Source organism: Rhineura floridana, chromosome 9 (assembly GCF_030035675.1).
Source record: "Rhineura floridana isolate rRhiFlo1 chromosome 9, rRhiFlo1.hap2, whole genome shotgun sequence".
Taxonomy (NCBI): domain Eukaryota; kingdom Metazoa; phylum Chordata; class Lepidosauria; order Squamata; family Rhineuridae; genus Rhineura; species Rhineura floridana.
The window spans coordinates 124,828,360-124,950,255 of record NC_084488.1 but is presented as its reverse complement, the minus strand read 5'-3'; the positions used below and the strand labels follow the sequence as shown (position 1 = coordinate 124,950,255).

Below are 121,896 nucleotides of genomic sequence, written 5' to 3'. Positions count from 1 at the left end.
TAACCCTGACCTTGGGGAAGAGAGCGAGTCGCCCGCCCCACCAGTTCCCATGGTTGGTCCTGCCCCTCAATGCGACAGCGTTCAGTCCCCCAGCACTCCCACGGGACTGTTGGGGGATGCTCCTGAGAGAGCGGAGACTCCTCCTTCACCAAGCAGTATCTTAGAAATGCCCGACACTTCCCCACCCTCCCTTCTCCCGCCTGCCGCTCAGGAAACTGTGCTTTCCGATGAGCCTTCGGAGGCTCGCCCCCCTTCACCGTGCTCATGACGTCGGGAGAAGCGGACTGGGCAGAAGGGGGCGTGTGTGCAACCAAGTGAGAGGTTACGCCCCAAGACCTCTCCTATTTGAGGCTACCGTGCCTGGAAGTGGGCGCTGAGTCAACTTTCTTCACAAGTTGCAGAGCATGTCTAGAGTGCAGTTAGGGATTGTAGTGAGTTAGCATAGGGGTTTCTATGAGGCGCACAGCCTTTGATGTATCCATTATTTTAATAAAACAAGAATTGATTGCACCCTCGTCTCCGACTGGTGGTTCTCGCTCTGAACTGGACAACGACAGATACTCTTGGAGGTCACTGATTCATAGGGTTGCCATAAGTCATAATCGACTTGAAGGAAAATAACAACAGTGTACTATACCAGCAGTCATTTTTTACCAAAAAGCACTGGTCAGGATTGATGGGCATGGAGAGTTCAGCAAAATCTGGAGGGACACAAGTTCTTCAACGCTGGTCTAGGGTGTTTGTTCGGTTCTCATGCCGCACTGGAGCCTTACCTGGCTGCACCTCACCTAACAGCCCCTTCTGTGCATTGTAGAGAAGATCCACGTCAGGCAACAAGCAGCCTTCCAGGTAAGCTTATCTGCCATTCTCACATCTCACCATGAAACTCCAGGATTCCCTGGAGTGCAGTTTGAAAGCAGCTGTGCTGTGCCTCCTATTTCTGACCAAAGCAGGGTGTCTGGGCATACCCTGATCTCTCCCTGTCTGACAGAGACTAGTGCGGGACAATGGGAGAATCAGGAAAGCCTGCTGCAGCCCACAGAATTCTTTATCTGACATGCTGGGATGGGTGTTCGTGCTTGTGAAGGAGACAGAAGGAGGCTATCTGCCTTTTCCAGAGAATCTCCCACACTCCCAGTTTGGCATTGGGCCAGGAATGGAAAGCTATTCGGTGTAAGTAGCCCCTCTAAGTGCTGAGGGATACTGAATAATATACTCTACTGAATAATATACTCTGTAAGTAGCATCAGGAGCCTTGCAGTGTGTGACAGGGGTGGGGGGACACATACCCCGGAAGCTGCCTCAGTGTTGCCAACCTGAAAGCAAGTTCCTCAGAAATGGAGTTTTCTTTGGAATGGCCATAAAAATGCATTGTTATTGTTTGGAATTCCACGCCAGTTGCCTTAGGAGAAATCAGGGGTTGCCAACTGGAGGACTGGGGCACAAAAGGACTGACCCTAGAAACACAACTTTCCTCCTACAATGGGCTCCTCTTGACAAGTCATGAGCCCCAGCTAGCACAGGCTGATGGGTCTGGACATTTATTCAAATAAGCCTCACTTTTACTGACAAGCAACTGTGTGCAGCAGGACTGCATTTATTACATATTTATTTTATTTATAAGTATGTTTGTATACCACTATTTTGTTAAAAACATCAAAGCAGTTTACAAGTTCAAACAAACATACTGTAACATTAAAAATACAATAAAAACAAAGCGCAACTGTTGCAAAATTGCCTGCAGAAGCCTGGTGGAACAGAAAGGTTTTCAGCAGGTGTTCAAAAGCTTTTCAGCTAGAATCCTCAAAAGCTGCTTAGGACATCGACAGCCACCATTCCACCAGAGGCTGCAGGGCCTCTCCATCACCTCTGCCAAAACGCCAGCAGCTTGTGTTGCCTTTCTGGTATTAAAATAGTTTCTTTCCAACTGGCAATTATTCCGTAACTAAGAGGTAATGTTTGAGCTTGCTTTTTTCCTCCTTCCTCCCAGCCCCTCTTCCTTTTGTGCCACATCTTTCAAACTGTAAGCTCGAAGGCCTCAACGATGGTCTTAACTCTGACATTTGCAAGCTGCTCTGGAAGGCTTTCTACGCTGAAGAGCGGGATAACAAAGCTGACTTAATTAAACAGTAACTCAACTTATGAACCCCCTTTAGGATGCACACCTTAACGTGGTGAGGGGGCTTGAGAGTGTTGAAGAAGCTGAGAGCAATGCCGTCAGGAGTCTAGACCAAAAGGCTAGACTCCTAGCAGGGGCACCCATGGCGGAATGGTCAAAGCTGAGACACCAGACTAAGATGCATCCAAACTCAGAGGAAGGCAATGGTAAACCACCTCTGAATTCCTCTTACCACGAAAACCCTATGAACAGAGTATCCAAAATGCAATACGAGATAGTGCTGGAAGATGAGACCCCCCAAGTCAGAAGGCACTCACAGAGCTACTGGGGAAGAACAAAGGACAAGTACGAGTAGCGCTGTGACTAATGACGCAGCTGGGTCAAAGCCGAAAGGAAGCCCAGAGGCTGATGTGCACAGATGCGAAAGGAGAGTCCGGAGTTGTACAATGCACACAATACGAACATGGAATGCGAGAAGCATGAATCAGGGAAAGTTAGAAATTGTCAAGCAAGAAATAGAGCATATCAACATTACAATACTTGGCGTGAGTGAATTAAAATGGATTGGAATGGGACATTTCCAATCAGGCAACTACAAAATATTTTATGCAGGAAATGAGAAATCAAGAAGAAACGGGGTTGCTTTAATAGTGAGAAGTGATGTAGCAAAAGCAATTAGGAGCTACAACGCAAGGTCTGAGCGAGTGATATCAATGAGATTAAATGGGAAACCTATTAACATAACCGTCATCTAAGTCTACGCTCCAACATCAAACGCAGAAGAAGGAGAGATTTTACACAGAAGTACAGGAGGAAATTGATCACACACCAAAACAAGATATGATGATAATTATGGGGGACTGGAATGCAAAAGTAGGGAACAGAGAAGAACTAGGAATTGTGGGGAAATGGGTCTTAGGTGACAGAAATGAAGCAGGAGAAAGACTTATTGAATTCTGTGAAGCCAATGATTTGTTTCTTGCCAACAGATTTTTTGAGCAACCAAAAAGACGACGGTACACGTGGCCATCACCAGATGGTCAATATAGGAATCAAATTGATTATATAGTTGGAAACAGAAGATAGAGAAGTTCCATACTTTCTGCAAAAACAAGACCAGGAGCAGACTGCAGTACAGATCATGAACTGGTCGTATCGAAAATCAGAGTAAAGCTACAGAAGAACAACAAACGCCAAAATACAATTTAAATAACATCCCAGAAGAATATACAGATCAAATAAGAAACAGGTTTGAGGCTTTAAATTTAGCTGACAGAGAACCAGAAGAACTATGGACTGAAGTCAGGGATATTATCAGGGAAGAATGCAAAAAGACAATACCTCTTGTGAAAAAGAGAGAAAGACCTCAATGGTTGACTGAAGAAACTCTTAAAATGGTTAAAGAGAGAAGGAAAGCAAAAGCAAAAGGATACAGAAACACGGTCAGAACCCTAAATGCAACTATACAACAACTAGTACGTAGGGACAAAGAAAACGATTACAATAGTTATTGTATAGAAATAGAAAAGGACAACAAAATGGGAAGAACAAGAGCCCTGTTCCAAAAGATTAGAGAAATGAAAGGGAAATTTAAATCACGAGTAGGGATGTTGAATAATCAACAGGGGAACACACTGACTGACCGAGATGAAGTAAAAGGAAGATGGAAGTAATACACTGAAGACCTCTATAAAAGAGATGCCAGGATGACAGATTCATTCATGGAGGAACCGTATGATGAAGAACCAGAAATTTTAGAATGTGAGATGAAAGCTGCTCTTAAAATTCTTGGAAGAAACAAATCACCAGGAATAGACGGCATACCAATAGAGTTGCTACAAGCTACTGAGACTGAATCTGTCCAAAGTTTGACAAATATTTGTCAAGAAATATGGAAAACTAAACAATGGACCACAGACTGGAAGCCTTCAATATATATCCCACTTCCAAAGCAAGGGGATCCCAGAGAATGCAGTAATTACCGAACTATTGCCTTAATATCCCATGCAAGTAAGGTAATGCTCAAGATTCTACAACAAAAGCTCTTACCATATATGGAGCGAGAAATGCCAGACATCCAAGCTGGATTTAGAAAAGGAAGAGGCACCAGAGATCATATCGCAAACATACATTGGATTATGGAACAGACCAAGGAATTTCAGAAGAAAATCACCCTGTGCTTTATAGACTACAGCAAAGCCTTTGATTGTGTAGATCATGAAAAACCATGGAATGCTTTAAAAGAAATGGGGGTGCCACGGCATCTGATTGTCCTGATGCGCAACCTATACTCTGGACAAGAGGCTACTGTAAGGACAGAATATGGAGAAACCGATTGGTTCCCCATCAGAAAGGGTGTGAGACAGGGTTGTATTTTATCACCCTATTTGTTTAATCTGTATGCAGAACATATCATACAGAAAGCGGGATTGGACCAAGATGAAGGGGGTGTGAAAATTGGAGGGAGAAACATCAATTTAAGATATGCAGACGATCCCATACTCTTAGCAGAAACCAGTAATGATTTGAAACGAATGCTGATGAAAGTTAAAGAGGAAAGCACAAAAGCAGGACTACAGCCCAACGTCAAAAAGACTAAAGTAATGACAACAGAAGATTTATGTAACTTTACAGTTGACAATGAGGACATTGAACTTGTCAAGAATTATCAATACCTTGGCACAATCATTAACCAAAATGGAGACGATAGTCAAGAAATCAGAAGGCGGCTAGGACTGGGGAGGGCAGCTGTGAGAGAACTAGAAAAGGTCCTCAAATACAAAGATGTATCACTGAACACCAAAGTCAGGATCATTCAGCCCATGGTATTCCCGATCTCTATGTATGGATGTGAAAGTTGGACAGTGAAAAAGGCGGATAAGAGAAAAATCAACTAATTTGAAATGTGGTGTTGGAGGAGAGCTTTGCGGATACCATGGACTGCGAAAAAGACAAATAATTGGGTGTTAGAACAAATTAAACCAGAACGATCACTAGAAGCTAAAGTGATGAAACTGAGGTTATCATACTTTGGACACATCATGAGAAGACCATAATGCTGGGAAAAACAGAAGGGAGTAGAAAAAGAGGAAGGCCCAACAAGAGATGGATTGATTCCATAAACGAAGCCACAGACCTGAACTTACAAGATCTGAACAGGGTGGTTTATGACAGATGCTCTTGGAGGTCGCTGATTCATAGGGTCGCCATAAGTCATAATCGACTTGACAGCACATAACAAGCTTATGAAATACAGGAGATGCCCCCGACGGCATATGCTCAAGAAATATGAGCAAACCAGACAACCAGCCCCGCTGCACCGTGGTATCTGATGCTCTCTCTCCCCGTAGGGCAGTTGGTGCCAGTTGCCCCTCCAAGCGTGGCTGGAGGAAGACGAGACAGCCCAGCTGGAGCAATAACCGACAGCATCCACCATTGTTCTCCCGTCTCCTCTCGTTTGGTATAGTCCGCAAAATTCTTCCTCGGATTGGCTGGATGCGTTCTTTGAGCGACAGTCATATAATCCAATCAGAACCGGCACTTGAAAGGAGTTGGAGCCGCCTGCGACCAATGACTGCCGCACGCAGTACCGCCACGTGGGAGACGCGGTCCCCGATCTGCAGTTTTGAGTACAGGCAGGGGTGGGTGGGCGGAAAGCGTTGACCAATCAGCGCTCGAGGGCTCCACGGGCCTCGCCGCTGAGAGGAAAAGCGAGGAATCAAAGAGCGTCGGAGAGTCAGAGATGGATGAGGGCACTGGCCAATGGCATTGAATGTTTAGATGTGGGGGGTGGAGCGGAGAGGTTGAGCTTTGGGTAGTACAGCCAATGGCTTCACAGAAGCAATGGAGGAGGAGGAGGAGGAGAGCAGGAGGGGCTGCGTCAACGCCGCCGTCGCCACGGGCCAAGGCGGAGGGAGGGGCGCGGAGCGTGCGCTTCTGAGCCAATGGGCGAGCCAGGCGGGGCGCGGATGAGTGGCGGGCGGCGCGTCCAATGGCGCGAGGGAGGCCGCGAGCGGGCTGTGTGTGGTGTGTATGAGGGAGTGCGAGCGGAGCGAGGGAGAGAGACGCGAGCTCGCGTCGTGCCGTCGTCGTGGCTGAGGCGGCCGAGAAGGAGGCGGCGGAGGAGGTGACGCCAGGCGGGCAGCGCGGAGCGAGCGGCCCCGCGGGGCCCAAAGCAGGTACGGCGGTACGGGGAGCCTCTCCGGGCCCCCAAAAGCTCCCTCCCTCAGGGATCGCCCCCCCTTTTGCTCGGCGCGCGCAGCCTCCTTCTCCTCCGCGTCGTGCCGGGATCCCGCGGGGTTGCCCCCTCCCTGCTTCCCTCCCTCCTGCTGCTTTGGGCCCCGTGGCTCTTCGGGGGCTCCTTCCCTGCGGAGCTACTTCTCCGCCGGCCTATTGTTGTGCTTGTGTCCGCCAGAAGAAGCGAGTGCCGGGGGCCGCGGTCAGACCCAGGAGGAGGGGGGGTCTCCCCTCCCGCGTGGGGGGTCTCCCCTTCTCCTCCCCCCCGGTCAAGGGCGCCTCTCTTTGCGGGGCGCCTCCGCTCTGCCCTCCAAGCTGCTGACCCGGCCCCACTTGCTGTCAGTCTGCGCCTCTTCTCCTCTCCTCTCCCCAAAAGCCCCCCCCCGCGTTTCTGCTGCGATTTTCTCCTTCCTCGCTGCTGTCATGACGCCGAAGCTGCTCGCTGCTCTCTAAGGGGCCCTGGGGTGGTGGCGGAGGGTGGTGTTCGGGGGCGGCCCCTCAGGCTGCTCCGTGAGCCCCCCTCGCTTCGGTGGTCCTCCAGCCACCTTCAGCCCCCACCCCCGCGTTTCCCATCCCCATGGGCGAATATAGGGGCCGCCTGCCTTGCCCTGGCTCAGTGGCGGAGGATCTGCGTCTTCATTGCATGCCGAAGGGCTCCCAAATGCAACCCCAGGTCCGGCTGGGAAAGGCTTCCCGCCTGGAGAGCTGCTGCCAGTCAGTGTACAGTACTAAGTTAGCTCGACCAATGGTCTGGCTTCCTACGTTCCTTTTTGGGTGTCCACCCATCCGGGCTTTAGTGGAGGTTTCCCCATCTGCGAGGCGTCTTGTGTCATGTTGCAGAGAATTCTTAGGTCTCCTGATCCCAGGGCTAAAGGGGGCCTTGTAGGCCTTTACGGTCACCCTCCTGCTACATGGAAGCAGTTGAGAGCCAGAGCATCTCTGACAGATGGTTGCCAAGGCTCGGGGGGGGGGGGCATTGGTTCCATGGCAGGATTCCACTTGCCATCAAGGGTTTAACTAAAATCTACCCTCTTAGGATCCTACAAGGATAAGACTTGGAGATTTTTGCCCTTCTCTGTGTGTATCTGATGGCAGATGTTTGGGGACTTGAAGAGTACTATGATTTCCTCTCCCTTTAGTGAAGCAGTTAAGAGGTGGTTGCTGTTAGAGTTTTGGGTTTTTCAATTTGAGTTTAATCCTAACATCCCCCCCCCCCGACTGTGATGGCTTCTGTGAGATCATGGCAAAACTTTTTGAGTTGAGCTGGCTTTTGCTGACTGCAGCAAAGCTTCTGGCCAGGAATGAGTTTTCTGTCCATGTTTTATTTAGCCTGATTTTTCTAAATTGGTTGCTTCATTGTGCTTCTTTAAAATGTTGTAATCGCCCTGAGCTGTGAGGGTGGGGCACGGTAGCCAACCAAATAAACAGGTATGAGCTGCTTCCCTCTGGCAGGAAAGACTCCGGCTCAGAACAGTAAGTTGATGCAAGAGAGTGCCCACTCCTGTGATTCAGGCAGTGCCATCAGCAGACAAGAAGCTTTGAGGAGTGACAACAAAGAGCTGAGGCTCAGAGAAACTTGGCTTTGGTGCCCTTGTGTTCATCTGTGGGCAGAAGTCGAATTGAAAGTTCAGGGAGACCTTTGTATGAAGGGGCATAAGAGTCAGAGGCTGGGAGGGTGGCCTGTAGCCACAGGGCACCAGATGGTGAATTGCTGCTGTCGCTTTCCCTGCTTTGTGCTGGCACACCCCAGGGCTTCTCCAAGGAGGGCCCTCCCTTTCCTGGCAGATGCAGGTGTTTGGTCTGATCCCTTTCCAGCTTGTGTCTTGGGAGGCCTTCTCTTCATTTCCATTTTTTTAACATGCATTTCAGCAGTAGACTATTCCACTTCTGGCCAGCCTCTCTGCTGAAGTTTAAACTGCTCGCTTTGCCCCCCAGGCAGAGAAGATAAGGAGGGACTCTTGGATATTGATTATGCAAAGGGCATTCCACTTGAAGGGAGAAGTAGTAGCACTCTGCTACTGAAGTGTGGGCACTCTTTCACTTGCAGGTATGCAGTGATGATTTCAAGAGTGCTGGTGGAGTGAGTCCACTAGTAACCCAGCAGTCACTACCTGAGTGCTTCCTTGGCCTTTGGGCTGATGTTCAGTGCTGACAATGAAGCAGGCACCCCTCACTCCCCAGTTCTTTGCCATGACGCCTGAAAGCCTTCTGGGCCCATGCAGATCTGCCCCCTTGCTATTCCTTTGTTTTCTGGTCTTGCACAGCCCTACAGGCTCCCCGTCCATCTTGTGTTTTGGGATGCTGGAAGGTTTGTTGAAGCCAAGATGTAAACAGCACCAAAGGGGGTGAGTTTGTTGGGCTTTAAATACTCTTGCTTCTGTCTTCACACACAGAGCTCTTCCTTAGGCATCCAGTGTCCTGTATAACAAGGAAACATGCCTTTTCCTGTGGCAGCTAAAGATGGTTGTCCAAAAGGATACCTGTTAGTATCTGCGTTTTGTATCCGTGAACTTGGGGGTGGTGGGGCAGCCATTCGGGGGAGCTCTGAGATGACTTGGACTTGCCATCCTGTAGCAATTTTCTTTTGGAGGTGGAGACGTTTTGTGTGACATCCGTATGGGCTGAACAGTGTCTTCATTTGGGATACCATGAGTTTTCTGCTAAGGCTGGGCAAGGGAATTATCTCAGAGCGTCTCCCTATAGAAGGTGGTTTGATTCGCTTATATGTGTCGACTGCTGTTTATTCCTGTATGTTGTGGGCTAGTTTGTGTGGGTTAGAGGTAGATTTGTGGGCTGGGGAGCAGGAGGTCAGGAGACCAGAAGAAGAGCCTGCTGGATCAGGCCAATGGCTCATCTAATCAGGAACACAGGAAAGTTGGCTTATACTGAGTCAGACCATTGGTCCATCTAATTCAGTATTGTCTACACTGACTGGCAGTGGCTCTCCAGGATTTCAGGCAAGGAGTCTATCTAGCTGTTTCTAGAGAAGCTGGGGATTGAACCTGGAACCTGGCCTGTGGCTCTGCTCCTAATGTAGACTAGTCCAGCATCTTGTTCTCATAGTGGCTAACAAGATGCCTATGGGAAGCCCAAAAGGAGGACTTGAGTGCAACTGCACTTGTGAATCCCAGCAACCAGTACTCAGGGGCTTCCTGCCTCTGACAATGGAGGTAGAACATCACTATCCCTCCTAGTAGCTATTGATAGCCTTGTCCTCCATGAATTTGTGTATAGGGAGAGATCTTGGATTCTCTATCTGTCTCTCTCAGCTCTGTGGATCTGCCATTATTTCAGGACAGGGGTGTTCTTCCATTTATCCTCACTACTGTTCATCCCATTTCTTTTGCCTGTCCGTGAGATGGATAAATTTGATGAGGTTTTCATGGGGTTTAGGTTTTCTTTTGTGTGTGTCTGCCATGTCCATCTGGAAGCCAAGGTCAGCCAATGTGAGTGGCTTGCACATCCCACAAGAGGACAGTGGAAGAACTGTGTGTCCTGGTCACCCCTGCATCTTCAGCTCTTGTGACTGGCATGCGTTTAGCCCCAATCCAGGGGGGTGTGGTGCTGTAGCATTTCCTGAAAAAGGCTTAGCATTTGTTTCTAGCTTGGAAGCAGCAGCTTCTGGGAGGGGATCCCCATAACCAATTAGGGAGTCAGTGCTGAAAGTCCTTGTGCAGCCTGACACTCACCGAGCCAGAAAAACTTGTACTTTGTTTGACATGCACCAAAGGGGCCCCTGAGCAAAGCTAGTGTGTTTGGCAGGTTTGCAAGGGCAAGCTGCAACAGTATGGGAGCGCTGGCAGTTTCTGGGCCGGTCCAGAAAGAATGTGTGGAAAAAAGCCTTGGGAATTCTGGGGTTCAAAAGTTCCAAGAGGAAAGATTATTGGAATAAACAAAGCTCATCAGACTAACTTGTGTGAATATCATTCAGCCACCCATTTGGACTTTGCAAGTTTGGCAAGGGCTTTTGTAAGCAGAATAAAATGTGGTATTTTTCTTGGATCAGAACCTGGTGGTGGAGATATGAGCCTTGATGAACTCTGAATGGAACGTTAAGTTGCACAGCTCTTGTTTGTTTCAAATGTGGCTTGTATAGGAGACCTTCCCACTAGATTGTCTCTCTGAAGCTGTAACAGAAGACCATCTTGCTCTCTAATTATTTCATGGTCTTTATGGTGAAGTAGCACAAGAAATGTGCATTTCTTTTTAAATTTGCTTTTTGTTAATTTAGCAAAATCTGGTTTTTAGGGGATGCCCTTCTTACAGAAAAAAAATACTACGGCAAACTGAGCAGCTGCTAAGATGCAAAAGGACTGTATAATGAAGTAACTTTCTTATTTGTCCTAGTATCATGTGACTGGTGATGTTTTGGTCATCTTCTCTATGTAACCAGTTAAATAACCTTTTGCTTTGGGGGCAGTTCTTGCTATAGTGTCTTGTGCTGGGCACTCTACTGAATGTAGAAATAGCATAACCTGTCCCAGGAGGCCTCCACCCTGGGCTCCTGCTGGGAGGAAGGGAGGGATATAAATCAATCAATTAATTAATTAATTAATAAGGTGGACAGCATGTTGCGATTAGGGAGAACTGGGTGGAATTAGAACAAGAGTGCCCTCCAGATGTTTTGAACTAGACTTCTCATTAGCCCCAGCTAGTGTAGGCGAGGGATGATGGGAATTGCAGTCCACAGCATCTGGAGGGGACAGTGTTGGCTGTCGCTGACTCAGAGGATCAGCTGAAGTGAGCCTCTTTGTGCATCGGGTGAGACTTGCTGAAATAATGAGATTGTGAGGAGAGGGAAGTACATTTATACTGTCCTTTTTGGAATGGCTTTAAAAAAAAAAATCTATAACCGTTTCATCTGGTTTTATAATTGTATATCATTGTAGTGAAAAGGCAGGCAAGAAATCTTATAAATTAAATAAATTGATGAGTAGGCTGTTCAAACCAGAGAGAGTGGCATGGCACAGAGGCCACTGAGCTGGTTTGATCATCACAATAAACCACAGCTTAAGGTGCCAGGAATGAGCTGTAGTAAGCTTTGGGCTTTCGCATTCCCCTTTCCTCCTGCAGCGCAGCCACAAGGAGAAGATCAGAGGCCTGTTTTTTTAATCACAGGTTAGCACTATGTCCAAATCCTGAACTGTGGTTGATCTTGGCCATAGACTGTTTGAAACAAATCAGCTTCAAATAGAGATGTAAAATTTCTGGAAATTTTGAAGCCATGGGAAAAAGCCATTTTTTCCAGAAAAAACAGAATTTTTTGGGAAAATTGAAAAAATACAATATTAGCTCTTTTTACAGATTGAAAGTCACTTTGTTACTTCAGGAACATCAAATGTAATTATGTACAAGTTGGTTTGGCATAAAATGATCACATTTGGTATATTAAAATACATTTTATTCAAACAATTATTACAAATTGAATTTACTTTTTTAGATTTTTACTTTTTGTAACAAATGGATCTACAAGATCCTGAACTATAAGGAACACCTGAACTGTAAGGAACCTCTTTTGTTTTGCCAGTTTATGAGGAGCAGGCAAAACACTAGTCCTCCACAGTGTCAAGCAGACATAAAGCATCCATTCCCATAAAAAGAACTGAGAAAAAGGGGGGGACCAAGATTCAAAGAAACATTTTATTCATCATGTTAAAATAAAACATTCCATAATACATTTTTCTTCATTTTTTTCAATTTTTCAAACAAAACAAAAAAGGCTTCAGGGAAAAATGAAAAAAAAAAACTGGTTTTCCCCTGAATTTTTCTGGCTTTTTTCCAGGCCTTCACATCTCTAGCTTCAAACCATGCTTTGTGAAGTTTGTTTAAAGTGACAGTTAATATTAACCACAGTTTAGAGTTTGAACGCAACATGAAACTGCAGTTAATCAAGATTGGAAGTAAAGCTTCCTATCTCACAACTATGTTGGGGAAGTGTGCAAGTCCAAGGCTCACAGCAGTTTGTTCTTGTTATGATAAACAATGTTTTATTACAGGACTGGGGAATCTGTGGCCCTCCATATGCTGTTGGACTGCAACTCCCGTCAGCCCAAACCTGCATGTCCAGCGGTTAGGGAAGATGTAGTACAGCAACATCTGGAGGGCCACAGATTCCCCACTCCTTGTGTATCATGTTATATGAACCAGACTGGACCAAAAGGTCTAGATAGAAAATGCCTTGAGTATTTGTGGTGGATGAGGAGAAATAAGTAGTAATAGTCTAGCCAGGCCAGAGCAGTGGTGTCAGTGTTGAGCTGGAGGCAGCCATCGGGTGGGACCCAGAAGGTCAAACTAGAGAATAGAAACCTAGAAAGACTGTTGTTGCCTAGGCAAAATCCTGACCTGAACAAGAAGCCACTATATCCTTTCTTTGGGAAGAGCCAGTAGCCAGATGGATGGTAGTAATGGGAAGTCACTCCAGTACCTTGGAACCTGTTTCTGTCCAGGGAGATGCTCCAGGGAGATGCTCCAGTCTCTGGTCCTAGTGGCTCATCATGTGGGTCAACTCTGCGCTGGCCTCTAGGATCTTAGCAGTTTTTAACAGGTAGAAGACCAGAAGCTGGGAGTCATTGATGTGAAGGACTGAAGCAAATTGAAAAGAGGAGATGCTGCAGATCAACAAGCCAGCATGGACACAGGCCTTCCACCCTACTGTTCAGCCTCTCTCCTTCCATCTGCTTGCCCTTCAAGTGGGGATCAAGGTTGGCACTGCTAAATAAGCCATCTATCCTTAGTTTTCATTCTAGCTAGATACTTAAGTGTCTTTGCTACTTTGGGGAGGCTTTGAGTGGCAGTGTTAGAGATGTCCTCACCTACAACTTAGGTTGGCATTGGCCATTATTTTTAGTTGTCTCTTTCCACTTCCACCACTCCTGCACACTTCAGCCCCACTGTTCTACAAAGCTGACAAAGATTGGCTCAAGACCAGAGTGGGCTGTGCTTTTTGCTGAGCTGACTCACCGTGGTGGACACAGGCCTGTCCTGCAGTTGTAGTCCCAGCAGCTGCTACTCCTAGTAACTTGCCACAGCTTCTAAGGGGGCAGTGCAGGGAAGCTGCTGATTCTGTGCATATTGCTGGCAGTGTGCATGTGACTAACTGGATCCTCCCTTCAATCTCTGGGGAATTGGACTAGTAGGCATGAATCTAATCCCACTGAGTTCTTTCCCTTCCCACAAGATCCTGGAGTTTCTGCTGCTATTTGCATTCTTCTCTGGGCTTTCTTATGTTTTTATAGAAATTCATGGAGGAGTATAAGGCTGTGTTCTATCTCGGCTGTCTGAGGCAGTATTGCCAAGCAGTGCATTAGAACTTGTGCTAAGCAGAGTATTGGTAGATACTTGGCCATTGCAAAGGGCACTGCACAATATGGCTTTTGCTTGGCACCTGTCAGTCTAGCCCTTTGGGGAGGGGGTGATGCCATATGCAGCTGGTCTCTTATTTGATCCTATAAGCGTAAAATTAGGCTTCCAATATTTCAAGGGAGCTCTGGTTGTGCACCCTAATAGTGCCTTCTCTCTTGTGGATAGGAAGAGGAGTTGTTGTTTATTTCTACCCCACCTTTTGGCCAGAAGGCCCTCAAGGCGGCTTACAAAAAATAAACACAAATATAAAAATACATCAGTAAAAACAATAATGACATCCCCCAGTACTTTTCTCATGACAGCCTTCATTATTCTTCTCAGAACATCTCCTCCCTAAAAATATTCCTCTTCTAGCTTCCAGTCATAAACCCACTAATGACCCCTGTATTAATTCCCGATAATTATTCCTCTCAGGACATCTCCCCCCCCCACTTTCCTGATCAAAAAACAAGCCCACCCCAAATATTCCTCTTAGGAATCCCATGCCTGGTCTCCATGCAGCTTCCATTCATAGCTTCCCCACCCCCACCATATTAATTCCCCTCAAGGCACCTCCCTCCCTCCAATATCCCCTTTCTTGGTGAAAGACCCCCTCCCAAAAATTCCTCATCCTTATTTCCTCCATTACCCCCTTATCAGGACAACCAACATTCCCCATTCACGTTCTTTCCCAACCCCAGATTCGGCCTCCCCTCCCTCCATAAATTGCCTCGCTTGTTCCTTCTGTGTGCCAGGACCAAACAGTAAAGACTGGGGAATGTGTGGGTGCTGCCCCACATCTGTAGAGCTCTCTCCTCCCCCTTCCCAGCATAGTCAGAGTGTGAGTCCTTTAAAAGTACTGCAGGTTTACTCTGTCTGGGCTGGTTTTCATGATCATTATTCACATGGAGTTAACTGATGCCAAATTATATTGAGTTTTTTAAAAACTGCCTCAATCCCTACCTTTTCTGTGAAGCTTTTAGCAGAAGCTCTTGGTATTCAAGCTTCATTTCACTGGTGTGCATGCCTGTGTAACTTGGTCACATTCATCCAGTGATGTGGGTTTTCGGGAAAATTTTATGATGGCAGCCTTCGCCAACTTGGTGCCCTCCACATGTTGTGGACTACAACTCCCATCTTGGCCATGCTGGCTGGAGCTTATGGGAGTTGTATTCTAAAACATCTGGAAGGCACCAGGTAATTCAGCACGTTCCTTTTCTGTGATGTTTAGTAAACAAAGCGAATAACTTGCCTAATATTGTGTCTACAATTGGCATCCATTAATTGTTATTAATGATGTTATGAAATGGAATCTCTCCCCCAGCCCACAAGCAGGAAACATAAAGCACTGGGAACATTTCCTCCAGTGCACTCGCCCCTGGCTGCCTTTGCTTCCCCTTGCCCTGCCCTCACCCTATTCTTTCTCCACTCTTGAGACTTAGATTCCAAGGTCTTTCTTTCTGGATGTTTCTCTGAAAGATGCTCTGTGGTTGATGGTGCTGTTCTAGGCCTGTTGCCTTCCTGCTATTGGCAACGAGAGATAGGTGTGGATTTTTATAATGTGCGGGGAACTTTAAAGCTCGCTCCAGCCAGTCCCTGGAGGCCTGTGGACTTCCCTGTATGGTCACTGGTGCATTAGTTGTAGTCACTGTGAGGCTTAGTAATGCTGTACATGTGTTCTCTTTATGAAAATAAAATGTAGCCACGAAATCTAAATAAGCATGGCAGTTCTTGTAGGCATCTAGGTTGGTTCCCATAAGATGGCTGGATATTTTGCCTTGGGCATCTGAAGTGTCAAGAAATATGGCTTGGGCAGGCAAGGGGAGACGTGTGGATGTCGGGTTGGCTTCCCTGCTGCTTGAGCTCAGTAACCTTCCCAATTGGGGCCAGTCTAGGCTGCCTTCCCTCTGACTGATGCCTAAGCCCCACACAGGCAGCTCAACCTGTTCCTTGGCTTTGCATGTCCCCAGGATTCATTCCCCGCCTCTTCTTCAGATTTCACAGCAAAACATGCAGCGACATGGTTGGATATTGTTACGGGAACATCCCGGCAAGCAGCTGCATCTCCCTTGGCTGAACTCTGCAAATTCTCTCTCCCAGGCTGAGGAAAGTGATGGAGGCAGCCGGTGCATTCCAGCCACCTGGCCCAGTTGCTGCTGGGCATGGGGAGGGGTGGGATGGGGTCCTACTGGCATGCAGATATCATTCTCTTGCAGCATTATGTGGTGCTTCTCTAAGCCCCAGTTCTGGGAATGGGGGGGGGGAGAGGGGACTTGCCATGTATTCCAAGGCAGCTGGATTGGGAAGTAGCTCCGATGGTTTGACTTGGTATAAGTACTGCTTCAGATGGTTATTGTCCCACATTAGTACACCAACAAAGATCATATAAATGTCTAGTCTATCATCAGTGGCTGATGGCTTCCTATGCTTGGCTGCCTTACACCAAGTTAGATTTGGGCCTTTTTAGTTTAGAGAAAAGGCAGCAAGTAAGAGGTGACATGAAAGAGGTGTATGAAATCATGCATGGCATGGAGAAAGTGGAGAGAGAGAAGTTTTTCTCCCTCTCATAACGCTAGAACTCATGGACACCCAATGAGGCTGAATGCTGGAAGATTCAGGACAGACACAAGAAAGTCCTTCGCGCAGCGCATAGTTAAGCTATGGAATTAACTCCCAGAAGAGGCAGTGATGGCCACCAACTTGAATGGCTTTAACAAAGCATTAGACAAATTCATGGAGGAAAAAGCTGCCAGTGGCTACTAGCCATGATGACTACTCTGCCTCCATAGGTGGAAGCGGTGTGCTTCCAAATACCAGTTGCTGGAAACCGCAGCTCCCAAGGGTTTCAGACAGAAGTCTCTCCCAGCCCTACCTAGAGATGCTGCTGGGGATTGAACCTGGGTCCTTTTGCATGCAAATCAAATGGTCTGCCAGTGAACTACTCCTCTCTCCTAAAACTGCAGATCAGTTTCCTCTGGTTGGTCATGTCTTTATTTGTGCCTTCCCCCATAGAAATAAGTTGTGTTGCCTCCCATCTCCTGCCTTTCTGGGTCCCAAACCACAAACTCCTTTCTGTTTGGATGTAATGTAATGTACTGCCTTCAAATCAATTCTGACTTATGGCGACCCTATGAATAGGGTTTTCATGAGGCTGAGAGGCAGTGACTGTCCCAAGGTCACCCAGTGAGCTTCATGGCTATGTGGGGATTCGAACCCTGGCCTCCCAGGTCGTAGTCCAACACCTTAAATGCTATTTCCCTACTGAGGTGACCTTTTCATGCATCTGTCAGAGTGGGCCCATGTAAGCACCTGCCACAACAGGTGTATTAATCTTTGAACAGTTAGAGGGCTTGGTGGTTTTTGCTACAACAGAGTGATGCTACTTCCCCTTTGGGATTTGTACTCCATTCCAGAAGGTGCTCTGAATGCAGAGCTGTGTTGGGTTTCACATCAGTTTCATGAGGGCAATAGTGTTTCATTAAACCAGGGGTGAGGAACCTGTGGCCATCAAGGCGGTGTTGGACTACAGTTTCAATCATCCCAGTGTGCTGTAGTGGCTAGAGTGTTGGACTACAACCTGGGAAAACAGGGTTCGAATCCCCACACAGCCATGAAGCTCACTGGGTGACCTTGGGCCAGTCACTGCCTCTCAGCCTCAGGAAAACCCTATTCATAGGGTCGCCATACGTTGGAATCGACTTGAAGGCAGTACATTTACATTTACTGCCTGGGTCATGGGTCTGATGATGGCTGTCCTGCCTGAAGCTGGTGGGAATTGGAGTCCAACAATGTTTTGAGAGCTGCAGATTCTCCATCACTCTATTAAATGTATAGTGGTTAGCCCAGTCGCAGACCTTTGGTCCTGTGAGCTGTTGCCCACCTCACTGACCTGCTGTTTGTGGTGTCTGCCAGTACTATTGCCTCTATGATGGCAGAATCAAACCAGAGGTCAAGAATGCTGTGAAGTTGCTTTGTGCAAGGCTGTTGTTGCTCTTGAATATTTCTCTGCTTGCCTCATAACAGCCAGGCCAGGCCTATAATGCACGCTGCCTGTGAGTCGTTGCAAGTGAAGACTCTGTCTTCTGTCCCAAAGAACAAGGAAAGCCTGGCTGCTGCATCAGGCCAACAGGGCCCATCTAATCCAGCACCCTGTTGTTACAGTGACCTTCCTTCTGGGAAGCCCACAAGCAGAATCTGAGCACAACAGTGCTCTGCACACCTGCGATTCCCAGCAAATGATATACAGAGGCATACTGCCGCCCACAGTGGAGGCACAGCATAGCCACCATGGCTCATAGCCATAACCTGTTTCCTTTCCTTACTGTCCTGGTTCTTGATAAAACACTTCTGATTGTGTGAGAGCTTAAAGCATTGCAGCCTACAGAAGCAGATGTGGTCTTCTTGAGACATGCGTGTGAAAGTGTTACATAGTATTTTTTATTTACCCAGACCTTTGATCCTTAATTGGCAGGGTAACTGTGCCCATGGCCTCTCTTGTGCTCATGTTTTAAAGTGGGGTTAATAGGATTTGTTGGATTACTCTGTGTCTTATCTTATTACTGTTAATGTAAATCACTTTTACATTTTGGTGAACAAAAATTAATAATAGTTGTTTCTTTATATGTCCATGGTGGTTTACTGACTAATAGACAAATTAGGGCAACCCCTGCCCTGAGGAGCATACAGCATGCTTTAGCATGTATATGGGTTTTAGCAAGTTGCCCTCTTTGAACCTAACTAACCTGCCAAGGGGGTTGTGTGGGTGAGAGGAGTAAGAATTGTAAGGTATGCATAGTCTAAGAAGCAGTAGTAGAGGTTAAGCCAGTTCTGCACATTACATCACATTCTAGAATGACCAAAAAATTGAACCCAAGGGAGTGCAAAAGCTTAGTTGTCATTGGAAGCTGGTTTCATCTTAATGGTGTCCTAGACGCCTCTCGACATTCTTTCTTGTAGAAAGAGCATATCCGCCGTTTACTCCTCTAGAGAAACTGAAGTGCTGGTGGGAGCATTGTTGTGGTGGGGATGTTGCCTGCCCTCCATCCCAGAGGTAGTGAATAGAGTGACCTCTCAAGAGGGGGTGAGTGTCTTGGTGTGCAGAGATGCAGCACATACACACTTTGCAAATGTCCTTACAATGAATAAATGCTCTGCTGCACGCAAATACACACACTATCCATCGTAATGATGAGTATGTTGGTGGTTCATTATGGCTTGCAAACAGGAGCAATTGGAGGACTGTGCTTTGAGCTCCAAAAACATAAAAACAGATTATTCTTTTGTACTGAATTAAGAGATGTGAAGCTCACTGGGTGACCTTGGGCCAGTCACTGCCTCTCAGCCTCAGAGGAAGGCAATGGTAAAACCACCTCTGAATACCACTGACCATGAAAACCCCGTTCATAGGGTCGCCCATAAGTCGGAATCGACTTGAAGGCTTTCCATTTTCACATCTCTGTACTCACTCACTCACTCACTCACTCACTCACTCACTCACTCACTCACTCACTCACTCACTCACTCACTCACTCACTCACTCACTCACTCACTCACTCACTCACTCACTCACTCACAAAGACAGAGACAGAGACAGAGACAGAGACAGAGACAGAGAGACAGACCTTGGTACCCAGTCTGTCACTTGGGCACAGCCGCAACCTGCCATTGTCGTAGAGTAGTGATGGTAGACTTCTTTATTCATGGGAAGTTCTGTGAGATCAATAGTGGTAGAATTAAACAGGCAGTTCCCCACATCACAGGTCACATGGAACATAGACCAAGAGGCATCCTCAGTCCTGTACATGAGCAGGGTAGGATCTGGTGCAAGTGGCCTGTGAGTTGGTACCCTGGAGGTGGAGATTACACTGTGTATCTTGCAAGAGAGATTTACATTCTAAAGTGTGTGTGTGTGTGGGGGGGGTGCTCAGAACTTTTAGGAGACCCTCTATTCACTTCATGGAGTGACAGTGCCCAGAGCTCCCTGAGAAGAGGGACTGAGTCTTAAACCACTGTGGGAGTTGTAGCTTTGTGTAGAGATGTTTAGGCCCAGGAAAAAAACTGGGAAAATTTGGGGGCGGGGGATGGTTTTTTCCCATTTTTTCCAAAGCCTTTTTTCCCGAAAATTGGGGGGGAAATGACAAAATGGATTATGGAATGTTTTATTTTAGCATGATGAATAAAATGTTTCATTGAATCTTGGTCCCCCTTTTTCTCAGTTCTTTTTATGGGAATGGATGCTTTATGTCTGCTTGACACTGTGGAGGACTAGTGGAGACATAAATAATTTTCTTTATTATTATTAATGTTGATGGTTTCTTCTGTTTTTTTAAATAGTTTTTTGCCTGCTCATAAAATGGCAAAATGAAAGAGGTTCCTTACGGTTCAGGATCTTGTAGATCTATTTGTTACAAAAAAAAGTAAAATTTTTAAAGAGTAAATTCAATTTGTAATAATTGTTTGAATAAAATGTACTTTCAATATACCAAATGTGATCATTTTATGCCAAACCAACTTGTACATAATTACATTTGATGTTCCTAAAGTAACAAAGTGACTTTCAATCTGTAAAAAGAGCTAATACTGCATTTTTTCAATTTTTCCAAAAATTTCTGTTTTTTCCATGGCTTCAAAATTTCTGCAGATGTTACATCCCTAGCTTTGTGAGAGGAATAGGGGCTCTCCTAACACTCAGCACCCTTAACAAACTACTGTTCCTAGGATTCTTTGGGGGTGTTAAAGTGGTATGATACTGCTTTACATGTAATGTGCAGATGGGGCCTCTCCCTCTTTGCTCCTGGCTGCCCAGTGATCTCTCTGTCCTTAAAGGCATCCAGCCTCTCTACCCTTTTCCTCTTCTCTTTTTTGGCTGTTTGTTGTCTTTGTAACTCTGTCTTGCATCACTTCCAACTTGTCAAAGATCCAGCCTTGGTGTTGACAACTGAACACTGTACTTGGAATGAGGTTATGTTAGGGATGTCCCTGCAGCTGCCTGACTCTCAGGAACAATGAGCCGCATCCCCAGTGCTGTTTCCTGCTCTGCCCTTGCTCAGCACCCCTTCATTCTCTGTGTGGCTTGGGCAAGAGGACTTTCTGACAAATGTGTCCAGTGCTGTTACTTGAGGTGCCACATATATGGTCCCATCTCATAAAAGCAATGATAGAACCGGAGAAGCCATGGAAAACGGCAGGCACAACCTTCAATAGTTAGAGCATCTTCCTTATTGAGAAACAGTGGAAATGTTTGGGACTTTTTAATTTTTTTTGGGGGGGGAAGGAGAAGAGTAAAATGGGAGGAGGCCTGATTAGAGGGTTATGGAAGAGTGAAGAGTGTAGAGAGAAGAGCAGTTATTTTTTTTCTCATAAGATGGGACTCTGAGTTACAGTAGGGCTTTATGGCATTCCGTTTTATGGCGCTTCGTTCATGCGGCACTTTTCAATTAGGGAAAGGCCCCGCACTTACAGCGCTAGTTCTGCTAATACGGTGAGTTTTTTCCGTCGCGCGCCATTTTGACGTCATTTTCGCACGACGCAGCCCATTATAGTCTATGGGGCCCCACTTTATGGCAATTTCCGCTTTACGGTGGGGACCTGGTCCCTAACCCGCCATATTAGCGGGGCCCTACTGTACTTAATGAAATTGTTTGGCAGTAGGGTACAGACATATGCACTTCTCTTGACACAATACATAACCTACGTAGGGAATTCACAGCCATACCTGAATGCCAAGTGCTGAGGACAGTGGCTGGGCTGGGCTGTTGTCTTCATGCCCAGTCAGTGAACTTCCCAAAAGCCTCCAGCTGGCCACTGTTGGGAGTGGGATCCTGTGCAGTAGGTGAACTTCCCATCTGGTCCAGCAAAGGATAATGCACATGACCATCTCCGTGCCCGTCCAAAGCACATGGTTAATTCACATTTGGTTTGTTAACTCCTGTTACCTTGAAATCAAGCCTGGTTGTCTAGCCAGCAGATCCCAAACTTTTTCCTTCAAGACCTCTTGAAAATTGCTAGGGATCTTGGCAGACCACTTACTGATTTCTCTGCCTGTTTTATCTGTTGTAGTGTACTGTGCTAGATGCTAACGTGGTTTTTTTGTACTTTCTGCTACATGCTACCTGAATGAAGCTTGCTGTCCATGCACTACACTTTGGGAACTGCTGGCCTAGGCAGTAAACGCCCTGTCTGTCTTTATATGTTGTCATTGTGGAATTGATTCTTCCCTTCCCTATTGCTGTGTTTGTGTGTTGGCTTAACACTTACTGTGCATTGAGATCTGTCTGACGTTTAGCTTATTTTCCCAAGCATTTGCAGTCTTCTCTCCTCCTGTTTGTCCTATACAAGTAGTTCTGTGTTCTTTTAACTATACGTCACCCTGTAAGCATATGCTGAAGGGTGGCTTATTAATGCTTTTAAAAAAAAAATCCACTTGCAATTTTCTTTTTCTTAAGTAGGAATCTGCAGATGCCACTGTCCAACTGATGTTGGGATGATGCCTCTTCTGTTAGAAGAGAGTTTAACAATCACATTGCATTTTACAACATTTTTGTTGGAAACTTTAAAAAAATACATTATAAACGTATCAAACAAAAAATTTAAAATGTCCTCCTATGGAAAAAAACTACATATAAATATGTAGAGCATTCTTCCTCATACCAAACACCAATAATCATATGCAATGTCATATTTTCCTCTCCCTCAGTATTTTATCGGGGGAGAAGGGCTCCTGACTTCTAATGTAACATGAACATTATTATCTATAGCAGCCATGAATATGGTCCAAATCTATGGATAGTTTGTGTTGGAACTTTGCTGCTGACTGACCTTTTCTGATAAGGAGCAAACTTACCAAAGTTTGAGGGTTTACAACTTTTCATAGAGGAAACTCTGATACAAATTACCCTCCAAGGGTCATGTGGCTAGGGCTACTGTGAAATTGCTTATATTGTTTTCTAATATTGTCTTGTTTAAAACATACTAAAATTAATCGCTGTATGACTTGAGTTTTTTTTTTTTTTAGAAATAGGAGCTTAAGAAAAATAGCTAACTCAGGGATATTACAGGGTTTTGATACTTGTTAAAGACCAGCGAATGTTGATGTCAGAGGTTGGTTGTGAACATGGTGTGTTTGGGGCTGGGATCTAACCCTAGCTATAAGGACACTAAATGCAAATGTGTGCCTTCCCCGTTAGTGTGGGAGTCTCCCCCTTGTTTGGTATACTTACTTGAAGGTTCCCAACTCGGTTGGTTACTGCTCAAAGCTGATTAAGAAGCTACTCGGGGATTAGCATCCGATTCTGAGACTGAAATGGGATCTAATTGTGTGGCAGCCTAAATATTTTGCAAACACTGCTGGTTTGGCCATCTGGTGAAGCTGCGAGCCTGTGCTTCGTTGATGGGTGAGCAGCATATTCAGGATGCTGGGATGGTCTACTTTAAACAGGTGCCGTTTTTGGTCAAAGGAGTTTTTGGAAATGGGAGGGAAGGAGATGAAATGGGAAGGGCGAGGAGGAATTAGCTGAGCAGGGAAGCCTCTTTGACAGTCTTTCTGCCATATACATAGTGTTTGAGAGGCAAACCTTTCCACGTCCAAGCCCATGTGGTCAGATAAATACTGTTTGGCCCCATGGTTTTGGACTGGTGATGAAAGTCCTGGCAAATATTTATCAAAACTTGTTTACTGAAAGTTTAAAATCCTGATATACAGACAACTGGCCTACTGTGTATTCTGAATTTTAACAATCCTATTTTATAGATGGGGAAAGCTGAGTCTAAGAGCTCATGACTAATCCAGCAATCAGCAGAGAGTTCACAGCTGAGCAGGCGTGTTTGAATCTGGTTCACATCTAATGTCTTTATCGACTACAACTTACAGTCTCTGTCCCAATGGATGCCAAGAAAAAACACTATAGTTTTACATCAAGCTTTTAGACCTTATGACTGTGGGACTGTGCTTGAAAAAGAAATGTGCTTGGCCTGTGAAATGCATTTCTTTTCTCTGACAGTACTCTGTTTTTTGCTCAGTGGACGAGTGTCTGTTTTACATGCAGAAGGTCCCAGGTTCAATTCCCAGTGGGGATGTCTCCAGTCTGACACCCTGGAGAGCTGCCGCTAGTTAGCGTAGACAGAACTCAGCTAGATGGACCAATTGCCTGACTTGCCATAGGGCAGCTTCCTGTATTCCATACATTGATTGCTGATTAAGCTCCCTGTTTCTTATTGTCCACCATAGGAGCAGGGGGCTCATTGGCTCTTTTCAGGCCACACAATCCATGGCTGGCATGTTTGCAGTGGCAAACTGAGGCCTGTTGTCAGTGTCCTGCCGTCGTGCTGCTCCTTATCAGGGAATTCCAAATTACTATAAAACCTCAAGCGTGCAGTTTATTCTCAGACTTGTTGTGTATAAGTGTACCAATACAAGTAGAGCATGGGCATATGATGGAAAGTTTGCATGTATTAATTTACATGGCTTACATCATTTTGCTGTTTCGGTTTTATGATTAATCCCATCTAGCTTGCTGTGGGTGAATGCTCTGTCTGAAGCCAGGGTATTATGTACCCAGAACTGCGAAGTTGGATTCTGCCACCTGTATAAACAGCGCATCCCTTGCACAATTCTGTTCCTGCCAGTTAGAGGAAGGGGCAAAGAATTATACAGGTTGACCCTTCCCACCCCCTGGAAATGCTGTCCACCCTCTCCTTTTGCTTCCCTAATCCCTTGCCATGGCAGAGGGGCTTCACAAAAGCGGCTTCTTTTGATTCCAAGGTTAGGGTGACACCCGAGTAACACAAATGACTAATATAAGCACAAATGGACAGGCTGGTTAATTGGTGATTTTTGTGGACTAGAAACTTAGTGGGCTTGTTTTCAAGGCTGAGTAAAAGTTCCTGGTGGGGAGGTTGTCTGCCTCCATTCTCCACCAGCGTGGTGTTTCCCAAAGCCAGGGTTTTGGCAAAGAGCTGTTTGAGCCGGAAATGTCAAGGGTGAGGTGAGAGAAGAGGCCACCTGGGACTGGGTGCCTGCTTCAGCTTCTATAAATAGCTTTGAGAATCACTCAGTTTGTTGGCTAGCTGATCATTTACAAAAGGCACCTCAGCTTGGCCCTTCCAAAGGACAGCTCTTATTCCTCCCCAGGGACCGCAGCAGTATCCCAGACCCATTCCAGCTGCTCAGCTTTGCGCCACCACTGCAATCCGTTCTGTTGACATCAGAATCCCAGCATGTGGGAAATGTCACAAGGGGTCTGTTGGCTCCTGTGTGTTTGCCTTCAGAGTGATGAAAATGCCGGGGTGGGGGGGAGGTACAGCTGAAGAAGGAAGCTTATTGAACTTGGTTGCCTGGGGCAAGTTCAGAATTTGTTCTGGGTAACTAAGCAGAAAATTATTTCTCTGGGCTCCTGCTGGGAGGAAGGGCCGGATATGAATCAAATAATAAATAAGTAAAATTAATTAATTTTATTAAAAGAACTTGTTTACCACTTTTCATGTCAGAGAGATACCAAAGCTATGTACAGCAGTAAAACCATAACAGACAATAAAATCAGATCTGTGACAAGTAAACTATGGACAGAGTAACCATGGAACATATCAATGGCAGCACACCATAAATAACTAGTGTAGTTCTGTGTGGACCGGTAACTTTACTTGGAAGGTGCTAGTAGTGGAAGCACCCAGTGGCCAGACAGGAAGAGCAGCTGCCCACTTTTACAAGTCCTGGGGCGTATTCAGACACTGTGCTGGAGCTCTGTGTTTTAACTTAACTTAAACTACCCCTCTGTCCGTGTCTTGGAGGGGCAAGGGCTGAACTGCCTGCCCTTGCCCTGTGGCCGGCTGTCACTGCCAGCTGCCCAGCCTGCCTCTGCATCTGTGCCTCCTGGATGTCCATAGAGTGGTCTCATGCCTTCCAGCCCTCTTCAGAAGTGGTGCCACGCACATCATGCTGTTAACTGAGCAGCCATACAACTCACGCCTTGGTGCTCTCTTTAATTAGAAGGTTTTGTGTGCTGACGTTGGCTGCATTTCAATCACCAAAGAGTTCTCTGTCTCTCAAATTTCCAAGGCACCTTATAAAAATGCAGGAATATTTAAGCCCCTTGGTCACCTGCTGAGCCCCCTCCCCCTTTTAAAGGCCCTTCTGGAAGATTGTGAGATGTCCATGTTCTTGGAGGCTCAGGAAGTATCCTGTGCCTATGAACTAGTGTGCTAAGCGCCTGTGAATTTGGGACCCAGATTTGTAAATGACCCCTTGAGAGCAAGGTATGGGCTCTGTGCTGAGATTTTGCATGCAAGTCCGAACTCGGGTCTTTCTAGAGCAGCTTTTCCCAACCTTTGGTTCCCAGATGTTGCTGGACTACAGTCCCCATGATTCCCGACCTTTGGCCATGCTAGCTGGGGCTGATGGGAGTTGTAGTCCAGCAACATCTGGGGACCCAAAGGTTGGGAAAGGCTGGTCTAGAGGATCCAGTTCATGCCCATTTAACTTACTTCACTTACATTAGAAGAAGCTATTGGGGATGCACTGAATCCCTACTTTTTGGCTACGGGCAGTCCTACTTGGCCTTCTTTCTGAGATTGTAGGAACTGTTAGCTGCACATTTTCAGAGCTCTTACAGCTTTAAGACTAAAATTGTGCTTTAAAAAAAAACTGTCAAGGAAAGTGCTGAATACTGTTTGCGTACATGCAAATTTATGGAATCTAGGGATCTAGTCGCCCTGCTCTGGGGTGCATGGAGAGTCTTTTTATTATGGGCTTCCATCTTAGTGTATCTTGTTAGCAAATGAATGTTTCATTTTCCCCATGGAGCAAGCATGTAAAGACCAAGGCAAAAGGACAGATTTGACAAAAACATCAGGCTGGCATCTTCCAGGTGCAGCTGTGGCAAATGGAAGCTTTGAACCCTTTGAGGGGTGGCTGTTTTCCCCTTAAGTTCAAACTCTGTACGTCCTTGGCCAGGGCATGGCTAGCTACCCTTCTCCAACAGCTGCCCATGAAACTGGAAGAACCTCTGCAGGCCCACTGCATAATGGAACAACCCCTCCACAGAGCAACTTGGGCAGTTCTGAAACATCTAGGGAATGAAGCTGATGTCCCTCTGTACCTTAGGGTTCCGGGAGCCATCCCTCAGACCTGAAGAACAGCAAGCCACCTCAGTCTCCCTGTAGCTGGATGGCTTCCCTTCTGGGCATCGTGCCAGGCTTGGGTTGGCAGTCACTTAGTGGCCCTCGAGGGCCTCCATTTCCCATGAGGGTGAAGCGAGGTGGACGTGGAGGGTGTGGGGGAGCAACAGGCCACCTTCATCACCAGATTCAATCATTTTATTATTTAATGGTTGCTTATTATGTATTTTAGTAGTTGAAAACCACTTAGAGATGATTGTTCTGAACAGTGGTGCATAAACCTTTTAAACTGGTCAGTCTAGTGATGCAAGGCAGAAGGAGGTCCATGCCTACTTCTCTCCTTTGCCTCCCCAATTCTTCCTTCCTTCCTTCCTTCCTTCCTTCCTTCCTTCCTTCCTTCCTTCCTTCCTTCCTTCCTTCCTTCCTTCCTTCCTTCCTTCCTTCCTTCCTTCCTTCCTTCCTTCCTTCCTTCCTTCCTTCCTTCCTTCTTCACAGCTGAAAACCTTTCTGCACCAGTAGGCCAGAGCAGATCATCTGGTTCTGCCTGCACCATATAAAAACAGCCGGATTCTCTTATTGGTCTGTTCTTGTTGGCTGCAGATGGCCTCTCCACCCTACTTTCCCTCAGCTGCATAGAAGCTATGTCTGACACTGGCTTAACCCTGAACGAGTTCAGTATGGAACACTCCCTACGCCCTCCTCCCCAATCTCTCCCAGCTCTCACCAGCTGTTGTGCAGATTTCAGGCAGCTGAGTCTGCGGTGCAGTTTCTTCTCTGTGTGGTCTAGGGGTGGAAGCATCCCACTTGTGTCCAGGTTCCTCTGGATTCCCACCATGAGCTGACTGGGGAAGTCCTCTTCAAAGTCTGCTTAGAATGACCTCTTTCCCTGTGCAAGGCTTGATAAGCGGTAGTGCTGCTGCTGCTAGGTTTTAGGGGAGGGTGTAGTTCCCCTGTTCCAGGAACAGTTCCTCTCCTTGGCTGAAAGCCAGCCAGCTCCCTCTTGGGGTGTCTCTTGTCATTTATCTCCTTGGCGCGTGGTGTTTTTCCACAGCCACTCTAGGTGACGTGGTCCCCTTTCTCCTGCCAATTCCTGCTCTGCAGGGACTCTCTTCTCTGGGGCCTCAGCCGAGGCTGGGCTGATTTACAGCCCATATGGTGGGAACTCCTGTTGCCAGCTCCTAGCTTTTGTTGCTCAGCACCTGGCAAACGGCTGGGAAAGCCTTTTGGTTGCTTAGGAAATCGCTGCAAATCTCACAGTGGGTGTAGCTAGGCTGAGCCGAAAGAGTGTCTGGGCTCATGTGCTTTACTTGGAGAAGTGGTACCCTAGTCAGCCACAATTTTAGCCAGAAGCGGCCAGCTTGAAGACCATCGTGAACTCCTAAAGAAACTGGAATCAGGGGTCAAGGGTGTTCTGACGTAATCTCTGGTCTGAATATGCGTGCATAATGCTTTATAGCGATTGTTGCTCTCCATATGCGCAGAGGCATGATTTTTCTCTGTTATTCCAGAGCAGAGCTCAGATATTGAAAACAGATTCTCTTAGCCAAACTCAGCAACCTCAGAGCATGGAACTCTGAAATCTCCTAGTAGCACCTGTGGATGCACGTACTCTTAAACCAGAGCTGACAGGGAAGAATTGCATTTGGGATCTGTGCATGCAAGGCAAGTACCTCCCCAGTGAACTATGGACACCACCACCCCTTTTAAAGCAGTGGCAGAATTTTAGAGAAGTACTGTGGCTCCGACAATTGACCAACAGCTGAGAAAAACCTGGAACATGATGGCACTAAATGAAACCATCATTTATAAACAATTACAGGAAGGAAAAGCTCATACAGTGGAGATGTTTCAAAATAACTGCACACTGTTCATTTTGTACAGGAATCATAAGAATACTGATGCAATTGATATTATGAGTATATCACCCATTAAAATTATTTGTTTTGATATTGGGTGGTATCCAATGAAGCAGTTCTGTTAGTGTAAGGATTTCCGTTTGCACAGTGGAACTGCCCTTCATCTCCCTGTGCACCCCCACACCCTCCCCAAATCTGCTCCAGAGAGTTGGGGGAACTGCCAGAACAGGTTTTGGGGGGCACAGGGAGAGGAGAGGGAGGGGAAGTTCCATTGCACAGCCAGAAGCCCTTGCTCTAAAAGAATTACACACTGTAAATACAAATAAATAATCAAAAAATGAAGGGGGGAAGGAAGTAATGGGCTCCATGCTTTCAGTCTTCTGGGGGACACTTCCAGCGTAGACTTGCTTAGGAGTTCTTCAGCCAACGCCTCCACATTGCAAAGGCTTTGGGGCATCATTTAACGGAACACTCTTTCCCTGCAGACTTTGTGGACTTCGCCATCACCCTGTGTTGACTGAGCCTTCAAACATTGCCCACCAAGACCCATCTTCCCACATAATGTGAGGTCAGAAGGAGCTGTTTGGAAATGGTCTTTCGGGAAATATGCCTGCCTTTTCTTATTTTCTCACAGAGCACCCCCTGTGATGCTTTGGAAGATTTTCGGGATTCCCCACAGTGTAGTTTGAAAGCCGCTGGTCTCTCTTATCATTCTGTCTAAACAGTCTGGGTTTGGTGGCATCGTGGCTGCCTGTGTTATCCTTCAGCACAGGACATGGCAAAACAGGCCAGGCCAGGTGACTGTCATCTTGATGGGCACTTGCAAAAATGTTTTTATTGGAAGTGTTATCTGAGGAGGGAACACATATCTGTTCATCAGAACCAAACTGCACATGGCCCAGCAGAGCTCTGTCTCTGCAGTTTCAGCTAAAACAAATAGGCACAATTTGCATTGGAACATGGAGCTTTGAACACATTCAGAAGCTGAGTTAGCTGTGGTAGGAGACTTGGCAGTTCTTTGCCAGCGCCTGGAGTTTGCTAGCCCAGCCTTCATAGACATTGCAGTTTTACTGCATAAACTACTCTTTTACTCTGCAGAGCAAGAGAAATAAGCTGTATGTATATGAGAGAGTCCTCCCATGCCAAGCAATGAACCATAGCATCTTAAAAATCTTCCCCTCCCCTGCCTTCCTCTTGCTGCCAAATTGCACGTGCACTGGCATCCGTATAGAGAAAAACGGAACTCTGTGGTTTTTTGCTCACTGTTGCTAAGCCCCTTGAGACCACAATGACAGTCGCTCAGGCTAGCATTTTGGTTCAGGGTGCTGGCACAGCCAAGTCCAGCCACAGATCACAGATCAGCTCTATAACAGTGACATCAGTGTCAATCTGTTGAATCCCCAGCAAAAATAACTTTGGATCTTTTGAAGATGGACAGCCAGTGCAAAGTGCCCCTCTGATGATTACACATGGAATTGGGACTTACTCACTTTGAACAGTCCAAGTGTATCCTTTAAGAAAGCCATGTGGAATTCATAGCATAGCTTACTAGCTCTTATTCGGATGCTTATAGGTATCCTGTGCAGGTAAGGGGAGATCAGGCCTCATGTACTTTGGCTAGAAAAGAGTGGCTTTGAGTGCACATCTGCAGAGTTTGCGCTCTTAGCAGGCGTTGAGGCAGTGGGAGGCTGCTGGAACATGCCCTGAGATTAAAGCTCCAGCCGTACCCACCCTCCCTATAAGGTCCTGACGGTGCTTTTGGGTAGTGGCGTGGAAAGGGGTCAGAGAGGTATTGCAAAAAAAAAAAGGGACAACCTATCTACCTATTTTTGTGGGTTTCTCCTTGTTTAATTTTGAAGCGCTCATCATGTGGTTCTGTGTGTACACCTTTGCAACACCCCTTTCCTGTATACTGCTGCCTTCCCATTTTAAGGATGGGCGATTGAGGCTGGAAGAACATGATGTTCCCAGGCATCTGTAGCAGAGAGGGGGACTTGAATTTGGAGAAGGGCCTGTAGCTCAGTGGCAGAGCATCTGCTTTGCATGCAGAAGGTCCCAGGTTCAATCCCGGGCTCCTCCAGGCAGGGCTGGGAGGGAATCCTCCCTGAAGCCCTGGAGAGTAGCTGCCAGTCAGTGCAGACAGTACTGAGCTAGGTGGACCAGTGATCTGACTCCATATAAGGCACCTTCCTGTGTTGAATCCAGTTCTCCCAGGTCGAAGCCCAGTTACAGTTCATCTCCTCCTTGTCCCCACCAGAGAATACCCCCGATGATGATGATGCTCAAGTGGGGGGGGGGGTTGAAGCATTTCAGCTGGGAGGTGGCTGTGCCTGAAGGTTGTTCTCTCCAGTGTTGTCGTTCTTCCGCAGCTTCCTGTGCCCTGTGTGGTCTTCACTGCCAAGCTCTCACTTCACCCAAACAATCCATTGGGAGTTTGGTCTGTCTTGCAGATGCTTAATATGAATAAATGCTATTAATAAAAAGTATTGTTTAGTTTCCATGCTAGAGAAAGCCAGGTGCCATGTTGCAAATGGGGGGGGGGAGGACGACAAAATCTAGTCTTTGTACTACTTTGCATAATACTTTCCCCTTGGATAGGGCTCAGTCTCTGTGGCCCCCACAGTTTGAATTTGTGTAGGGCAGTATTCTTTGCTGTGTGACTCTTTTGCTTGCCTGACAGGTTTGGAAAGAAGGGCTTTGGTCTTCAGTTCTGGTGGGTCTGGTGTTTCTGTACTATGCAGGGCGTCTTGCAGCAGTTGCCCCAGTCATTGCCAGTGCAAGTTGCCAGTGTTGCTGTTGTAAGATAAGAAACAGAAGTTTATTTATATTTATTTGTATTTATATTTCCATTTATAGACCGCTTACTGTCTGAAAGCTCTCAAAGTGGTTTACAATAGAATACACAAGGTACAATAAAAAAATCAAATTAATTTACAAAGCAAAATACATGAACAATAGCCATATACATAAACACAGTATAAAAGCCAGAGTAAGCCACAAGGGACCCAAGTGCAAAAGATTAAAACACTGGAATTCCTTGCATGGGCCTCAGGAAGGATGTATTTGTAGCTGATACTCTGAGCTCTGACAGATGCAGCTTGCACTCAGATGCCCAAATCTCCCTCTGATGGTCTACCCTGTGCCACATCAAACTGTAGGTACGAACTCTCAAGGTGGAATGCTTCCTCTGTACAAAACAGCTCCCTGCATATAGAGAACTAGCGTGCCAGGGAGAAGGCTACAGTACAGCCCTCCTCCCTTTTGAGTTTTCTTGCGTGTAGAGATTTTCATTAGGGAAACATTTAGTTGTATGAGCTCCCAGCAGCACTCCAGATGCAGATGTAAGTTGTCCATCTCGGTGAGAACTGGGCCAAGAGACTTCGTGGCTGAGCAGGGACCTCCAGACGAAAGCTTCCCAGGCTGTGGCAGTGCTGAGATGCTGGGTTGCTCCTTGGTGCTATCTAGCTGAATATGCTGAATTTTTTTGGTCCAGGATTTGATAGACATGGCCTTGCAGAAAAATCCTTTTCATGCTGAATGACGCCCTTCTACTGGCGGCGGAAGTGACCCTCTGGGAGCTGGGGGGAGGGCTTTAGTTATAAATACTGGAGGCTCCTCTAAGGATCTTTGGATAGAAGGATTAATGTCAGTGTTTGGAAAATGTGTGTGTTTGCACTCCCCCCCCCTGATATCCTGCAGATAAAAATAAAAATCAGTGGTGTGGGTTTACCAGGGGGGAAATTGAATTGGAAAATTTTCCTATGCAAATTAGGATAGTTTGTATTGGGAAATGTTCAGTTTACGTTAAAAAAATTCTCATGCCCTCATGAGTGATCTAATGAAGCATGTATGTTTTATTTGTGTTTAGCGAAGAAAGGTGAAAATTCTGAAAGTGTCATGCTTGCCTAGTGGTGTATTTGAAATTGGCACCCATCCACCCTTGAACTTATGAAACTGGAGATTTTCTGCATAAAAATGTACTAGAAAATTTTCTGCCCAATTACTGAAAAGTAATTGGGAAAAGCCTTCATGAAATATTTCAAGTTTGAATATTTTGTATTTCACAATCAAACCCTTTCCCCTTCAACACAAGGGCCTTTATATGTCTGAGCTGGGTCTGGTTTTCACATAATTTCTAACCCTGAAATAATAATATGTGTTTGGATGGCTCCTCCCTTCCCTCGGCTACCCAATTAACAGACATAGGGTGCAATTCCGCGTTCATCACCAGCGCCACAGCCATGAGGCACACTGGGTTGCGTGTCTCCCTGCTGTCCCCACTTACTGTCAAGACCAACTTAGTGTGAGGTGGGACTCAGACTTCACTGTGATCCTTTTTTTCTGATTCGGAGACAGTTTAGTCTCAATTGATCCATTGTGCTCTGGTTACCTCTAGGCCAGCCTTCCCCAACCTTTGGGTCCCCAGATGTTGTTAGACTACAACTCCCTTCAGCCCCGGCCAGCATGGCCAGTGGTCAGGAATGGTGGGAAATGTAGTCCAGCAATATCTGGGGACCCAAAGGTTGGGAAAGGCTGTGCATTGGGCTGCCTTTTGAAGATGGTTCAGAATAGAGCTACAAAACGGAGAGTCCAAGTCACCAGTGCTTAACAGTGCTTAAACAGCTGTGCTGGCTCCTAGTCTGTTTCCAGGCCCAATTATGAGTGCTGGTGGTTACTTTTTAAAGCCTTGGGTTGGGTTGGGATCAGGGCACCCAAAGGCTTGCCTGTCTCATAGGAGCCAATTCACTCACTGATACAGCAAGTTGTAAGCAGGCAGGGAGAGGGGAGAGCCTTCTCTGTGGCAGCTCCAGATAGTGAGATTCTCTTTCTAGAGAGGATCATGTTGTCATTTTGTTGTCAGATGATCTTTTTTAAAAAAATTTCCCGGAAGTTCCCTGCCTCTCTCCCTTTGTACTGCTTTGTATATTGTAGTTGCTTTTGTCTGTTTTTATTTCATTGTGTGCACCATTACTGTGTTTTTGTTTTATCTAATGCCCCCCTTGAAAGAATCTCTTAGAAGGGGATATAAATCCCTAAAATAAGAGTGATGCATCTCTCCCCAACCATGACACTTTGGAGGCCCTTGGGAGGCAGTGAGTCTTCCTGTGCAACATTGAGAGCTGTATCCCATATCTCTCTGGGACAGTAATAAACCCAAACCTTGGTTTTCAAGCTCCGTCAGAATGTTTAGATCCTCTCCATCACCACCACCTGTTTCATCTTGCCACAAGATAGACTTAACAGTCCGTCCCTATGCATGTTTGTTTGGAGGTAACGTCCCGTTGAATTCAGCAGGGTCCACTCCTTCCTAAGTATGCATAGGATGCCAGCCTGACTTGTTCACTTTTTGCTGCCTCTGGGAGCTCTTATCTCAGTCTTCAGTTGTGGCAGCTGACTCTGCAACTAAGCGAAGCTGTTTGTCATTGCCTGCGCCAGCAGCTGCGCTCGAGGTGGCTGTTGCTGGGGCATGATAGGCTGCGTCTCTTCCAAGTTAGTTGTCATGGTTGAAGTGTGGACAGATGGGCTGGTGCAGGGGCATCTCCTCCTTTGTACCGTCTGGAGAGAATACAAGGAGTCAGGATATGATTTTGTGTACTGTTCCATGGGAGTACTTTTGAGAAAACATACTTAAAATTGGGCAATAACTGACTCTCCTTCTTATGCATTGTCCGTCTCTGGCTCTCATCTTCCAGACTGACAGGAGTTCACGGAAGGACTTCGCTGCCAGAACTGCAGTGTAACATGTGAAAGAACCAAATCAATACTATGGATCTATTTCTCCTCCAAAATGTCATCAGAGGTTCTCTTCTCTTGCCTCTCTTTTCTTTTGTGCAGGGACAGGACAAATTGCTTCTTCCCTGTTTTCAGGAATTCTGAATCTCTAAAGTAGTTCTGGTAGGGAATGCTTAGGAAACCATGATAATTCTCTCTCGCGCGCGCTCTCAATAGCGGCGCGCTACGCCAGCCTCTGAGTTTTGATGGTGTCTCATTTTTCTATTTTTAACTTTTGTTCCCTTTTCAGATTCCATAATGATGAATGGTTCCAACGTGGCAAACACAACCACGACTGCAACCACCCCTGCAAAATCCAAGGAGGACCAGGTAGTGAATGGGCATGATGAGAAGGACAGCAACCCCTTTGCTGAGTACATGTGGATGGAGAATGAAGAGGACTTCAACCGACAGGTGAGGCAACCAAGGGGCTCATTGTGACTGCTGACCTTCCCGTCAGCCTATTGATATATTCATACACATTTTATAGGCCACCCTCTAACCTGAGCCTTGTAGGCAGCCTACAGGGATTAAAGCTAACTGAATGGCAATAAAGTGTGGCCCACTGTTATACAATCACAAATGAAACAGCTGTGCAGCTTGGCTGGTATGTGTATCGTCCTGGGCTGTGCACCGTGCTCACTCACTGCATGGGGCAGACTCTGCACGGCTGGGGTGCTGATTAATGGATGCCCTCGTCTTGACATTGAGCGAGTCTAGCATTAATGCCCTGTATAGAGTGTGTGAGCCATGAGGCAGCCTCACCTCTACCACAAAACCATTAAACAGCCTGGAGCAAGTGTCTCTTACTTGGACGCCTGTGTCTTCTCACTTCTTTCCCTTGCATTAGCAATACAGAAGGATTTGCCTACAATATTGGGATGTTGTAAGGATTACCGAGATAATGTATGCGCAGTGCCTTGAACACTAGAAATGCACTTTTTCTAAACACTACTTTTTAATGGTGCTGGTTATATGTGGCTTAATCAAGGGGTATGTTTAAGCTTCTTTTGAACGAACTTGGTATCTCTTGGTGAAGACCAAGCTTGACAATAAGGGAGGGAAGTGGGATGGATAGTGGCACTGAAGGATAGTTGATATCAGTAAGGAGGTGTTTTGGGGGCCCTAAATAGCCACCACCGATCTATTGGGAAGTTCCAGTTCTACCTTTACCCCTTCAAGCGTGAGCTCTCACCTGCCTTGCTTGATACACTTGTGAGCCGACGACAGCTACGAGTGTAGTCTTTTTGAATCTGTTTTATTTTAAATTATTTTTAAACCGCCTGCTATCAAGGTGGCTTGCATGACAAACTTTGGAAATGGCGTAACAATAAAATCCAATGATTGCATTTAAAAAAAGTAGGAAGAACACTGTAGCAGCCGGATGCTTTGCAAAACAAGGAAGCTATTCTCATTTGCAAAAAGAAATGAGAGTAGAACAGCTCTGCACCTCCCCTGGAATGGCACCCCAGAAGTTCAGGGTGACTGGTCCCAAAGCTGCGTGCCTGGCAATCCATGTCCTAGCTGCCCCTTGGAACTGGGCTCGATCCCCTGACCTGTAGCTGCCACAGAAGCTCACACAGGAAGAGGCAGACTCTAAGGCCTGTGTGCCCCAGGCCGTGAGGGGCTTTAAAAGTAAGCAAGAGTGCTTTGCGTTCAGCCTGGAAACCAGGGAGCAGCCAGTGCAGCAGCCGCCCAACCACCTGGACGACGCCACTGATCATTGGCAGGCAGGCGCTGGCATTTAGCACTTGCTGCACTTTTTGAGTCCTCTTCAAGGGCAGAGCTGCTGAAAAGGCTGGGTTTCTCTGGGTGCCAAACCTTGTGGCAGGCACAAGATTCTGCATTTTGAGTGGTGAAGTTGCAGCCGTCTCTCCGTGGGATGTGCCGGCTCCTTGTTGTTCCTTGAAAGTCTCTTCCCTGACGTCTCTTGCCCCGCAGCCCTTGGGTCTGTCTCAGGTTTTGCCTGCCTGCCCTTTTCTGTCACAGCCACTCCATTGCCTTTGTCTCTTCCCATCTCATTTTCCTTGTCTGCCTCCTTGGCTGTCTTGCCTGCCCACTCCCTTCCTACCCTTTTCCCCTTGAAGGGCCATAGCTGAGCGGTACAGCACAGGCTCTGCATCTGGAGGGCCCCAGGCTTAATCCCTGACAGCTTCTCCAGCAAAAAGGTCCAGCTGCCAGGGGATGGAAAGCTTCCTGTCCACCTGAGGCCTGGGAGAATTGCTGGCAGTCAGAGTAGACAGTGTACTCTCAGTGGTTCTGTGGCCTGGCTTGGGACAAGGCGGCTTCCGATATTCTAGCCACCTGGGCTCTCTTCCTGCTTGGCTCCTCAGCCACAGGGAGGGAGGGAGGGAGAGGGGTGGCTGCAGTGCTGGTTGTAGCCACACCACCCGTTCTTAAGGCTGGAGCTTTCTGCCGCTTGGCTCCTCTCCGCATCTCCCTGCTGCCCCAGGAGGTCTGGGATTCCTTAGCTGTTCTGCTCTAGGCCTTGGCTGCACAGCTTTGCTGCTTCCTGTGTTTTCTCAGCCCTCTGTCCAGCTGCCAAGCTGGCGATGTGGCAGCGTGAAAAAGCCTTCGCAGCAGGAAGAATCTTGCACAGGGATGACCAGAGAAGCCGCGCCTGCCTTCTGAGGGTCTCATTGGCCAAGGAGGTCTTTGCCGAAGACAAGAAATCTGAAACCTTCCTTCCTGAGGTGCAAGCTGGCCAGTTGCACTGCTTTCCTGAAGCCTTTGCAGAAATGCCCATTGGAGAGGGGAGGCGAAGGAGAGGCCCGCTTCTTTTCTCTTGGGAGGCACCCAGAAGCAGATACAAATACTCTCAGCAGGAGGACTCCCAGCTGGACCACTGAGGCAGGAGGGATGGCAGCTCCTGCGGAATTGTCTTGTGGCTTGCACCACCCACAAAGAACGAGTTATCAGGGAGATGTTTGTTCTTCCCCTCTTGAAAGAATGTTGTCTTTCAGAGTTCAGGATCTTCTGGAGAAATGGAGAAGCCCCAGAATTGAGAGACACATGAAATTCTGGAGAGGCAGGTTGTGACCCAGTGGCACGAGGTCTAGTTGTACTCTTGCCTGGGCTCCTGACCTGACCTTTGTCCTGAATGTGCTTGGCTGGCTTTGGGCTAGTCACTCGCTGTCTGCCTCTTGTCGCCTGTAATGGGCGGTATCCTACCTGCAAGGTAGTTGTGAAAGTGAAAGTTGAGCATTCTGTGCAGTGAGAAAGCCTGACAACAGTGAGAAACGTGCTTCTTCACATTACAGTGTTGTGGCTGCTGGGATGAATGACATGTGTGAGTTCCAGGAGAGGCCTCTCTATTGCTGATGGCAATGATAGCCACAAAGGCAATGGGATTCTTGCCTGGAGCTGCCCTGCTTGTAAACCCCATTGAGGTTTAAAAGCAGGAAGGTAGGTGGGGTGAAACCAGCCTTCTTCAGCCTGGTGCCCTCCAGGTGTTTTGGACTACAATGGCCTTACGCAGCTCAAGGACTGCCTCTCCCCACATGAAGCAGCCTGGACCCAGTGGTCTTCAGCAGAGGCCCTTTTCCAATGGCCTCATCCAAGGGTGCGTGGAAGTTGCGTACACAAAACTGGACTCTGTCAGTGGTGGCCCCCCATTTATGGACAGATCTCTCTGGGGAAATACGCCTTGGGCTTTGTCAGTTTTTTGGCACCAGGTTAAGACCTTTTGATTTACCCAGGGATTTTGGTGGTTAATTTAGCCTCTGCTGTGCTGCGTATCTGTTAGCAGGGTGGAACAGGACTTTTTCTTATTGCATTGTTGGATCAGCACTTTAGGAATTTTGCACCGTACGTTGCTTTTAATTGATTTTACGTCTTTGTATTTTATAAGTATCTCTGAGACCTTTTTTGTATAAAGCAACTAACAATACAACAAATAAATAACAAAAATAAGATACAAAGTAAAAGCCATGCTGGCTGGGGATGGAGAGTGCCAGGTCAGACAAGGCTGTGAGACCTAGGCCATTGCCCGTTGACTTTGTGACCTGTGCGTCTTGCACACTGTCCAACATGCGGTCGAAGGCAAGGCTTACCTTGAGAAAATGCTTTCCATGTTCTCGCTTGATTTTTAAACATGTCCCTTGGTTTGGCCGTTTGCGCAGCCTGCGCACTTTGAGTCATAAGGAAGTGCCTAGAAAGAGGACCTAAGAGCCTGGCTGCTGGATCAGACCAAGGGCCCAGCATCCAGTTTCCCAGTGTGGTTCCAAACAGGCCACAAGCAGGGCATGAAAGTAACAGGCCTCTCCTGCTCTCGTTTCCCAGCAACTGGCACCTGGAGGCATACAGCATGACGTACGCAGCCGTCACAGCAAGCAGCCACTGGTAGCTTTCCCCTCCATGAATCTGCCTAAACGTAACCACCCAGGCGGATGAAGGGCTGTGGAGTCAGAGCCATGCAGTCAGAGCGGAAGCAAGTTTGAGTCGGAGTCGGTAGAAATGTACCAACTCCAGCTTCAAAATAAAACTAATATTTTAATATTAATATTTTAGCATAAATCAATATACATTTGCCATTTATGAAGGAGTCGGAGTCGGACAGTAGAAAAATAGAGGAGTCGGAGTCAAAGGTCTGGCGTACCGACTCCACAGCCCTGGTTGATGGCCATGGTTGCATCTTGTGGTAGTGAATGCCAGAATTTTACTATGTGCTGCATGCCAAAACACTCCCTGTGTCTATCCTGAATCTTTATTTCTTTATTATTATTTATTATCTGATTTCTATCCTGCCCTTCCTCCTAGCAGGAGCCTAGGGTGGAAAACAGAAACGCTAAAAACACTTTAAAACATAAAAAGACCTTAAAATACATTAAAACAAAACAATGTTAAAAACATTTTTAAAAAAGCTTTAAAAACATATTTTTTAAAAAAAGGGTTAAAAACATATTATTAAAGAAAACATATCTTCCAACATTCAGTTTCATTGGATGGCCCCAAGTTCTAATATTGCAAGAGAGGGAGAAAAGCTTCTCTCTGTGATTACATTGACTTGCATTTGCCATTTTAACTGAGAAATCCTTCTTGTTACGATCCTGAAAAACTTGGTGTCATCAGCAAGCCTGGCTACCTAACTCCTCACCCTGACTTTCTAGATGAGCAAGCTAAGAAGCACAGGCCTCAGTACGGTCCTTGGGGGACTCTGTGCTCTACATCCTTCCTTTGGAAGAAATGTCTGTTATTCCTGCTCTCTGCTTCCTGATCCTTAACTAGTTCCTTATTCAGAAGAGGGCCTCCTGTTTTGCCATTATTGTTAGGCTTAGGAGGCTTTGGTGAGATATTTTATCTAAAGATTTTGAAAGTCTTATGGGGACCAAAGGTGGCTCTCCAGTCTTCTCTGTCTGGCCCTCAGGACTCTCTCCAGGCTACATCCCTCACGGAGCTTGCTTAACATCCTCAAGTGTTATTTTTTTCTAGCTAGAATGAGCCCATGAGATTTGATTGTGCCTATGGTCTGCCTGGATGGAAGATAAAGAGGTGAGGTGTGTGTAGAAACTGGCCTACTGGCATTGCTGGACCCACTTCTGCCTCTGGCCCTGTCTACCAGTGCTTTGTGGCCCTCAAAGGATTGCCCAGAAGGGAATGTGGCCCTCCCTCCGCCTGAAAAAGATCCCCCACCTTTGGTTTAAGTACACAAGGTCAAGAGGGTCACCTCTGTGCTTGTTGACACTCTCAAAAGTACTCTGAAAGGTTAGTGGGAGAGGACTCATCCTTGCAGAAGCCAACCTGGTTCTGCAACAGCAAGACTTCTCCTGTATGGCAATTCTGCAATGCCTTTCACCGGTTTTCTTGGAACAGCCATTAAGCTCGCTGGCCTGCAGTTTCTAAGTTTCCCCCCGGATCCCTTATTAAAAATTGTTATTACATTGGCCACTTTCCAGTACTCTGATACAGAGGCTGTTCTTAGGGACAAGTTGCAAATTTATTTGTGATGGTATAGCCTTCAGGGAAGGTTGGTCATAGTGTATATTATATTGTATGTAGGCATGGTTTTTTTTAAGCATTTGTATCCTGCCCTTCTATATAAAATACCCAAGTTGACTAACAAAATTAAAATATCAATAAATAAAATATAACAATAAATTAAATCTGATAGTTAAAACGGCACAGCAGCATTAATAGTATTAAAAAGCAATAAACACATAAATTTTGGCAGCAAATGGGCAAGTACACTGCCCTATCGGGGGATTTTCCTCCATGTCAATATGAAAGACATTTTGACTAGTGTCTGGGGGTCATGAAGTCCAGGACTGCATTAAGGTAGTGCTAGATGGTGGCAGCTGCTTTACTTGGTGCTACTAGCAGGCTAGGGGGCTGTATGCGACAGAATGAGCAAGGGTCACATGATCCCAGCCAAGAGACGTTCCAGGCTTCAGTAAACAGACACTGCTGCAACGAGATCAGAGATTAATAATAATCAGGAGAGAAGCGGTGGGCACCTGTCCCATGAATCCTTCTCTGTTCGTTTGCATGCAGGTCACCATCTGCATTTCCCCCAGGCTAGCGATCATCTGGATGCATGCATTTTTTGTTAGGATGCCTCCAAATGCAGGATTGGCTTGTGTGGGGAGGGGGGTTTGAGCTTGGCATTGTATCAGCATCTGCACACACGTAGGAAGTGTCACTTGTGAAGTGGCCCTGAGCCAGCAGGCTGGTTGGTTGGGGCAGGTGCAGCTTCCCTTTCTCCATCCTCCTAGGGACGCATGACAGCGGTGGATCCAGCTGCCACCATGTGCCATCTCGAAGAACAGCACCATTTGCAACTTGGCTACAAAGAGCTGAAGTCTGGCCTTGCCCTGCCAGCTTGGTGATTTGAAGGATGACATTGCTGGGAAGGGAAGGGTCAGGGTATCTGTTATTGGGTTGCACTAGGCCAGAGGCCATAGCTCACGCGAATGCAAATCCTGGACCTTCATGAGCTGCTGCAAGCAGAGCTTAGTGAAGAAACAGAATGCCCTGTTGGGAGTGAATGGTTAGGGAATGGAGTTGAAAAGGAGGGGACTGCAATCAGAATGCCACTGTGTGAATCTATGGGGGAGCTACTCCTTGGAACAGAACCCTGTGCATTTTTGGTCACCCCCAAATAATATTGGGAATGGGGTTGGGAAGAGTGGATAGAAATATGTTTCCTCCCTCTCGTGATACTGGAACAGCCTTGCCCAGGCTGGGGCTGCCCAGCTGTTTTGAGCTACACCTCCGATCAGCCCCAGCCAGCACGGCTTGTGCTGTGGTCCAAAGCAGCTGGAGGGCACCCAATTGGGGAAGGCAGTGCTACAATCTCAGCACCACCCATCAAAAGTGGCTGGTCGTGGATTCTGGCCAGAAATGGAAGAGTCCTTCAGACAGTACAGAATTAATGTGTGGAATTCTCTGAACCACAAGAGGCTGTGGCAGCCACTAGCTGAGGTGGTTTTAAAAGGAATCAAAACAAATTCATGGAGGAGGAAAGGAGTCTGTCTGTGACCATTAACCCCTGACATGCGCAGGTCCATATGGGGCTGAGTATCTGAAAGAGGGGGGAGCTAGCCAGGAGCTGCCCTCCTTGTCTGGGTGTTTTCTCCATGCTGTACCTCTTCATGAGGCTTGTCAATGGAGCCTGAAATTAACCATCAGTAGAGGAAGCCCAGGCGGTGGTCTTGAAGGGACATGAGGCCACCACGTTGCTGAAGCTAAGCAGGGCCTCCTGGGAACTGCTCCCCTGTGGAAGAAAGGAAGCACAGAAATAAAAATGAATAAATAGAAGATAAAATGGAATAATATTTTGGAGTTGCTGGGATAATGTTTACAGCATGGCATGTAGTTGGAAGTATATCTTCTGCAAAAAAAATATGTTTTTTTAAATGCTTGCTTGGCTTCTGTGACCCATCCCTTGCGTATCTGCTTCCTGGCCAGGTGGAAGAAGAGCTACAGGAGCAAGAATTCCTTGACCGCTGTTTCCAGGAGATGCTGGATGAAGAGGACCAGGACTGGTTCATTCCGTCCCGCGACCTGCCACAGGGCATTGGGGAGCTTCAGCAGCAGCTGAACGGGCTCTCCGTCAGTGGCAACACCCACAGCCACGTCTCAGAAGATATTTTGGTGAGCAGCAGGGTGGGGGCTGGATGTGGGCGAGTTCACACATTTAAAAAGGATATTGTAGGGACCAGAAAAGTACAGGAAAGGGCCACCCAAATGTTCAAGAGTTGGAACAACTCACTCATGAGGAAAGGTTACAACGTTTGAGGCTTTTTAATTGAGGGAAAAGGCAAGCATTGCTGTGGGGGAAGGACGGCACACTGTGACAGAAGTGTATAACAAGTTTGCAGATTGTGGAGAAAATAGACAATTCCCCTCCCTTCCCCACATGCTCATGATCCTAGAATCTGGGGTCATCCATTGAAGCCCAGTGGGAGATTCAGGACAGACAAGAGGAAGGTGTATGGTATCTGCTATCAGAATGATGTGGTGATGGTTGCCACTCTAGCCTTAAAAAGGATTAGAGCAATTTGAGGAGGAGGTTATCAATGGCTGCTAGTCCTGATGGCTGTGCACACCGCCAGGGTCAGAAGCTTAGTGCCTCTGAATCCCAGTTGCTGGAGATCGCCCTCTGCAGGCCACTTGGGGCAGGGCTGCCCCCCTCTCAGTCGCCTAACATTGCATGTCTTCAGGTGATTGAACTTAACGGAAGGGTTGGGATTCTGGCGTCTTCCTTTGCAGTCCTGTTTTGAATTCAAGTTGCAGCTGCAGAGATTCCTGCCGAATTGAAGCCTGGCTTTCAGTAGCAAATTGCTCCTCTCAAGAGCTTCCAGGTGGAACCGGCCTCCCAGAGGATTCCACTTGGCACCAAATCGTAAAAGGTGTTGAACGCAAGCCTAGCTTGCAGAGGAATAACTACTGGGAGCCCACTCTTGATGGCTCTTTTGCAGCCATGGGTTTGCCTGCCCCACACCTGATGGCATGTGACTTCAGGAGTGGGGCAGGTGGGTGTAGCTAGGGAAAAACAGCCTCACAGGCTGCATTAGGATGCTAATTATGCCCCATGGGCTGGAGGTTCCCCGTACCCGCCAGGAGCGTTTGGTTGGCTACTGTGAGGAGAGGGTGCTGGTTCAGTAGTTGAGCCTTTGGCCTGATACAGCAGGGCTGCTCTTCTGTAGAGACCAGAGAAATGAGTGGAGGGAAGGGAGGGGCGACGAGTCAGTGCTGGGCAGGAAAAAGGAAGCTGAGATAACAATACCTCAACATGGAAGCTCTCCGCAGAGAAAGGGGAGCAGGGAGAAGTAGCCAGACAGACGTTAGGAAGGGGGGCAAAGGGAGGGTATGTAAATGAGGAACAGCCCAGGAGAGAAAAGCTTCAACAAGCAAGTTGGTATTGGAAGTAGGGAGCGTACAAAGAGGTCTCTTCTGCAGGCTCACACAGTGATGGGGAAGTGAGGGAAATCCACATCCACCCTGCTCTCCTGCCTTAGGAGGCTGCAGAGGTCCAGGGCCCCTGGAAGGGTTGGCGGCAGACTCCACAATATCCTAGCCCTGGGCCCCTCCACCTTCCCGAGGTGCAGCTGAACTGGTGGAGCTTGACTGTCGGGCACATCCAAGGGACAGAGAACCAGGCAGCTGCCTTCTACTGAGGAGTCAGACCATTCATCCGTCTAGCTTAGCATTGTCTGCCATGGCCGGCAGCGGCTCTCCAGGGCTGCAGGAGGGGTCTCTCCCAGCCTTGCCTGGAGATGCTGCTGGGGGCTGAACCGGACTCCTGCTGCATGCACAACAGACACTCTCCCATCCCCTCTCCAGCAGTTTCCACACATGGCATTCACTGAGCCGGGGCTGTCCTCCTCTGTAAACTAGGAATAAGCATCAGATTTTGGTTAGCAAGTAGTGGTAGAACGGTTGCCTCTTTTGTGGCAAAAGTGGTTTTTTATTTTTCCCCTAGTTTGTCTAATCTTGTGGCTCTCAGCTTGAACACATAAAAAATGTCTAAGCTTTAAGTTATGTGACCTGAGAGCTAGATCGGAAGAGGTTTACCTATCCGGAGAGGGAAGATGCTGGGAAACAAGTCATTTGCCTCTCTGGAAGGACGGACGGACTTGGGTGGGTGACTGGAGAGAAAGCAAGCTGACAGCGGCTGAGGGGATGCCCTCCTGCAAGCTGCTGATTCCCTCTTTCCTCCCTTCCCCCTTCTCCTTTTCAGAGCAAAAGCACCTTAAACCCTGACGCCAAGGAGTTCATCCCCGGAGTGAAGTACTGAACTTTCTGGCAAATTTTGCAAAGACAATTTCTTTTGCCCTGGATTGGGGTGGGCTGGGGTGGGGGGGCAGTGGGACCTGCAAGCAGCAGTGGGCAAGAGACTCCTGGTGGGCGAATCTGTGGGACTCTTCGGCTACTTCATCCCTCTTTTTCTTGCTGCGTCGGGACATTTTGAAGCAAACTGATGAGAAGGAACACCCACCACGGGACGGGGACATAGCCAGATTGGACACCTCCCTGGTTCCTTTCCCTCATCTTTTCTCCTCTCAACAGCAACAAGCCTGGCCTGGCCGCCAGCAAGGTCTCCTGCCTGCCTCCTCACTGGGTGTGCTTTGGACATTTTGCAGGGGCCATGCTCCATGGTGGGGAAAGCCCCCCCCTTCCCCAGATCTCTTCCTCCCTCCCTCTTTGGTGGAAGTTCTCAAGCATTGGCAGGCCAGATCTGCCCCCAGCCAGCCAGCCATGCATTTCTGCTTTTCCTCCTGGCTTCAGACCCCCCCCTTCTTTGCCCTCTGTCCTCATTCAGGCTGGGTACAAGTCCAGCAGGTGAGATTGCTGCCACTCAGTGGGCCACAGCCTTCCAGCAGGCCTCACCCACCATCAAACTACTTAGGGGTTGAGGGTGGGGAGTCTGAGGATTTGAGAAGTTTGCTTGATCCTTGTTCCCCCTCCACATTGCAAGCGTGTGGCCTCCTCCTGCTGATGGCCTAGGACTGTGGCCGACCTCCAGAGGAGGCAGTGATATCCTAGGATATTCACTGAGTTGCTGAGCCATGGGGGTAAGGGGTGATCTCCCACCAGCAACAATCTTCTGGTTCTGCCTATTTGTCTGTCGGCTTTCTCACATGTCTTCTCCCTCCCCTCCCCCCCTGCCTGCTCCTAACTAAAATACCATAATCAGGAGTGACAGGGTACATCTCTCCATCTTGCAATCTGTTTGGTCAATAGAAACAAAGGCTGCCCACCCCCCCAAATGTAGGCTTTGGGCCATTTCCTGCCCCTGTCTAGGAAGCTTTTGCAAAGGCGTTCTCTGGTCCCGGTGGATTTCTCTCTCCTCACCAGCCGCATTGGGCTCCCTTGGCATCCCAGCCACTAAGAAAGGCTGTGGAAGCTACAGCGGGCCTGTGTGCAGATAGGAAGGACAGCTGGACCATGTGAGTGAAACTCCCCCAAAACGGCTTGCAGAAATCAAGGCCAAGGGCTAGTTCCTGGGGTGCTTCTAAATTGTCCCGTATCAGCTGCAGTAAAAAAAAAAAAAATCTGTTCGGCTCTTGCTTTCTTGCACCGGGGGGGGGGGGGAATGAAAATCACAGCCTCCTGCCCTTGTGACACCTAGTCCAGCCAGCACTAGCTTGCATCTGGAAGCAAATCCCAAAAGCAAGTGAGCTGGTGAGGGCGAGACTTGGTGTCAGGCTGAGACCCTTCACTGCCAAAGAGGGGGGCCTGCTTGCCCCTGTCCTCCTCCTGTTTAAAATCTGGTTCCTGCTGAATTCATAAGGGCCCCCCTTCCCCCTGGCCCTCTAGTCTGTGACTTTTTCTTTTGCAGGGATCCAGCCTGGAGCCTGGGCTAGCGGTGGCGGACAAAAAGCCAGCGTGCCATGGAGCCATTTGCATATTGGGACCCCATTCCCCAAATTATTTCCATGGATTCCCAGTCTAGAGGCATATAAAGCAACAGCACTGTTGAGGAATCCATTTTGGAGATACTTCCTTTTTTGCACCCAATAAGGCCTTGCACAGCTATCTGGCTTCTTGGAGCATGTACAGAGAAAAGTATGTTTCTACTTCCTGAGTCCCTCTTAAGCCTCCTGAGTAGAGGGACTCCACCCGCCTGGCTTCTTGGGCTTAGCTGCCCATTTGGCCTTTCTCCTTGGGACAAGTCTTTTTTGGGCGGGGGGGGGCAGAGAGATAATGGACTCCATGCTCTATCTTGGAGACTCTCTATCTCTCTCACTATATATATATATATATAGGAGAGATGGGCAGGCTCTCCAGGATCCTGATTTCCTCTTGGCCATGTTTCAGCCTTGCTTAGTTAAATAATCTGCAGGATAATTGGACAGAGCAGATATGTGGGGCCATAGCCTCTCTCACATACTTTTTCTTATCTCTCTCTCTCCCCCACCCCCTTACTTTACAATCTCTTGTTTCTTTCCAAGGAAGTCTTTGCAATTTTGTTCTGTCCATTTTTACAACAATGCATTCTTCAATAAATTGGTTTTGAGCTGGGTGTGGTGCCGAGTTCTTTCCAAATTCCACAGAGGGGCTTTCTGGAACCTCCACCTTGCCGATAATCTAAACAGCATGTGAAGGAGACCCTGCGTTGGAATGGATGCCAGTTGCGGGTGTCAACTGCTTAGAGGCTTTCTACAATCAAGCAGTATATACATTTTGTTAAATAGATTGATAAAATAAGGAAGTGGCAATGGCAGAAGAGGCTAGCTTCTCCTGAAAGGAAGGGCCAGCCTCTAAGGAACAGCTGGGCATAGACGGTGGTGGGCACTGGAGTAAGCTTTGAAGAATTTGGTGTGGGGCAGGGAAGAAGTGAAAGGTCAGGAACTAGAAATGTGCGAAATTCCAACTCTTAATTTTTGATCTGTCATAAAGACTAACCTGGACGTTGCATGTGAGAGATTAAGTTCTTGTTTGTTATCTGTCAAAAACTAAAGTGTGATAATACTGATCACCCTTTAATTGCTAAACTGGCTGACTAAGCAGCAGCCCCACAGTGACCACCTCATTATGCAGAGGAACAGTTTGGCTTCTGCAAATACAGTAGGACCCCACTCATATGGCAGGTTAGGTTCCAGACCCCCGCCAGAAAGCAAAAACCACCGGAAAGTGGATCAGCTGTAGCGCGGGGGTCTGGAACGTAACCTGCTGATCGCGCCAGAGGAGAAGATCAGATCTTCCCCTCCTCAGGCATGATCAGCTCGAGCAGGGGAGCTGGCGCCGTATTAGTAGAACGCCAAAAAGCGGGGCTCTGAGAAGCAGGGCCCTACTGTATCAAAACCAATTGTGGCTCTGAAATGAGAAGTTCAAGCTTAAAGTGAAATGCTCAGCCTTAGATTCTTGGTGCGCTCCTCCAAAAAGCTGCCCTGCCCTTTTCAAAGTTCCTTTCTAGGTCCTGCTTTGAGCAGCTCAGGCCGAGAAAGAACCACCTTGTTCCTTTTTGGCAGCTTAGAGAGGCTATGCAGCGGCAGCAGCTCATGGCTGTTATCAGCCTGCCTTACACAACCAGGGACAGAAGTTTTGCCGCCTACACTTACCCACAGCAATTGTGCTGTGGTGCCACCAATACAGACCACAGTACAGCTTGGTCTTGCTTTTTTTTTTTAAAATGAATGTTAAGAAACATACAAAAGGTCCAACATGATTCCTTCCAAAACAGAATAGACAGTCTTTTTAACATTTAAAAAGTACCGACACATGGCATGGAGAGAGAGGAGGCCAGGCCTGAGAGGCCCTCTTCTAAGCAAAGGAGTGTGTGTAAAAGACATCCACGTTGGCTGCATAGTCCAGGGGCAGGGCTTGCCCAATGCGCTTGGCCCCCAGGCTGGCCCCTCCCAGAGCCGATGACTGTTTCAGCTTCAAGAGGCTAAATTTGGAGAAGGCGCTGCTGAGATGCTCACTGTGGGCCTGGTTGAGGACCTGGAGGAACCCTGCAAGAGAAAAGAGGATGGTAGTCCTGAACAGAACCTTGGTCCTCCTGCCAGATGCTAGTCGGACGCATGTACACCCATGCTGTGTAGGTGAGCAAGAGTAACCCGGGAACCAGGCTATTTGCCCCAAACCAACTTCAGCTTTGCAAAGGGGGCCTGCTGCTCTAGGCTACCCTTTTCACCTCCCACCCCAGCAGCTTTTTCTCACCTTCTTTCATCATTTCCCAGCTGTTCCACACCGATCCAACGCATACAATGGGCAGCCCCAGGTCACCTTGGAAAAGGCTCTTTGGAGAGAAGCAGACAGACAGAGGAGCCTTTGAGGACTGGTTTCTGACGTTTACTTCTGAGCCCACCTTTTCTCCTTAGGGAGTCTCCCCTCCAGACACTGACCGGACCTTGCCCTCCTTCGCTTGAGCAAGGTGGCTGAATGGGGTGCCAGCAGCATAAGGCACACCTAGGAACACAGGGCAGGTACATTTGAGGAACCAATTGGGGGGGGGGAGAAGAAGAAGGTGCCTTTGTGTTCATCCTGGTAGGAAAACTTGAGCACAGATTTAGTGGATGGGAGAGGGGAAACTCCAAAGCCTTCACACATTGATGTTTCCAAGGGTGGGTGGGATGAGCCCAAGAGGCACTGGGTTTTATGCACACTTAAGCAGGAAGAATGAACGGTTTCTCTGCAGAGGAGGTAACAGACCTCCACTGTGTCACGATTCCAGTTGAGATCAAAACAAATGTGTCATTTTTGCATATTTATGTGGGTGGGCAGGAATCTTGGTCAGGATGGCACTGAAGTCTCCGGTCCCCGAGAGATTCAAATGAGGGACTGAGTTGAGAGCTGGGAGGGATGTGCAATTCCTTCCTCAGCAGCAACTCAGGTGCCTGCTTTGACCCCAGCAGCCCGACCCAAAAGGCAGTGGGAGTCTTTGGATTGGTTCCAAAGGAAGTCGGCTGGGGGGGGGGAGGATCTTTTTAAGATGCCCACCCTCCCTGTGGGGAGGGTTGCACCAACATAGCTGGCTCTGCACCCGTAATTACTTCTGAATGGTGGTTGGGGAGCAAAGCCTTTTCCAGGCCTCTGCCTCTTAGTACCACAGCTTTGCGACGTGCACCGGCACAGATGCAGCCATCCCTGTTCTTTCATAGCTCACCGTGCTCAGTTGAGAATTACCTGGTCAATTTTTGGCAGTACAGCTATGATGTGTCTTGCCAGGACTTCCCCAGCCTTGTTGAAAATGTAGCAGCAAAGTGGGTCCCCAACCTTGGCTCCTGAATGGGAAAAGAGCTGTCGCTATGGTAGCATGACCTGTGACACTTATATCCTCCCTTTCCTCCAAGGAGCTCAAAGCAGCATGTCTTCCCCCTTTTAACTTCACAACAACCCTATGAGGTAGATTTGGCTGTGACTGGTCTGAGGCCATCTGGCGAGCTTCATGGCTAAGTGCGGAGCTGAACCTTGATTCCCCCCCCCCATAGTCTTAGCATGACATTCTGTACTGCACTTGGCCATAATTGTGATAAATCAATTAACTTCAATGGGTGTACTCTGAGCAGGACTAGCATTGAATACAACCCTATATACCTGGTTTTCTTTACTAAACCACAAGGTGGGGCTATTGCAACAGTCAAAACACAGTAGCAGCTTTATGTTACTCTTGGCTTCAAAAATCCTTCTGCAGAAAATGGGCACAGCCTGCTTTTGTAGGCTTGTGGATAGCTTTTGGTTCCAAAGACGTTTTCAAACCAGCCAATAGTTTGTCAATTTGGGACAGGGCTGAGCAATGTAACTGGATGATTTCAAACTTGGAAATGATTTGGAGGGAAGCAGTGGAAATTAAGATTCCTTTTAAATGGAGGAATTTTTTTTTAAAAAAAGCTCGCCTCAGAAATTACTCCCTGCCCTCCTTGCAAGCATGAATTATTTTGGTAAAGCAGGTTACATTTTACCAAACATCTGCAAGATCCTACAAGAAGATCTGGACCCCTAGCCAGTTTGAAGGCTGACTAAGAAAATGGTGGGATTCTCCTCCTTCACATGGGAAGAAACAAAAACAGTCGCGTGTGCATAAATATTGTAGGTCCGCCTTCCCCAACTTAGCACCCTCTATCTGTTTTGGACTGCAGCTTCCATCAGCCCCAGGAAGACTGGCCATAGGACACAGGGGCTGATGGGAGTTGTTGACCAAAACAACTGGAGTGTGCGAGGCTGGAGGAAGCTGATGTAGTTCCAGCTGTGAATGTTGGTGTTCTCTGCAGATTTGCTTGTGATGAACACAGATTCTGCTAGAGGTTCTACTAGCATTGAACTGGACTGGGAGGAACATGGCCTTTTAGATGCATGTACTTTCCAGCTCTTTATTTAAGCAGGAATGTTAAAGGCTTCACCATGTAAAAACTGCAGAAGCAGAACAGGCACTGCTTGTACTTGCATGCTCAGATCTAAGTGGGAATTTGCTAGCAGTGTTGCACTTTTCAGAGTTTTCTACTTCCGTCCCAAGGCCGTGAACTCTTAAGGCCTCCCTGAACTCTCCAGGAGCCAAGGGGCTGCCCAGCTGCACTGGGGACCTTCTCCTCTGGGCTGATTCCTCACAGCCAGCAGAGCACAGGAGGATGGCTCTCACGGTTGTGGCTTGGAACCCCACAGGGTCTCTTGGCTCTCAAGCCAGCCAGACCCCCACCCCGCCCTCAAGGGATTTTCCCCCAGCTACCTTCAGCCAGCTTCTGGCAAAACCCTGCAAACTTGGACTTCTCAAAGGTTCTGTAGAGATGAGTCAGGAGCCCCATCCTGTCAGAGACCTGTGGAAACAGGGGGGCATCAAGATCAGTTGTGCAATCTGTTTGATTTCTATCCTGCCTTTTGATTTAGAAGGATCCCCAGAGGGGCTTAAAGAGTAGGACATAAAAAGGGTCCTGCTTGATCAGGCCAGTGGTCCATCTAGTCCAGCATCCTGTTTATTTTATTTTTCTTTTAATTAATTAAATAATTAATTGATAATTATGGGAAGCCCACAAGCAGGACCTGAAGACAGCTGCGACTCTCTCCTCCTGTAGTTTCCAGCAGCTGGTCTTCAGAAGCATGCTGCTTCCAATTGTGGAGGCACAGCACAGCTATCATGGCTAGTAGCTACTGGTAGCCTTCTCCTCCCTGAATTGGTCTCATCCTCCTTTAAAGCCATCCTAGCCAGTGGCCATCACTGCCTCCTCCATGAGTGAATTCCAGAGTTTAGCCTGAAATGCTCTTTAGTACATAAGATAACCTATGGACTAATAATACCCCTTTGAGTCTTCCCAGGTTTGTGCTGATATAGCCAAAAGCACACCAGAAACTCACAACAAGAGCTGTATCAGCAAACCAGGGATAACCCCTGAGATTAGGCACAAATGTGTACACAGACACACTCAAAAATGGAAGAAGAAAAATGCCAAAATAGCATAATGGGGACTCAACATGCTCAGTGGGTATGAAATGCTGTGTGGAGAGGGTTTGAAAAAAGAAGAGAATGGAGTGTAATATCTGGAATCCTCAACAGAAAAAGTACTCCTCACTGCAACATTTTGTTGCAGAGCCTGAGCTGTGCAATGTAATTACATTTGAGCGGCTTCTAGCCCCAGAAGCGTGCAATGCTCCTCTAGGGTAGCATATTCTTCCACCCCAAATCCAGGTCACATGATGCCATTGTGGCTGCTGGCCCTGTTGCCTCCCCCCCTCCCCCCTTGAGAGGAAGAGTGGAATACAAATCTAACAAATAAAATTTTAAAAAGAAATAATTTCTCTGACTGCTGGCAACCAGGTGTTCTGTCTTCTCTTCCTCTGGAGGCAAGAGGTGGAGGAGCCAGCCACAGCAACTGTGGACTGAAGGACGTCTGTGGCTCTTTGGAGCATTTGAAGGGCTCCAGGTGCATCAAAGCAGGGAGGGCCAAGCACTGGTGCCCAACCACACAGCCTGGCATTTTGTTGCTGTATTTTACAACAAGGCTTCTATCCCAGGAACAGAGGAAACTGCCTTACCCTTGGCCAGGTCATCTAGCTTCGTACTGTCTACACTGACTTGCAGCAACCCTCCAGGGTTTCAGGCAGGAGCCCCTCCCAGCCCTCTACCAGGAGATGCTGCTGGAGATTGAACTGGGACCTTCCGCATGTAAAGCAGGTGCTCCACCGAGCTATGGTCCTTTCCCTAAAAACAAAATAAGATTCCAGTCCTCATGGTGGCTCAATAAACGGCTGGTTTAAATTGGAACAGGGGAAGTTGCTTTATCCTGAGTCAGACCATTGGTCCGTGTAGTTGACTGGCAGTGGCTCTCCAAACACCAGGTTGGCAAAGGGGACTTTCCCAGACTTTCTCTGTCTGGAAATCCTAAAGAATACATCTGGGGCCTTCTGCATGCAAACAGATGCTCTGTCAGCACACTACGGCCCCTTCTCTCCAAAGCCACACAGCAGCTGCTATAATCAATAAACAGAAAAACAAGAAAAAGCAGAGGATTTTAAAAAGCTGATAAAATGAAGCCGCTGAGAGGCTAATTGGCGTGGGATGAAACCAGCCATAAATGCTATCGGATGCCATTAAAAGCATGGCAGGCAGGCAGGACGGACTTTGCCAGGGACCTAAAAGGGAATCATGGAGCTAATAATTAAACTGCTGGTGAGGCCAGCGGCCCCGCTCCTGACTTGTCATGTGGGTAGCATCTTAGGATAAATGCAGCGGGCAGAATTGGAGTGCTGACCTTCCCACCCCTTCCACTGGAGAAGCAAATAAAGAGGGAGGCAGGGAAGGGGAGATAGTGGGGACAAAACCACTCAACCTCCCCTCTTCTATTTTTGGTTAAGGCTTCTAAGGACATACGCAGGGCACAGCATTCACCCTGTGTATTAAAAAAGAGAAAGAGTTTTGTACACTGTATGCTTCTCCCTTCTCACCAGATGGCCCTCCAAGCCCACATACCCTCAAGCCTACCTTTGCAGCCTGGGGGGGGGGGACCACTAAGGACGCTACATAGAAGGTGTATTTGCATCTCTAAACCTACAGGGCACTTTGATGGACCATCATGTGCAAATCCCTCTCTCTTCCAGAAACCACAAATATATTTAAGGCAGCCTTCACCAACATGGCGCCCTCCACCTGTTCTGGACTACAACCCCCATCAGTCTCAGCGAGTATGCTGGCTGGAAGTTGTAGTAGAAAGCACCAGGTTGGCAAAGGCTGATTTAAGAAAAGTCAGAGCCTGGCACTGGTCATGATGCAGAGCAGTGATCTTCTGTGCAAGCCCCATTGAAATGAATGGAGAATGCCTAAGAACACAAGCAAGGCTCTTGCACATCTCCTGGTGCTGCTTTCAATGGGGTCTGCTGAACTCTGTCTACTATTTGTCCTTTCCAGACAGCCCTAGCGCCCTGTTCCATTATCCTGGAACCAATATTTATTTGTTTAACCAAATTTATATACAGTTCTGCGCTCTTTACATTAAAATTATCAATAAAAACAATTAAAAGCCAGTAACTAAAAACATTTAAAAGACAATTAAAACAGCAGTAAACTAAAAAGAGATTAAAACGCATCAACATTTACGTGTCCTGATGAAAAATGGAAAGGAAACAGACTGCCTTCAAGTCAATCCCAACTTATGGCGACCCTATGAAGAGGGTTTTCGTGGTAAGCAGTATTCAGAGAGGGTTTACCATTGCCTACCTCTGAGGCTGAGAGGCAGTGACTGGCCCAAGGTCACCCAGTGAGCTTCATGGCTGTGTGGGGATTCGAACCCTGGTCTCCCAGGTCCTAGTCCAACACCTTAACCACTACACCACACTGGCTCTCCAACTGGGCATTTAGCTCTTATGTTTTGTTTTCAATGGGCAGATTAGAAACTGTGGAACGGTAAGAACGCTGAAGGATTTTGCTTTTTCGGACATTGGCAGGGATTCACTCTATGAGCAGAGCACAGAGCTAATTCACTTGAGTTCACATTACAGGTTAGGCTGAGGGTCAGTGACTGACCCAAAGTCACCCAGTGAGCTGCATGGCTGAGTATGGACTAGAATCTGGCTTTTCCCAGCGGTATTCAGAGGGGGTTGACCATTGCCTTCCTCTGAGGCTGAGAGGCAGTGACTGGCCCAAGGTCACCAGTGAGCTTCATGGCTGTGTGGGGATTCGAACCCTGGTTTCCCAGGTCACAGTCCAACACTCTAACCACTACACCACACTGGCTCTCTTACGTGTCCAGATAGGCTTGCCTAAATAGAAATGTTTTAAGCAGGTGCCGAAAAGAATACAGCAAAGGTGCCTGCCTAACATCAATAGGCAGGGAGTTCCAAAATGAAAGTGTTGCCCATTTCTTACAAGTCCAGAACGGATATTATGTGGCACCTGTAACAGTGCCAGCTCTAGATCAAAGGGGCAAATGTGGGCACAGATGGGGTAAGGTGACATCAGCTCCTCGCACCATCCAACAGCGGTGAGTCAAACCAAAGAACAACCTAACACTTTGGAACTGATCAAGAGGAAGACACGTACCTGGAAATAGTCAAACATGGCTTGCTTGATGTAGCTGATGTCATGGGGGGGAGCTTCGAGGTTGTCCAAGCTGTCAAACACCATCTTCACTGCCTGATGGGCAATCCAATAAGCTGCCAGTACAACCCAAACAGGCGGCTTAGGCCTGGTACTCCAGTCGGTCCGAGTCTCTAGCCGGGACTCAATAAAGCAAGTCCACTAAATCCCATCTCACCCCCACAGAATCTCAAGTCAGGCGACAGTGGCTGTCAGAGGCCAGGTACATAAATGTACTACGCTTCAACCTTGTCCTGAAGGGTTATTTGTGCAACCACTTCAGTGGATGGTGACTCGGTGAAGTTGGTTCACACTGTGAAGTTGCACTCAGGTCCTGCTTGGGGACTTCTCACAGAGGGCATCTGGTTGGCCACTGCTGAGAACAGGATGCTGGACTAGATGGGCCTGATCCAGGATGGGCTCTTCTCACATCCTCCTGTTAATATTTGCAATGTGAAACATGCAAGGTTTGTGCATGTGTCAGCACCTACACATTAGCAGGTCCTCTGCGTGTGGCGTCTGAAGTGTCACAATCTCTGTCACTCTATCAAACCACTTCACGCCAAGTCAGACCACTGACCCATCAGCCCAGTATTTTCTACAGACAGCAGCCCTCCAGCAGAGGTCGTTCCCCATCACCTGCTATCTGATCCTTTCAACTGAAGAGGCCAAGGACTACACCTGGGACCTTCTGCCTTCCAAAGATGTGGCCTGGCTACTGATCTATGGCCCTCTATGTTGCAGGCCTCAGAGGGGGTTGCTGGTTGGCAAATACCTCTCTGGTTCTAGAAGCCGCAGATCTGTTTTGGACTACAACCTTCCATCAGCCCAGGATGCATCATACTGCAACTGATGCCAATGTGGCAAGAGTGGCAAAGTCAACAGAGGTAGTCTACCTTCAGTCTCAATGATCCAGGAGGACTGCCTTGGCCATCTTGATCTCTGAGCCTGAACTCTCATGTCACCAGACTGGCGTGCACACGCACACACAGGGTGGTATTCAACTATATCCTGCTCAGAGTAGGCCCACTGAAATGAATGAACTTAACTTAGTCATGTTCATTTACTTCAACGGTCTACTCTGTGTAGGACTAGCATGGAATACCAACTAAAGTTAGCATGGTATGGTACTAGCGCAACAACCCACATTATGAACATGGCCAACTAAATCCAAACGTTTTAGGTAACCTCTAGTAGCTGATTCAGTAGGAGCTTTGCAACCATGCTGGATGGGGCAAATGCCTATTCTTGGGCCTTGATGGGCTGGCGATTACATGCCAAGTGCCACACAGGCTGACATCATCATTGACCTCTCGTGCCATGTCATCCTCTGGAGATCTTGCTGCATGTTCAGATGCCTAATGATGATCATCAATGTGGCAAGGCCTTCTGACTCCTTTCGGTGCCTGGAGTGGATTATGGCATCCACTCCAAAGGTTTTTGTAAACTTAGGTGAGGAGCAAGGAAGAGGAAGATTCAGGGCTGAAGAGCCAAGTGGTTTTGCTTCTCCCCAGCAAATCTGATCAGGGCAGGAGATCACCAAAGGTGCCCAATTTTCAAAGCAAAAAGCCCCACCAACAAGATCCAAGTACAAAGAGCCTTTTCCTCACCTGACCCCTCATCACCCATCATGTGGCCCCATCCGCCGCAGCTGATCTGTGAGCCATCCGGATTGATAAGTTTGCAGTTGGAGCCAGTCCCGGAGATGAGGACCACGCCACCTGGAGGGGAAGAACATTTCAGCTACACGAAGGGGCAGCAGGCTCAACGGCGGGTATCTCCATGGCCAAACATTTCTCACCACTGGTGGCATCTCTCTAGTGTACCTCTTCTCTAAAAAAAGAAAACTCAAGACTTATATAGACTGTTTGTCAAGACTTGTGGCTCCTGAGACGCCTCCCCGTGACGGTATGAACAGTCCCAGGGGAGGGGGGGAGAGTGTGTGCTTTGGGCTCCTTCTGGGAGGAAGGGCAGGATATAAATGTAACAAACTGCCAGAAAAGTGTTCAGATGTGCAGAGTACTTTCCAATCAGTGCGTATTAGCATGGATCGGCTTTGCTTGAGACTAGTGTAGCCTTTGCTAACCCAGTATCCTCCATAGGTTTTGGACTACAACTCCCATCAGCCCCAGCCAGTACAGTTGCTGGAGTTGTAGTCCAGAACACTGGTTGGGGGGGCACCAGTTTAGCAGAGGTTGGGCTAGTGAAACATCTACTCTTATGTCTCATTCCCCACATCCTTGTTGAAAATGGACTGCCTTTAAGTCGATCCCAACTTATGGCTACCATATGAATAGGGATTTCATGGTAAGCGGTATTCAGAGGAGTTTACCATTGCCTCCCTCTGAGGCTAGTCCTCCCCTGCTGGCTAGGACCTGCTCAGCTTGCCACAGCTGCACAAGCCAGCCCTCCCTTGTCCGCAACGGCCAGCTGGGGGGCAACTGGGCTCCTTGGGACTAGGCAGCTTGCCCACAGCTGCACAGGTGGCAGGGCATGTAACCAGAGCCACTCACTGCAGGGGTGATCTTTAGCTGGCCCTTTACACCCAGGAGACACGAGCGGGGATTGGAACTCACAGACTCTGGACTCCCAGTCAGGCTCTCCTCCCCACTGGGCTATACCAGCCTCTCACATCCTTTTTATCTCCCCAGAAATCCTCTGGGGAATTTCAACGCACACCTTTCAGCTGCACCTTTGGGCGAGGGCTGGCCTTCACAATGTGATGAGTGGAAAGGGTTTATCAAAGGATGTAAGACATTGCAGGTAATCAGAGCACCAAGTCATGGTGACTCAAGCGCTGTCCTAGGCCAGATCCTCTCTTCTTGTCAGTATCTCAATTTATTTTGGAATTGTTTTCTGCAGGCAATTTTTTTTTGTATGGAGTTCACTGGATTGTGAAATTGCTTCAAGATGCTTTACAGGAAGCGATTCATTCATTCGGTTACTGTAAACCGCCCAGAGAGCTTCGGCTATGGAGCGGTATCTAAGTACAATAAATAAATAATTAAATAAATTTATACCCTGCCTTTCTTTTCATGACACCCAAGGCAGCTGACGTGTGGTTCCCAGGCAGTCTCCCATCCAGGCACTGACCGGACCTGACCCTGCTTAGCTTCTGAACAATAACAGCAATAATTTGGAATGGAGGGAAGTGCTGGAATGAGAGGGCGGGAAGGTACTTTTTTCATACACAGACATTGGATGTACCAAGATGGGGGAACAGGAAGTTGTTTTCTAATGAGTCAGACCATTGGTCCATCTAGCTCGGTACTGTCAACACTGACTGGCAGTGGCTCTCCTGGTTTCAGACAAACAGCCTCTTCCAGCCCTCCCTGGAGATGCCCTTGGGGATTGAACCTGGGACCTTCTGCATGCAAAGCAGAGGCTCTGCCACTGAGCTAAGGCATAATCTGGCACTCCCATAATCCAATGCTCTTACCGTGGTCAGTAGCCGTGGCCATGGCCCCGATGGCATCCGTGGTGATGTAGTAATTTTCACTCAGGTGGGGAAAGCGGGCCTTCATCTCCTCGATGAGCTTCTTGATGGCTTCCTTCTGCTCCCCTCCACTGAGAGAGAGACCCTGTGGCATCACACACAGACCATCACTACCCCACCCACGGATTGGCTCCCACCTCCAACATCTGTGCCACACTGCAAGGCGGGCACATAACGAAGCTGTGCATAGCAAAGAGATGTTAGAACTGGGGCCTGGGGGTTACTTGCAGGGCAAATATGTTTTACAGCATCTCTGCAGGAATACAAGATGCACATCAATTTAAAGAGAAGTTGTGGTAAGAACTTTGCCTGAAGCAATATCTGCAGCTTTTGCTCCATTATTTATTCCAGCTTTTGCCATCCTGGTGCCCTCCAGATGTTTTGAGCTGCAACTCCCCTCAGCCCATCTGCGGTGCTGGTGTAGTCCAAAACACTGGGAGGGCATCAGGTTGGCGAAGGCCAATTTATACCATTTATGCCATGTTTGGTTTCAAACTTTCTATCTTTAAGGAACCACCTGGCTGATTTATACCATGTTTAGTTTCAAACCTTCACCCTTCAGGTTAGTTGTTGTTATGTGCCTTCAAGTCGATTACGACTTATGGCGACCCTATGAATCAATGACCTCCAATAGCATCTGTTATAAGGCACCCTGTTCAGAATTTGTAAGTTCAGGTCTGTGGCTTCCTTTATGGAATCAATCCATCTCTTGTTTGGCCTTCCTCTTTTTCTACTCCCTGCTGTTTTTCCCAGCATTATTGTCTTTTCTAGTGAATCCTGTCTTCTCATGATGTGTCCAAAGTATAACCTCAGTTTCAACAGGTTCGCCCTTGAGGGAACCCCCTCATTTTGCCTGCCACATAACTCCTAGCCTTTGAAGAAAGTTCTGGGGACTGTTGCAGGGTGTCCCCTCAGTTTATGCCCCCGTGAGCTTCTCTGCAATAACGCTTCTTTGGGGTTGGGTACTGTGGGGAAAGATAGATTGCAGTGGGAAAATTCCCTTTCATTGGCACTTGACCACCATCTCTGGTCTAATTGAAGAACCACCAATAAGCATCTAAGGCATCCCAGGATCCCCCAGAACCAGAGCTTGGAAAAGTTACTTATTTTGAACTACAACTCCCATCAGCCCCAGCCAGCATGGCCACTGGATTGGACTGATGGGAGTTGTAGTTCAAAAAAGTAACTTTTCCAAGCCCTGCCCAGAACATAAGCATATCTATCACCAATCTACAGCACCATTCCAAAAGGACAACTCACGCAGATGTGGCCAATGGGTCCTATTCAGGGTAGACCCATTGAAATTAATGCACCTAAGTCAGTCAGGTCTATTAACCTCAACAGGTGTACTCCAAGGAGGACTAGCGCTGAATACCACCCAATGGATCTCTCACCACCTACATCCAAGTGGCCCCTTCAGGAGTGCCTCAGCTACCTCCGAGGTCTCAGATGGCTTCAGTGATGTTTCTTTAAAAAGAGGGATCCAGTGGGCAGAGGTGGGAGATACTCACCAGGGAGCGAAGGGGGACTTGTGGATTGGCACCCGCCTTCCCTTTGGCTTCACTGACCATGGTGTTGATCCTTTCCAGGCATTTGTCAGACCCAACCAGCTACTCGCCAAGGGGAAGAAATCAATGAGACCTCCATTACCATCACTCCCCATGCTTAAAAGCAAACGCACACACATACACCCCAGTCACACATCACAAAATCGTCTTCCCCTGACTCCAGGTTTCTGCAGTACAGGTTTCTTAGTGGGGGGAAGGGAGACATGCACCCCATCCTCAAAATACCCCCACGACCTGCTGGAAGGTGGACAGCCCTCCTTCATCTGCTATGTGCAAGTGAGGGCAGGAGGTGGATTGTTCCTGCAGAGCAGGACTGTTCATACTGAAGGTCCTGAAATGTTCATGGGGGAGTAGGAGTTTTCTTCCCCCTCTTCATTTCCAGAGCCATTTTTTCTTTTTCCTTCCTAACAGCACACCACTGCTCTTGGGACAGACTCCCACCCCCCGTGATGCTTCAATGCCATTCAAACACATATGCCCTATATATTTTACACACGCACCTCAGCAAACATTAAAAACGAAAAACAATCCATAAAGTTGTTCAGTGTGAACTACTGATGTGTGATGTAGATCCTGCTTTAGTGAAAATGTTTTGGTTTGTTTAGTTTTGGGGATGGGATAATTTTCTGGGGGGAGAGGGTGTTTTGCTTCTCTCCCTCAGCCACAGCGTAAGCGTGTGGCTCGAGTCATCCAGAGCTGTTTATTCTGGAGGTACCCTTTCTGCGCCTGCCATGCATTAGCTTGGATGTGTGGGCTGATCTGAGGACTGGGGACGGATCCTGCCTTGTGGGATCTAAACTTAAATCTGTTGTGATAATTACATTATTCCAGAGAGTTTTCTCCATTGCTGCAAGAGACCCTGGGGGAGCAGGAAGGAGACGTGCTTTTAGTTTCCGTTTTAAAAACAAACCCAGCTACTTCCCTTTCCAGTCACAATGTGACTAAAAGACTCAGGCTGCAATCCAGTACATGACTTCTCCGAAGTAAGCTCCTTTGGGTTCAGTGGGACTTACTCCTGTGTATTGGATTGCAGCCACAGTCTAACATTAGTTAACTGTGAACTAGGAATGGAGGATAAATTCAATCCAGCTTGCATTTAAAGCCAAATCTATCAAACCCACACTTTCCAAAACTATGAGAACTGAAATACAGCCATCCTTCAAGATTTGCATTTGTCTGAATTTTGTGATGCCGTTCTCCAACCAAGCAGCATTTAGAAAAGTGCATATATTAGGGGAAGGTGTGCGCAAAATGAATACTATGGTGAAAATAACACATAAAAATGGATTATATTAGGAGAAATTGCTTTTAAAATATGCAAATTAGTCAAAACTGCATAAAATGTGTTTATTAGGAGAAATACACACTGTAATAATTTTCATTAGAATTTTTTTTTAAAATCCACAAGTTGTTGTAGAAATGTGAGCAACTGAATTTAAGAATGGAAAAATGAGAATCTGAGAGCACCAAAACAGACAGATCCTTCCATCCCTTCTCTGAACCCACATTGGATCCTTACCCAATGGTTGGTGCAGGGCCCCTCAGTCTCTGCCAGGATCTTGCCATCTTCAGAGATCAGAACCACCTTTGAGTGGGTTCCCCCCCTGTAGAAGGAGGAAGAGCCAAAATAAGTCAACGCGGAACCCAAACCATGTGTTCACAGTGAACTTTTCAGCTTTTAACTTACATACTGTATTTCAGTTGCCAGTCCAGCCCCATCACTAGGGCTTGGGACATGTTGATAATCTAGGCCTGCCACATTTTTAAAGTGCCCAAGAAAAGTCAGTACTCAAGACAAAACACAGGCTTAAACTCCTCCACACCCAACCTAAATTAGGGAAGGGGGTGTAGCTCAGCATCTGCCTTGTACACAGATGTTCTTGGGTTCAGTCCCCAGTGGCAACTCCAGGTACGGCTGGGAGACCCTTGCCTGAAATCCTGCACCAATACCCAGTGTGTCACACAGCCCCCTGCCCCAATCCCTGCCAGGCCAGCACAGGAAGTTCCCCTCAGTTAAAAATAAAACGACTTCCTGGTGTTAGCAGGAGGAAGTGGGCCTGCTTGCAGGCCACTGGAAACAAGGCACGTTGTCCCCATGATAAGTCTGGATGCCCCCACCCCCCAATTCCAAAAATTTGCAAAGGGACAATCAAGTAAAACAAACAGCAAAGGTGATGCAAGCTCAGGACAATCTGTTGCACGGCTGAAATCACAAACTCAGGGGTATCTTGATTTGAGAGAATGAGTGTGAGTATGTGTGTAAGAGAGAACTAGAAAAGGTCCTCAAATGCAAAGAGGCATCACTGAACACTAAAGTCAGGATCATTCAGACCATGGTCTTCCCAGTTCCTATGTATGGAGGTGAAAAGCGGTTAAGAGAAAAATCAACTCATTTGGAATGTGGTGCTGGAGGAGAGCTTTGCGGATACCATGGACTGCGAAAAAGACAAATAATTGGTGTTAAAACAAACTAAACCAGAACTATCATTAGAAGCTAAAATGATGAAACTGAGGTTATCATACTTTGGACACATCATGAGAAGATGTGATTCGCTGGGGAAAACAGCAGGGAGTAGAAAAAGAGGAAGGCCAAACAAGAGATGGATTGATTCCATAAAGGAAGCCACAGACCTGAACTTACAAGATCTGAACAAGGTGGTTCACGACAGATGCTCTTGGAGGTCGCTGATTCATAGGGTCGCCATAAGTCGTAATTGACTTGAAGGCACAAAACAACAATGTGTATAAGCAATTGCAGAGCACACCTAACATTAATTTACACTTCAGTATGAATCTGTAAATTCCTTCTTAGCTGCCCCTCTCCACTCACATCATCGCCTTCACTCTTGCAACCACAGCAGCTCCTTGAGGAAGCATTACTGTTACCATAGCAACCCTCAGCCATGGCCTAAGAGGTGGGACCACACGCCTAGAAAAATCCATCACCTGAAACCTGCATCTCAGTATTCACCAGCTCATTTGTTCTATTTTTAAACTGTCCTTCATCAGTTAAGATCCCAGGGCAGTTTCCCAGATAAATTCCTTACAATAACATGCCAGTTTATAGCCATAAAAGCAAACAAATAAACACCAATCCATTAAAATTATAATACAAACCATAAAAAATACCTCACAAAAATCCTGACCCAATCAGTTCTCTCCAAAAGACTGACACTGGAAACCTCACAGCAAAGGAGCCATCTAAATTTCTAGGGAGAGGACAGTTCCACAGCTGGGCAGCCATCACCAAGAAGGCCCTATCACAGCCTTCAACAAGTTGGTGTCTTTCAGATGTTTTGAACTACAAAACATCTAGAGTGCACCAGCTTGGCGAAAGCTGTTCTATCCCATCTACACCCGCCAGTGGGACAATAAAAAGGGCCTCCCATGCTAATCTTAGGGGTCTGGCTGGCTGGTACTGGGAGATGCTCCATCAAGTATTGGGGTCCCCAGTCATTAGGACTTTATACCATAAGATCAACACCTTTCTAACTGTTACAGCCATACGACAATGGAACCAATGACCTAGGGAGGTAGTGGGCTCTCTGACACTGGAGGCATTCAAGAGGCAGCTGGACAGCCATCTGTCAGGAATGCTTTGATTTGGATTCCTGCATTGAGCAAGGGGTTGGACTCGATGGCATTATAGGCCCCTTCCAACTCTACTATTCTATGATTCTATGAACTGGGTCTGGAACGATATCCATGCGCAGGGCTGTGCATGCAAGCCCTGCCCCAATACCCAGTGTGTCACACAGCCCCCTGCCCCAATCCCTGAGTTGCACAGGGATGTCTGCAGGGGCCTTTATCAGAGTCCTTGATTGCATGAAGAGTTCTACTCCTGTTCAAGCATGCAGGAGTGCAGGAGTAAAGGTCAAGGGCAGGGCAGGATGCACACAAGGATTTTGGGGCACAGCATCCATTCACATCCCTGCTTCCATCCACACTTTGAGCCTTCGTGTGTTCATGCCTGAACCTGCCTACAGGCATGGCTCTGTTATTTTGGAACGTGTAGCCCACCCCATTCCCAAGGCTTGAAACGGGGTCAGCTCAATATTTATGTAACATCCATTTTCCAACCACTTCCCTCTGGGTGTACAGGGCCAGTTCAAGTGGTAAAGGAAGCCAGGAGCCTGCACAGGCAAAATAATAACAGGAGAGATAGCAACAAAGCAGTCTCCAATCCAGACATTGCTCCCCAAAGTCCTCTGTGACATCACAAGGGAACTCGGGGCACCCCACCCCTACTCCACTGAGTGAACAACCAACTTTAAAATGTGAGTGGAGAAGGGAGAAGGGAGACTGGAGGACATGTCTTTTGAAAACAAAAGAATAATATGCAACAGTTTATGTTCAAGGCACTTTCCTTTGGTATATATAATTTTTTGTACACATAATTTTTATTGATTTTACAAACTCTGCATATTCCATTATAGATACATCTATTACAATCTGAAAAACAGTAAGGGAATGGATCTCAGACCTGTTTCCTTTTCATCAAAGGAAACTACAATAAGAAGGAACAGAATATCATAGAAATAAAAATGATGGACAATAATAAAATTAACCTACCCCAGCCCAGCCCTTCCATCATGGCAATATCCAAGAATAAAACTTTATAGGCAACCCTTGTCAATATCAATTCTTTGCAATTAGTAAAGAATCTCTGGCTGGAAAGTTCATTCATAGAAATATGAACGGGTAGAGTGAAAATCAAATTGCAGAGTCAAGGCTATACACTGCCAAAGTGCCATTTGCTATTACCAAATTGCTATTTAGTGAGGTTATGAGTTGTGTTATGCATTTTAAGGACTGTTATTTTACAAATTTTATAGATTTGTTTTATGTTATGTGACTTGGTTGCAAACGACCCTTTAGATTATAAATAATGTAAATAACTAAAAAAATCTCATTTAGGCTTCTGCAATGCGTCAAACATACTTGCTTTTAAAGACTGCTTGGAAACTTCAATGTGTGCAAACATCTGTGGCTACACTCCTGGCTGTGACCAGCTGAATGGATCACACCTTCTGATCCGTCTCTGAGACCAGGTCAAAGGGCTGGTTATTACCATTCAGACCCAAAACGGTTTGTTAGCTGGGAACCTTAAGGATTGGTTTCTGTCTCACGTACCAGCTGAAAATTATGGTTGTTCTGAGAGCCTCCCCTGCTCCAACTCCCTTGGCCTTCAGAGGTGAGGTATACCCAAGAGCAGAGCTCCTCGACTTGTGCTCACCACCAACATGCAGCAATCTGGAATGCCCTCTGCAGAGAGGTTACCTGACACTGGGCCCATGTTCTTTCGGTAGCAGTCAAAGGCCTTTTCATTTGCCTGCCAGATCTTTTAGCTTGGACCCAGTTATTATGCCAGGTCCTTGCCTTGAGTGTGGATTTTGTTCTTGATTCTTAAAGGTTCTATTGCATTGTTTTAAATTGTGTCAGCTGCTCTGAAAGTCTCCAGATGCGAGAGCTGGGACAAGAAAAATGGAAAATTAACTTAGGTCAGTTGCACCTGTTCCTCTGTGCAAATACAAATCTGTGGTGCACCGGGAACACTGTGCACAGTTCTGGCTGCCTCACCTCAAAAGGATCTTGTAGAGCTGGAAAAGGTTCAGAAAAGGGCAACCAGAATGATCAGGGGGATGGAGCGACTCCCCTGTGAGGAAAGGTCACAGCTTTGGGGGGCTTTTTAGTTTAGAGAAAAGGCAAGTCAGAGGCAACATGATAGGAGTGTATAAAATTATGCATGGCATGGAGAGAGTGGGCAGAGAAAAGTTTGTCTCCTTCCCTCCTAACACTAGAACCAGAGATCATCCAATAATTCAGAAAGAGATACCTCTTCACACAGCACATAAGGAACAACAGGATTTGCTCCCACAGGAACCTTCCAGTAGCCACCAACGTGGATGATTCCAAAAGAGAACTAGCCAGATGCCTGGAGAATAAGGCTGCAAATGGCTACTAGCCACAATGTCCATGTTGGAACTGAGTACCAGTTGCCGGGAATCGCAAGTGCGGAACCTTCTCCAGTCCTGCCTGCCGGCTTCCTGTTGGAGGCATCAGGCTGCCCCTACGACAACCGGGGTCGGGCAGCTGGGCCCCCTTGGGCCTGATCCGTCTGCTGCTTGAAGGGCTCTCGCGAGGTTCTAACACCTTCCCCTTCCACCCCATGAAAAGCAGGAGAGTTTGGCTTAGGTATATACAACACACACGCACATCATCATTATATAACGCATATATGCCTTCGCGATATTGCAATAGACTGCATGCCATGCATTTCTGTGGCTGTATTTGGGAGCTTCAAGGGATGTCTTCACGCATTGCTGTTGCAGACTGTTGCAGGCGCCATGCGCGGCGCGCGGGCACCAGGATGGAAACGCCTGCGTGACAACAAACCGCCCAAGTCAAGAAGCAACTAACGGCGGGGGCCGGCTGAGAACCCTTCGATGGCCTTCCCGCCGCAGGACGGGGCGGGGGACCGTCTCCAGAACCGGGGCAGGGAGGGTGGCTGAAGGCGACCCCCCCCACACACGGAAACTCCGTGCAACGAGGCGGGGGGGGCGCTCACCTCCAGCCCCATTTCCCCACCTCCACGCAGGCAGCCGCCGCCGTGCCCCCGGCGCCGGCCCCTGCCAGGGAAGGGACTGATCCCCCTGCTCACTCACCCCTCCACGCCGCCATAGATCGCGGCCATCAGCCTCCCGGAGCAGCACAGGAGGGACCGGCCCGCCACGGCGGATCCGCCCCGTGCGCCGTAGCGCAGGACCGCCCCTTCCCGGAGACGCAGCGGGCGCCAAGGCGGCCTGGGCAGGAGCCGGGCGAGCGCGGCGCAGCCGGCGGAAGGACCGGAGCCCCGGGCCACTGACGAGGCTGTAGCCCAGGCGGAGGGGCGGGATGGGGACCGAGGGGAAGACGGAGAAGAGCGTCAGGCCGCGGGGTCCCTCGCCACGTCGCGCTGGGAGCGGCCCCTCTCCGAAACCTTGGAGAGCTGCCGCTGCTGCCATCCAGTGTCGACAATACTAAGCGAGATTTTTATTATCGCCCTTCTTTAGTAGATTGATTGATCACTAATACTGGTCGGTGATATAAAGCACATGTAAAATGGAAATTACTGCCTTTAAGTCAATCCCAACTTATGGCGACCCCATGAATAGGGTGTTTTCATGGTAAGCATTATTCAGAGGGGGTTTACCATTGCCTCCCTCTGAGGCTGGGAGGCAGTGACTGGCCCAAGGTCACCCAGGGAGCTTCACGGCTGTGTAGGGATTCGAACCCTGGTCTCCCAGGTGGTAGGCCAGCACCTTAACCACTAGGCCACACTGGCTCACTCAAAGCATATACCATCCTATAAAAGCATGTCATTGTGGTGCCAAGGGTCTGATTTGTTATTTAATGGCCTTCCACATACAGCTAAAAACAGCACAAAAAATAACAGCATTCTTTTAAAAATACGCATTTTTTAAAAAATAGATGCCCATGGCAAAGATCCATTTTCACCCAGCTACGAAAGTTTGCACAAAGCATCTCCCTCTGTCCCCATGGCGTTTCAGGAATTTAGGTACTTCCGGCCTCTTCAAAAGCGTCCTAATACTGTGCTCTTAGCCAGGCAGCAGGTACAAGCCACAATGGCTATGCTCTGCCTCCACGGCCAGAGGCAGCATGCGTGCAAACACCGCTGGAAGGAGAGTGCTCTTTGCACACAGGGCCTGTTTGGGGGCTTCCCAGAAGAGGCAACTGGCTGGCCACTGTAAGAACAGGATGCTGGCCTAGATCCCCGCCCTAATCTAGCTGCAAGGTCAGAAGGGAGTAGAAAAAGAGGAAGGCCAAACAAGAAATGGATCAATTCCATAAAGAATTGCTAGAAATTGTTAGAATTGTTTTTAATATTTTTTTAATAATATGTTTTTAACCCTTTTAAAAATGTTTTTAAAGCTTTTAAAAATGTTTTTAACGTTGATTTGTTTTAAGGTCTGTTTATGTGATGTTTTAAAGTGTTTTTAATGTTTCTGTTTGCCACCCTGGGCTCCTGCTGGGAGGAAGGGCGGGATATAAATCAATCAATCAATCAATCAATTAAATAAATAAATTAAAATAAAATAAAATAAAGGAAGCCACAGCCCTGAACTTACAAGATTTGAACAGGGTGGTTTATGATGGACTGCCTTCAAGTCGATCCTGACTTATGGCGACCCTATGAATAGGGTTTTCACGGTAAGGGGTATTCAGAGGGGGTTTACCATTGCCTCCCTCTGAGGCTGAGAGGCAGTGACTGGCCCAAGGTCACCCAGTGAGCTTTATGGCTGTGTGGGGTTTCAAACCCTGGTCTCCCAGGTCGTAGCCCAGCACTCTAACCACTATGCCACACTGGCTTTCATAATAATAATAATAATAATTTAATTTTTAGGCCGCCTATCTGGCCGAAGCCACTCTAGGCGGCGTACATATTAAATTCAATAAAATACAAAATACAGTAAATATAGTAAATACAATAAATACAATAAAATACAAATAATCAACAGTGACAGAATAGCAGCAATTGTAATACATAGCAACGGGCATTGAGTATATAATTAGCCCATCCCGATAGTCCCAAAGGCCTGACCAAACAGCCAAGTTTTTAATGCTCGGCGGAAAGTATCCAGGGAAGGGGCATGTCGAAGATCGAACGGGAGGGAATTCCAGAGAGTGGGGGCCGCCACCGAAAAAGCCCTCTCTCTAGTCCCCACCAACCTAGCTACTTTTGTTGGTGGGATTGAGAGAAGGCCCTGCGTGGCGGATCTTGTCGGGCAGCATAGTTGGTGACGCTGGAGGTGCTCCTTCAGATAAACCAGTCCGAAACCGTATAGGGATTTAAAGGTTAACACCAACACCTTGAATTGGGCCCGGAAAACATAATGGAAATGGACTGCCTTCAAGTCGATCCCGACTTATGGCGACCCTATGAATAGGGGTTTCATGGTAAGTTGTATTCAGAGGGGGTTTCCCATTGTCTCCCTCTGAGGCTAGTCCTCCCCAGCTGGCTAGGGCCTGCTCAGCTTGCCACAGCTGCACCAGCCAGCCCCTTCCTTGTCCACAACTGCCAGCTGGGGGCAACTGGGCTCCTTGGGACTATGCCGCTTGCCCACGGCTGCACAGGTGGCAGGGCACGTAACCCCTGAGCCACTCCCTGTGGGGGTGATCTTTAGCTGGCCCTTGACCCCCAGGAGACACGGGTGGGGATTTGAACTCACATAACAGATACTGTTGGAGGTCGTTGATTCACAGGGTCGCCATAAGTCAAAATCGACTTGAAGGCACATAGCAACAACAGCTGCAAGGATCTTATGTTCTTATGCATAATTTCATACGCCTTTATCAGCCCCCTTTACTCGTCTTAAAAAACAAAAAGTTTCAAATGTTTCCTTTTGGTTATCAGCTCTTGAGATCTCAGACTGGGGTTCAAATCTCAACCTCGCCACAATTGGGCTTCACTGCTCATGGCTGCTTTGTAAAAGTCATTATTTAGGGAAGGGCCATAGCTCAGTGGTGGAGCACCTGCGTCGTGCAGAGAAGGGCCCAGGCTAAATCTTCATCATATTGAGGTAGGGCTGGGAAAGACCATCTCAAACCTTAGAGACTTGCTGCCAGTCAGTGTAGCCAATATTGAGCCAGATGGACCCGTGGTCTGACTTGGCAGGAGGCAGGTTCCTGCGTTCTCCATTTCCATACACATTGTTCCCTGAGATGAAGGGATATAAGCTGCAATATCTAAATGCAAATGTCCTTCTTCGCAGGGTTACTGTAAGATCCTTCCTTTGCACATTAGCAACATTGCACTGTTGTGTTCTTTTTTTTAATGCTGCTTCTGCCCAGACTTCACATACTGCAGGGGTGCAGAGCCTTTTTCATCCCAAGGGCCACATTCCCTCGTGGGCAACCTTCCAGGGGCTGCATGCCAGTGGTGGGAGGGGCCAGAAGCAACAAGTGGGTGGATGTAACTCTCTTATGACTCTAGCGTAGGCTACATTTGAGGGACCACCCACAAGGCAGAGATGTCTGGGCATCCAGACCCAGCTCTCCCTCCAGGAAAGCAAGAGGCTTCCTCCAAGTTCAAGGACTCGTGCTAGATAAGCTTCCCTGAGCAGCGTATCAGTTTACAATGGAAGGAAGTTAGGTAGAGAAGAGCACAGGTAAAGGTAGGCAAGCCTAGCCAGCTGGAGGACCCTAACTCTGTCTTCCTTCTGGAATACAAACAAAAAAAACAGGAGTTGCTCTTGCCCCACTTCCAACAAGGCGGTCCACTCCAGATCTGGCTTTGTTGTTATGTGCCTTCATGTCAATTTCAACTTATGGTGACCCCATGAATCAGCGACCTCCAAGAGCATCTGTCATAAACCACCCTGTTCAGATCTTGTAAGTTCAGGTCTGTGGCTTCCGTTATGGAATCAATCCATTTCATTCATTTATTTATTTGCGGACGGAGACCCGTATACTGAGAGTATAGTAAAATAAATATGTACAAAAATTATCAAATAAGAACAACATATATATTTGATCAGGAGAAGATCAGAAAATTACATATCAAAGGCATTTGAGCATAAACGTTAAGCAGCGTATAAGAATTTGGCCACATTCATAGTTATTTCTCTGTTAGAACCCGAGATAAGATGGTGGATCAATTTATCAGTCGGCATCAGAGAGCAGTTTTCTGTTATATTGGCTATGAATCTGGATCGTAGAAAGTCATAGAGAGAACAGTCGAGGATCGGATGCACAAGAGTTTCAATTTTTCCACTTCCACAAGGGCAAAAACGTTGTTCGTAGGGGATTGCCTTATACCTACCCAACAATAAGGCAGATTGTAATGAGTTAAATCTTGCCCTAGTAAAAGTCAAACGTAAATTAGGGTTAACAAGATAATCTAAATAAGGGGCCTGAATTAAAGGCTTAAATTGAAATTTGAAATATATGGGCGAACAAACTGTTGTAGCCTTCATGATTGCCATTTGGAAGTCAATATCATTGAGCCGGGTATGAATAGCTAATCTAGCCGAAGATAAAGTTTGGGTTGCTAGATAATCAGAAGATAGGCCAATTGTCAAAAGGTGTCTCCTAATTTTATTATTCCAGGATGAGGGATAAGAATCTCCCCACATGTGGATTAAATAGCTAGTTGGAGGATCGTATGATATTTTGGCCCAGTAATTTAGGGCCAGCTGCCATGCTTGGCATATTAAAGATGGTAGGACAGCTTCTAGCCTAAGTGCAGCCGAAGGGGCGCACTGTGGCAAACCCATTAGTTGGTATAAAAAAGATGAAAGAATAGCCTCTACCAAAGGATTAAAGGCCTGAATCCAGATTGGAATGCCAAATAATAATTGTGGGATAATTTTTAATCGGAAAATTTGAATTGCTGCAGGGAGATACTTCCCTCCTTTGTAATAAAAAAACCGAAACAATTTCTTAACATTGCTTCGAGCCAAATTGACTGCAGATTTTATATGAATAGCCCAATTTAACGATGACTGAAAAATAATACCGAGGTATTTGTAATGTGAAACTAAATTAAAATGGTGCCCATTGACATTCCAGGAGCCAACGTACCGGCGATTAGAGAAGACTAGAATTTTGGTTTTCTGATGATTGATTATAAGATGGTTTTGAGTACAGTAGGACATAAAAGTACGAATTAGTCTTTTAAGGCCGATCTTTGTAAGCGACAAGAGGGCTGCATCATCAGCATACAAGAGAAGTGGGCACGTCTGATTCCCAATTTTTGGCATATGAAAGTCCCTAGATGTACATTGGGAATTGAGATCATTTAAGAAAAGATTAAACAAATATGCGGCTAACGTGCATCCTTGTCTAACTCCCTTATTGGTTGGAATTGAGTTTGTTAATTCTCCATTTCTGCCACAACGAACTCGTAAGGAAGTTTTTTGATGTAAATTGTAAACTAAAAACAGTAATCTTTTGTCTATTGTGGTGCGTGCCAATTTGTTCCAAAGTAATTCTCTCGGGATGGTATCAAAAGCAGCTTTCAGGTCAACAAATGCAACAAATAGACCGTTACCCCTGTGTTTCATATATTTATCTGCCAAGTATGTAAGGAGAAGGCAATGGTCTAAAACGGAACTTCTCTTTCTAAAACCTGCCTGCTCAGCTCCTAATATATTTTCTTCTTCCATCCAGTTATCTAGTTTGATTTTCAGATAGGAGGTGTATAGTTTACCTATTACGGAAAGAAGGCTAATTGGCCTATAATTTGCCGGCTCATCTCTGTTTCCTTTCTTATGTATTGGGACGATTATGGCTTCTAGCCAAGCTTCTGGGAAGTGACCTGTGTTATTTATTTTGGTGAATATATTTGTTAGAATAGGTACCCACCATTCAGGGAAGCTTTTCAGTAGTTCCGGCGGAATACTATCTAGACCTGGAGCCTTAGAAGGTTTTAAACTTACAATCAGGTCAGTTATTTCATTGCTCATGGGAGGTGACCACTGGGGGAGATTTATGGGATTTAAAAATGGGGTTGGATCATTAGAGTTAGAATGGCTATCTCCGTAAAGTTCTAGAAAGTATTGTTCCCACCTTTGGGGAGGAATGTTACAAGTTGGTTGAGGTATGGATCTCCAAGAAGCTGAAACAATGGACCAGAATTGCTTGGAATTTTTGAATCTGGCTGGACTAATTAATGACTTCCAGTCCTCTTGTAAGGTTAGTCTTTTCTTATTACTTATTGTCTTCTTGTATTTCCGTTTTATTTCATAATATTCCTGGGGAAGAGTATTATTATTGGCATGACGGTGGCATAAATATATGCTCCTTAGTTGGCGTTTAATCTCTAGGCATTCTTTATCAAACCATTTAGCTTTTGAATTTGTTGGATATCTATCTCTACATGATCTGGAGGTCAAAATAGACTTAATATGGGAGAGAAGTAATCGGTAATGAACGAGGCAAGTATAAACATTGTTATCTTCCATCATCCAATCATGAATATTCATTGCCCATGAAAATTTAAAAAAGAGTGCTATCTTTGTAGATAGCTGCTCAGTCCAGATCGTTTTCCTGGGTATTAGATAGGCATTATTGAGGGTTGGATTATACTTAGATTCTAAATGCAATTGTTCAGAGAAGTGACATGCTAAAATAAGAGGAAGATGGTCACTGTGTTGACTAGTTCCGATTTCAAAATGTGTTACTGCCTTCATTAATTGGATTGTTATTATGGCATAATCAATTACACTGGAGCCCCGCTTTGAAATGAAAGTATATTCCCCACAATCGTTTAAAAACCTACAGCCATTTAGAATCAACATATCATGATTACCCACAAAACGAGTTAGGCAGATCCCCCCATGGTTAATCTTAGGGTCCTTCGAAATCCTTGGATAGACAGGAAAGTAATGTTCATTTTCTTCTTCTCTCCATAGCTTTGAGGCGAAAAGTGCATCGGGATTAGATCCCGTCCTGGCGTTAAAGTCTCCAGTCAGGATTAATTCCGCTTTAGGATAAGCGTGTTCTAGTTTTGATATATAATAATCCAAAGTATCCCAGATTAATTCCAATTGTCTATTTGTATTAGCGGGAGGTATATAGATATTAATAATCACAATTTGGGCAGTTTTGAGAGATAGAAGTATCGCCATGGCTATGTTTTGCAGAGATGGTAATTCCTTGTGATGTAGCGCTAGTGAAGTAGATATAAACGTTGTCAGACCCCCTCTCAATCTGCCTTTCTTATTTGTAGGCGGAAGCGCTTGAAGATGGTAAGAGGAGTATCCATCCAAAATCAGTGTGGAGTTGGACCATGTTTCTTGCAAAGAGATTATGTCATATTTGTTAATATAAGCAAGAAATTGTGGATCGTTTGATTTAGAGTTCCAACCAGAGATATTCCAGGAAAGTAAGCAGAGAGACTCTTTAGTTGGTAAATAGGTTGAGGGATACGACAACATTGGAGTTTGTGCAGTATTCGCAGTTTCTTGATCTTTATTGATAATCCATCTCTTGTTTGGCCTTCCTCTTTTTCTACTCCTGTTTTTCTCAGCATTGTTGGCTTTTCTAGTGAATCATGTCTTCTCGTTATGTGTCCAAAGTATGATAACCTCAAGAATCCCAAGGAGGAAGAGTAGGAGGGGGTCCTTGAGGCTGCCCATCAGCTCTTAGCACCTTAACAGGAGACTGAGCAGGTACACAGGTCATGTGGCTATAGACTTCCACGCTGTTGAGATGCATTTCTGTTTAAATGACGGTAATTATTTGCGCCCACACATATGCATTTCAACAAGTATTTCTAATGTGGCAACTATGTGCAAATTGGAAACTATTGCTAAATGTGTAGCTGTGCATATATTTTAGCATATGCAAACATTATGCAAATCTGTGTCTTCTTTTGCTCACCTCTTTTGGTGATGCAGTTTCTCGTTTTTGGTTATGCATAAGCAGCCACCCTAAATGATAGTGGGACTGATGGAAAGGAGTGTACACACCACCACAGGCCACCCCGCCACTGTCAGGCCACTTTCAGCTTTCGGGCCACTCTGAAAAACAGCCTTCGGCCCAAATCTTGCCACAGTTCTGCTTCTTTTGTGATGAAGTGGCTGTAACATCACATATAAATTCCTAAGATTCAAATATGAAGGCGTTTCAGTGCAGCCTTGCCTCTCCTTACAGACAGCCCCCCATCAATTGTTTGCTGGGGTCTGTGCCATCCCAGCGCAATCTTGCTTTTCTCACTTAGGATCCCGGCTTGGGTCTTTCCCACTGACCTGCGCACAGGGACAGTGGCAGGGCAAGGGTTAAGGCCACTGCAGCTCTGGAAGAACGTCAGGAGAGTCCGGCCTGTGGCCTCCGAATTCTCCACCTCATTCACTCACTGAGCACTCCAGCACGCCTGTCTGTCCTGTTTGATGGGAACATAGGAACTGTCAGGAGGGGGAGGCCCTAAGGAGACTCTGCTCCCCATTTTGGGGGGGGAGTCTGAACTTGGGACAAACTTTCAGTACAGAACCAAGGAAGCTGATTCTAAGGTGAGTCCCCTTCATCTGACTCTTAGATTTTGCAGGATGCTTTGGGTGAAGAAGACCCAGCCCCCCTCCCCCGGCTTTCACCCCTAAGGAATTTCATTGGCAGCCAGGAATGTCTATTGGTAGGGAGCATATTAGGACAGCTGGTATAGCACAGTGGGGAGGAGAGCCTGGCTGGGAGTCCAGAGTCTGTGAGTTCCAATCCCTGCTCCTGTCTCCTGGGTGTCACGGGGCTGGCTTGTGCAGCTGTGGCAAGCTGAGCAGGCCCTAGCCAGCTGGGGAGGACTAGCCTCAGAGGGAGATGTGACAATCCCACCTTTGGCTCCCCCTGTCAGGTTCCCACCTGCTTGTGGCTACCGCCTTTCACTAGGCACCACCTCAGGACACCACCAGTCAGGACCGTTGTTTTTATTTTTTCTCACTCCGCTCTAGCACAGATCTCTCAAGATCCCACTGCTAGGCAGCACCACCAGTCACTCCCTGTAAACAATACTGCTAGAGACTTCGCCTTAGTCTCCCTATTGTTACTTTGTGTCTGGGTGCCTTGCTGTCCACAACCCCCCTGTATCTTTGTCTATAAAGCATACAATCCTGGGTTGCTCTGGATACTTGACGTTGTTACAATATCTCCCTTCACCGCTGCCACCATATGATACAGTTTCCCTTCAGCCTTGGTAATTACTCTGCCCTCCCTTCTGGTCTGTATATCCCCAGCCAAGGATCAGGCTTTTGGTAAACCAACGAAAGTATTTATTTGATAACACCAGGAAATAATAAGATTACTTTAGGAATGTTTAACAAGCATATGGTTTCATATAGTGTCACTCTTTATGTTTCTGGTCATATATATACTGTCTAAATATCAGCCAAATATAATCCAAACCTCCCTCAGAACTCTGTCAACTCAATCCCAACTGCCTCCCACTCCAACTCCTTTCCAATCACTCTCCTCTCAACTCCCCAACAACTCTCACCAACCGACCCCCTCTCAACTGTCATCCTCCCATTTATACCTTTAGCCATTCAAACACTCAGCCAATCATCATCCAGCATTCTCCAGCCTTCCAACCCATGATCTCAACCCATGAAGGACAGGGAAGGACGTATTGGTGGCGGAGTCGCTCTATACGTGAAAGAAGGCATTGAATCCAGCAAGCTCGAAACCCCAAAAGAGGCAGACTCCTCCACAGAATCGTTGTGGGTGGTGATACCGTGCCCCAGGAGGGACTTAATACTGGGAACGATCTATCGTCCCCCTGATCAAAATGCTCAGGGAGACCTTGAGATGAGATATGAAATTGAGGAAGCATCCAAACTAGGAAATGTGGTAGTAATGGGTGACTTCAACTACCCGGACATAGACTGGCTGCATATGTGTTCCAGTCATGACAAAGAAGCAAAGTTTCTAGATATTCTAAATGACTATTCCCTAGATCAGTTGGTCATGGAACCGACCAGAGGGACGGCAACCCTGGACTTAATCCTCAGTGGGGACCGGGACCTGGTGCGAGATGTAAGTGTTGTTGAACCGATTGGGAGCAGTGACCACAGTGCTATTAAATTAAACATACAGGTAACTGGCCAATTGCCACGAAAATCCAACACGGTCACATTTGACTTCAAAAGAGGAAACTTCACAAAAATGAGGGGATTGGTAAAAAGAAAGCTGAAAAACAAAGTCCAGAGGGTCACATCACTCGAAAATGCTTGGAAGTTGTTTAAAAACACTATATTAGAAGCTCAACTGGAGTGCATACCGCAGATCAGAAAAGGGACCGCCAGGGCCAAGAAGATGCCAGCATGGTTAACGAGCAAAGTCAAGGAAGCTCTTAGAGGCAAAAAGTCTTCCTTCAGAAAATGGAAGTCTTGTCCAAATGAAGAAAATAAAAAAGAACACAAACTCTGGCAAAAGAAATGCAAGAAGACAATAAGGGATGCTAAAAAAGAATTTGAGGAGCACATTGCAAAGAACATAAAAACCAACAACAAAAAATTCTATAAATACATTCAAAGCAGGAGACCATCTAGGGAGACGATTGGACCCTTGGATGATAAGGGAGTCAAAGGTATACTAAAGAACGATAAGGAGATTGCAGAGAAGCTAAATGAATTCTTTGCATCTGTCTTCACAGTGGAAGATATAGGGCAGATCCCTGAACCTGAACTAACATTTGCAGGAAGGGATTCTGAGGAACTGAGACAAATAGTGGTAACGAGAGAGGAAGTTCTAGGCTTAATGGACAATATAAAAACTGACAAATCACCGGGCCCGGATGGCATCCACCCGAGAGTTCTCAAAGAACTCAAATGTGAAATTGCTGATCTGCTAACTAAAATATGTAACTTGTCCCTTGGGTCCTCCTCCGTGCCTGAGGACTGGAAAGTGGCAAATGTAACGCCCATCTTCAAAAAGGGATTCAGAGGGGATCCCGGAAATTACAGGCCAGTTAGCTTAACTTCTGTCCCTGGAAAACTGGTAGAAAGTATTATTAAAGCTAGATTAACTAAGCACATAGAAGAATAAGCCTTGTTGAAGCAGAGCCAGCATGGCTTCTGCAAGGGAAAGTCCTGTCTCAGTAACCTATTAGAATTCTTTGAGAGTGTCAACAAGCATATAGATAGAGGTGATCCAGTGGACATAGTGTACTTAGACTTTCAAAAAGCGTTTGACAAGGTACCTCACCAAAGGCTTCTGAGGAAGCTTAGCAGTCATGGAATAAGAGGAGAGGTCCTCTTGTGGATAAGAAATTGGTTAAGAAGCAGAAAGCAGAGAGTAGGAATCAACGGACAGTTCTCCCAATGGAGGGCTGTAGAAAGTGGAGTCCCTCAAGGATCGGTATTGGGACCTGTACTTTTCAACTTGTTCATTAATGACCTAGAATTAGGAGTGAGCAGTGAAGTGGCCAAGTTTGCTGACGACACTAAATTGTTCAGGGTTGTTAAAACAAAAAGGGATTGCGAAGAGCTCCAAAAAGATCTCTCCAAACTGAGTGAATGGGCAGAAAAATGGCAAATGCAATTCAATATAAACAAGTGTAAAATTATGCATATTGGAGCAAAAAACCTTAATTTCACATATACGCTCATGGGGTCTGAACTGGCGGTGACCGACCAGGAGAGAGACCTCGGGGTTGTGGTGGACAGCACGATGAAAATGTCGACCCAGTGTGCGGCAGCTGTGAAAAAGGCAAATTCCATGCTAGCAATAATTAGGAAAGGTATTGAAAATAAAACAGCCAATATCATAATGCCGTTGTATAAATCTATGGTGCGGCCGCATTTGGAATACTGTGTACAGTTCTGGTCGCCTCATCTCAGAAAGGATATGGCAACCAGAATGATCAAGGGGATGGAGCGACTCCCTTATGAGGAAAGGTTGCAGCGTTTGGGGCTTTTTAGTTTAGAGAAAAGGCGGGTCAGAGGAGACATGATAGAAGTGTATCAAATTATGCATGGCATTGAGAAAGTGGATAGAGAAAAGTTCTTCTCCCTCTCTCATAATACTAGAACTCGTGGACATTCAAAGAAGCTGAATGTTGGAAGATTCAGGACAGACAAAAGGAAGTACTTCTTTACTCAGCGCATAGTTAAACTATGGAATTTGCTCCCACAAGATGCAGTAATGGCCACCAGCTTGGATGGCTTTAAAAGAAGATTAGACAAATTCATGGAGGACAGGGCTATCAATGGCTACTAGCCGTGATGGCTGTGCTCTGCCACCCTAGTCAGAGGCAGCATGCTTCTGAAAACCAGTTGCCGGAAGCCTCAGGAGGGGAGAGTGTTCTTGCACTCGGGTCCTGCTTGCGGGCTTCCCCCAGGCACCTGGTAGGCCACTGTGAGAACAGGATGCTGGACTAGATGGGCCACTGGCCTGATCCAGCAGGCTCTTCTTATGTTCTTATGTTCTTATCTCCCCCCTCTCATTCAATTCACTTACCATATATCCCTTAATAAACCCGCAATCACCATATTTACAGGTTTTAACATATGACATCACAGGAGGCACCAGGAAACCCCCTCTGAATACCTCTTACCATGAAAACCCTATGAATACAACCAAAAAAAGGATTCACAGCGTTACATAAGTCGAAATCGACTTGAGGGCATATAACAACAACAGGGAGCATATTTGGAAGCCTACAAATGCAGGGCTGCAAGTTGGGTTGTAACTCTGTGCCCTGAAGGATCCTCTACCTAAACCCCACCCCACCCTAGGGTTGAAAATCTCCAAGGAGGGAAACCTCACAAACCGTCCTGGGTGGCTTATTCCATTGGCAAACCATTTCAGTCATTGAGAAGACCTTCCTAACATTTCACCTGAATCTGCTTGCCTGTGCATGAAGTCCACTTGTCTTTTGTCTTATGCAAATATATGCCCTCTGGCTGTGGTGAGAGTGGGGCAGCCTGGGACCCTGAATTCTTCTGTGCTCTGCATAGGATTGGGGTGCACCCTGCAGATGCCCCTTACTTTTTCTTATGCCTTTGGGCTCCCACAATGGGGTCGATAATCAACGTTTCTAGCCCACTTCATGCGCCCAGCACAGTAATAGTTGGCCAACAAAAGCTTGCATTTCTGTAAATATGTTGGCCTTGTAAGTTTCCATGGGACACCCTTTTTATTTTTGCTGCAACAACAGGCCTAGCATGGCTATTTCTAGCACTTTGGCTAGAGAGAGACCGACAGTACTTAAAGGTAGAATCTCTGTTCTGCTGGTTCCAGTGCGTCTCCACCTGTCTCTTCTGAAAACGGGGGCACACACTGCTAGTCAAACCCAGCCCCTTTTTACTGTAAAACCTGCGCTGCTCGAGTGTTTGTTTTTTTTTTAATTCAGCTTCAAACAGATTTCGCAGCTCATCAGCAGATCAACCCGTTCCCCCTCCAGGTGTAGCTAATGGAAATGCTTTGCTCTGGCTACAGTATGTTCATAGTCTAAGAGTTGAGCATGCCTCTCCCTGTGGTCTCTGGTCAAGCAGGGTTTTGAAACAATACAAATTTGCATCAAACCTGTTTGTTCAAGAAGCAAAAATGTGATGAGCACACACCCTAAAGGCAGTAATCCCTGTTTCAAATTCTGTTCAACTCACTGTAAAAACTATTGCCTGTCTCCAGAGTTTTTATGGTCTTTATTAACTTTATATCCCGCCCTTCCAAAGGAGCCCAGGACAGCTTATTTATTCATTTATTTATTTTATTATTACATTTTTATCCCACCTTTCCTCCAAGGGGCTCGAGGTGGTATACAAACATAGTTATCCCCCCCCCGATGTTATCCTCGCAACTACCCTATGAGGTAGGTTAGGCTGAGAGATAGTGACTGGTCCAAGGTCACCCAGTGAGCTTCATGGCTGAGTGGGGATTTGAACTCTGGTCTGCCAGGTCCCAGTCCGACACTCTAACTGCTACACCATACTGGCTTTCAGCTGATGTGCTTTTTAGTATTTGATAACTGTCTGTCGCCGTTTCTTCGTCTTCTTCAACTAAATCTATCCCAGTTCCTTCAGTCTGGGCTCATGATGGGATTTCATTCTGAACAATGCAAGCTTTTAGTTACCTCTTCATTTATTCTCTCTAATCTGTATAGCTTTTTTTTTTACGTCTGCCCTTTAAAGGAATAACCTCAGACTTTACTGGAAATACATTGTCCCTGAATTCAGTTTTAAACAGTGGAGATGCTGAAGGGGCATACTTTTGAAAGACCCTGCATGCTTCTCAGATTTTAGCATGTCCATTTGCAAATGGATGTTATCCCCAAGGCAACTTGGGCACTTGAAACAAGACGGCCATCCATTCACCTCACTGTGGTTGCTGTATGCTGTTTCCCCATCCGGAAGGGCCATCTGTATTCACTCAGGGCTCCCCCACTGGGGCTGACTAGGGCAGCAGCACAGACCCTTTCATCTGCATGGACTAAGTCAGGACTGGTGCAGGTGATGGTGGAGTGGCTCATATCTTTGGGCTGTGGGGTGCAGACATCAGGCCTAATCCAAGCCAGGCATTAATAGAAAATAGAAAACTGTTGGTCAAACTGGCAAAAAAAGAAAGAAATTAGTCCTTTTCTCCCATTAGCCTGTTTTGCTTTTGTGACATCCTCACAACTGCAGGCTTATATACCTTTTTCTTACTCTGCTATACTTGAACTGATGTCCCACTGAGAAGGTAGACTCCAGTCAGCAGACAATGAGTTCTGCTGTTCAATAGAAAAGCACTCAAAGCAATCCATCTGCGGGTATGAGCATGGGCACATAATTATATACTGTATGCATGTACACATGCTATTGAGAGCCAGTGTGGTGTAGTGGTTAAGGTGCTGGACTATGACCTGGAAGACCAGGGTTCAAATCCCCACATAGCCATGAAGCTCACTGAGTGACCTTGGGCCAGTCACTGCCTCATGAATCATAGAATCATAGAGTTGGAAGGGGCCTTGTAGGCCATCGAGTCCAACCCCCTGCTCACAGCAGGAAATCCACAGCTAGAGCATCTCCCGCAGATAGCTGTCCAGCCTCTGCTTGAAGACATCCAGCGAAGGGGATCCCATCACCTCCTAGGCAGTCGGTTCCATTGCCGAACTGCCCTTACTATCAAGAAGTTCCTTCTAATGTCCAGTCTGAATCTACGCTCCTGCAACTTAAAACCATTAGACCCAGTCCTACCCTCTGGGGCAGCAGAGAACAAATCTGTACCCTCCTCTATGTGACAGCCCTTCAGGTACTTAAAGAGTGCAATCATGTCACCCCTCAGCCTTCTCTTCACCAGACTGAACATGCCAAGTTCCTTCAACCTTTCCTCATAAGACTTGTTCTCCATACCGGCTATCATCCTCGTCGCCCTCTTCTGGACCCGCTCTAACTTGTCTATATCTTTCTTAAAATGAGGCGCCCAGAACTGAACGCAGTATTCCAGATGAGGCCTGACTAATGCAGAATATAGTGGGACTATTACTTCTCTCGACCTGGAAACTATAGCTCTGTTTATGCAGCCCAAAACCGCGTTTGCCTTTTTTGCCGCAGCATCACATTGCTGGGTCATGTTCAACTTGCGATCCACTACAATTCCAAGGTCCTTCTCACACGTGCTACTGCTAAGACGGGTATTTCCCATCCTATACCCGTGCATTTTGTGTTTGTGGCCTAAATGCAGAATCTTGCATTGTCTTTATTGAATGTCATTTTATTAATTTCAGCCCAATTTTCTAGTCTATCCAGGTCCCTTTGGATTTTATTCCTGTCTTCCATTGTGTTAGCTATCCCTCCCAGTTTTGTATCATCTGCAAACTTCATAAGGCTTCCCTCCACCCCGTCATCTAAGTCATTGATAAAAATGTTGAAGAGTATCGGCCCCAGGACAGAACCCTGTGGCACTCCACTCGAAACCCTGTTCATATGGTCGCCATAAGTTGGAATCGACTTGAAGGCAGTATATTTACATTTACACATGGTATATGCATGCGCTCTCCGACTGAGTAGTATACACAAATGGTCCAACTTCTGTCCCTCATCTTGATCAATTTGGGCGGTTTTAGGCCCTCTGTTATTGGCAAGTCACAATTCCCCCCGCCCCCCGAAACAATGAAGAGGCCTGCCCAAGGTGCAAAAATTCCTGGAGGGTCACTGCAGATGCCGTCAAGTGATGCCGAGTGACCCAAATACTGTTGCTCGCACCACCCACTCCGAGCAAGCTGTAAGAAGAGCAAACCCATCTCATTGCTTTCGGGTGGAAAGGGACCGGGCAAGAGAGCTTGAATAAAGTAAGAGAAATGCCTGAAACATAGATTGTAAAGGAGGAATGGTTTTGTACCATTTTGTAGAGACCATATTTTTTGTTTTGCCTTAGCCTAGCTTTTAAATAGTACAGAAAACAGAGAGAAGGGAACTGTTTGAGACTTGCATTTGGATGGGACTGTGGAGAGTCCTTTTCTTAGACACTTTCTGGTTATGTTGTTTTGTTGTTGCAGAGCTGAATTTATACTGAATGCAGGCTTAGAGATCAAAAAAAAAGTTTGGAGGAAGCATCAGGGAAGATGCTTCCAGATAATGGAAAAGTTTCCTAGACGTTTATGGCGAATTGTCCACCGGTATGAATGGCAGATGCCACAGACAAGAAAGGATTGGTGGAAAGGATTCTAACCCGAAGTCTTGGATATGAATGACTCCCTTGGAGGCAGAGAAATGGGAGATCAATATGTGAAGTTGGATGTTGTGTTTTTGCCTTGCTTCTGCATGTTCTTGGCTTTGCCATGACAACAGGCCTTTGAAATCAGAAGGTCTCATTATACAACCTTCTAGCCGTACCACATAAAGGACTCACAGGCTGTGAGGCTGATCTTTGTAGTGGGCTTTGCAGACAGAGTTCAAAAGGAAGACTTTTCAACTGATACATCCCCAGGTTGCTGGATGGTGGAATCAGGTCCTGAGGAGGAGGAGAACAGGGTGGGAAATTTGAAGGCGCAATCTGCAGAGGGTGAACAATGATGTTCAAGCAACAAAACCCTTGCAAGAGGATTGACTTGCAACCCGGCAATGCCGATTTGGAAAGAGGATTGCGGCTTGCTGTTTTCACCCAAACTTGGTCATGCCCTTCCCCGTGTCACAAGCTTGCTACGATCCTGTGCAGCCCAATGTGACTTTGCCATTGGTCTGCTCACCTGTGGGATAAATGGGATCCGAGGGGAAATCCCACATATCTCTGCAGACTAGGTTTTGACCTTGCCATAAGCAAGTGGCTTGACCAGACCTTGTACCCCAAAAGATGGTTGAGTTGAAAAGCAAAGACCACCAGTGTTGAAACAATGATCCTCCAACATCAGCTTCGCTGGACCGGCCATGTTGTTCGAATGCCTGATCACCATCTTCCAAAGCAGCTACTTTACTCCCATCTTAAGGATGGAAAACAGAATATCGGTGGACAGCAAAAGAGGTTTAAAGATGTTCTCAAAGCTAATCTAAAAAAATGTAACATAAGCATTGAGAACCGGGAAGCCTTGGCCCATGAGCGTCCCAATTGGAGGTCGGCCATTATCAAAGGTGCTATGGACTTTGAAGAAGCACGAGTACAGGGCGAAAGGGACAAACGAGCTGAGCGGAAGTCAAATCAAACAAATCCTCATCGTGACCATCCTCCATCTGGAAACCTATGTCCTCACTATGGGAGGCTGTATGGATCCAGAATTGGCCTCCACAGTCACTTATGGACCCACTGTTAAAGACCTTACCCTGGAAGACAATCTTACTTGGCCACGAGTGATCACCAATGAATGACTTCAAAGAAAGAAAGCCTGAGGAATGTTGACTTAGGGACATTTCTGTGTGGGTGCATGGCCACCCGGGTGAACTTTCTTACAATGGACTGACTGCTTTTCAACCTTCCTTCCTTCCTTCCATTTTTTTTCCAGTATGCAAAGTATGATCAGAGTGTTGTGACTCAAGCAGCCTGATCCCTCTGCAGCCCTGCAGATGCTAGGGGACACCTCTTGAATTGCAGCTGCTCCTTTGACTCCCCTAAAAATAAGAACTGCTGAATCAGATGAAAGGCCTCTCTCATCCTGCATCCCCTATCCAATGGCTGGCCAGATCTTTCTCGGAATCTCACAATCAGGGGCGCAGTTGTCTGGGGTCGTGGGGAGTTGTAGACCCGGGATTTTTTTCGGAGCAGGTCCCAGTCAGTTCCCTATGTGTGAGCCAATCATCATGAAAAGGGAGTGTGTTAGGCACTGAAAAAAGTCTTTGTCCTTTCGTACTGTAGCCAATCGGAGTGAAAGGAGATGAGTCAGCCACTGAGAAGATTCTTCTCAGTAGCTAAAACACAGCCTCCCTTTTCACTGGCTCCTAGGGATATCTTTTGTAGTGGGCTGTGGACTTGCAAGATGACAGGGAGAACACGGGAGACAAGGGAAAGTGGAAAAGGGGTGTGGCTGTGAGGGGGTGTAGCATGACTATCATGAAGGGACTGTGCACTTCTGAATTTGCCACTACACTACTCTCACAATCCAGGCATAAAGGCAATAGCCCTGTTTGTCCTTAGCATCGGATAGCCAGAGGTAGACTGCATCTGAACCTGGAGGTTCCATTTAGTTATCATGGGATTAATGGCCACTGATTTATTAATTTCATTAATTGGTTGAAAGCCCATTCAGAGCTGTCTAACCCAATGGACATCTCCATTTCATTGAACAGGGAACCCCTTCCTTTTATCTCTTCTGAATCTACTGCCCATCAATTTCATTGGATGATTCTGGGTTTTGGCATTATGTGAAAGGGAGGAAAATAATTTCTCTCTAGCTATGTTCTAAAACTGTCATACTCGCATGCAGCACAATCATGTTTAATGATTTATTATTTGATTTCTATCCCGCCCTTCCTCCCAGCAGGAGCCCAGGGCGGCAAACAGAAGCGCTAAAGGCACTATAAAACATCATAAAAACAGACCATAAAATACATTAAAACAAAACAACATTAAATTTTTTTAAAAGCTTTAAAATAATAAGATAAAGATCATATGCATGTCTTCTCCGAAATCAGTCTCATCGAATTCAAGGAGACTTACTCCCAGATAAGTATATGTAGGAGTACAGCCTTGGCCATCTTTTCTCTCAGCTAAAAACCCCAAATGCTGCAACCCTCTTCTTATAGGGAAATGATCCAGCTGACGTTGCTCTGCTCCTCCTCTGGCTCTGCAATGGCCTTTTTTTAGACGGGGAAGCGCAAGGGTGGCCCCGACATAGATTTATAGAACAGCATTGCAATACCGGCAGTTTTATTTTCATTCCCTTTCCTAATACCCCACTGCCTGAAATGTGCCTTTCTCACTACTCTTGTTCTGCTGATGGTTTTTCTTGAGCTTTCAACCTCAGGGGCCTCAAAATCGCTTTCAGTCATGTGAAGTTGGGATTTATTTGCCCCAGCGTGTGTTGCTGACCCAGGAGATTGCTTGCATTTCTTGTACTCTGCAGGAAAGGCCTGTTTGCTCTGCCGGGCTCAGCTCTGAGTAAATGCCATGTGCAGAAGTGGCTTCTTCATTTCTCCGTTGATTTCTATTTTGGGACCCTTGTGAAGCTGGTGGCTTTTGATCCCAGCTCTGTGCCTGGCTGGTCGTACCCAGCTCCTCTTGCTTTTAATCTCCACACCAACTTGGCTCACTTGCTTGAGCCATTTGGGACAAATTGTGGGCTTGTTTTCTTAAGCCAGTTGTCCTGTGGCTGAACTCACACTCTCTTCTCATTTACTTACACCAGCCTTCGTCAGCCTGGTGCCCCCTAAGACATCCATCCTGGCAGGGGCTGATGGGAGTTGTAGTCCAAAACATCTGAAGGGCACCCACTTGGCGAAGGCTGCCTTACACAGTCACAGAGCTGAAAGAGAGTCGGCAAATCCCTTGCTTGTTAATGGGGACGATGTGTATGCTGGCTGCACTTGAGTATGGACTTTGTATCTGATAATGGAAGCTGATGACTTGCCGACTCTGTTTTAGCTGACTAAGCACTGGCTGAATGGCCTGGAATCTCAGGGTTGCTTCTGGGTAATGGATTTTGAGATTCTGAACATTTTAGTGTTTGGGGAGCATGAGCTGCCCTACTGCTGCTGCCCCAGTAAAAATGGATAGATTTTTAACTGATGCAATCAGGGTTGTAGGCAATGTATGCAATAAAGCAAACGTTTCAATGATCCCTTGGTGCGCCATGGCACAACGCAGCACCAGATGGAAACGGCACACCCATTTGACTTGCTTGCTATTATACCAGCTCATTGTTTGCCTATGGTTGAAAAAACAAAAAGCATAATTATTTTTTCTCTGTATAAATGCTAGAGGTTGGGGAAGCTTGTATACTAGTGGGCTGCACTATTGAATCAGCTTGCAAGTGTGGGGCAATTAGCTAACTGGAACTGACAGGGAGGCTTATCGTCTTTGCCAAAGAAACAAGTCATTAAAAATGATCTGTGCTCCCATAATTGAGATTATTCCAGGGTTGCTTGGCGTAGGGAGTTTTGTTTTGGTTTTGGGTCCCTGGGAAAACCCTCCTTTTATGCAAAGATTGTAGTCCAGATTGAGACTGCAGATTGTAATGCAGCTGCCTTTTTATTCGTTATTAATAACACCATCCATTTGTTAATGCTGATCTCCTTAGACCCCCAAATGTCTTTGCAAATTATGGGCAGGACTTCTTAGAACTGCTGTTCGACAAACCAAACAAGCTCTTCCCTTCTTCTGTAAGTGGGCTGCATTGCAAAAGTGGTGCACCTTCGCCGCAGCTGGAACTGGGACCTGCAGCTTATTTTGCTAACTTCATTTGACAAGTGCTGGGGGTGCTGATTATTTATTTATTTATTTATTTATTTGATTTGATTTATGTCCCGCCCTTCCTCCCAGCAGGAGCCCAGGGCGGCAAACAGAAATGCTAAAAACACTTTAAAAAATCATAAAAACAGACATTAAAATACATTAAAACAAAACAACTTTAACAACATTTTTAAAAGCTTTGAAGACATTTTAAAAAAAGGTTAAAAACATTGTTTATTTTTAAAAAAAGGTTTAAAAGCATATTAAAAAGCAATTCCAACACAGAAGCAGACTGGGATAAGGTCTCAACTTAAAAGGCTTGTTCAAAGAGTGACTGCAGTGAGGGCAGAGCAAAGGGAGCGAAAGCTTCATAGATTTGGGGGTAGGGGCAAGGCCTGGGGAGGAGCTCAACTTGAACATCTAGATCAGCCTTTCCCAAGCTGGTGCCCTCCAGATGCTTTGGACTACAACTCCCATCAGTCCCACCGCAGTTCAAAATATCTGGAGAGCACCAGCTTGGGGAAGGCTGAATGCACAAAAGGAATGGAAGTCTCCAGCCCAAGAGCTGGCTGGTTAATTCAAGTCAAAATGAGAACTTCCCCCTTGCCCTCCTCTGTACCCCTTGCTCCCTGTCTGCCTGTTCTCTCTTCTTGGTTCCCTTCACCACTCACCCTCCAACGGCCCCTGACCTTCCTCCTCCTTCTCCTCCTCTTCAAACTCTGGATCTTCCCACATCTGACCTTCTCGCCTGTCTTGCTTCTTCTTTCAATGAGGCAATTCAGAGCTTGGAAAAGTTACTTTTTTAAACTACAACTCCCATCAGCCCCAGCCAGCATGACCACTGGATTGGGCTGATGAGAGTTGTAGTTCAAAAAAGTAACTTTTCCAAGCCAGCCCTCTGCAGTCATGGGTGATGATGAACATTGTCCCCAGTTGTTAGGGGTTGGAGCTATGGGCCAACAGAGTGAGTCACTTGGCCTTATATGAAGTAAGAACTTAACACACTCGCTTTGCCTCCTCTCATCCCAAGCCGGGCTGCTTCTGGTACCCCTTCCCCCCCCCTTCTCTGTTATCACAGCAATTCAGCCAATGGCAGCCAAAGACCTTTCTGCCTGCTTTTCCTTGCTGCAGCATCCAATTGCTGCTGCCAGCCGCATTATTATTATTATTATTATTATTATTAGCTGTTGTTGTTGTTGTTGTTAAGAGCCAGCAAGGTGTAGTGGTTAGAGTGTTGGACTACGACCTCGGAGACCAGGATTACATAGGAGTAAATCCCATTGAACTCAAAAAGTATGCAAATGATCAAACCCACCCTCCCTTCTCCTCCCTCTTGCCCCTTCCCTCCCCCTTCCCTTGCCCCTCCCCATCCCCTTCCAATCTCCTCCTTCCCCTCCACTCTCCCCTCCCCTTCCTCCTCCCCCATGGTCAGTTTTACCTATCCTAGGACTACCACCTGGGAGACCAGGGTTCGAATCCCCACACAGCCCTGAAGCTCACTGGGTGGCCTTGGGCCAGTCACTGCCTCTCAGCCTCAGAAGAAGCCAATGGTAACCCCCCTCTGAATAATGCTTACCATGAAAACCCTGTTGAGAGGGTCGCCATAAGTCGGAATCGACTTGAAGGCAGCCCATTTCCATTGCCATTATTATCATTATCATTATTATGTCGCTTTTTACATGAAAGTGCCTCATTGCATCTTACAAAATAAACATAACAGGGAACAATAAAACCGAATGTAAGAGCACCAATACATAGGCATATCAAAAGCACCTGGCTTCCGATGCTGCTGGCAAAACCCACCGGCACACTACCGATCTCATGCCCAAGCTTTTGTCCAGAGTTCTGTGGAGGCTCTGATGCCTCTGCATGGGCAGCTGGTCCTCAGGGTTCTTCTATGGAGGAGCCAGGCTTACTCCTTTGAAATGAGGGGGGAAGCTCATCCGTCATGTGCACGAAGGTTCTGGGTGGAGACTCTTGATGCAAATAATAATGTTAATGCCTGTCTAGAATGGTTCCTTGAGCTCTGATTATGCTTCTTCCTGGCCAAGATGGAAGACACAGAGGGACGTGTGAGCCAATTAACATCTGCTCTTCTCCTCACTTTTGCCACTGGCCCTGCCCACTTCTTGTATACGCCCCCTGGAAGGTTGCTTAGAAGGGAATGTGGCCCTTGAGCTGAAAATGGTTCTCCCCCCACTCTCTAGCGACTCTTTTCCCGCTGGTAGCAGAAGGGTTCAGAGGGACTGGGGAGACCATCTCCTACAGCCTTCCCCAAGCTGGTGCCCTCCAGATGTTTTGGACTACAACTCCCATCAGCCCCGGCCAGCACAGTGTCCTGGTCTACCCTGCTGGAATCAGACTCAGAATGATTGACATGCTTTTCTCCAATATGTTTAATTCAAAATGTAACACTTTCCAACCTTTGGGTCCCCAGATGTTGACGGACTATAGTTCCCAAAATTCCCGACCATGGCCACAGTGGCTGGGACTGATGGGAGTTGTGGTCCAGCAACATCTGGGGGCTCAAAGGCTCTGCGACATCACAAGAGATTACTAGGCATGCCTACTCAAGCAAAGACATTGTCACAGCAACCTGACATGCTCCCTGCAACCACTTAAATAGGGTTGGGTCTGTTGAGCAGACTATTGAAGTCTTCTTTGGTTTCAGCCCCTTCCCTCTGCAGACCACTAAGGCCCTCCCCAGGATCCCAATCCTCCTCCTCCTCTTGCAACCTTTGCCAGGAGTTCTCTACAAGGCCCATAACACACGGCCACTTACTGCCACCTAGGAGGAGACGCACTCTTTTGAGACATGTTCAGGCATTTTAGTATGTGTTAAAATTGTTTTTTAACTTTTTAAGAATTTTAAAATTTTAAAGTTGTTTTAAATTGTCTAAATATGTAGTTTATTGTATTTGATGTATGACTGTTGTGAACCGCCCAGAGAGCTTCGGCTATGGGGCGGTATATAAATTTAATAAAATAAATAAATAAATAAATACTGCCACAGCCTCCTTGCAGAGCGGAAAATCCAGCCGGCTGTGTTTATTGTGAACATTTGCCAGCCAGCCCGACGCAGGGATGGAAAGTGAGTGGTCCCTAGCTGCCTGAAAGAGGCGGTAGTAAGACCACTTCTGAAGAAATTGTCTCTGGACCCAGAAAATCTTAATAACTATAGGCCGGTAGCAAATGTTCCATTCCTGGGCAAGGTTCTGGAACGAGTGGTTGCCAACCAGTTCCAGACACTCTTGGATGAGACCGATTATGTGGATCCATTTCAGTCGGATTTCAGGCCTGGTTTTGGTACGGAGACAGCCTTGGTCGCCCTGTATGATGACCTTTGTCGGGAGAAAGACAGGGGGAGTGTGACTCTGCTGATTCTCCTTGATCTCTCAGCGGCTTTTGATACCATCGACCATGGTATCCTTCTGGGGAGACTCGCTGATTTGGGAGTTGGCGGCACTGCTTGTCAGTGGTTCCGCTCCTACTTGGTGGGCCGTCTCCAGAGGGTAGTGCTGGGGGAGCATTGCTTGACATCCTGGGCCCTCCAGTATGGAGTTCCGCAGGGGTCAGTTCGGTCCCCCATGCTTTTTAATATCTACATGAAGCCGCTGGGTGCGGTCATCAGAAGTTTTGGAGTGCGTTGCCATCAGTATGCTGATGACACGCAGCTCTACTTCTCTTTTTCATCTTTTTCAGGTGAGGCTGTCAATGTGCTGAACCAATGCCTGGCTGCGACAATGGACTGGATGAGAGCTAACAAACTGAGGCTCAATCCAGACAAGACTGAGATGCTGTTAGTGGGCGGTTCTCCTGACCGGATGGTGGATGTTCGCCCTGTTCTGGATGGGGTTGCACTCCCCCTGAAGAAGCGGGTTCGTAGCTTGGGAGTTCTTTTAGAACCATCCCTGTCACTCGAGGCACAAGTAGCCTCGGTGGCACGGAGTGCTTTTTACCAGTTTCGGATGGTGGCCCAGCTACGTCCCTATCTGGACAGAGAGAACCTCGCTTCAGTTGTTCATGCTCTGGTAACCTCTAGATTACTGCAATGCGCTCTACGTGGGGCTGCCTTTGAAGACGGTTCGGAAACTGCAGCTCGTGCAAAATGCAGTGGCCAGATTGATAACAGGGACCCGGCGGTCCGAACATATAACACCGATTCTGGCCCGCTTGCATTGGCTGCCTATATGTTTCTGGGCCTGGTTCAAAGTGCTGGTGTTAACCTATAAAGCCTTATACGGCTCGGGACCACAATACCTGATGGAACGCCTCTCCCGATATGAACCTACCCGTACACTACGCTCAACATCGAAGACCCTCCTCCGGGTGCCTACTCATAGGGAAGCTCGGAGGGTATCAACAAGAAAAAGGGCCTTTTCAGTGGTGGCCCCCGAATTATGGAACAATCTTCCTGATGAGGTACACCTGGCACCAACATTATTATCTTTTCGGCGCCAGGTCAAAACTCTCCTCCCAGGCATTTTAGTATGTGTTAAAATTGTTTTTTATTTTAAGAATTTAAAAATTTTAAAGTTGTTTTAAATTGTCTAAATATGTGGTTATTGTATTTGATGTATGACTGTTGTGAACCGCCCAGAGAGCTTCGGCTATGGGGCGGTATATAAATTTAATAAAATAAATAAATAAATAAATAAATAAACTTGCGGGGAAATTTCCCCCTGATGGGCTACAAAAGAGTCAAGGGTTTGGTGTAAAAGCCAACAAGCTGCTGCTTCTGATGTAGTGCAGTGACAGTCAGCCCACACGGAGCACAGAAGGCAAATCGTGGGGGATTCCTTGTTTGGATGCTGCCACATGCCAGAGAATCTCCCTGCACGTGGAAGCTAACATGCTGGATTCTTTGTCCCTGAAGTTTTCAGAGCAGCATTTGCGTTAAATCTGTTGCAGGAAAATAATGAAGAGTCCTGTAGCGACTACATGATGGAAGAAGCTTTTGTAGGTTGGAATCCCCTTCATCAGATGCATGGACAATATACAGTCGTGTATAATACATCAGTGCTTGGAAAGTTTAAAAAGGAGTTCATTCCATTTCCAGTTCACCCTCTCCAAAAAGGAACTAATTCTATTCCAGTTGAATTCACAATTCATCCATGTGGTCCTTGACATTTTTTTTTAGCCTTCAGAATTTTACAAGCTGCCCTGAAGAAGCTCCTTGAAATGAAAACTGTTTTCTCTGCCCATCTAAAAGCAAGCAGTGAAGAGCCCAGGTGGGTGTTCCTGCAGAGCTTGGTCCAAGTCACAAGGCCAAAACTGAAGAGGCCCTGCCTGTCCTAAGTACTCACCTGCCATCTTTCTGGTACTTCTGGTGGGGACTCACAGCAGGACCTTAGAACAGCCTTCACCAGTCTGGTACCCTCCTAGAGAACATCTGACAGAGTAGTCCAAAACATCTGGAGTGTACCAGGCTGGCTAAGGCTGCCTTCAAAGAGTAAAGCTGTCAGGCAGGCTCACACAAAGAAAGGTGGTCCTTGAGACCTGCTATTGCAGTCTGTTTAGGACTTTGTAGGTCAAAACCAGCATCTTTCATAGAGCCTGGAAACAATGGCCAGCCAGTTAAGTTGGCATGAGATTGGCGTAATAGCCTTCTGCTCTGCCGGCAGCCACATTTTGACCCATTTGAAACTTTCACACTTTAAAGTGTGTTACAATCACCAGGAGGTGGAGGCCAGGGAATGTGAGTGAATGACTAGCACATAGCTTTTGACTGGCACATAGCCATGCCCTTGAGCTGCTCCCATTCATTTCGATGGGGCTTGCGCAGGAGAATGTCCTGCTTCCTTTGTGTGTAAGATTTTGTCAGAGGCCAGCTGGCGTCCAGAGTGGTAGCCAGCATGCTGCTTCTGTATGCAAAGATGTCTCTGTTCTTCTGAAGAAAGGAAGAGGGAGTAGGGGGTGGGGGTTGTTTTGCTTAAGGGCTTCTGCAGCCAGGGTGTGATTCATTATTAATACCCTGAATACCCAAATACCCTAAGATCCACCTTTGAGAATCCATTTGGGTCATAGAGCTCTGGCTGCTCTCTAGAGAGGCTGAAGAAGAGATTGTCTCCGTCTTATTTTCTGCTAGCAAAAGAGCAAGCTCTGTTTGCAGGGAAACAATGCTCTCCCTTTGACAATCTCAAATTATTTGCTCATGCCCAGGACTCCTCAGATGTTTATGAAGAAAGCTCCCACTGAATTAATTAGGGTTTACTGCAGAATGTGGGCTTAAGATGGCTTACTGCCTACTTTGATGCACATTTACTCAGAGATAACGTCCCACTGTTCAGTTCCTTCCATCACATGAAATCATGGTCTCATTATTTATTTATTAATTATTATTTATTGAATTTATATCTCGCCCTTCTCCCCAGAAGGAGCCGAGGACAACAAACAGAAACACTAAAAACTCTCTAAAAAGTCTTAAAAACAGACTTTAAAATATATTAAAACAAAACATCTTTGAAAACATATTTTTTTAAAAAAGCTTAAAAACATCTTAAAAAGCAATTCCAACACAGATGCAGACTGGGATAAGGTCTCTACTTAAAAGGCTTGTTGAAAGAGGAAGGCCTTTAGTATTATTTATTTATTAAAGTATTTATAAGCTGCAGTTTTCATAGAAGTACATCAAGGCGGCTTACAACACACAAAGACATGATAAAATTTAAAAACCAATAAAAACATAATTAAAAACATTAATAAAAGCATCAACAAATACTGCATTGTTATCATTATTACTACAGTGCATTAGAGTGCCTAAGTGGTTCACAAAATTTATTTTGTAATTCACCCTGTGAGGTAGGCCAGCATTGCCAAAGGGGAGCTGATTGTGATGGAGAAACGCTTGCCTAAGGCCTCTTGGTGAGTTTTGTGGTGATGACATTTGAACTTGGGACTTCCAGGTTATTTGTGCATTGAGGCACACTGAGAAAGGAACTCTAAACATGTCACCAGTATAAGGGCCCCTGCAGAAGTCCTTTTTAATGGGCATTCATGAAGATTTGTGCTCATGATGGGATCAAAGCAGTCATACGTGATCCGACTTTATTATTATTATTATTATTTATTAAGGTTTATTTATATACCGCATTTTCCACAAATATACATGTGCTCAAAGCGGTTCACACAAATAATCCAATGCAATAACACAATACATAATAAAGAGTAATCACTAAATTAAGAAAATATATCTATATACAGTACATCAAAGCATAATGAGCATAAAGCTCAACAACAAAGCCAATGCAAAAATATTTAAACACTAACCCCCAAGCTGATGCAAAAATCTCCCCCAAACCCCCACAGCCCAACCCAAAGGGCCAGAAAGTCCTCCGAAAGAAGCTGTGTTTGGAGGCCTCCAGGGCTGGAGGGTGGGGCAAGGCAGGTGGAACAGCCTCCCCTGATGGCAAACAGAGTCTCTCTCCCCTCACTTTCAATACTGGTTGTGCCTGGAAAAGTTTTGGGGTGGTCACACCGCTCATTTCCAGCCCAGTGCATATCCTGTAACTTCCTGTTGAATCCTGTAACTTTTCATACCACAAATATTCTGGGATATTTTTGTCCCTTTTGATGTGCTAGAGATAAGTGTGAATTTTGAAGGAAGGCTGTGTTTTTAAATGCTAACGTCTTTAACGTCTTTAACGTCTTTAAATGCTAACGGAATTGAATTTCTCTCCCCTCCCTACTTGTGGGGACATGTTTTGCTTGGTATGAGGCCAATTCTCCAAGGGGTGGGTCTAAAACCCAGTTATAAAGTCACAGGGTCTCAAGCTGGGAATCAGGAAGGAGCTATGCCCCTGCTCTCTACACCTCTATGGGTGGCCAGACAGTGGTATTGCAGCTATCCAGTTCAGCAGAGAACAGGTGACACACAAGCAACCAATAGCGTTCCACTTGGCCTTTTAAGCTTTTGCTTCTGATGTGTCTCCTCACTCTCCGCAAATCCTCACTCAGGCCCAGACTGAGTTGCTGCTCTAAGATTGCCCGTCCCCAGTCACCAGCTGAGAAGTTTGCCTCTGGGCTTGGTCAGTCCTTGTCTGCCTCCAAGCCAAACCACCAGCCTTGACGGTGGTTTGCCTGGCAGCGATTAAGCAGTGAAAGTTTTGTTAATGGACTGAGCTGCTATCACAGCTTACCCAGACAAATGCTGAACTCTAGACGTCTTTCTTTTTTTCACATCTACCCCAGAACACACAGCGAGTTACAGAAAAGTCCCTCTTGGCTTAGGATCTGAGCCATTGCTTATAAAGGGAATAGAATATGCCATGGAGCATTCTGGAGGGACACATTAATATTGTAGCACAACTAACGTCACATTTTCAGTTGATAAGTGCTGGGAGAGGCAATGATGAGGAATGCCTAGCTAGGGGTTGCATTAGACAAGTGGCGCAGTAGCAGCTGCTGGCTGTCTCTCTTGAGCCACACTCCGAGTTCCCTGCAGTTCAGACAGACACACCAGACTCAGGCGTCCTCATGGCCCTGGGATTCAGGGAGCCCCTTCCATCCAGAGGTGAGAGAACGGGGGAAGACACCAAAGGGAGACAGCCTACATCTTGCATCTCTGAACTGCATTGGCAGCTCCCGGAGGCCTACACAGAGAGGAACAAGTGTGCAAAGCTGAAATTCATATTCCGCCAAAGGAAAGGTCCAGAGACTCAAGGAGGGCATCAAAGGGTTGGCTGGGATGGATGGGAGTTGTAGTTCGAAACATCAGGAGGGCACCAGGTTGGGGAAGGCTAGAGTAAAGGAGTAACTGAGCATCAGTGTTATTTTCTAAATCTTGATTGGTCACATGGTGGCCAACATAACCATTTGCATCCTGTAAAGGAGAGAGGCGTCTAGCATGGCTGCCCCTGCAAATCCCCATATTCCCAGTCTGGAAGACCTTTAATGGGAGGGGATGCGGATGCGCCGGGTGGCTTGCTCCATTTTCAGACTTTACTGCATGTGGTTGCCCCAGTCCAGGGCTGGTCTGCCAGCCCCAATGCTTCACTCCATCTACGACTTGCCTTGGCCTCACTCGAACAATGGAGGAAAAGAGGTAAAGATAACCTCTTTTGCAGACTTTTGTAAAAAATCTGTGCTGGACTCTGCATGGACACTAACTTCAGCATTCTGTCAGCCGTAGAAATGAGGGCTTGATCCCCAGGACACCTTTACATGTGCATATTGGCCTACACACATACAAACACAAACACACACACCATATACTCTAGCTTTTAAAACATTGCAAAAAGTAAACTCTTTCAGTGCCAGGGCTGGTACCAGGCATGACTGGGCCCTTGGGCACCAGCTTGCCCCGGATCTGCAGCGTCATACTCCCCCTCCCGATGCAGGTGGCCTGAGGCTTAAATAGACCTGCCCGCCCCACCAAACTCCCATGTCAGAGTGTCAGTGTGCACACCCTGCATGCAGTGTGCGCATGCCTGCCATAACCCAAGATGGTGGGGGGGGTGTCAACCCCTTAGGGATGCCCACACCACCATACTGGGTGATGGCAGGCATGTGCACTCAGCGTGAGGGGTATGCACACTGATGCACTGACATGGGCGGTTGGTGGGGCACACCACCTACATTGGGTATGTGTGTGTGTTGTCTGGGAGTGCCTGCTCTGCGATCCGTGGCAGCAATGGGTCGCTGGGTCCTGCAACCTGACACCGGCACAGATGACAGAGCGGGAGCTCCACTCTCCCAGCCTAAGGAGAGGCCCTTCTGCACTGCAAGGGCCCGTAGCCAGGGCCCAACCTGGCCACCCGCTAGTGCCATCCTCTACATATCTACTCAGAAGGTCATTATGTTGAATGGCTTTTATGCAGTAATTGTTTGGGTAAAAAATGAGATGCCACTACTCATACCTTGATAAATGTACCATGGGTGCCAGCACAAAATGGAGGGCATGCAAAAAAAGAGGTGTTGGTACTCCATACTAGTGAGTATTGTCACCAAAAAAAGCCCTGAGTTTACTTCTCCTGAGTAGACCAGCATTGGATTGTAGCCTTTTAACTGTTTCATTAAAACGTCTTGTGATGTAGACTTCGTTATCTCTCAATATATTCCCATCCTGAGAGCACACGCACGCAGGCGTGTGAAACAATTGCCCACTATAGCAACAGCCGTTGCCAATCTGGTGCCCTCCCGCTGTTGTGGGGTGCAACTCCCTTCAGCAACTCTAGCATCGTGCGGCCATCCTGGCCGGGGCTGATGGGAGTTGCAGTCCAAAACACTTGAAGGACACGAGGCTAGGGAAGGTTGCTCTACCATAACTGTTGCCAGAGGCTGCTGCAGTGGCCCCTGGCATAAAGACAGCTTTGGGAATCGACGGCGGTGCTCCACGTGCGGCATTTTTCCTTCAGAAAGCGAATCTTCATATTCAGGGGCAGGATAGGCCTGGTCTGCAGGTATGGGGACAGCTATCTCCTAGATCATAATTTAGCCTCGCAGGGTGCATGGCTGACCATCACTAAAGGCACAGTACTGGGCTGGAAGGGCCTTCAGTCTCACCCACCATGCCAATGAAGTGTGTCCTCTTTGCTAGTTTCATCCCCACATCCCCCTGACTTCTCCCCAGTGGTGGGCAGAGGGTTGGCTGCCCCCTCCTCTTGCAACCCTCTTGGCTCACTCGTCATTCTCCTTCCTCACCCTCTCTTGCCCTTCCCTGCTGCTTGTCTCCAGCTCCAGCAGGCTCACGCGTACCAATCCCCAACCACGGTGCATTCACGGTTCATAAAGCATGTCGAGGCTTAGCCGAACTGACAGAGAAAACTTTAGTGGAACAAACGGGAATACGGTATCAGGCAAGGCTGACCGAGCCACGAACTGCACCCAAACACAGAGCAAATTGTCATCAACGAAAATAGCACGCAGTTCAAATCACTTATGTGTGAGGTACCCAATGCAGCTGCCATGTCAGGCTGCATCAGGGCATGGATGCATAAAGAGCGGCATCCCAGCATTGCCCCCGCACATTTCCTGGCCAAGTCTGCCTTGAGATCAGCCAGACTGAACGGAGCTCGCCCCACTGGCAAGGGAACAGGTGATCACACACACCTTGCCCCACTCTTGGAGACATTCAGCGCCTCTGGAGAGCTGCGTTTGTGGCCAGCTGCAGCCTCAGTGTACGCGTGCTGGCCTGCTTGCTTGCGTGTGCACGTGAGTGTGCCCAGGGGGCAACCCAGCCCAGACTCCTCCGCACGTGCCCTGCTGAAATGAAGGAGCCTGAGCTGGGATAGATTTCCTCCCTCAGTCAACTTTCCTGAACTACATCAGTGTTGCTGCACTTCATAAATCAGTCTTCCTCGATAAGGTGCCTTCCAGATGTTTCAGCCTACAACTCCCATCAGCCCCAGCCAGTACAGGTGTATGACAGTGGGAGCACAGCCACACTGGCAGAGGCTGATGGGAGTTGTAGGCTGAAACATCTAGAGGGCACCAGGTGGGCAAAGTCTGCCATTAATTGCCACCATTGCTAAATGCTTGAACGTCTACAAACCCCTGTACAAAGGCACCCCCTGCACTTTGGGTGGGATCCTCCAGGCAGCGCATGTGCTTTGCATGAAGAAGGTCCAAGGTTCAAACCCCGACATCTCCAAGCAGGGCTGGGAATGTCCCCTGCTTGAAATCCCAGACAGCAACTGGCAGTCAGTGCAGACAACATTGAGCCAGATGGGCTGACTCAGAGTCAGGCACCTTCCAATGTCCCTGTTCTAACAGGCAGGGGCGGCTGGCGGCTCCATGTCAGGGGGGCAGTGGAAGCTGCTCCGGGTTTTAGTCTGAACCTTCAAGGAGCTGTCCAAGGTAGCGGCTGTGTGGAGAGGAGCAAGCACGATCACAGTGGCAGGCTCAGACTCCTCTTCCCTACATACATTCACAAACTCTGTGAAGGAGAGCCATGGATGTGCGTGAACTTATTTCACCATCTCCACATGCCCCTACGCCCTGTCCTGGAAAGAAAGGAGGAGCACCATTGCAGCCAGTGAGAGAACAGTATGCACAGAGCACTTTCAGTAACTCTGCATTCTTCAGCTGCTGCTGGCCCATAAAAAGCAACAGAGTGTCTGCACAAAACCTGCTTCTGAGCGTGTTCCTTGCTGGGCCCACTTCAGAGCTCTGCGTTGCCACCTGAGCCCTGCGTTGTACCAGCTTAAACTTCGCCTGGCCTGGCCACACTGCAGAACACAACAAGGGGAGAGAGGAGCGGTGCTGCTGAACACTTTCCTCACTGACCATTTCTCTGCTCTCAATGCTCCTACTTCCAACAGCTTCCCTGCTCTGCCCTTTGCAGGATTTCAACCATGTCTGCCCTCACAGGAGCAAAGCAGCTTGGTAGGGAGTGGGTGACAGATGGGCAGAGAAAGGGTTACACACACCTCTTTGCACGTTAACACATACTTTGACCCTATGAGGAAGAAGAGGACAGGGTGCAAGTTTGCACAGTAGAATACTGTGGGTGGGGGCAGAGAGAGAAATTTGTTCAGTTTGCATTTTAATGCTTACCTAATTTGCACTTCCATAACGTGACGTGAAATTCAGCTGTGTCTCAAAATCTTCCACAAACATGGTGAGGCAGTTCCCCGACCAAAATAAAAATGCATATAAGAAACCTATTCTAAGCAGTATGGTAAGAAACCTGCCGCTGGAGGTGGCATGGAGCACCTTTCACCAATATGCATTTCGTCAGGGGACATTGCATGCGAAAATGTGTGTATGAGGCAAAATTGTGCACCAAAAAGAAGAGAAATGGGCATGCCGTGGGAAACGTTGCAGAAACTGATGTGGAAATGGGGCCAAAGATTGCCTTTGGTAACTAAGCACCCCCATCTCTCTGCACCTGGAAGGCCCACCAGGGAGAGACCTTCTCCATGGGTCTTCGCAAGCAACCCAAGAGTGTGGTCAGCAAGGGGAAGTTGATCAGTTAGGCCACCTGTGAGGTCTCCCCATTGGGCCAAGCCACGCCACACCCACCTGCCCTACAACTGCCATCACATGTGATGTCAGGTGTGAGACAAGTAAAGTTGTGGCTGGGCCATAAAGAGGTTTGCAGGCACTCCAGCTAGCTGGGGCTTCAAAGTGCAGCACAAGGCTCTCTGCAAGCCCCAATTATGGGCTGCTTCTCAGGGCTTGAAGACAGCCCTGCACAGCCGAAACCCTGAGGATCAGCTGGTGTCGGTTGTGCTAGGGAGACCCCCCCCCCAGGACCTCTCTGGTGCAGCTGTGAGGACTGGAGCAAGTAGCTTGGATTCAAAGTGCTCCCTCCAGAGCTTTAACTCAAAGCCGCTTTCGAAGGAGAGAGAAAAGGCTCCGCTTTTAAAAGCTGGAGGAAGCGGTTAGAATACAAACAGCTTTCTCTGCAGCCTTCAGAGGGATTCCCTGGAACTGTTGATCTGCTGGTTGTTAGTTTCAGGGAGCCTCTGGAAGGCGAAATCCCAGCATTAATAAGCTGCTAGACACTGAAAGTGCATCTTCAAAACAGGTCGTTGTAACTCTTACTCACCTGATTGGGGGTTACAGTGATCTCCCTTGAACTTTGACAGATGTCCATCACCCGATCTCATATGACATTGGGTGACTGACAAATGGGTGGTCCTGCCCAGCTGTCAAAGCTGGCCCATGGGGTGGGGTGGGGGAGATAAGGATGTGCCAGCTGGGTCCATTTTGCCACCCTTGATTGGCAGTTCTCTGCCAGTGCGCATGGAGCAAGGCGCAAGGGCAGGAGCTCCCCACAGCCTGGGTGTGGAAAGGCACACACTTCTCTGACCTCTTCCCACATTTACCAGATGCTCCGCAAGTTGTGCGCGTATGTGTGCAAGCGCACGCACACCTTCATGTTCACACCAAGGTTTGGCACTGCACAGTACAAAGCAAGCAGGACTTTTCCTTTCCTGAAGGAAGAGGAAGGCACTTTTCTCTGGGTGTTTTTGTGCAAGCTTTTCTGCGCCATTGCCTTACAAAGTGCTCCCCGGAATTTGCTGAGACAGAGACAGAGGTCAGACTGAGGCAGGCTGCCTTTGCTCAGCTTTTCGTTGCTCTCTCAAATGCCCCAGAGATGTCTGCAGGGCAGGGGGGGGGCTGCACTGGCCTGGGGCTGCTGCGCAGGCACAGAGGTGTTAGGGTTCAGAGCACGGCCACCGGACACCAGCACCAGGTCAGTGTGGAGTCAGTGAGAGAAGTGCCAGCCTGCATTAATGCAAAGAGGCTTCAGGGAGACCTTCACACCTCTCTCTCTCACACACACACACACTTTCCCATCAGCCATAAACAGACGCAGGAAGCCATGCCCTCTTTGCAGCTCCCTTACTACATTGCTCCCTTCAACAGGGATCCCCTCTTTTCCCCGTGGCCCAACCCCTCTCATGCCTGGTGGTCTAGGTAAAACAGCCAGCAGCCTCCTGGCAGATACAGGCCATCTGCCCCAAACCAGTCTTTGCTGAAGGATCTCACCCTTTGCAGGAGTCTGCAGCCAAAATGCGGTGGGCTTTTTATAAAGACATTTTAATGATATAAGCTTGCAAATAAACCATTTGGATATTTTCCACACGTTTTTTCGTCATTCTGGAGTTCCCCTCTCCTTGTTTTTCTTCGAATTTGTTGGATGACCTTCACCTCCCTACTCCAGTTCCTGCAACTTGAGCCCATTATTCCGGGTCCTGCACTCTGGGACGATCGAGAAGACATCCCGGCCCTCCTCTATGTGGCAACCTTTCATGTACTTGAAGAGTGCTATCATATCTCCCCTCAGTTTTCTCTTCTCCAGGCTAAACATGCCCAGTTCTTTCAGTCTCTCCTCATAGGGCTTTGTTTCCAGCTCCCTGATCATCCTTGTTGTCCTCCTCTGAACCTGTTCCAGTTTGTCTGCATCCTTCTTGAAGTGTGATGTCCGGAACTGGATGCAGTATTCAAGATAAGGCCTAATCAGTGCCAAATAGAGGGGAACTGATACTTCACGTGATTTGGAAACTATATTTCTGTTAATGCAGCCTAAAATAGCATTTGGCTTTTTTGCAGCCACATCGCACTGTTGGCTCATACTCAGTGTGTGACCAACAATTCCAAGATCCTTCTTGCATGTAGTACTGCAAAAAGTATGTAACGCTTCACACATTTTCCTTTCTTCCTGCTCCTTATGATTGGAACGCTTTCCCAGAACACCCACAATCAGCCTTCCCCAACCTGGTGCCCTGCAGATGTGTTGGACTACAACTCACACCAGCCCCAGCAAGCTGATGGGAGTTGTGTTCCAACACATCTGCAGAGCACCAGGTTGGGAAAGGCTGACCTCCATGATATTGCCTCCTGCTTCTCCTTCAAACCCTTCCTCCAACCCATCTTAACTGCAAAGCCTTGCGCTGAACCCCTTAATTCTCATCCCACCATGAAAGAAAGCCCAAACTGTATTTGTGCATTGGCCCCTCTCTCCTTCCTTCCTTGATTCCCCCCCACCCCCAAAAAGCTTTGACTGTAGGTTACTCAGGGGCAGGGACATCTCCTGTTTGGGCTGATATTATTCGGTAAAGTCCTAGGTACACATGTAAATAATAATATTAGGAAATGATTTATTTATTTATATATTAAACTTCTATTCCACCCTCCCTCCCAGAAGGAGCCGAGAGCAGCAAACAATGGACAAAGCACTAAAAACATCTTAAAATATCTAAAACAAATCTTAGAAACATTTAAAAAATAAAACATCTTAAAAACATCTTTAAAAAAATTTCAAAACAGACACAGACTGGGATATTTATTATTTATTTATTTATTTATTTATTAAATTTCTATACCGCCCCATAGCCGAAGCTCTCTGGGCGGTTCACAACAGAATAAGACATCAATATACAATTAAAACCACATATTAGACCATTCAAACACACAAAAATACTAAAATGTTAAAAAACTAGCATACTAAAATGCCAAAAATATTAAAATGTTAAAAATGAGATGTTATAGTGTTAAATGATTAAAATGCCTGGGAGAAGGCCCCAAACAGCTCTAGATACTTGCCACCTAGAGTTTTGGCAAGCCATTTGGTGAAGATGTGACGGGTGGCCGCGTATCTGAGCCTTGGTGGTGTCAAGAGATGTTCCAAAAGCCGAAAGTTCTCATCTCGCCAGTAAACCCACAGCTGTTGCTGCTGGCACAGCAGCTCTTTGCCCGATACTCACAGCAGGACCAGTAATGTGTGACCCTCCCAGGCAAGGCAGTCTTGCTCCTGACCTGAGCCAGGTGTCGGCACAGCTCCGCCCACTCTCACATGAAGTGCAGGTAACTGCGACTGTTCCTCACCCAGGAGCTCAAGGTCTGGCTGCGCAGGACCTTCCAGGCTTCTTGGTAACTGGCAGCAGCTTCCTTGTATTCCCAGTAAGTCTGTAATCTCTTCGCTCTGAGAGTTTCTGGCAGATTCTCTTGTGGGATGCTTCTCACCAGCTTCAGGAGTGCCTGGAAGAGTTCCACCTTGCAGATCCAAGACCTGGACTTTGGGCTCCCAATTGCTTTCTTGGTTGTCCCCTGCTTGAAGCCACATGAAATGACATCTAGTGGGTGCTCCAGAAGAGCACTCCAGCTGATAGCTGCACCGCACGGCACCACCTTCCCTTGACCCAGAGCATGGCTGGCCTCAACTGCTTCGCGGCTGTGGACGAAGAGCAGCTGGGGCTGGGATATGGTTTTGTTGTTGTTGTTATGTGCCGTCAAGTTGATCATGACTTATGGCGACTCTATGAATCAGTGACCTCCACGAGCATCTGTCATGAACCACCCTGTTCAGATCTTGTAAGTTCAGGTCTGTGGCTTCCTGTATGGAATCAATCCATCTCTTCTTTGGCCTTCCTCTTTTTCTACCCCCTTCTGTTTTTCCCAGCATGATGGTCTTTTCTAGTGAATCCTGTCTTCTCATGATGTGTCCAAAGTATGATGACCTCGGTTTCATCATTTTAGCTTCTAGTGATAGTTCTGGTTCAATTTGTTCTAACACCCAATTATTTGTTGTTGTTTTTGCAGTCCATGGTTTGTGCAAAGCCCTCCTCCAACACCACTTAAAAGGCTTGTTGAAAGAGGAAGGTCTTCAGCAGGTGCCAAAAAGACAACAGAGACGGCACCTGTCTCATATTTAAGGGGAGGGAATTCCAAAGGGTCGGTGCCACAGCACTAAAGATCCACTTGAAGATGAAGGCGTAAAGACAGGTGGTGAGAAAAAAAGAGATTTTGTCCCTTTCAGTCCTGAGGGGAATTTATTAGGTCATCATCACATCTTTGGATTCAGCCCAGAAGGTTGCTATTTGCATATGCTCATGCCATTCACTACGCATGGCTGCTCTGGTCTGCAGGCCCATTTGTCACAAGGCGGCACACTGGTGCCCTCCATCCCCAGCACACCCGCATTTCCCAAGCATTAATGAAGCCGCAAAAGGCTACGAGCAACTGACACTAATTGAGGCACAGTGGTGTCTGTGTGTGTGTGGAAGCTTCTCTTCAGCAATTGATCTCGGGGCACTTAAAGCCAAGCCAGCCGCCTGCTGGCACGTCTAAAGACGTTATCCATTTCTGAATCAAAGAAAACTCTGTTTCTATAAATGTGCTGGGCATAGGCAATGCAAAAGCTGCATTTTGCTCATAGCATTTTTGCAGAGGCCTGGGAAGCATCTATAGCTTGTGCATCATATCATTGTTCAGTTAGATTCCCTAACTGAAGCAGATCCAACACAAGCCTCTGGTACCCTGAGGCAGCTTCTAATGTCCCACAGCCCTGGAAGCCTGCCCCCCCCCAGCTCTGAAATCTGCTCTTGTTTCTCTGTGCTGAGCCACTGGAACTGCAACCCAATTTTCTTCAGTATCCCAGTATAGCACTGCTCTGGGGCATGATGGGAAATTAAAATGGTGGGGAGCACCTTTTTCATTTTCTACAATGCTCCAGAGCAATGCTAATGGGAACACTGTGGGAAAATTAAAAGTGACTAGTAGCCACCCCCTATTACTAGCAGATAAGCCAGAACCTGGGCGGGGGAGGGAGGCAGGGAATCCCACCATTATAGGAGGGGAGTAGATGCTCAAGACCCTCTTGACATGGAACTGGCCCTGATCTGAAGCTGGCTGCCTTTTTTTCTTTTTGAATACAGAAACTGAGCTTTCTTTGTGCAGAATTTGGAAAGTGGTGTTAGTGGTTAATGTACAATCAGTTCATGTCTAAAGCAGCACCAGATGGAAAACTAATACTTTACATGTTGCATTTGTCTCCCTCTCCCAAACCTGTGTGTGTGTTGAGCATTTGCAACACTTGAGCTGTCTTTTGATTTGATTTTGAGAAGGAACAGTGGCAGAGAAGTAGCATCTAATGGGGTGTTTTGATGTTTATGCTGTCGTTCTTGCCACCTGATACTGCTGAGGGGTCTTTAACAAAGGCCAGTTGGCAAAATAAGGTGCCACCTCTTCTTGACCCAGCATAAGTAACCCTGTGATGTGCAAGGCAAACCATCAAGTCACTGAGGGAAGGGTTGCTATGGCAATTTGTCTTCTCTCGCATCTCTGATGTTCAGCAGCTCACTTGCCTGAATAGGAATAATCCCTCTCATTTAACCACCTCCCGGACCCTGTCCTCCCCTGCCACCAGCTCAGGGACACTCACCCACACAAACATTTTCCCCTGAGATGCTAAAAAGTTAAAATACTGCAAATGCAGCACAGTAGCCAGAGAGGGTGGTGGAGGCCACTTTGTGTGCCAAGTGCAAACACAGTATTCTCTCTCTCTCTCCCCCTCAAACACACACACACATTGTCATCTTTCACCTCCACAGTTCTTTATCTCCATTCTGCTGCTGCCTCCCTCTCCTTTATCCATGTTCTTGCCCTCCGGCTCCTTTTTCCCTGCCCTCCATTCTTCACCACCACCATCCATTTTTTTAAACAATTGTTTTCTCCACTCCACCTGTCTCGCTCTCCACCTCCTCCCTCATCACCTCCTACCCACCCACAGAGCATGAGGGAAGAGCGATGCTGCACAGAAGCCCAGTTTGAGGCACATGATTTTCATCCACAAATCAGAGGAGCAGAAGACTTCCCCAGCTTCCCCCCCCCCCAAGTAATGCCCCAAAGTAATGCTGGAAACATTACAATTACTCCACAAAAGTAGTAAAATTACTCCTAGTTCTATTACAATCAAAATGTAAAGGAATTACCCACTCGTTCCTCAAAGAAGTAATGAATTACAAGTACCCAATTACTTCCAAGCTCTGCTGATAGCCCGTCGGTATAAGTCTCCATTGCCGGGGATGGAACCTGGAAAGCAGATGCTCTGCTGCTTGGCCCAGAAGGGCAACCTCCTGGATCTGCCTCCCAGCGCTGGGAAACAGATTCCAAAACTCTGAACGGATATTCCACTGACAAACGGACAAACTAACCTTGACACCGTACACGCAGTTAGGAATTGTGTGAAGGGTTTTTACATTGTAAAATGGGGATGTATTTGTGTGTGTGTGTGGGACGACAGCGATCTGGATTGCAGCCCTGGCGCGAGAGGGAGGGAGAGGCTTTTACCCAGCCTTCCCCAAGCTGGTGCCCTCCAGAGTCAGACTGCATCAGCCCAGGATCATATGGTCATGCTGATGGGAGATACGGCCCATACATCTGGAGGGCACCCTGTTGGCCAAGGCTGCATTAGCCCTGTTGCCTGCACTGCAGTCCCAGTCAGGATCAGCCTGTCTCCCTTGCCCATGCCTGCTACTTACTCTTCAAAAACTATTCACACAATTGCTCCTTGTCTGAGCGCTGCAATGTTTCCTGTGGCTCCACGAGTTAATGCAGGGAATGCATTCTGTGAGAGGCTATTGCAGGATCCACCGGAGGCGTCTCACCTGCAGATTACATTTGAGCTCACTCTCAGTGTCCATCTATCCATCCCTCCAGTTATTGACCATCAGCGGCACACCCTCCCACTGTGCCCGCTGCGCCTTGCAGAAACCCTCCACAGCCTTCTTTGTCTCTGGCACGTGGGCACCCCCTGTCCAGAAGCATGAGGGTGAGATCAGCAGGCACCAAGGAGACGGACCCCCACTTGGATCAGGGTTGGGGAAGCTCCGGGCCATGTGCACATATCCCTTTGTGTTCGCCTCTCCGGTGGGATCAAGAGCAGTTCCACGCGAAAGCATGCTGCCCACCACTGCAGGCCTCCCTCCCTTTTTGCCAGGGTGGGGCTGCTACGCAAAGCAAGCGGCGTGCGCCTGGGTGCGAGCGAAATGGCATCACCGACCAGGCCAAGGAGCGGAGGGCAAAGTTTCGGGCTGCAAAACGGAGCACACGGAAAAGGCAAGCAAGCACGGAGCTGGGCTGCGGCAGCAAAGAGCTACCCAGGCAGGCTGAACACAGGAGATCAGGGCATAAGCTTGCCTACACTGACTGGCAGCAGCTGTCCAGGTCTTCAAGCACTTTCCCAGCTCTACCTGGAGATGCCAAGGATTGACCCTGGGACCTTGTGCCAGCAGAAGTGAGTCGGGATCCCTTCTCCTGGATAAGCGGTCCTTTTAAGTGAAAGTGTTAACCTGCATTTCAACATTGACTGATTGATTTGAGTTCCATCCTGCTCCGCCTTTAGCAACCTCAAAATGGCTTCTGTAGACACACTGCTCAGACCCTGGAGAGCCTCTTGTATATCACCCCCCCTTCAGAGAAGGCTACCTTGAGCCACATAGCACCATGCCCTGACTTGGCATCAAAGCAGAATCATGTCAAGCCACGTAGAGAGTCAGGCTAAGATCTGCAAGAGGCAGGCCCCGTGGAGTCAGCCAGGACACAGCCAGGAAGCTGTCCACACCAGAGGCAGGGACGGCTGCTGGCCAAAGGACTATAGAGCATAGCCCACAGGAGCCGGGTTGGCAGGATTTGCACCAGCATCTGTCAGGTCCAGCTTGAACCGTTTTCTGCCTGGCAGGAGTCCAGCGCCTCCAGAGGGAAGGGAACCCCAGCTCAGTGGCAGAAGGCCGTATAATGAAGCCCCCAAATCTATTAAAACAGGGGTAGCCAACATGGTGCTCTCTCCACAATTCCCAGGAATCCATAGGAATATAAGGAGAGCCTGCTAGATCAGGCCAGTGGCCCATCTAGTCCAGCATCCCATCCTCACAGTGGCCAACCAGATGCCCATGGGAAGCCCAAAAGCAGGACCAGAGTGCAAGAGTGCTCTCCCCTCCTGCAATTTCCAGAAAGGGGCCTCCTCTGGGAGCGAATTCCACAGCTTAACTGTGCGTTGTGTGAAGAAGTCCTTCCTTTTGTCTGTCCTGAATCTTCCAACATGCATCTTCATTGGCAGTCATAAGAACATAAGAACGTAAGAACATAAGAAGAGCCTGCTGGATCAGGCCAGTGGCCCATCTAGTCCAGCATCCTGTTCTCACAGTGGCCAACCAGGTGCCTGGGGGAAGCCCACAAGCAGGACCCGAGTGCAAGAACACTCTCCCCTCCTGAGGCTTCCGGCAACTGGTTTTCAGAAGCATGCTGCCTCTGACTAGGGTGGCAGAGCACAGCCATCATGGCTAGTATAGGGTTGCCAGGTCGGAACCATCCAAAAACCTGAGAAAATGGGGGTGGGCCCTAGTAATGTCAGGGGGCGGGCCCTAGTGATGTCAGGGGCGGGCCCTAGTGATGTCAGGGGTCAGGCCCTAGTGATGTCAGGGGGTGGGCCCTAGTGATATCATTAAACATGATACATTGTATCAACCACAGTTGCTTGGAGCATACCATTAAAAAAAAAATCTCTGGAGATTAAAATAGAAATCTTACCTAAAATAGGGCGTTCCTAGGTCCATCTGAAGTGACAAGGTCATTCTTTCTCACAAGCTTAGGGTGATGCAAAATGGAGATGGACTGCCTTCAAGTTGATCCCAGATAGGGTCTTCATGGTAAGCAGTACTCAGACAGAGGTGGTTTACTATTGCCTTCCTCTGAGTCTGAGAGGCAGTGACTGGCCCAAGGTCACCCAGAGAGCTTCATGGCTGTGTGGGGATTCGAACCCTGGTCTGCCAGGTCACAGTTCAACGCCTTTAGGGAACATTTAATCTAGCTTACTTGCTTCTGGCAAGAAGGGTTTACGTGCCCTCAGGCCAGGCCATTATTGGAAGAAAGGAGCTTAGTGTTGCAGAGACGTTAGATGGGAGCACAGATAGATGCCCCTGAAGGCAGCAACTGTAAACATGCTTATTAAGGAACTAAGCCCCATAGAACTCAATAGGACTTACTTCTGAGTAGATATGGTTGCAGCCATGTTAAGGACAAGGGAGGGCATTCTAGGCAAAACAGACAAATAATTGGGTGTCAAAACAAATTAAACCAGAACTATCACTAGAAGCTAAAATGATGAAACTGAGGTTATCATACTTTGGACACATCATGAGAAGACATGATTCACTAGAAAAGACAATAATGCTGTGAAAAACAGAAGGGAATAGAAAAAGAGGAAGGCCAAACAAGAGATGGATTGATTCCATAAAGGAAGCCACAGACCTGAACTTACAAGATGTGAACAGGGTGGTTCATGACAGATGCTCTTGGAGGTCACTGATTCATAGGGTCGCTATAAGTTATAATCGACTTGAAGGCACATAACAACAACAAACCTCCCTGATAGACTGTGGGAATGCTGTGGACACAATATATTTCAACTTTAGCAAAGCTTTTGACAAAATGCCACATGATATTCTGATTAGCAAGCTAGCTGAATGTGGACTGGATGGAACAGCTATTGGGTGGATCCACAGTTGGCTACACAATCATATTCAGAGTGCTAATCAATGTTTTCTTCTCAACCTGGGGGGGGGGTAACTAGTGGGCTACTATAGGGCTTGGTCTTGGACCCAGTGCTCTTCAACATTTTTATTAATGACTTGGATGGGGAGGGGCAGGGAATGCTTATCAAACTTGTAGATGATGCAAAATTGGGAGGAATACCTAATTCCCTGGAAGACAGAAACAAAATTCAAAGGGATCTTAATAGGCTGGAGCATTGGGCTAAAAACAGCAGAATTAAATTTAACAGGGATAAGTGTAAAGTTCTACTCCTAGGAAAAAGAAACCAAATGCAGTTATTAAGATGGGGGATACTTGGCTCAGCAATACTACAAGGAATACAAGGAATACAGGGATTGCTGTTGATCACAAACTGAATATGAGCCAACAGTGTGATGTGGCTGCAAAAAAGGCAAATGCTATTTGAAGCTGCATTAACATTTGGAGGCAATATGCCTCTGAAGGCCAGTTGGGCTTATTTATTTTATTTATCTATTAAACTGATATCCCGCCCTTCCTCCCAGAAGGGTCCTGCTTGCAGGCTTCCTATTATGGTTGGGGTGAGGAACTAGATGTTCTTATGTCCTTAAGGGAACCTGAAAACTACTGAAAGGTACCAGGAGATGGGCCCAACTCCTGCTGTGCAGCTCCCAGCACGGGCAGATGAAGCAGGGTGGCCAAGGCAAACTAAGACTCTGAGCCCTGGCCTGAGGCAGGATTGGACCAGATGCGAGGATCCGCTTCATTTACCCAGGAATGTTGGATGCAGACCCATGGGTACTCTCTAGCCCAGTGCTGTCTGCACTGGCAGCGGCTCTCAGGGCTTCAGGCAGGGGTGTCTCTCAGCCCTACCTGAAGATGCCGCTGAGGACTGAACCTGGGCCCTTCTGCATGCGCAACAGTTTCCCTAAAAATAAAGTAAGATTCTAGTCCTTATGGTTCTGAATGAACGGTGATTTAAACAGGAAGCTACTTTATACTGAGTTAGGCCATTGGTCCATCTGGTTCAACATCAGCACTGTCTACAGCGACTGGCAGCGACTGTCCATGTTCTCTATCACTGAGTTACAGCCATCTTCCCTTGATTTAAAAGGGGGGGACGGGCTCTGGCCTGCAGGTCCCCCAATATCACCTGCTCCACAGGCTCTTCTCAGGCGGGAGGGTGTTCAGCACTGGGCAGTCTCTGCTTGAGGAGAATTTTGAAAGTGCACATTGGGCAGGCTGGCAGCTGACCCAAGGCATCTTCTCCTCAGGCCACTGACCCACAGACAAAGCCAGCTGGGGCCTCAGGTTGATTTGGCTGCTGGTGGTCAATGGCTCTTGACAGACAAAAAGAGGCTTCCTACTCTGCTGCGGGGGGCTTTGCACGCACACTGAGAGGTTTAACTTCCAGAGTCTTGAGTGGAGGCAACTCAATGCTGAAAAAAGACTAGAAACTTGTTAGCAGAGTTAGGTTTGGGATCAAGAGCAGACCCAGCGCTTATGTGTGTGTGTGTATGTGAGTGTGTGTGTGAGAGAGAGACTTTCCCTGTGAAGTAGCAGACTTTTACGCTGCAGCAATAACTGAGGATTCAGACTTAGTAAAATAAGGAACAGCTTGCTTCATTGAAGGAAATACAAAATAGATAGGAAAGGGATTCTAGTTCTAGTAAACTACCTGCATTGGAGGTTCATGGACCTGACAAGGCCTTTGCCCTCATGCTGCAGGTGAGAGAGACAAAGCAAAGACATCTCTTCTCTTCAAGAGACAGAGAAGAAGCAGGAAGGAGAGAGTTGGAAGGTGTGGTTGGCATTCCTAAGAGGTATCAGTTTTCAGGAAGGAAGATGAGCATATGACCAAAGGGAAGGCACAGCCTAGCAACCTGGAGGTCTCCTCTCTGTTTCCCTCCAGACGTGGAAACACCCAAATCGAGTTGCATTTCCACAATTCCAACACAAGTGATGCTTAAAATGGAAACTGTGATTTATCAGGGACAGGGATTAGGAAACAGACATTGTTCCTGGGGAACCTGGCCTGGTTTTCCCTGCCTTCCGTCTGCAAGATTCTTTCTTTATTTTAAGACCCACTCTGCACCCACCTGTTCCCTGGGCTGCCAGCTTTCTTTGGGTGGCAGCCAGAAATTCAAGACGTAGAACTTTCATTGTCACAGAGATGAGGGGACGGGCCTGTTCACCTGCTGAAGTTCCATACACACACAAACCCAGCTGGAAAAATCACACGGCAACCTCATCCTGCTATACATTTTGCTTATTTAAACATTTGGTTTTCAACAATCCAAGGAGCAGTGGCAGACATGGAACCACCAGCTTTCCACAATCAGAAAAGGAAGAGGGGGGGCAGGGTGTGAGAGTGTGTGTGTGTGTGATGGAATTTCCTCCCCCAAGGTGTGATGATGGCCAGAGACTGCTGAGCCCCATCTCTCAGGCCTCTCTCTCTCTCTCTCTCTCTCTCTCTGGCCTCTCTCTCTCTGGCCTCTCTCTCTCTCTCTCTGGCCTCTCAGGCCTCTCTCTCTCAGGCCTCTCTCTGCAATCAGCCGCAGTCCAACCTGCTCCTGCCACCCAGCAGCCTTCTGCTTCCAAACGAGATTCCAAACTGCTCTATCGGCCGCAATGCAAACCGCAGCCAGAAACGCCCATCGCGGCCGCTCCTCCCACCCAGCAGCCATGCGTGTCAATCACGCATGCGTGCCTGAGGGGGAGGTCCAAAAGCCGGAGATCAGCCTCTTCACACCAAATATGGCCGGAGGCCGGAGACGGCTCACTTTTGCCGGAGACTCCGGCAGAAAACCGGAGACCTGGCAACCCTAGGCTAGTAGCCATTGATAGCCCTGTCCTCCATGAATTTGTCTAATCTTCTTTTAAAGCCATTCAAGCTGGTGGCCATTACTGCGTCTTGTGGGAGCAAATGCCAGAGTTTAACTATGCGCTGAGTAAAGCAGTCCTTCCTTTTGTCTGTCCTGAATCTTCCAACATTCAGCTTCTGAATCTTCCAACATTCAGACAGAAAAGATGGCCACCTCATATGACTTACCAGTCGAGTGCTCCTGCATGTTGTAAGAAATAACTTCCTCTATTGTTAAGTCGTCTGTCTCCCAGCTGGTCCTTGGCAGATTATTTGCTGGTTGTCCTCCAAGTTTCAGCCCCAGAGATTTGTTTGGTTTCTCGTTTCTCGTGACGGACCTCGTTAGCTGCAGTGAACAATCTACTCACCTTATCTCGGCTGCTTATTTCAAGGTCTGCTTCTCCTGTTCCAGGTTGTGTTTGGATATAATTCCTGCTTACTTGTCAGTGGTGGGGGACCAGCAGACTATTTTTATATTTGCCCTGGTTGCTTTTCGGCAAATGTTTGTTTTTCCAACGAATGCTGGCTGGTGAAGGAATCTGCCGGCCAGGTCCAACAGCCTTAAAGGGGCAGGATCGAGTTTTACATAAATCAAGCCGTGGATGAAAAGTAAGCAGCTGTTCTTTAGGGAATCTAAGTTCGGGCACGATGGTTCTCACCAGAGTAGGATACAAACAGCGTGGTCTGGTCCCCATGATGGACGATACTGCAGCAGTCATTAAAAAACATAATCAATGTACAATCACGGATTTCTTTGGCCCAAATTTAAATGTCTCGTCTGCTATGGGACCTCTGGACCTAACGGTACCGGATGGCACCGAATGCTTAGACTGGTCTTTGGGGCCACAGTGCCTAATGAAATTATCACCTGGGGACACTATGAGGGCTGGCGAGTGCTCTCTGGCTGTGGAACTAGAGCATGCTGATCCCTCAATTGTAAACTTTCAGCAGGCTGGCAGCCCTGCTCAGCCCCAAGTCTGTGGACGCTCCGTGAGCGTTACTCCGCCTTGCCCTGCTGAGATCCTGTGTGCCACTTGTTCATCTTCTTCACCTCAGCCTTCCCTATCCGCTACACATCAGACGCCGATTTATAAGGGTCATGAAGAAATGGATTCTAATACGGTAGTCAAACTACTTAATTCCCAGTTGCACCTAATTAAAAGCTTATTTATAAAATGGATGGAAGACCTGTCGCTGACTAAGAACCTCCTTGCCGAATGTATGGGTCAGTTGTTATTATTAACGGCCCCAATGTCGCCTTGTTCAAAGGACGCCACCTTAATTCAACCTCTCTGCATTACTTTGTCGACGGACGTACCGGAGCCTAAGTCTCGGGCGGACAGGGATCCTAGTCCCATACATGAACTAGTTTTACAACTGAATTGCCTACGTGTGTAACCCATCAGCCGGGTGAGCGAACTTTTAATACAATTAACCTGGCTAGGCTAGGCCATGCTCACAGTAAGTGTGGCATTAATGCTGGGGTTTCAACAAAAAAAGGCTCAAAACGTAAAAACATCAAGGCTCAACCAAGTTTAAAGAGGAAATTGAAAAACGTAAAAGCAGCCAGTAGCTCCAGAAAGGGTTTCAAAATGAATTTTAATAAACTTTTCAAATTATTGGAACGTGCGGAGACTGGTCAATCAGAGCAGGTGAACACTAGAAACAACAAAGCCAAAATTATTAAGACTGCTCAAGACCGAACCCTCTTGCACCCTAGCCCTGAAGCTTTGCCTATAGGTGATATTGCAACACCTTCCCTTGGACACCAGTTAACCCGGCAACTGATGATAAGGGGCGATGGTTCTCTAAGTAAAGCGGAAGATTGTGAGTATAAAGAGGACTTGCAGCCACCAACTCTGGAAAGTAAAAGGTGGTGCCTCCAGCTAGAAGATAGGGTTTTGGTTTTTACCAACTACCCCAAACCATACGGTTGGCTGTCACAGAGGGATCGCAAAATACGCCTATTGAAGTTACTGTCCTCTATGGTCAAGTCTTCCTTGAAACTTGACGCATTCTCGAAGATTGAATATCTTTTTTACAATTCAAACACAGCCCGTGCCCTGGTAACGTTTGCCTCAGCCTCTATTGTGGACTTTGTTTACTCATGTAAGGAGGTGTTTCTAGGCAAAGGAATAGAGGTTAAAAGACACTTTAGAGATGTTTCTCCTCCCGTGCCTTTGGTCACACGTACCATGAGGGAACACTCTGCCTCTTCAATTTTAAGATCGGAGAAGTCCAATATAGGAGTCTCCGTGCCTCGTTTTAACTTACCCCTGAAATCACCAGCAGTTAACTCTGGCCCAGATAATATAGGAACTCTGAACTTCAGGGCCGAGCATGGCAGAGAGAGCCATCTTGAGAGTGTGTCGATCCTCGGCTCCGGGAATTTTTATCCCGAAGAACTTCTGCTCATTGACAGCTTTGGTGCACTTCCCGAACAGGAACAACGTGAGATCCTGTCACGGCTGTCATCCTTGAAAACTACCCTTACAAACTTGACTAATCCTTTTTCATCTGAGAACTATATTGAGACTGCTCATTCCACCCCTACCCTGTCTAGTGTCTGTTCTCATAGGGCATCTTGGAAGAGGGGGGCGTGGTTTAGCTGCCGGTAAGACGCCTTTTACTCTTACTCCTACTACTTGCTTTCTATAAGTCCTATAACTCCTCCTGACCAACGTTAAATAATAGGACATAAATCCACCTTTGAAGCTTATAGCCCAGTGCATATTCTGAAAGATTTATAGCATTATGAAGCCAACAGATAGCTACGTTCAAGATAACAGCTGACTCCCAGGAATAAAGAGGACATTAATGGAGCAGGAAATGAGGATTTAAAGTGAAATATCTAACTCCCCCAGTCACTCTGCATAAAATAAGATAGAGTGAACTAGGAGATTAATTGTATCATTAATTCCAAAAGGTTTATGGGAGTTTATTTACATCACTTGGACTTCAATCTTACAGTTTCTAGTCTGGAGTTTCGTACTGACGGCCGTGGCCATTTTAAACTCAAACTGTGCCAATATAATGATACAAGGAAAAAATGCCAAGAGATGGGCATAACCCTGGGAGAAAGAGAACCTTCTCCTATTCCTCAAGCAAAGATAACTCAATTTTTTCCTTTGAAGACGGTCTCTTTCCAGCCCCGGTCTCTACCTTTAAGAGCAGTAAAGACTAACGTCCACTCGACAAGTCCCTCTGATTGGTCACTAGATCACCAACTCAAAATTAATCTAACAAAGGAAGATCTACAAGCTAGAAATCTAGCTGAAGAGTTACAGGATGCGGGATTTAAATGCTCTTCAATTTCACGGGATGATGACTTTCCTTCAGAAATAATTACTATCGACTCCCTTAATGAACCACAGGAATCTAAGGCGTCCCTTTTGGAGAATCAATCTTAAAATAAAACTCCCACCTTCTCGAATGATGTTGGTCTTAACCTACCGTCCTTGGGATGGGGCTTGGCGGTAACAAATGAACTGGGTCTAATAAAGGCGTACATTACTGAAACGAACAGCCTTTTAACTACTCTGATTAATTCTATGAGCTCACTTCTCATAGTGAAATCCAATCCTCCCGACGGTTCAGACAGTGATTTTACTACCCAGGAGTATCTGACTCAGGAGCTCAAGGTGAACGTAAGGAGTTCTAAGGCGACACCTTCAATTTCCCAGAGAGCTAAAAAATTGAAAAAATCGAAGAATGTTAAAAATTACAAGTTATCTCCTACAAGGAAAATGAATTTTTAACCCTTATTTAAACTTTTGGATGACCCCTCTAAAACCCACCAAACATCCGCGGCTGTTGACAAAAGGACACTAATCAGAGAGAATCCCTTGTGCCCAAGTAAATTAAGCCACAACTTGGGTATTGACGAGATCCCCCCCGGGTCTGACTCGGTGTCAACGGACTGTGGATCTCATGAACATGTCCCTTACAAGCCTGATTCCCTACCTTCGCCTCTTCCAAGATACCGGCGTGCACCCCTATGGAATTTACAATTGATGAGGGAAAAGCTGGTGATTACATTCTCAGCTAAGACTTTGGAATTTTGGCTATCCTCTTCGATAAGACAATGTTTCGTTGATTATATGCAGATGTACCTACCGGACATTCACCACAAAAATTACATTAAACACGTGACTCACTTGTATTCTCATGATCCGGTCAGACAGGCGGTTTTCACCTTACAATCGCCAAACATCACTAAAAGGATCCTCAAGTTCAAGGATGATTTAGCTTAATCCTGATGCAACGTTATTTTGTCAACATAGCTCCACCTACTCCGCTTTTCAATCATGCTCCCCCACAGATGGGACACGAGGAATTTCGACCTCAGACCGCCTCAGTTAGTCAGAGACTCCGGGAATAGCTAAACCCCTCTGTTTTACATACTCATTACCACCATCAAGTAGCAAATGACGTATCAGTACCTAGAACTTTTAGACATCAGGACGAACTCCTTGAAGAACATCTTCTCTTGGAATCATATGGCCGTCTACCCAAATCAGAACAAGAAAATATTATCACCAGACTAGTTAATCTTATTCAAAGGTTGACTAAAGGTAGTTCCATCGATAATAACGTCGATTCTCCTCGTCGCCTAATCCCGGTTTTAGACAACTCTCATGTTTTTCCATCCACAAATCAGGATAACCAATCCTATTTACAATCTGGACTACTTAACAAAAAAAATGACCTTTTCCCTGTCAGCAAAGAGTTGAATTCATCCAATCCTCAATATTGTGCAGTAGCATTGGGTACAGAGAAGATGCAGCTCACCCCTTCTTGGCTAGAGATTCGTAAGCTGCAACCCGAGGAACAAGGTTCACCGGACAGAACTCGAAAAATTAATCTAGATCCACTAAGTGGCATACTCCATCCATCTCGAGTTATCTCCAATGTTAGTGTACTAACTCCAGCAGTAAACATTATAACCCCTTGCCCTTGACAACAGCTAAATATGGCAGTTAATTCCTATAGGCCCCAGAATACACCTGAACTTTATAAAAGAGTTAAGCCACTGGATTTATCAAAATCAAGCTTCCCTTTCTCCATACTATCATGGAATATAGCAGGTTGGAAAAATAAGATGATAGATTTGGCCTTACTACAGTTTCTTCAATCATTTGATATCATCCTTCTTCAGGAAACGTGGCTTAACCCCAGAGAGCCCATTGAGCTCAGTGGCTATAATACTTGGGTGAAACCCGCCATTAAACTTGCATCTAAAGGCCGTGGGAGACGGGGCTTGGCCATTATGGTTTCCGCCCACCTTACCTACCAAGAAATTGATTTTGATTTGTCAACTCCGGATTTTGCTTTAGCATTGGCCCTAAGGGTTCCTGGTCTTCCACCTTTTATATGTGTTAATATTTATATACCACCAGCAAATTCTACTCGACAGGAATCCCCCTGGCCGGCCTTGGATTCATATTTGGAAGAGCTTCAAGCCAGACATCCTTCCTTTGAGTTTTTGCTTGGTGGCGATTTCAACGCCAGGCTGGGCCCAAACTATCCAATAGACGATGACATTCTTTATGAAGGCCTTCAATTTTTGACTAGATCTACCAGGGATTGTACAGTTAATAAATATGGGATAGCTCTTTTCCAACTAATCCAAAAATTTCACCTGATGTATCTAAAGGTTCCTTTACATATTTATCTAAGATGGGGGCTAGTTTAGTAGATTATTTCCTAGGCTCCCATCTTTTAATAAACAAAGTCAAGGAACTAAACATCCTCGCGAGACCAGAAAGTGATCACCTTCCTCTAAGGTTAATTCTTATGGCCAGCTTAAACAGAGGTCTAGACACTATCAAGACTTTAGGGTCCGGCCCACAAGTCAGTCGTAAACGCCTTAAATGGTCCCAGGAGATAGCGACAAGGGCCCATGGTTTATTGTCAACAAATTCCCTCCCCTATTTACACCACAAGGCCATAACAGACCCACAGAGTACTTTAAGGGCTTATGACTCTATAATAACTGAGCTTAGCCCACAAATTGAAGCTTTAATGTTTGTAATCGGTCCTACTCACCATAGAACCTGGTTTGACAAAGAATGTAGGACCCTGAAAAAACAACTCATAAAGCAAATTAAATTATTTCGAAGTAATAAGAGAGCTGATACCTTCCAACAGTTAATAATTCGCAGAAGAAACTATAAATTACTACTCAAATCTAAGAAAAAACAATTTTATCGGGCAAATTGGAGAAATTTGCAAAGTGCAGCCCGTGATAGAAATGAGACGGAATTTTGGAGACTCCTGCAAAGGAATCTAGACCCAGTAGATTTTACACCAATTCCCCATATAAGGCAACAGCAATGGGTGGCTCATTTTAGTGCAATATTTGGAAGTCCATCCCCCCCCCAAATTTGTGGTTATTGCAGAGGCGCTGAAGGATCTTCCGCCCTGGCCGCCGGTCTCTCCTCAGGAAATCGGGGAGCTAGTTTCTTCCCTGAAAACAGGGAAAGCGCCTGGAGAGGACATGTTACCCCCTGACTTCCTATTACAAGATCTATCCTGGTGGGCGCCCCTTCTTGCCGCCCTTTTTACTCAAATAAATAATACAGGTAACATTCCGCAGGGCTGGCTAAATAGTATAGTGGCACCAATCTTTAAAAAAGGAGACCCCCTGAATCCGGCTAATTATCGCCCTATAAGCCTATTCAATGTAACATCGAAGTTGTACAGCCGACTCCTTTTAAATAAATTAAACAAGTGGGATCAGTCCAATTCAATAATAGGTAAAGAACAGGCTGGCTTTAGACCCAATATGAGCACAATCGACCAGGTATTTATATTACACCACTTAATTAAGAAAACAAGATCTAAAGCAAATACCTCATTATACATCGCCTTTGTCGATTTTTCTGCAGCATTTGATACAGTAGACAGAGAGCTCCTTTGGCAAAAATTAGCTCAATCAAATATAGACCAAAGGTTGTTCTGGCTGATTAGGGCCCTGTATCAATCAAATGTCACCCAGGTCCATTATGGGAAAAACGGCTCTCTGTCTTCCAAAATTCCAGTGCATAGGGGGGTCAAGCAAGGATGCTTACTGGCCCCCTTTCTATTTAATTTCTTTATAAATGATATAGTTGAGGCCTTTGCATCACCTTCCTTTTCCCCCTCTTCAATTGGTGGTAGGAAATTTCCCATTCTTCTATATGCCGATGACGTGGTTTTATGTTCCGTAACAAAAATAGGGCTTAAGCATATGATTCATAAATTGGAGGAGTATTGTCTCTCCCAGAACCTTATGGTTAACCAAACCAAATCTAAAATAATGGTTTGCGGTAAATTTATGAAATCCAAAAGCAAATGGCTATTAAATGGGGTCCCTTTGGAACAGGTTTCGACCTTTAAATATCTGGGCATCTTTTTGTCAAATAGTCTCTCATGGACCCCACAGGTGAAAGCTGCGGCCTCCACTGGTTCCCGTGCTGTGGGCCTAGCCAAAAGGTTCTTTTTTACCCGAGGAGGGCAACTCGTTCCCCCTATGTTAAAAATATTAAAAGCAAAATTTTTATCGAAGATCTTATATGGGGCCGAGCTATGGGGACCCACTGCTAGATCTAACCTTGACACTATACAGAATGGTTTTATGAGACAGGTGTTAGGGCTGCCAGTGGGGACCCCGGCAGCCCATCTTGGAGCCGAGCTGGGGCTACCTTCAATTGCTGCATATATTGACTTAGCGTATTTACGGTACTGGTTACGTATTTTTAATATGGATGACTCAGCCCTCACCAAACAATGTTGGCAGGACCAAATGCAAATGGGAGGGTGGGCGCAGATATGCCAGTCGATACTTTCCAAATACGACCTCTCCCTAATTAAACTGAGGGAGCTAAGTAAAACCGGTCTCCGTAATTGGATCTTCAATAATGACGCAGCCCAGGACCGAATGTCCATTGTAACGGCCCCCTTTTCAAAGTGGTTCCCAGGTTTTAAATTTAACCATTTTATGACGAATTATTTGGACGATCTGGATAGAGCTCCTATAAGAAGAGCTTTCACAGCCTTACGTTTTCAAGTAATGCCCACGGCCTTCCTTGATGGCAGGTTCCGTGGTATTCCGGTGGCCCAACGCCAGTGCATTAATGGCTGTAAGGCAATAGAGGAGATTGATCATTACCTCCTTTACTGTCCTCTCTATGACGATCCCAGGAGTAAATTTTTATCACCTTTTCTAGATTCCCTTGCTCCTTATTCAGATAGAGAAAAGGTAAACGCGCTTTTAAATGATAATTTTAAGCCAATGACTGTAGCGGTCGCCAATTTTGCTTTGGCCGCCCAAAAATTGAGAGAGTCTTTTGTCAAAGGGCTAGTCACCCCAATGTAATCTTTCTATTTTAATATTGTTAATGGAATGTCATTGTAATAAATGTACATATGTTTTATGCACATGGCCTATGCCTAAGCTTGCAATAAAGTCTATACTACATAGCAGAGCTTGGAAAAGTTACTTTTTTGAACTACAACTCCCATCAGCCCAATCCAGTGGCCGTGCTGGCTGGGGCTGATGGGAGTTGTAGTTCAAAAAAGTAACTTTTCCAAGCTCTGCTACATAGGGCATCTTTGAACACCAGTTTCGACTCATCTTGGTCTGACTTGGAGAATACAGAACGGGGGTCGTCAGCTAGTTGTCGAGGACTGGTTCTGTTAATTTCGCTAGCTCCTCTGAAGTGTTCTCCCCCTAATGTTTGTAGGCTGACACATACCTTTCCTTCTCCCTGACTGCCTCTGACACACTCCCCTGGTTTAAAACGGTCATTTAAGTTTGCAAAGGAGGGGATCCATGGGGTGAAGGAGGGAATCCAAGGGGCTGCCATTACTGTTGTTGAAGGCAGAGGGAGATATGAAGTAGGGAGACAGCCATGCTATCAAGGGAGGGTAGAGTGTAACCGACTGTTGATAACCCCCAAGCTGTCTTCCCGCTCAAACAACCTGGATGGCCTCGGTAACAGTGCCCCTGGGCTAAAACTGATGATGATGAATGCCAGGTCGGTGAATGGAAAATCGATGCTCATTCAGGATTTGGTCCTCG

The 121,896-nt window shown here is 47.0% G+C and overlaps 2 protein-coding genes and 1 long non-coding RNA gene across 4 annotated transcripts; 1 reads left to right on the top strand and 2 right to left on the bottom strand.

Annotated features, from left to right (window-relative positions):
- The first annotated feature begins 6,091 nt into the window (after positions 1 to 6,091).
- PAIP2B (poly(A) binding protein interacting protein 2B) lies at positions 6,092 to 46,900 on the top strand. Its single transcript, XM_061583665.1, has 4 exons — positions 6,092 to 6,297; positions 34,685 to 34,848; positions 42,340 to 42,525; positions 44,615 to 46,900. Exons 2-4 carry the CDS (start codon positions 34,693 to 34,695, stop codon positions 44,669 to 44,671), a joined length of 399 nt encoding a protein of 132 aa, XP_061439649.1. The 5' UTR covers positions 6,092 to 6,297; positions 34,685 to 34,692; the 3' UTR covers positions 44,672 to 46,900.
- A 1,081-nt stretch (positions 46,901 to 47,981) lies between these two features.
- Positions 47,982 to 66,882, bottom strand: NAGK (N-acetylglucosamine kinase). Of its 2 annotated transcripts, XM_061583664.1 has the most exons (11): positions 66,610 to 66,880; positions 65,781 to 66,324; positions 61,464 to 61,548; positions 59,888 to 59,986; positions 58,320 to 58,461; positions 56,491 to 56,601; positions 54,845 to 54,957; positions 51,044 to 51,131; positions 49,507 to 49,604; positions 48,541 to 48,619; positions 47,983 to 48,332 (listed from the first exon to the last, which is right to left on the bottom strand). In XM_061583664.1, exons 2-11 carry the CDS (start codon positions 65,795 to 65,797, stop codon positions 48,142 to 48,144), a joined length of 1,023 nt encoding a protein of 340 aa, XP_061439648.1. In that variant the 5' UTR covers positions 65,798 to 66,324; positions 66,610 to 66,880; the 3' UTR covers positions 47,983 to 48,141. The 2 variants fall into 2 exon arrangements, with proteins under 2 accessions (XP_061439647.1, XP_061439648.1); XM_061583663.1 differs by lacking the exon at positions 65,781 to 66,324 and having other exon boundaries at positions 47,982 to 48,332; positions 66,610 to 66,882.
- A 26,921-nt stretch (positions 66,883 to 93,803) lies between these two features.
- LOC133363923 (uncharacterized) lies at positions 93,804 to 113,421 on the bottom strand. The gene is made up of 2 exons (XR_009757792.1): positions 113,022 to 113,421; positions 93,804 to 95,820 (listed from the first exon to the last, which is right to left on the bottom strand). It is a non-coding gene; the product is annotated as an uncharacterized LOC133363923 (long non-coding RNA).
- Positions 113,422 to 121,896: the final 8,475 nt, after the last annotated feature.

Bases quoted from the DNA above. Each gene is read 5' to 3' on its own strand.
- PAIP2B (XM_061583665.1), top strand. From the start codon at position 34,693: ATGATGAATGGTTCCAACGTGGCAAACACAACCACGACTGCAACCACC. The intron at 34,849-42,339 runs GTGAGGCAACCA...CTTCCTGGCCAG, and splicing joins AAGAGGACTTCAACCGACAG to GTGGAAGAAGAGCTACAGGA. The intron at 42,526-44,614 runs GTGAGCAGCAGG...TCTCCTTTTCAG, and splicing joins ACGTCTCAGAAGATATTTTG to AGCAAAAGCACCTTAAACCC.
- NAGK (XM_061583663.1), bottom strand. From the start codon at position 66,638: ATGGCCGCGATCTATGGCGGCGTGGAGGG. The intron at 54,958-56,490 runs GTGAGGAAAAGG...TTGTACTGGCAG, and splicing joins GATGGGTGATGAGGGGTCAG to CTTATTGGATTGCCCATCAG. The intron at 48,333-48,540 runs GTGAGAAAAAGC...TTTCTCTTGCAG, and splicing joins CTGGGAAATGATGAAAGAAG to GGTTCCTCCAGGTCCTCAAC.